Here is a 117,788-nt window from a genome sequence, read left to right on the forward strand (position 1 = left end):
CAATGGTTACACTAGTGTGTTAACAGAACCTTACACTGTCTCAATGTGTTCACGTCACGGTGGTCAGACAATTGTTACAGTAGTGTAGTATCAGAACCTTACACTGTCTCAATGTGTTCAGGTCAGTGTGATCAGCCAGTGGTTACAGTAGTGTAGTATCAGAACCTTACACTGTCTCAATGTGTTCACGTCACGGTGATCAAACACTTGTTACAGCAGTGTAGTATCAGAACCATTCACCTTTCTCAATGTGTTCACGTCACGGTGATCAGACAATTGTTACAGTAGTGTAGTATCAGAACCTTACACTGTCTCAATGTGTTCAGGTCAGTGTGATCAGCCAGTGGTTACAGTAGTGTAGTATCAGAACCTTACACTGTCTCAATGTGTTCACGTCACGGTGATCAGACAATGGTTACACTAGTGTGTTAACAGATCCTTACACTATCTCAACGTCTTCACGTCACGGTGATCAGACAATGGTTACACTGGTGTGTTAACAGATCCTTACACTGTCTCAACATCTTCACGTCACGGTGATCAGACAATGGTTACACTAGTGTGTTAACAGATCCTTACACTTGTCTCAACGTCTTCATGTCACGGCGATCAGACAATGGTTACACTAGAATCAAGTAAAAGAGTGATGAAAACTGATTACGAATGTATCACTAAAAATCAGTGATGACACAGGCGTTTGCGAAAAGGGAAACCCCCTGCTCTCTTCTGTTTATGGTAGCACTGATGTGTATTTCGGTCTTGTCATTGTAATCGCACTTAACGCTAGTTAAGGAATCCTCTTGTGTATATAAGACAGGACTTAAAGGCAAGTACACACTTGCAGAAAACACCCTTATCAGAAAAAGTCATGTTGACACCACAGATTACATAATCCTACACAGCTGTCTATTAACTGAGTGCACAACTATTATATCAAAACTACTGTTCAAAGCGTCATTAATCCCAGCTCACCCAATCATGATTTACATAATCTATTTAATTTATAACACAGTGGGATTTAATGTTTGAACAGGCTCACACTTTCCATGTCTCCCTAACTTTGCAATATTATGAGACATATGAAGTCTGTCCAGTCTTTGAAACATGTTTTGTTTCATGAACACAGTTTGTGTTGCAGTTAGCAGTTATTTCAGTTATGTAATTGTCTGTATGTAATCGAGGTTAATAGCACCGGAAACTTTCAAACCTATATTGTATATTCTTCAGATATTGATGTCAGCAATGCCGTTAGACGTGCATATGAGCTCGCTTCTTCAGATATGATCAAAGAAGTTGGAAGTTATCTGCACAAGATTATTCTTGACAGTTTTGCAAAATGGAATTGAAATGGCCCCTATCTGCTCAGGATCTTGGAAACGTTGATGATGTTCTGCCACCACAACTCCAGAAATTCCTCAACTATGTCCACCCACACCTCTAAAACATATCGACTAGTACTTTCGATAGGACAAGACCTCTGTCGTGCGGCAACAAACGGGGAGTGGAAACTCCCAAAGCATGTGTTGATGTGCATGACACTTCGCCATCTGTTCAGAAGTGAGCGATTGATAACGCTGCTCAATCGAATGGGCCATTGTGAGAACTACTCATTTTCACTGGAATCAGAAACAGCGCTGGCTATTGAGTAAACATCAACTCTATTGTCAACTCAGATTATTCGGTCAACATACGCTTTTGGAGTTTCTACTCCCCGTTTGTTGCCGCACGACAGAGGTCTTGTCCTATCGAAAGTACTAGTCGATATGTTTTAGAGGTGTGGGTAGTCGCTTTATCTGTTCAGAAAAAGTAAGTTTTGTTTGGCGGTGCACGGTGGACCTATGTAGCCCATGGCCTACATGATTACACGACCCTTACTCAACCTCAGTTCAGGAACTCTATTCCGGAGGCGAATGGGTCAGCTCGGATTCTGTAGCCGACTATAGTGTGAAGAAACGGGCATTGTGTGGCATTGTGTCACAAAGCGCATTCAGCAGCCTCGATAGCCAATCTGTCCACGATTTAGAGAACACCTTCGCCAGCCTTTGTAGGCTGTCGGCCCAGGATACAGGTGACACTTTCAGAAGCCTCTGTTGGTCATCGGTCCATGATACAGGTGACACTTTCAGAAGCCTATGTTGGACATTGGTCCATGATACAGGTGACACTTTCAGAAGCCTCTGTTGGTCATCGGTCCGTGACACAGGTGACACTTTCAGAAGCCTCTGTTGGTCATCGGTCTATGATACAGGTGACACTTTCAGAAGCCTCTGTTGGTCATCGGTCCATGATACAGGTGACACTTTCAGAAGCCTAGTCTGTTGGTCATCGGTCCGTGACACAGGTGACACTTTCAGAAGCCTCTGTTGGTCATCGGTCCATGATACAGGTGACACTTTCAGCAGCCTCTGTTGGTCATCGGTCCGTGACACAGGTGACACTTTCAGAAGCCTAGTCTGTTGGTCATCTGACCAGAATATAGGTGGCTCTCCCAGCAGCCTCTATTGGCCATAGGTCCGGAATACAGGTGACACTGACACTCCATGATAGTAGTGACACGTTCAGCAATTTATGATGACAATCAATACAGAATATGTTGCGCTAGGAAAAAAGGAGGTTATAGTCCGGTGATTTATTATGATTATGGAAAGGGTTTTGTTACTTTCACTTTTAAAGGCCACGCTCCCAAATTGCTGTCTTTTGAAATCTGATTTCGGAGCGGATGAATTTAGCACTTTCACCTGGACATTTTGATACTTTCTACGAATGTTATGATTTTTGTATCGGGGACTGACTTAAAGTACCCCGGAAAAACTGATATTCACCACAAAATCCCAATCAATTCTTCCACGTTATTTGCAATTTAACGCTACATCACAAGAGGTGTTAAGGCATCAGAACATATGAGGGCCTTAATGAATTGATTTTCTCCAGGGCAAGACATGTAAATATTTTCTTGAAATCTAATGTTTGTTGGAGACTTATCATAGTTTAGATACATTAATGAATTTATCTGTCTATGTACATATATTCAGATAATGCACACTGCCACTGAGTTGACGCTTCGCGAAACGAATTACCACTTGAGATAAGGCACATAACAGAATATTGATCTGGACAAAGTTAATACATTTTGAGCCTGACGGAATATTGATTTATACATTAGATAAAGGTTTATTTAGACAAAAGACATTAAAGCATGTTACTGTTGATGGTACTTGGAAAGATATAAATTACTGCAATAGATTTGGGAAGGATTTTGCTGATATGGGCTACGACTCGCATTTTGATCACACTAGTAACTATGTGCACATCAAACCAATGAGTCAACACAGTCGAGGGTAACGTGTAGGTTTATTGCTTATTGGGTTATAAAAATGAGTTTTCGGGTGTGTTCGTCTGAATTAAATGAAATGTTTTGAGGGAAATGTTTATAAACGTGGTTTTCGGGAATTGTCTTATATTTGAACATGGATATGTCCCAATCAGATTTTCTCAGGTTATGTAGCTAAAGTTTATATAAATGTGGGAAAAATATATTTGGTCAAGGACATTGTCATAGATTATTTCGTGAATAACTCGCTCAAGTTCTGTATGTTATTGTCATACGTTCAATCAAGACCTTTCAGAAGATGATCATATCATAAATATAGTTATGTCTGGTGATGATATGATAAACACAAACCTGACGTTGGCCTCCTTTCTGGCATAGTATTCAATCATTGCATGGAAGAGTAGAAATACTAGTTTTGTCTAGGCAATTCTTGACAGCTGTAGTGTTTCCTTTCTTGCAGTAAATTCAGGAAGTAATTTCTAAGCAAAATAACACATATGACAATTTGACATCGAAATTTAATTTTTTTATTGATATACAATGTAATTGTTTTTCTTTATCCCCAAAATATTTGATAAATGAAAACATCATTTGCTAACATCTCGTAATGAAACACAATTCCTACCTGTCTATATTGTATTTGAAAACCTAAAGAAGTCCCAAATCCTCACGCTGTATTTGTGTTTCAGTTTTCGATATAGAGAAAGATATCGAATTAACCTGCCATCCATTTTGTGTGCATGAATGTATTATCATCTTTGTGTGACTAGTGGACTTAACTAATTAAATGACCAGTGAAGATTCCGGGGTGGAATAGGCCTGCAGCAACCAAGGCTTGCCGTAAGAGGCGACTGTGCTTGGTGTCAAAGGCGACTAATCGGATCGGGTGGTCAGGCTGGTTGGTTGATACATGTCATCGATCCCAATTGTGTGGATCGATGCTCATGATGTCAGTCACTGGATTGTCTGGTCCAGACTCGATTATTTTACAGACCGCCGTCATATGGGTGGAATATTGCTGAGTGCGACGTTAAAGAACAAACAAACAATAAATAAATAAATAAATAAATAATCAAATAAGATAACAATACAGTTTGTCTTGATAAAGTCACCCAAAGTGGAGGTATACAACATTTCGAGATTGTGAAATGCAATAACCATCTACGAAACTTCAGAATGTATGAATGTGGTGTATGCTTCAACGGGTGTGCCCTGGGTTCCTTGTTTTGAAGCATGAGTAACATTTATGCATTTGGTTGTTTATAGACATATATAGGTGATCGAGTACCCTAAGTGCTAAAGTATAAACTGACTCACTCAGTGATGTATGTTCAATAAATATAACACGCCTACCAATAAACCCAATTGTATCACGGGTTATTTGCTTTCGTCATGCTTTTGCGTATTTGCGTCTCCTCGTGTGTTGTGATATTGCGTCAATATCGCCGTCTAAACCTTACAAAATCCAGTAAAGGCTTACAGCTAGTACTTGACAACTTTGCACACGACCCTAGTCGGTATGTAAGGCATTGATAACAACTATAAGTAGATGTTTGTCCAATGACCCATTCATTTTTGTAAGTTTTGTAACGCGTAGGTTTCGTGGAATTATTCCTAAATTCTAACGATCTTCACAGGCATAGAGAGCTGATGTAGTGGATAGATGGTCTGCCCGGAAAACGGAAAGCCGGTGCACGTGGTTCAAGTCCGACCACGTCAAACCAAAAGACGTTAACTTAGGTTACTTGTTGTTACCCGGCCTGACGGTCGGCATTGGAGGGTTACAACAAGGGCGGATCGGCTCGGAGTCGGTATACTGTTTCTGAGTGGGGTACCATGTTAAAACTTCGGCATGGTATCTCAGTGGGATATGACTATACAACCGGCATTTGTCAGGAATAGTACAAACACAGAGATCGTGCACGTCGCTGTATAAGTGCAATAATCTTGTGCGACATTAAACCCCGCCTCACCTAGACTCGCTTACAATTTTATGGACCTTGTATGATAACACCTACCCATCATACCTTTCTCCCCATGCACTGAGTTATTGAGTGAAAACATGTCGGAGACGCCATGTCATAGTGATCCTGTATTGCAGTGACGAGACGGTGTTTTTTGTAGTCTTAACAGAACAACTCACGGTTACGCGTGATTTTTCATCTACAGATTATATGCTTCTCGTTGACAAGTATAACCAGAGAATGGCCAGAGAATGGCCAGAGGATAACCAGACCTGATTATCCGACGAAACAGATTCCTTTTGTTTAATAGGCAAAATATCGGTGACAAATATGTGAATGTATCAAGTCAGGGACGCCACCAGTTTGTTGCGAACATATATCATCACAATGAGACTGTAGCATGAACGCTTAAAAAAGCCTGTTTGGTTTGCTTTGTAGTCCGATCTTTAAAGGTGACTATTTCGACATAAGACGCCAGGGCTGTTTCCTGTTATATAGAGATTTATTGTAAAGGTCTTGCACCGGGTGCGCTCAGTAAACATTGCGTAACTGGCATATGCAGACTTAGCGTCAAGTAGGATTTTTGTGCAAATAAAACCAATAGGGGTGTCTAAATAAACTTCCGGGCAAAAAAACACATAATATAATAGGTCTTCCAGTAACCCATGCTTGCTGTAAACGGTGACTATGCTTGTCGTAAGAGGCGACTAACGGGATCGGGTAGTCTGGCTGACTGACTTGGTTGATACATGTTATCGCATCCCATTTGCGCGGATCGATGCTCATGATGTCAATCACTGGATTTTCTCGATTATTTACAGACCACCGTCATATAGCCTGAAAAATGTTGGAGTGTGGAGAAACGAAGAAACAAATAGCACCATTGTGCAATCGAACTTCTGTGATGGAAGGACCTTGTTTTATAACTGTTTTGTAACTTATATTTTTTTTCAGCCACCTGCAATGAATATAAGGCCAATTTGTAAGCCAACTAATACAAAACAGAAGGCCTTGATGTTCAAATGACTTTGCTTTTAATCCCAATAGTGGTGACGGTGTGGTTCATTTAACCTATTAGTGTATCTTAATTCCTCGTGGATGTAGGCAACATTGTGTCACTATCACTGATCACGACAGATTAGGTTTATTGAGACAATAAAGTATTTACGTATATGTCCAAGAAAATATAGCATGGACTTGTTAATGATGAAGGAATGGCATATAATAAATCTGTCTGCTTTGGGGGCTACATTGCGATCGTGAAAACTGTTTGTTGTTGGTAGTGATGGTAGTGGACAGGCACTTCACTATCAGACAGGCCCATACACATCAGTTTATGATAATCTCGTGACACACCAATGTAGCCTACTCAGTATGACTGTCGACTCTTGTTGCAACCTTGTCACTGTAATAAATCATCTAGAGTGTGTACCTGAAGAAAGCATTCATGTGGGTGGTAGGGTTACCAAATGGTTATCTGTACCTCAGTGGTGAGATGTGTACATGTACGTCGCAGACATTTTGAGCTTCTGAGATATTGCTCGACATGGGGGAATATCTAGGTTTTTTCCCACTCTGAATCTGAGATCTCACCAACCTGTGTGGTGAGAGGTGAGTGATGACGGTGCCTGTCGTTGTCCTAGTGACGAGAGTACAGATGAACACACACCGTGTCAAGAAGCAACATAACTGGTAGGGTTATTCTCACTTGTCGAGTTATCCCCCGAGTTATGATGTCCTTATGAGCAGATTCGCAAACACCTCTAACTTTAATAATAAATTACGTTTTTTGTGCATATCTTTTCTATTCGACGTTACAGTTACGGCAGAAATACAAGAAGTTACAATGGTAAAGGTTTAGTTCACGACCTCCTATACAACATATAATACATGTATTTTCCATTAAAAATATAAAATGCTCAATCCTTTGTGAACGTCGCAGATGTGAGCTATTGCTCGACATAAAAGGAAAGTTGAGAGCTGACATTGACTATTGACATTCATACAGATGATATCTGTCGAGGATGATCTACTCGTAATTCTCGAGGAATGAAAATGTACATCGTTCACCTGTTTCCGTTAAACCACGCTCCCCGAATACTTTGCAATTCAATTTATGCATATTTTTTTATCAACGGACGTATATAAATATTATCCACGGACAATATTGCGTAATTTCATTATAATGTTTAAGATATGTTTGTGTGTATTTTAATCCAGGAAGAGGTCAACATGACATGAGTGGGCGGGACAGCTGCATACTAAAATAACTCAATATCGTAAACCATATGTAATTGTTACGATATTCGTCAGGTTCATTTCAGTTTACTGCCAATCACATTCACCACGAATTATTTGCAAATTATGACACAATGTGGTTTTATATTCAACATTTTATTTCAGTGATATGTACAATTTGAGCACTACGTGACATACTTCACGGGAGGAATAGCACAGTACAGGAAGCTGTAGAGTCTGCTATCGCATCTTGGATATCTGCAAAACAATCGAATATGTCAGATGTTACACAAGTTCGAAGACATGCAGTGGGTTTATGGGTTTTTAAATATTTTTTCTCAGTTCAAGATCTTCATTCGGTTCTCATCACAGGCATCAGATATTAGTTACTCACCATCTGAAGGAACAGTTTCACCTGTGGTCGTTTCCTGTACGGAGAACCAGACTTGAGAAGTTCAGGAAGTGTTTCGGCTGTGATGCATCTGGCTACGAACTCCCAACAAGCCTTGCGCAGATCTTCCAACTGGTACTCAGTGGAGGCACATATCAAACCTAAAAGAAAATAGTTTTGTATTAAATAATGTACAGTGTTATCGACGCAAAGGTCACTGTAAAAACGCAAAGGTTACTCAGTAGGAACTACTTTGAGACACCATACACAACAACCAACAAGGCACGTTTGTTCACTATTGACCGACAATTTTACTTTTTCAAACGCGATTCAAGGTACTTTTAAATATGAATTGCGTGTATAAATGCGCCTTTAATATCCTTGTGTGTTTCTGCATTGCATATTAATACGAATAAAAGTTATGCATATGGAACCTCCTCCAATCTCTCTTTTAACAACGCGAATACACATATGACAGGTACAGTCACCAGAACTTACCTATGACAGTGTCTGTCGTCACAGCCACGTGACCTAGGTGAATGAATGACACAACCCTCCTGAATACTTCGTGGTCGTAGTCGGGAACAGGGATGAAGATGTGGTTGTCTCCGGCGTGACAAGCTTGAGTTGAAGGCACGGATTCGCCTTTCGCCCTTTTCTTTGGAGAGAGAACACGCCCCTCTTAGTGCGTGCTTTCTTCTTTGAGAGAAATAGTTCATAGAAGAATCTGCAATCCAATACGAAAAAGGTATCGATATTATATTCTTTAATATTGCCTATATTAATAACAAAATATTATGATATTTTACGGTACATCAGTCACTCTCACATTTTCCAGCCACAGACTAAAAACTCTTTCTTGAAACTCACCTTGATCGTGACCCCATGACCGCCTGCAATCCATAAACTGGTTCCTTCATTTTGCCAGCAAGGAATGTGACGTCACACATTTCCTTCACGCAAAGGATGTACTCCAGCGTGTGGATGAGCGGTTTCGTGTTCTCAAACACCACTCCGCCGTCGTCAACGTCGCTCAGATCATGCGGGCTGCTGGCACGGGAACTATATCCAGACGTGGCTGAAGACCCTGAAGGAAAAATGAGTTTTTATTGAAACTGGAATAAAACGAGATATATTGTTGAAAGTGTGTACTCTGCATCCATTAAGCGTGTACAGAAATTTATTATGATCGTAGATCCCAGATGAAACTAATCATTCTTGATGTTTGTCACACCGTTTCTCGTATAAGAAAAATATTTGCAGACTCTTACCATCTGAGTACGATTCATCATCGGAGGAGTAGGCATCGTTCACAAAAGCAATACGGCGCCCGTTTCTGGAATCTGAGGCATAAAACAAAGAGTAAGAAATGGTGAAATGATGCAATTTGGATCCAACTGTACCTCATTTTATTTATATGAACTGCAATACGATTGTATTGTAGGGAATTCTCAGGGGTTTCCCCGGGAATGTGGAAGTAGTCCGCCAGTGCTTACGTCATTTCAAGAACACGATCTCGTGAAAAACGTATGAACGTCAAATTGTGTCGTTCATACACTTATGAACGTCAATTTCGCGGTCATGTGACCGACCTCTCGTCCAATGGAAAAGCCATATATCGTGTAAACTTCAAATTAAAAAAATATTCAGTATTGACATATGCTAAAATTAAGGATATGTTGAATATGTTTCAAATCGGATATCAATAAAGATCTTACCTCGGGGTTCAAAAGAAAGCATACTCTCGTCCTGGGCATTGTTCGAGTTCATAGTGGAGGCTCTGATTGTCGATGTAAAAAATCGATTACACGTGTCTGATTTCTGAGCTGATATGTTCCCCCAGTACTTACTTACTTACTTTGGAGATTTAACGTGCGCTTTCCGACTGATGCGTATTTCGCACACGGGCCCGGCCAGGCCATTTAATGTGTTTCCGAAAGGGGCGAAGGTGGTCTGTGCAACCCAAGAGGGGGGTTTTAGGGGTTGCTTATATAGAATTTGGGAATTTTGAGATTTGGAATAGATGCCGATGGGATTGGGGAGGAGAACTAAGGGAGCTGGGTATGGTGGATGTTTGTTTGTTTATGTGATTTTGATTTGGTAGGTTATTGTGTTTTTAGATGCGTTTTATTAGTTCCGTTTTTATTAAGAATACGCCTAAGGCCTTGAAGTTTTCTAGTTTATTTTGTGGGTTTAGTATTTCTTCTAGAGTTAGAGCCTTGTTTAGATTAAGGGTGGTTTGTAATGCGGTTCGATGTGTTAGGTAGTGTGTGCAGTGGATGAGTGCGTGTTCTGGGGTTTCTGGTTGTTTGCAGTGTGGGCAGTTACCTGTAGTGTGTTTTTTAAATTTTTTTAGGTGGTTATTTAGGTTGGTGTGTCCTGTTTGGAGTTTAGTGATTACTCTGTCGATTTTTTTGGATGGATGGAGAATTTTTGGTTTGGTTAGTGGTTTGCTGAGCACTTTTTTGATTTGGCTATTTGAGTTTAGATATAGGTTATGCCATTTTTTTGTGATTTTTTGCTTGTTTACACTTTTAATTTCTGATTTTGAGATGGGTAAGTTTAAGCTTATTTCTGGGATTTTGAGGGATAGTTTAGCTGCTTTATCGGCGTTTTCATTACCGTATATTCCTACGTGGGCGGGTATCCACAAGAAGGTTATTTGTTTGCCTGCCTTAGTTAGGTCGTTGGAGCTTTTAAGTATTTGATTTATTAATTTAGGTCGGTTTTTGGTATTTTTGTTTTGGAGGGCTTGCAGTCCACTTAGGGAGTCGGTAAGTATTAGGATTTTTTTGTGTTTTTTGGATTCTTGATTATGGAGGGCTGAGGCCATGCCCATTAGTTCTGCCGTGAATATTGATTGGTTGTTTGGGAGTCGGAAGGATTGTGTGGTTTTAGTTGGTTGTGTGGTATGGACTCCGAAACCTGTGTGTTTGGAGGTCGGATTTGAGGATCCGTCCGTGTAAATGTGACACCAATTTGGCCAATTTTCGTGTATGTATGCTAGTGTGGTAGTTTTAGCTATGTTTGGGTCGGTTTGTTTATTTATTTGGCTAGCTAGTGTTGTGTCTATTTTGGGTATTTTAAGTTTAGGGGTGAAGATATTTGATTGTTTGCAGTTTTGTTTAAGATTTTTAAAAATGAGTTTTTATTGAAACTGGAATAAAACGAGATATATTGTTGAAAGTGTGTACTCTGCATCCATTAAGCGTGTACAGAAATTTATTATGATCGTAGATCCCAGATGAAACTAATCATTCTTGATGTTTGTCACACCGTTTCTCGTATAAGAAAAATATTTGCAGACTCTTACCATCTGAGTACGATTCATCATCGGAGGAGTAGGCATCGTTCACAAAAGCAATACGGCGCCCGTTTCTGGAATCTGAGGCATAAAACAAAGAGTAAGAAATGGTGAAATGATGCAATTTGGATCCAACTGTACCTCATTTTATTTATATGAACTGCAATACGATTGTATTGTAGGGAATTCTCAGGGGTTTCCCCGGGAATGTGGAAGTAGTCCGCCAGTGCTTACGTCATTTCAAGAACACGATCTCGTGAAAAACGTATGAACGTCAAATTGTGTCGTTCATACACTTATGAACGTCAATTTCGCGGTCATGTGACCGACCTCTCGTCCAATGGAAAAGCCATATATCGTGTAAACTTCAAATTAAAAAAATATTCAGTATTGACATATGCTAAAATTAAGGATATGTTGAATATGTTTCAAATCGGATATCAATAAAGATCTTACCTCGGGGTTCAAAAGAAAGCATACTCTCGTCCTGGGCATTGTTCGAGTTCATAGTGGAGGCTCTGATTGTCGATGTAAAAAATCGATTACACGTGTCTGATTTCTGAGCTGATATGTTCCCCCAGTACTTACTTACTTACTTTGGAGATTTAACGTGCGCTTTCCGACTGATGCGTATTTCGCACACGGGCCCGGCCAGGCCATTTAATGTGTTTCCGAAAGGGGCGAAGGTGGTCTGTGCAACCCAAGAGGGGGGTTTTAGGGGTTGCTTATATAGAATTTGGGAATTTTGAGATTTGGAATAGATGCCGATGGGATTGGGGAGGAGAACTAAGGGAGCTGGGTATGGTGGATGTTTGTTTGTTTATGTGATTTTGATTTGGTAGGTTATTGTGTTTTTAGATGCGTTTTATTAGTTCCGTTTTTATTAAGAATACGCCTAAGGCCTTGAAGTTTTCTAGTTTATTTTGTGGGTTTAGTATTTCTTCTAGAGTTAGAGCCTTGTTTAGATTAAGGGTGGTTTGTAATGCGGTTCGATGTGTTAGGTAGTGTGTGCAGTGGATGAGTGCGTGTTCTGGGGTTTCTGGTTGTTTGCAGTGTGGGCAGTTACCTGTAGTGTGTTTTTTAAATTTTTTTAGGTGGTTATTTAGGTTGGTGTGTCCTGTTTGGAGTTTAGTGATTACTCTGTCGATTTTTTTGGATGGATGGAGATTTTTTGGTTTGGTTAGTGGTTTGCTGAGCACTTTTTTGATTTGGCTATTTGAGTTTAGATATAGGTTATGCCATTTTTTTGTGATTTTTTGCTTGTTTACACTTTTAATTTCTGATTTTGAGATGGGTAAGTTTAAGCTTATTTCTGGGATTTTGAGGGATAGTTTAGCTGCTTTATCGGCGTTTTCATTACCGTATATTCCTACGTGGGCGGGTATCCACAAGAAGGTTATTTGTTTGCCTGCCTTAGTTAGGTCGTTGGAGCTTTTAAGTATTTGATTTATTAATTTAGGTCGGTTTTTGGTATTTTTGTTTTGGAGGGCTTGCAGTCCACTTAGGGAGTCGGTAAGTATTAGGATTTTTTTGTGTTTTTTGGATTCTTGATTATGGAGGGCTGAGGCCATGCCCATTAGTTCTGCCGTGAATATTGATTGGTTGTTTGGGAGTCGGAAGGATTGTGTGGTTGTAGTTGGTTGTGTGGTATGGACTCCGAAACCTGTGTGTTTGGAGGTCGGATTTGAGGATCCGTCCGTGTAAATGTGACACCAATTTGGCCAATTTTCGTGTATGTATGCTAGTGTGGTAGTTTTAGCTATGTTTGGGTCGGTTTGTTTATTTATTTGGCTAGCTAGTGTTGTGTCTATTTTGGGTATTTTAAGTTTAGGGGTGAAGATATTTGATTGTTTGCAGTTTTGTTTAAGATTTTTAATTTGGTGTTCATTTAGGTAGTTTGTTATTCTTTGGGATATTGGGGTAAGTAAGGGGTGTTTACGAGCTAGAGCTTGGTTTTTGGGGCTGATGTTTTGGTTTATTAAGTTTTGGATGAGAGGGTTTGATTGGGACGCGGCCCAGAAATTTAAGCTTAGCTGTTCCCTGCGTAGACCTAGTGGCATTTCTCCTGTTAAGGCCTGAAGTGTTCCCCCAGGTTCCCCCAGGTCGATTGCAACATATTTATAATACCCACCAGCAGCAGCCGAGGCGCGTGAGTTCGCTCATCAGTCATGACGCATGACACAACAAGCCATGACTTTTGTCATGACGTCACGCTGGCGTGAGTACAGTTCACACCTGATTACCGCTAAGCACAGTGGTAAGTTGTGATAGTCGGCAGCTGTTTCCGTTGTTGTCTTTCTGAGAACATCTCACCAACCTGTGTGGAGACAGGTGAGTGGTGACGGTGTCTGTCGTTGTCCAAATGATGAGAGTACAGATGAACACGTACCGTGTCAAGATGGAACATAACTGGTAGGGTTATTCTCACTTGTCGAGTTACCCCCCTTGATGACATTAGCAGATTCGCAAACACCTACCAGCTTTAATAAAAAAAATACGTTTATATATACGTGTGTATAATACAATATATAATACATGATTGTATTTTCCATTAATCACTTATGGTAAAAATGTAAAAGACTTCATTCTTTGTGCACGTTCAAGAGTCAGTTTAAGCCCCGAATTGAATTTAATAAATTTAATTTGCCAGGGTTATCATTCCCGATGTCAGTACCGTATTGCCTGAATGACGTCAATAAAAGCGACAAAACTCCATATCCATATGAAAACCCTGCTAAAACACAGAGTAGATTTCGGCTTCATCTTGATCATGTATGAGTCACTATCAAATAGTGATGGTGCCAGGTTACAGCGAAAGTTAGGGTGTATCCTACCTCGCAGGTCAAGTAACGCATACATTTCTTATCTCACACCATATCCTGCTGAAAGGAAGAAGGTTTGTACAAGACTGCTGGTTGTATTGTTGTATATGTTACAAAGATAATACATGCAACAATATTGTCAGAACGCCGTTGTATCATTTGCCAAGACTTCCGTTTAGTGACATTTGAAGAAGGATAGGTCCGTTACAGGGAAACATTGCCCGAGGTAGGTGTTAAGCAAGAAAAGCTTTTTACTGACGTGTCAGTATTATAATATGATTTCAGCTATTTACCTGGTATCTGAATGTAAAACATACATGTTGATATTTTATTAGTGTTTCTTGTCCAGACTTGTGATGTCGCTTAAAACCTTTGCCACACAACACCATGACAGTACGACGAAGTTCTACTGGTCTGTTCCAAACTCTGATATGTACATTTCGAATTTACATTGTATTTATAAATTAATACAAAGATATGGGTCATCTGAAATAATGAAAACGAAATGCCGAGCTACCAGTCAGCAGTAAAGGGGGCAATGAAATAATCATACCAACACTGTAATTTGACGACGTCACTTAATATGTATGATGTCAAATCATCTTTGGTACTTAAGTATGAAACCAGCCGGGTATTTTATTATTTAAACATGCTCACATGGGATCAGGTATAGTTTAATAACACTATTCAATATTTTGCCGGATGTCGTGCACCGCAATAATCAATAAAATTTAAAATGTGTGCTTTATTTTTCGGCCAGCGAGATAACAGATCAATATTCTGTACGGGAGGGACCATTTGTTATTCCAGGATGACTAGCAAAAAATAAATATATCTCGATGGATGTTCAGAAAAAGAAATATTTAGTCTCTATGTACAGTCGTGTATAAAAAGTTGACTCTCGGAGAATGACCAGTCATATTATTCCTTCATCAGGGAATATCTTCTCAACCAACTGTGGTCACACTTACCTTTTCATTAGCCACACTTGTTTCACGGATTTATTCAAGCTAAAAAGTAACCATCCAACTAAGTGGGCTAATTTCAGATCAGCAAGAAATAAAGTTACTTCCGCTATCAGAACTGCTAAACAAATATTCGTCTCTAAAATTGAAGATACTGTTAATAACTCGCCTTGTACCAAAACGTTTAATTGTTTAATTTATCACTTAGCCAGTCAATTTTTCCCTGTTTATGGAAAGAAGCATCAGTAATACCTACCCACAAAAAAGACAGCGTACATGAATGTTTAAACTACCGTCCTGTCGCACTCACATCTTGTTTATGGAAAGTCTTTGAGAAATGTGTATTTAAATATGTATTCAACTTCCTAAGAGATAACGACCTACTAACAAATCTACAATCAGGATTTATGCCAGGAGATTCCACATCAAATCAATTAACCTATTTGTATAATTTCATAGCTTAAGCTCTTGAAAAGAAGGAAAAGAAGTTAGAGCAGTCTTCTGCGATATAAGTAAAGGTATGGCATAGAGGAATTATTAATAAACTGAAAACTCATGGTATCCAAGGCGAACTATTAAAATGGTTTGAAAGTAATTTAGAAAATAGAGTACAATGGGTAGCAATTAACGGGTACAAATCTGACAAGAAAGCTGTACTAGCTGGAGTACCTCGGGGCTCAGTCCTTGGACCACTTCTTTTTCTGATATACATTAACGATATTGTATGTGATATTGACAGTAACATTCGTCTCTTTGCAGATGACACTTCATTATATGCTATCATAGAAGATCCATCAGTTGCTGCTACCTGTCTTAACAATGATCTAGATACAATTTCACAATGGGCCCGTAAATGGCAGGTTACATTTAACCCAAATAAGCCCGAAACCATCCAATTCTCACGTAAAGCTAAACCGTCTCTAAAGCCGAACCTACTTATAGACGGAACAATCATAAAAAGAAGTCAAAAGTCATAAACATTTAGGAGTGACACTCCAAAGCGACTGTACATGGACTGATCACATTAATGATGTTGTACAAAAAGTTCGCCCTATGATCAGTTGTCTGAGGCGTTTTAAATACCGATTATCACGTAAAAACTTGGATACCATGTATAAGTCCTATATCTTGACAATATTTGACTATTGTTCGCATATTTGGGATAACTGTACGTCTGAGCAATCGCGTATATTAGAAAGCTTACATCTTGATGCCCTGAGAACTAACTATATGTGGTGCCGTTCGTGGCACAAATCATAAGAAAATTTATAATGAAACTAAATCTCAATCCTTGCAAGATAGAAGATACAGCCAAAAATTAACTATAGTCTTTTTTTTTAAATGTATAACAACCAATTTCCAAGCTATCTTTGTGATTTGATCCCAAACTTTGTCTCCGAAACTACAAACTATAATTTAAGAAAAAGTTCTGAAATACAAGGAATTTATAGCCGTACTTCTTCTTCTACTTTTTAGCAGACACAATACACTTATGGAATGCTCTACCAAAGTCCAAAGAGTCAAGTAGTCTGTCAGAATTTAAAAACCTAATTACGAAAACCGAAAATAAGACCTTAGCTATGGCACTCGCTTCTGTCAAATCGTTCACTGCCGCCTCAGACTCGGTTGTAGCGACCTTAACGTCGATAAGTATTATAACAGACATTTCATTGACAGTCCGTGTTGCTCCTGTTGATATCAGAGTGAAAACGCCCTACATGATATTTTTACTTGCTGTAACTTTACTCAGATAAGACTTAATATGCACTTTTACACTACCGGTTATAACTTGGATACTATTATGAACGGAAACAATGAACTTGCTCACTCTGAAAACCAGAAATTAGTTGAATGCGTCCACGATTTCATCATCAAGACAAAACGTTTCAGCTCTTCACAAATTAGTAATTAAATTAACTGGACAATAACCTCATGATTGACTATTACTTTTGTTACAAACGACCTTTTAGACACAAACAAAATTCACTGTGATGCATAGTGTTTTGGCTCCTCGGTTTATGGCCGGTCATTTGTCGCCCTTTTGTGGATGACATCAAACCTCTGTAGAACGAAGCTGCATACAGTTTTCCATTGCTCTTGTGTATTCAGACTTAGCATTTTCAAATAGCATTGACTATTGACATTCATACAGATGATATCTGTCGAGGATGATCTACTCGTAATTCTCGAGGAATGAAAATGTACATCGTTCACCTGTCTCCGTTAAACCACGCTCCCCGAATACTTTGCAATTCAATTTATGCATATTTTTTATCAACGGACGTCTATGAATATTATCTGCGGACCATATTGCGTAGTGTCATTATAATGTTTAAGATATGTTTGTGTGTATTTTAATCCAGGAAGAGGTCAACATGACCTTTGTTCTATCAGCTCCATACTAAAATAACTCAATATCGTAAACCATATGTAATTTTACGATATTCGTCAGGTTCATTTCAGGTTACTGAAATCACATCACAATCACATTCACCACGAATTATTTGCAAATTATGACACAACATTTTATTTCAGTAATATGTACAATTTCAGCACTACGTGGCATACTTCACGGGAGGAATAGCACAGTACAGGAAGCTGTAGAGTCTGCTATCGCATCTTGGATATCTGCAAAACAATCGAATATGTCAGATGTTACACAAGTTCGAAGACATGCAGTGGGTTTATGGTTTTTTAAATATTTTTTCTCAGTTCAAGATCTTCATTCGGTTCTCATCACAGGCATCAGATATTAGTTACTCACCATCTGAAGGAACAGTTTCACCTGTGGTCGTTTCCTGTACGGAGAACCAGACTTGAGAAGTTCAGGAAGTGTTTCGGCTGTGATGCATCTGGCTACAAACTCCCAACAAGCCTTGCGCAGATCTTCCAACTGGTACTCAGTGGAGGCACATATTAAACCTAAAAGAAAATAGTTTTGTATTAAATAATGTACAGTGTTATCGACGCAAAGGTCACTGTAAAAACCCAAAGGTCACTCAGTAGGAACTACTTTGAGACACTATACACAACAACCAACAAGTCACGTTTGTTCACTATTGACCGACAATTTCACTTTTTCAAACGCGATTCAAGGTACTTTTAAATATAAATTGCGCCTTAAATATCCTTGTGTGTTTCTGCATTGCATATTAATACGAATAAAAGTTATGCATATGGAACCTCCTCCAATCTCTCTTTTAACAACGTGAATACATATAGTACAGTCACCAGAACTTACCTATGACAGTGTCTGTCGTCACAGCCACGTGACCTAGGTGAATGAATGACACAACCCTCCTGAATACTTCGTGGTCGTAGTCGGGAACAGGGATGAAGATGTGGTTGTCTCCGGCGTGACAAGCTTGAGTTGAAGGCACGGATTCGCCTTTCGCCCTTTTCTTGAAGAGAGAGAACACGCCCCTCTTAGTGCGTGCTTTCTTCTTTGAGAGAAATAGTTCATAGAAGAATCTGCAATCCAATACGAAAAAGGTATCGATATTATATTCTTCAATATTGCCTATATTAATAACAAAATATTATGATATTTTACGGTACATCAGTCACTCTCACATTTTCCAGCCACAGACTAAAAACTCTTTCTTGAAACTCACCTTGATCGTGACCCCATGACCGCCTGCAATCCATAAACTGGTTCCTTCATTTTGCCAGCAAGGAATGTGACGTCACACATTTCCTTCACGCAAAGGATGTACTCCAGCGTGTGGATGAGCGGTTTCGTGTTCTCAAACACCACTCCGCCGTCGTCAACGTCGTTCAGATCATGCGGGCTGCTGGCACGGGAACTATAGCCAGACGTGGCTGAAGACCCTGAAGGAAAAATGAGTTTTTATTGAAACTGGAATAAAACGAGATATATTGTTGAAAGTGTGTACTCTACGTCCATTAAGCGTGTACAGAAATTTATTATGATCGTAGATCCCAGATGAAACTAATCATTCTTGATGTTTGTCACACCGTTTCTCGTATAAGAAAAATATTTGCAGACTCTTACCATCTGAGTACGATTCATCATCGGAGGAGTAAGCATCGTTCACAAAAGCAATACGGCGCCCGTTTCTGGAATCTGAGGCATAAAACAAAGAGTAAGAAATGGTGAAATGATGCAATTTGGATCCAACTGTACCTCATTTTATTGATATGAACTGTAAACGATTGTATTGTAGGGAATTCCCAGGGGTTTCCCTGGGAATGTGGAAGTAGTCCGCCAGTGCTTACGTCATTTCAAGAACACGATCTCGTGAAAAACGTATGAACGTCAAATTGTACTTACTTACTTACTTACTTTGGAGATTTAACGTGCGCTTTCCGACTGATGCATATTTCGCACACGGGCCCGGCCAGGCCCTTTGTTTCCGAAAGGGGCGAGGGTGGTCTGTGCAACCCAAGAGGGGGCTTTAGGGGTTGCTTATATAGAATTGGGGAATTTTGAGATTTGGGATAGATGCCGATGGGGTTGGGGAGGAGAACTAAGGGAGCTGGGTATGGTGGATGATTGTTTGTTTATGTGATTTTGATTTGGTAGGTTATTATGGTTTTAGATGCGTTTTATTAGTTCCGTTTTTATTAAGAATACGCCTAAGGCCTTGAAGTTTTCTAGTTTATTTTGTGGGTTTAGTATTGCTTCTAGAGTGAGAGCCTTGTTTAGATTGAGGGTGGTTTGTAATGCGGTTCGATGTGTTAGGTAGTGTGTGCAGTGGATGAGTGCGTGTTCTGGGGTTTCTAGTTGTTTGCAGTGTGGGCAGTTACCTGTAGTGTGTTTTTTTTAATTTTTTAGGTGGTTATTTAGGTTGGTGTGTCCTGTTTGGAGTTTAGTGATTACTCTGTCGATTTTTTTGGATGGATGGAGAATTTTTGGTTTGGTTAGTGGTTTGCTGAGCACTTTTTTGATTTGGCTATTTGAGTTTAGATATAGGTTATGCCATTTTTTGTGATTTTTTGCTTGTTTACACTTTTAATTTCTGATTTTGAGATGGGTAAGTTTAAGCTTATTTCTGGGATTTTGAGGGATAGTTTAGCTGCTTTATCGGCGTTTTCATTACCGTATATTCCTACGTGGGCGGGTATCCACAAGAAGGTTATTTGTTTGCCTGCCTTAGTTAGGTCGTTGGAGCTTTTAAGTATTTGATTTAATAATTTAGGTCGGTTTTTGGTATTTTTGTTTTGGAGGGCTTGCAGTCCACTTAGGGAGTCGGTAAGATTTTTTTGTGTTTTTTGGATTCTTGATTATAGAGGGCTGAGGCCATGCCCATTAGTTCTGCCGTGAATATTGATTGGTTGTTTGGGAGTCGGAAGGATTGTGTGGTTGTAGTTGGTTGTGTGGTATGGACTCCGAAACCTGTGTGTTTGGAGGTCGGATTTGAGGATCCGTCCGTGTAAATGTGACACCAATTTGGCCAATTTTCGTGTATGTATGCTAGTGTGGTAGTTTTAGCTATGTTTGGGTCGGTTTGTTTATTTATTTGGCTAGCTAGTGTTGTGTCTATTTTGGGTATTTTAAGTTTAGGGGTGAAGATATTTGATTGTTTGCAGTTTTGTTTAAGATTTTTAATTTGGTGTTCATTTAGGTAGTTTGTTATTCTTTGGGATATTGGGGTAAGTAAGGGGTGTTTATGGTTTTTGGGGCTGATGTTTTGGTTTATTAAGTTTTGGATGAGAGGGTTTGATTGGGACGCGGCCCAGAAATTTAAGCTTAGCTGTTCCCTGCGTAGACTTAGTGGCATTTCTCCTGTTAAGGCCTGAAGTGAGGTGTAGGAGGTGCCATGTTGGGTGCGTGTAATTAGTTTGAGAGCCTGATATTGTATTGAGTCAAGTTTTTTAGATAGAGAGTTGTTTAGGGTGTTGTATATGGCGCAGCCGTAGTCTAGTTTTGATCTAATTAGTGATATGTAGAGAGAGAGGAGGGTATCTTTGGATGCTCCCCAGTTAGAGCCAGTTAGGCATCTTAGGGTGTTTAGGTCTTTACTGCATTTAGTTGTTAGGTTTTGGATGTGAGCATCCCAGGTGAGATGTTCATCGAAAATAAGTCCTAAGAATTTGGTTTGTTTTTGAAATTTGATTGTTTGATTGTTAAGCTGGAGGATTGGGGAGGCGGGCTTCATGTTTTTATGTTTGAATACTATTCCTGTTGTTTTTTCTGAGTTAAGGGAGAAGCCCCATTTGTCAGCCCATTGTTGTATTTTATTAAAAGATTTTTGGAGTAAATTTTGGACCATGTTCATGCTTTTAGTGCGGATCCAGATGGCTCCATCATCCGCGAATTTTGATGTGTTTACTTTAGGGGATAGGCCTCGAATAGATCGTTTATCATTATATTGAAGAGGGTGGGGCTGAGGATACTGCCCTGTGGAGTACCATTTTCTAGGGGACATTGGTCCGATAGAGTTTGGTCTATACCCACGGTTATTTTACGATTGTTTAGGAAGTCCTGGATGTAGTTTATTATCTGACCTTTGAGTCCTATTTTTTTAAGTTTTTGTATTAGCCCATCGTGCCATACCATGTCGAAAGCTTTAGAGAAGTCTAAGAAGATGCCTGTGGTATATTGTTTATTTAGTTGTCCTGTCTTAATATCTTGTTCTAGTCGGGCGAGGTTATCTAGGGTTGAGCGGCCAGGAGTGAAACGGCTTTGATCTGGGTTTATGATGTTATTTTGGGTTAAGTAATGTTGTAATCTATTTTTAGCCATTGATTCCATTACTTTACATAAGTTTGAAGTTAGGGATATTGGTCTATATGAGTTAGCTTGATTAGCTGGTTTATTAGGTTTAGGGATTGGTATGACTAGGGCCTGTTTCCAGGGAGTAGGAACCTGTCCGTTTAGGTAGATGAGATTGTATAGTTTGAGTAGTGCCTGGAGTAGTTTTAGGGGGAGTTTTTTAATTATTTGGTAAGAAGTTAGGTCTAATCCTGGGGCTGTGCCCTTTTTCCTGTTTTGGTCAAATTGTGTCGTTCATATCACTTATGAACGTCAATTTCGCGGTCATGTGACCGACCCCTCGTCCAATGGAAAAGCCATATATCGTGTAAACTTCAAATTAAAAAAATTATTCAGTATTGACATGTGCTAAAATGAAGGATATGTTGAATATGTTCAAATCGGATATCAATAAAGATCTTACCTCGGGATTCAAAAGAAAGCATACTCTCGTACTGGGCATTGTTCGAGTTCATAGTGGAGGCTCTGATTGTCGATGTAAAAAATCGATTACACGTGTCTGATTTCTGAGCTGATATGTCCCCCCAGGTCGATTGCAACATATTTATAATACCCACCAGCAGCAGCCGAGGCGCGTGAGTTCGCTCATCAGTCATGATGCATGACATAACAAGCCATGACTTTTGTCATGACGTCACGCTGGCGTGAGTGCAGTTTACACCTGATTGCCGCTAAGCACAGTGGTAAGTTGTGATAGTCTGCAGCTGTTTCCGTTGTTTATTTATCTATCAAATAGTCTTTCTGATAACATCTCAGCAACTTGTGTGGTGACAGGTGAGTGGTGACGGTGTCTGTCGTTGTCCAAATGATGAGAGTACAGATGAACACGTACCGTGTCAAGATGGAACATTACTGGTATGGTTATTCTCACTTGTCGAGTTACCCCCCTTGATGACATTAGCAGATTCGCAAACACCTACCAGCTTTAATAAAAAAAATACGTTTATATATACGTGTGTATAATACAATATATAATACATGATTGTATTTTCCATTAATCACTTATGGTAAAAATGTAAAATTTAATTTGCCAGGGTTATCATTCCCGATGTCAGTACCGTATTGCCTGAATGACGTCAATAAAAGCGACAAAACTCCATATCCAAAAGAAAACCCTGCTAAAACACAGAGTAGATTTCGGCTTCATCTTGTTCATGTATGAGTCACTATCAAATAGTGATGGTGCCAGGTTACAGCGAAAGTTAGGGTGTATCCTACCTCGCAGGTCAAGTAACGCATACATTTCTTATCTCACACCATATCCTGCTGAAAGGAAGAAGGTTTCTACAGTTTGCTGGGTGTATTGTTGTATATGTTACACAGATAATACATGCAACAATATTGTCAGAACGACGTTGTATCATTTGCCAAGACTTCCGTTTAGTGACATTTGAAGAAGGATAGGTCCGTTACAGGGAAACATTGCCCGAGGCAGGTGTTAAGCATGAAAAGCTTTTTACTGACGTGTCAGTATTATAATATGATTTCAGCTATTTACCATGTATCTGTATGTAAAACATACATTTTGATATATTATTAGTGTTTCTTGTCCAGACTTGTGATGTCGCTTAAAACCTTTGCCACACAACACCATGACAGTACGACGAAGTTCTACTGGTCTGTTCCAAACTCTGATATGTACATTTCGAATTTACATAGTACTTGTACATTAATACAAAGATATGGGTCATCTGAAATAATGAATAATGGTCTGCCCGGAAAACGGAAAGCCCGACCACATCAAACCAAAAGACATTAACTTAGGTTACTTGTTGTTACCCGGCCTGACGGTCGGCATTGAAGGGTTACAACAAGGGCGGATCGGCTCGGAGTCGGTATACTGTTTCTGAGTGGGGTACCATGTTAAAACTTCGGCATGGTATCTCAGTGGGCTATGACTCTACAACCGGCATTTGTCAGGAATAGTACAAACACAGAGATCGTGCACGTCGCTGTATAAGTGCAATAATCTAGTGCGACATTAAACCCCACCTCACCTAGACTCGCTTACAATTTCCTCCAAGTCCTGGACCTTGTATGATAACACCTACCCATCATACCTTTCTCCCCATGCACTGAGTTATTGAGTGAAAACATGTCGGAGACGCCATGTCATAGTGATCCTGTATTGCTTCTCGTTGACAAGTATAACATATAACGTCGACGCCAGAGAATAACCAGTCTCGATTATCCGACGAAACAGATTCCTTGTGCTTAATAGGCAAAATATCGGTGACAAATATTTCATGAATGTATCAAGTCAGTGACGCCACCAGTTTGTAGCGAACATATATAATCACAGTGAGACTGTAGCAAGAACGCTTAAAAAAGCCTGTTGGGTTTGCTTTGTAGTCCGATCTATGACTATTTCAACATAATCCGCCAGGACTGTTTCCAGTTATATAGAGATTTATTGTTAAGCGTTGCACCGGGTGCGCTCAGTAAAAATTGCGTAACTGGCATATGCAGACTTAGCGTTAAGTAGGATGTTTGTGCAAATAAAACCCAGAGGAGTGTCTGAATAATCTGCCGGGGAAAAAAAGCATGCACCCATGTTTGATGGTGGCTGAAAATGAAACAATCAAGAAATGGAGTTTCGATGTAGATGTATTTGATATGGGTATCATTGATTACTGGTTATTCTCTGGCGTTGACGAAGGTTTTGAACCTTAAGTTTGAATTGTTTCGGCGACTGTTTTCAACGTAGAAACTTTTCGAAAAAGAATGTAACATCAAATATTGAAGTGTATACTCTTTTGCCCCGCAGTTGATATCAGCACCCGAAGAGTGGAGTCTCTTATTATTCTTACATTTTGCATAGTTTGTTCATAACGAAAAAAACCAACTGAAATTAGAAAAATACATAATCACATTTGACAGAAGCTTTTGGCCGACTCTCATTTACAATTAGGATAAATAATTTTCGTCACCACTGTTCGTAAAAATGGTGAATAATACGTATAAAACTATTTGTTCTAACAACACAAATCAATCAATAATCATTCAGTATCGTTTTGCTACCCGTGAAGATCAGGGATATAATATGTCTTCCAGTAACCCATGCTTGCTGTAAACGGTGACTATGCTTGTCGTAAGTGGCGACTAACGGGTTGAAACATGTTATCGCATCCCAATTGCGCGGATAGATGTTCATGATATCAATCACTGGATTATCTGGCCCAGACTCGATTATTTACAGACCACCGTCATATAGCTGGAATAGTGTTGGAGTGCGGAGTTAAACAAACAAAGAAACGAAGAAACAAATAGCACCATTGTGCAATCGGACTTCCGTGATGGAAGGACCTTGTTTTCTAACTGTTTTATAACTTCTTCTTTTTTCAGCCACCTGCAATGAATTTAAGGTCAATTTGTAAGCCAACTAATACTAATAAAACAGAAGGCCTTGATGTTCAAATGACTTTATTAATCTCAATAGTGATGACGGTGTGGTTCATTTAACCTATTAGTGTATCTTAATTCCTCGTGGATGTAGGAAACATTGTGTCACTATCACTGATCACTGCAGATTAGGTTTATTGAGAAAGAAAACTTTTTACGTATATGTCCAAGAAAATATAGCATGGACTTGTTAAAGATCAAGTAATGACATATAATAAATCTGTCTGCTTTGGGGGCTACATTGCGATCGTGAAAACTGTTTGTTGTTGGTAGTTGGTAGTGGACAGGCACTTCAATATCAGACAGGCCCATACACATCAGTTTATGATCATCTCGTGACACACCAATGCAGCCTACTCAGTATGACTGTCAACTCTTGTTAAAATCTTGTCACTGTTATAAATCATCTAGAGTGTGTACCTGAAGATAGCATTTATGTGGGTGGTAGGGTTACCAAATGGTTATCTGTACCTCAGTGGTGAGATGTGTACATGTACGTCGCAGACATAAAAGATTTGAGCTGCTGGGATATTGCTCGAGTGTGTGGTGTTGTGAGAGGTGAGTGGTGACGGTGTCTGTCGTTGTCCTAGTGACGAGAGTACAGATGAACACGTACCGTGTCAAGAAGCAACATATACTGGTAGGGTTTTCTTACCTGTCGAGTTATCCCCCGAGTTATGATGTCCTTATGAGCAGATTCGCAAACACCTTTCAGCTTTAATAAAAAATGACGTTTTTTTACGTTACAGTTACGATAGAAATACAAGAAGTTACAATGGTAAAAGTTCAGTTCACGACGTCCTATACAATATACAAAACATGTATTTTCCATTAATCACTTATGGTAAAAATATAAAATGCTCAATCCTTTGTGAACGTCGCAGATTTGAGCTATTGCTCGACATAAAAGGAAAGTTGAATTCATCTCTCATACAATAGAGACTTGTACTCTGATTCTAATATCTATATTATATGATGACAGAGATGTGTACGTGTAGGTCGCAGGCATTTGATCTGCTGAGATATTGCTCGACAGGGAAAGTGTTGTGGCGAGTTATTTTCCCACTCTGAATCTAAGATCTAAAATATGAAACAGATGAGGCGTTGTTACAAGCCCTAGTGTTCTCTAATCCTTTGTGTAACTACATGCAATGCAACCCCTAGTGTTAGTTACACTAAGTTACCCTTGTCATGTTTGTACTGTTATATGCGGATTATATTGTTTTGACATCTACGTCCTCCAACAAAGAAAGAAAGAATCTGCAACAGCAGTCCGATTGTTCCTTATTGATTTTTAAAAACAAAATATATTTAAAAACATAATACGAAGTATTCTCAGTTCGACTCGTTTTTAATGATATCTATAACCTAAGGTATTTCCAAATGAATATCAAACATATGATAACATTCACTATGATGCATAGTTTTTTGGCTCCTCGGTTTATGGCCTGTCATTTGTCGCCCTTATGTAGTTTTGTGGATGACATCAAACCTCTGTAGAACGAAGCTGCATACAGTTTTCCATTGCTCTTGTGTATTCAGACTTAGCATTCCAAATAGCATTGACTATTGACATTCATACAGATGATATCTGTCGAGGATGATCTACTCGTAATTCTCGAGGAATGAAAATGTACATCGTTCACCTGTCTCCGTTAAACCACGCTCCCCGAATACTTTGCAATTCAATTTATGCATATTTTTTATCAACCGTCTATGAATATTATCCGCGGACCATATTGCGTAATGTCATTATAATGTTTAAGATATGTTTGTGTGTATTTTAATCCAGGAAGAGGTCAACATGACATGAGTGGGCGGGTCGCGTTGACCTTTGTTCTATCAGCTCCATACTAAAATAACTCAATATCGTAAACCATATGTAATTGTTACGATATTCGTCAGGTTCATTTCAGGTTACTGCCAATCACATTCACCACGAATTATTTGCAAATTATGACACAATGTGGTTTTATATTTAACATTTTATTTCAGTAATATGTACAATTTGAGCACTACGTGACATACTTCACGGGAGGAATAGCACAGTACAGGCAGGAAGCTGTAGAGTCTGCTATCGCATCTTGGATATCTGCAAAACAATAGAATACGTCAGATGTTACACAAGTTCGAAGACATGCAGTGGGTTTATGGGTTTTTAAATATTTTTTCTCAGTTCAAGATCTTCATTCGGTTCTCATCACAGGCATCAGATATTAGTTACTCACCATCTGAAGGAACAGTTTCACCTGTGGTCGTTTCCTGTACGGAGAACCAGACTTGAGAAGTTCAGGAAGTGTTTCGGCTGTGATGCATCTGGCTACGAACTCCCAACAAGCCTTGCGCAGATCTTCCAACTGGTACTCAGTGGAGGCACATATTAAACCTAAAAGAAAATAGTTTTGTATTAAATAATGTACAGTGTTATCGACGCAAAGGTCACTGTAAAAACCCAAAGGTCACTCAGTAGGAACTACTTTGAGACACTATACACAACAACCAACAAGTCACGTTTGTTCACTATTGACCGACAATTTCACTTTTTCAAACGCGATTCAAGGTACTTTTAAATATAAATTGCGCCTTAAATATCCTTGTGTGTTTCTGCATTGCATATTAATACGAATAAAAGTTATGCATATGGAACCTCCTCCAATCTCTCTTTTAACAACGTGAATACATATAGTACAGTCACCAGAACTTACCTATGACAGTGTCTGTCGTCACAGCCACGTGACCTAGGTGAATGAATGACACAACCCTCCTGAATACTTCGTGGTCGTAGTCGGGAACAGGGATGAAGATGTGGTTGTCTCCGGCGTGACAAGCTTGAGTTGAAGGCACGGATTCGCCTTTCGCCCTTTTCTTGAAGAGAGAGAACACGCCCCTCTTAGTGCGTGCTTTCTTCTTTGAGATAAATAGTTCATAGAAGAATCTGCAATCCAATACGAAAAAGGTATCGATATTATATTCTTCAATATTGCCTATATTAATAACAAAATATTATGATATTTTACATCAGTCACTCTCACATTTTCCAGCCACAGACTAAAAACTCTTTCTTGAAACTCACCTTGATCGTGACCCCATGACCGCCTGCAATCCATAAACTGGTTCCTTCATTTTGCCAGCAAGGAATGTGACGTCACACATTTCCTTCACGCAAAGGATGTACTCCAGCGTGTGGATGAGCGGTTTCGTGTTCTCAAACACCACTCCGCCGTCGTCAACGTCGTTCAGATCATGCGGGCTGCTGGCACGGGAACTATAGCCAGACGTGGCTGAAGACCCTGAAGGAAAAATGAGTTTTTATGGAAACTGCAATAAAACGAGATATATTGTTGAAAGTGTGTACTCTACGTCCATTAAGCGTGTACAGAAATTTATTATGATCGTAGATCCCAATCTAATCATTCTTGATGTTTGTCACACCGTTTCTCGTATAAGAAAAATATTTGCAGACTCTTACCATCTGAGTACGATTCATCATCGGAGGAGTAAGCATCGTTCACAAAAGCAATACGGCGCCCGTTTCTGGAATCTGAGGCATAAAACAAAGAGTAAGAAATGGTGAAATGATGCAATTTGGATCCAACTGTACCTCATTTTATTGATATGAACTGTAAACGATTGTATTGTAGGGAATTCCCAGGGGTTTCCCTGGGAATGTGGAAGTAGTCCGTCAGTGCTTACGTCATTTCAAGAACACGATCTCGTGAAAAACGTATGAACGTCAAATTGTACTTACTTACTTACTTTGGAGATTTAACGTGCGCTTTCCGACTGATGCGTATTTCGCACACGGGCCCGGCCAGGCCATTTAATGTGTTTCCGAAAGGGGCGAGGGTGGTCTGTGCAACCCAAGAGGGGGCTTTAGGGGTTGCTTATATAGAATTTGGGAATTTTGAGATTTGGGATAGATGCCGATGGGGTTGGGGAGGAGAACTAAGGGAGCTGGGTATGGTGGATGATTGTTTGTTTATGTGATTTTGATTTGGTAGGTTATTATGGTTTTAGATGCGTTTTATTAGTTCCGTTTTGATTAAGAATACGCCTAAGGCCTTGAAGTTTTCTAGTTTATTTTGTGGGTTTAGTATTGCTTCTAGAGTGAGAGCCTTGTTTAGATTGAGGGTGGTTTGTAATGCGGTTCGATGTGTTAGGTAGTGTGTGCAGTGGATGAGTGCGTGTTCTGGGGTTTCTAGTTGTTTGCAGTGTGGGCAGTTACCTGTAGTGTGTTTTTTTTATTTTTTTAGGTGGTTATTTAGGTTGGTGTGTCCTGTTTGGAGTTTAGTGATTACTCTGTCGATTTTTTTGGATGGATGGAGAATTTTTGGTTTGGTTAGTGGTTTGCTGGCACTTTTTTGATTTGGCTATTTGAGTTTAGATATAGGTTATGCCATTTTTTTGTGATTTTTTGCTTGTTTACACTTTTAATTTCTGATTTTGAGATGGGTAAGTTTAAGCTTATTTCTGGGATTTTGAGGGATAGTTTAGCTGCTTTATCGGCGTTTTCATTACCGTATATTCCTACGTGGGCGTGTATCCACAAGAAGGTTATTTGTTTGCCTGCCTTAGTTAGGTCGTTGGAGCTTTTAAGTATTTGATTTAATAATTTAGGTCGGTTTTTGGTATTTTTGTTTTGGAGGGCTTGCAGTCCACTTAGGGAGTCGGTAAGTATTAGGATTTTTTTGTGTTTTTTGGATTCTTGATTATAGAGGGCTGAGGCCATGCCCATTAGTTCTGCCGTGAATATAGATTGGTTGTTAGGGAGTCGGTAAGATTATGTGGATATAACTGGTTGTGTGGTATGGACTCCGAAACCTGTGTGTTTGGAGGTCGGATTTGAGGATCCGTCCGTGTAAATGTGACACCAATTTGGCCAATTTTCGAGTATGTATGCTAGTGTGGTAGTTTTAGCTATGTTTGGGTCGGTTTGTTTATTTATTTGGCTAGCTAGTGTTGTGTCTGTTTTGGGTATTTTAAGTTTAGGGGTGAAGATATTTGATTGTTTGCAGTTTTGTTTAAGATTTTTAATTTGGTGTTCATTTAGGTAGTTTGTTATTCTTTGGGATATTGGGGTAAGTAAGGGGTGTTTACGAGCTAGAGCTTGGTTTTTGGGGCTGATGTTTTGGTTTATTAAGTTTTTGATGAGAGGGTTTGATTGGGACGCGGCCCAGAAATTTAAGCTTAGCTGTTCCCTGCGTAGACTTAGTGGCATTTCTCCTGTTAAGGCCTGAAGTGAGGTGTAGGAGGTGCCATGTTGGGTGCGTGTAATTAGTTTGAGAGCCTGATATTGTATTGAGTCAAGTTTTTTAGATAGAGAGTTGTTTAGGGTGTTGTATATGGCGCAGCCGTAGTCTAGTTTTGATCTAATTAGTGATATGTAGAGAGAGAGGAGGGTATCTTTGGATGCTCCCCAGTTAGAGCCAGTTAGGCATCTTAGGGTGTTTAGGTCTTTACTGCATTTAGTTGTTAGGTTTTGGATGTGAGCATCCCAGGTGAGATGTTCATCGAAAATAAGTCCTAAGAATTTGGTTTGTTTTTGAAATTTGATTGTTTGATTGTTAAGCTGGAGGATTGGGGAGGCGGGCTTCATGTTTTTATGTTTGAATACTATTCCTGTTGTTTTTTCTGAGTTAAGGGAGAAGCCCCATTTGTCAGCCCATTGTTGTATTTTATTAAAAGATTTTTGGAGTAAATTTTGAACCATGTTCATGCTTTTAGTGCGGATCCAGATGGCTCCATCATCCGCGAATTTTGATGTGTTTACTTTAGGGGATAGGCCCTCGAATAGATCGTTTATCATTATATTGAAGAGGGTGGGGCTGAGGATACTGCCCTGTGGAGTACCATTTTCTAGGGGACATTGGTCCGATAGAGTTTGGTCTATACCCACGGTTATTTTACGATTGTTTAGGAAGTCCTGGATGTAGTTTATTATCTGACCTTTGAGTCCTATTTTTTTAAGTTTTTGTATTAGCCCATCGTGCCATACCATGTCGAAAGCTTTAGAGAAGTCTAAGAAGATGCCTGTGGTATATTGTTTATTTAGTTGTCCTGTCTTAATATCTTGTTCTAGTCGGGCGAGGTTATCTAGGGTTGAGCGGCCAGGAGTGAAACGGCTTTGATCTGGGTTTATGATGTTATTTTGGGTTAAGTAATGTTGTAATCTATTTTTAGCCATTGATTCCATTACTTTACATAAGTTTGAAGTTAGGGATATTGGTCTATATGAGTTAGCTTGATTAGCTGGTTTATTAGGTTTAGGGATTGGTATGACTAGGGCCTGTTTCCAGGGAGTAGGAACCTGTCCGTTTAGGTAGATGAGATTGTATAGTTTGAGTAGTGCCTGGAGTAGTTTTAGGGGGAGTTTTTTAATTATTTGGTAAGAAGTTAGGTCTAATCCTGGGGCTGTGCCCTTTTTCCTGTTTTGGTCAAATTGTGTCGTTCATATCACTTATGAACGTCAATTTCGCGGTCATGTGACCGATCCCTCGTCCAATGGAAAAGCCATATATCGTGTAAACTTCAAATTAAAAAAATTATTCAGTATTGACATGTGCTAAAATGAAGGATATGTTGAATATGTTCAAATCGGATATCAATAAAGATCTTACCTCGGGATTCAAAAGAACGCATACTCTCGTACTGGGCATTGTTCGAGTTCATAGTGGAGGCTCTGATTGTCGATGTAAAAAATCGATTACACGTGTCTGATTTCTGAGCTGATATGTCCCCCCAGGTCGATTGCAACATATTTATAATACCCACCAGCAGCAGCCGAGGCGCGTGAGTTCGCTCATCAGTCATGATGCATGACATAACAAGCCATGACTTTTGTCATGACGTCACGCTGGCGTGAGTGCAGTTTACACCTGATTGCCGCTAAGCACAGTGGTAAGTTGTGATATTCTGCAGCTGTTTCCGTTGTTTATTTATCTATCAAATTGTCTTTCTGATAACATCTCAGCAACTTGTGTGGTGACAGGTGAGTGGTGACGGTGTCTGTCGTTGTCCAAATGATGAGAGTACAGATGAACACGTACCGTGTCAAGATGGAACATAACTGGTATGGTTATTCTCACTTGTCGAGTTACCCCCCTTGATGACATTAGCAGATTTGCAAACACCTACCAGCTTTAATAAAAAAAATACGTTTATATATACGTGTGTATAATACAATATATAATACATGATTGTATTTTCCATTAATCACTTATGGTAAAAATGTAAAATTTAATTTGCCAGGGTTATCATTCCCGATGTCAGTACCGTATTGCCTGAATGACGTCAATAAAAGCCACAAAACTCCATATCCCAAAGAAAACCCTGCTAAAATACAGAGTAGATTTCGGCTTCATCTTGTTCATGTATGAGTCACTATCAAATAGTGATGGTGCCAGGTTACAGCGAAAGTTAGGGTGTATCCTACCTCGCAGGTCAAGTAACGCATACATTTCTTATCTCACACCATATCCTGCTGAAAGGAAGAAGGTTTCTACAGTTTGCTGGTTGTATTGTTGTATACGTTACACAGATAATACATGCAACAATATTGTCAGAACGACGTTGTATCATTTGCCAAGACTTCCGTTTAGTGACATTTGAAGAAGGATAGGTCCGTTACAGGGAAACATTGCCCGAGGCAGGTGTTAAGCATGAAAAGCTTTTTACTGACGTGTCAGTATTATAATATGATTTCAGCTATTTACCATGTATCTGTATGTAAAACATACATTTTGATATATTATTAGTGTTTCTTGTCCAGACTTGTGATGTCGCTTAAAACCTTTGCCACACAACACCATGACAGTACGACGAAGTTCTACTGGTCTGTTCCAAACTCTGATATGTACATTTCGAATTTACATAGTACTTGTACATTAATACAAAGATATGGGTCATCTGAAATAATGAATAATGGTCTGCCCGGAAAACGGAAAGCCCGACCACATCAAACCAATAGACGTTAACTTAGGTTACTGGTTGTTACCCGGCCTGACAGTCGGCATTGGAGGGTTACAACAAGGGCGGATCGGCTCGGAGTCGGTATACTGTTTCTGAGTGGGGTACCATGTTAAAACTTCGGCATGGTATCTCAGTGGGCTATGACTCTACAACCGGCATTTGTCAGGAATAGTACAAACACAGAGATCGTGCACGTCGCTGTATAAGTGCAATAATCTAGTGCGACATTAAACCCCACCTCACCTAGACTCGCTTACAATTTCCTCCAAGTCCTGGACCTTGTATGATAACACCTACCCATCATACCTTTCTCCCCATGCACTGAGTTATTGGGTGAAAACATGTCGGAGACGCCATGTCATAGTGATCCTGTATTGCGGTGACGAGACGGTGTTTTTTGTAGTCTTAACAGAACAACTCACGGGTTTGCGTGATATTTCATCTATAGATTATAGCTTGAATTGCTTCTCGTTGACAAGTATAACATATAACGTCGACGCCAGAGAATAACCAGTCTCGATTATCCGACGAAACAGATTCCTTGTGCTTAATAGGCAAAATATCGGTGACAAATATATCATGAATGTATCAAGTCAGTGACGCCACCAGTTTGTAGCGAACATATATAATCACAGTGAGACTGTAGCAAGAACGCTTAAAAAAGCCTGTTGGGTTTGCTTTGTAGTCCGATCTATGACTATTTCAACATAATCCGCCAGGACTGTTTCCAGTTATATAGAGATTTATTGTTAAGCGTTGCACCGGGTGCGCTCAGTAAAAATTGCGTAACTGGCATATGCAGACTTAGCGTTAAGTAGGATGTTTGTGCAAATAAAACCCAGAGGAGTGTCTGAATAATCTGCCGGGGAAAAAAAGCATGCACCCATGTTTGATGGTGGCTGAAAATGAAACAATCAAGAAATGGAGTTTCGATGTAGATGTATTTGATATGGGTATCATTGATTACTGGTTATTCTCTGGCGTTGACGAAGGTTTTGAACCTTAAGTTTGAATTGTTTCGGCGACTGTTTTCAACGTAGAAACTTTTCGAAAAAGAATGTAACATCAAATATTGAAGTGTATACTCTTTTGCCCCGCAGTTGATATCAGCACCCGAAGAGTGGAGTCTCTTATTATTCTTACATTTTGCATAGTTTGTTCATAACGAAAAAAACCAACTGAAATTAGAAAAATATATAATCACATTTGACAGAAGCTTTTGGCCGACTCTCATTCACAATTAGGAGAAATAAATTTCGTCACCACTGTTCGTAAAAATGGTGAATAATACGTATAAAACTATTTGTTTTAACAACACAAATCAATCAATAATCATTCAGTATCTTTTTGCTACCCGTGAAGATCAGGGATATAATATGTCTTCCAGTAACCCATGCTTGCTGTAAACGGTGACTATGCTTGTCGTAAGAGGCGACTAACGGGATCGGGTGGTGTGGCTGACTGACTTGGTTGATACATGTTATCGCATCCCAATTGCGCGGATCGATGTTCATGATATCAATCACTGGATTGTCTGGCCCAGACTCGATTATTTACAGACCACCGTCATATAGCTGGAATAGTGTTGGAGTGCGGAGTTAAACAAACAAAGAAACGAAGAAACAAATAGCACCATTGTGCAATCGAACTTACGTAGAAAATATAGCATGGACTTGTTAAAGATGAAGTAATGACATATAATAAATCTGTCTGCTTTGGGGGCTACATTGCGATCGTGAAAACTGTTTGTTGCTGGTAGTTGGTAGTGGACAGGCACTTCAATATCAGACAGGCCCATACACATCAGTTTATGATCATCTCGTGACACACCAATGCAGCCTACTCAGTATGACTGTCAACTCTTGTTAAAATCTTGTCACTGTTATAAATCATCTAGAGTGTGTACCTGAAGATAGCATTTATGTGGGTGGTAGGGTTACCAAATGGTTATCTGTACCTCAGTGGTGAGATGTGTACATGTACGTCGCAGACATAAAAGATTTGAGCTGCTGGGATATTGCTCGAGTGTGTGGTGTTGTGAGAGGTGAGTGGTGACGGTGTCTGTCGTTGTCCTAGTGACGAGAGTACAGATGAACACGTACCGTGTCAAGAAGCAACATATACTGGTAGGGTTATTCTCACTTGTAGAGTTATCCCCCGAGTTATGATGTCCTTATGAGCAGATTCGCAAACACCTTTCAGCTTTAATAAAAAATGACGTTTTTTATGCATATCTTTTCTATTCGACGTTACAGTTACGATAGCAATACAAGAAGTTACAATGGTAAAAGTTCAGTTCTATACAATATATAAAACATGTATTTTCCATTAATCACTTATGGTAAAAATATAAAATGCTCAATCCTTTGTGAACGTCGCAGATTTGAGCTATTGCTCGACATAAAAGGAAAGTTGAGAGCTGAATTCATCTCTCATACAATAGAGACTTGTACTCTGATTCTAATATCTATATTATATGATGACAGAGATGTGTACGTGTAGGTAGCAGGCATTTGAACTGCTGAGATATTGCTCGACATAAAGGGAAAGTGTTGTGGCGAGTTATTTTCCAACTCTGGATCTAAAATATGAAACAGATGAGGCGTTGTTACAAGCCCTAGTGTTCAGTAATCCTTTGTGTAACTACATGCAATTCAAACCCTAGTGTTAGTTACACTAAGTTACCCTTGTCATGTTTGTACTGTTATATGCGGATTATACTCTTTTGACATCTACGTCCTCCAACAAAGAAAGAAAGAATCTGCAACAGCAGTCGTGCATTATGCGATTGTTCCTTATTGTTTTTTAAAATCAAAATATATATTTAAAAACATAATACGAAGTATTCTCAGTTCGACTCGTTTTTAATAATATCGATAACCTAAGGTATTTCCAAATGAAAATCAAACATATGATAAAATTCACTGTGATGCATAGTTTTGTGGCTCCTCGGTTTATGGCCGGTCATTTGTCGCCCTTATGTAGTTTTGTGGATGACATCAAACCTCTGTAGAACGAAGCTGCATACAGTTTTCCATTGCTCTTGTGTATTCAGACTTAGCATTCCAAATAGCATTGACTATTGACATTCATACAGATGATATCTGTATAGGATGATCTACTCGTAATTCTCGAGGAATGAAAATGTACATCGTTCACCTGTCTCCGTTAAACCACGCTCCCCGAATACTTTGCAATTCAATTTATGCATATTTTTTATCAACGGACGTCTATGAATATTATCTGCGGACCATATTGCGTAGTGTCATTATAATGTTTAAGATATGTTTGTGTGTATTTTAATCCAGGAAGAGGTCAACATGACATGAGTGGGCGGGTCGCGTTGACCTTTGTTCTATCAGCTCCATACTAAAATAACTCAATATCGTAAACCATATGTAATTGTTACGATATTCGTCAGGTTCATTTCAGGTTACTGCCAATCACATTCACCACGAATTATTTGCAAATTATGACACAACATTTTATTTCAGTAATATGTACAATTTGAGCACTACGTGACATACTTCACGGGAGGAATAGCACAGTACAGGCAGGAAGCTGTAGAGTCTGCTATGGCATCTTGGATATCTGCAAAACAATAGAATACGTAAGATGTTACACAAGTTCGAAGACATGCAGTGGGTTTATGGTTTTTTAAATATTTTTTCTCAGTTCAAGATCTTCATTCGGTTCTCATCACAGGCATCAGATATTAGTTACTCACCATCTGAAGGAACAGTTTCACCTGTGGTCGTTTCCTGTACGGAGAACCAGACTTGAGAAGTTCAGGAAGTGTTTCGGCTGTGATGCATCTGGCTACGAACTCCCAACAAGCCTTGCGCAGATCTTCCAACTGGTACTCAGTGGAGGCACATATTAAACCTAAAAGAAAATAGTTTTGTATTAAATAATGTACAGTGTTATCGACGCAAAGGTCACTGTAAAAACCCAAAGGTCACTCAGTAGGAACTACTTTGAAACACTATACACAACAACCAACAAGGCACGTTTGTTCACTATTTACCGACAATTTCACTTTTTCAAACGCGATTCAAGGTACTTTTAAATATGAATTGCGTGTATAATTGCGCCTTTAATATCCTTGTGTGTTTCTGCATTGCATATTAATACGAATAAAAGTTATGCATATGGAACCTCCTCCAATCTCTCTTTTAACCACGCGAATACACATATGACAGGTACAGTCACCAGAACTTACCTATGACAGTGTCTGTCGTCACAGCCACGTGACCTAGGTGAATGAATGACACAACCCTCCTGAATACTTCGTGGTCGTAGTCGGGAACAGGGATGAAGATGTGGTTGTCTCCGGCGTGACAAGCTTGAGTTGAAGGCACGGATTCGCCTTTCGCCCTTTTCTTGAAGAGAGAGAACACGCCCCTCTTAGTACGTGCTTTCTTCTTTGAGAGAAATAGTTCATAGAAGAATCTGCAATCCAATACGAAATAGGTATCGATATTATATTCTTCAATATTGCCTATATTGATAACAAAATATTATGATATTTTACGGTACATCAGTCACTCTCACATTTTCCAGCCACAGACTCTTTCTTGAAACTCACCTTGATCGTGACCCCATGACCGCCTGCAATCCATAAACTGGTTCCTTCATTTTGCCAGCAAGGAATGTGACGTCACACATTTCCTCCACGCAAAGGATGTACTCGAGCGTGTGGATGAGCGGTTTCGTGTTCTCAAAAACCACTCCGCCGTCGTCAACGTCGCTCAGATCATGCGGGCTGCTGGCGCGGGAACTATATCCAGACGTGGCTGAAGACCCTGAAGGAAAAATGAGTTTTCATTAAAACTGGAATAAAACGAGATTTATTGTTGAAAGTGTGTACTCTAGGTCTATTAAGCGTGTACAGAAATTTATTATGATCGTAGATCCCAGATGAAACACATCATTCTTGATGTTTGTCACACCGTTTCTCGTATAAGAAAAATATTTGCAGACTCTTACCATCTGAGTACGATTCATCATCGGAGGAGTAAGCATCGTTCACAAAAGCAATACGGCGCCCGTTTCTGGAATCTGAGGCATAAAACAAAGAGTAAGAAATGGTGATATGATGCAATTTGGATCCAACTGTACCTCATTTTATTGATATGAACTGTAAACGATTGTATTGTAGGGATTTCCCAGGGGTTTCCCTGGGAATGTGGAAGTAGTCCGCCAGTGCTTACGACATTTCAAGAACACGATCTCGTGAAAAACGTATGAACGTCAAATTGTGTCGTTCATACACTTATGAACGTCAATTTCGCGGACATGTGACCGACCTCTCGTCCAATGGAAAAGCCATATATCGTGTAAACTTCAAATTAAAAAAATATTCAGTATTGACATATGCTAAAATTAAGGATATGTTGAATATGTTTCAAATCGGATATCAATAAAGATCTTACCTCGGGGTTCAAAAGAAAGCATACTCTCGTACTGGGCATTGTTCGAGTTCATAGTGGAGGCTCCGATTGTCGATTTAAAAAATCGATTACACGTGTCTGATTTCTGAGCTGATATGTTCCCCCAGTTACTTACTTACTTACTTACTTTGGAGATTTAACGTGCGCTTTCCGACTGATGCGTATTTCGCACACGGGCCCGGCCAGGCCATTTAATGTGTTTCCGAAAGGGGCGAGGGTGGTCTGTGCAACCCAAGAGGGGGCTTTAGGGGTTGCTTATATAGAATTGGGGAATTTTGGGATTTGGAATAGATGCCGATGGGGTTGGGGAGGAGAACTAAGGGAGCTGGGTATGGTGGATGATTGTTTGTTTATGTAATTTTGATTTGGTAGGTTATTATGGTTTTAGATGCGTTTTATTAGTTCCGTTTTTATTAAGAATACGCCTAAGGCCTTGAAGTTTTCTAGTTTATTTTGTGGGTTTAGTATTGCTTCTAGAGTGAGAGCCTTGTTTAGATTGAGGGTGGTTTGTAATGCGGTTCGATGTGTTAGGTAGTGTGTGCAGTGGATGAGTGCGTGTTCTGGGGTTTCTGGTTGTTTGCAGTGTGGGCAGTTACCTGTAGTGTGTTTTTTAAATTTTTTTAGGTGGTTATTTAGGTTGGTGTGTCCTGTTTGGAGTTTAGTGATTACTCTGTCGATTTTTTTTGATGGATGGAGAATTTTTGGTTTGGTTAGTGGTTTGCTGAGCACTCTTTTGATTTGGCTATTTGAGTTTACATATAGGTTATGCCATTTTTTGTGATTTTTTGTTTGTTTACACTTTTAATTTCTGATTTTGAGATGGGTAAGTTTAAGCTTATTTCTGGGATTTTGAGGGATAGTTTAGCTGTTTTGTTCCCCCAGGTCGATTGCAGCATATTTATAATACCCACCAGCAGCAGCCGAAGCGCGTGAGTTCGCTCATCAGTCATGACGCATGACATAACAAGCCATGACTTTTGTCATGACGTCACGCTGGCGTGAGTGCAGTTCACACCTGATTGCCGCTAAGCACAGTGGTAAGTTGTGATAGTCTGCAGCTGTTTCCGTTGTTTATTTATCTATCAACCTGTCTTTCTGAGAACATCTCACCAACCTGTGTGGAGACAGGTGAGTGGTGACGGTGTCTGTCGTTGTCCAAGTGATGAGAGTACAGATGCAACATAACTGGTAGGGTTATTCTCACTTGTCGAGTTACCCCCCTTGATGACATTAGCAGATTCGCAAACACCTACCAGCTTTAATAAAAAAATACGTTTATATATACGTGTGTATAATACAATATATAATACATGATTGTATTTTCCATTAATCACTTATGGTAAAAATGTAAAATTTAATTTGCCAGGGTTATCATTCCCGATGTCAGTACCGTATTGCCTGAATGACGTCAATAAAAGCGACAAAACTCCATATCCAAAAGAAAACCCTGCTAAAACACAGAGTAGATTTCGGCTTCATCTTGATCATGTATGAGTCACTATCAAATAGTGGTGGTGCCAGGTTACAGCGAAAGTTAGGGTGTATCCTACCTCGCAGGTCAAGTAACGCAAACATTGTTTATCTCACACCATATCCTGCTGAAAGGAAGAAGGTTTGTACAGTTTGCTGGTTGTGTTGTTGTATATGTTACAAAGATAATACATGCAACAATATTGTCAGAACGCCGTTGTATCATTTGCCAAGACTTCCGTTTAGTGACATTTGAAGAAGGATAGGTCCGTTACAGGGAAACATTGCCCGAGGTAGGTGTTAAGCAAGAAAAGCTTTTTACTGACGCGTCAGTATTATAATGGGATTTCAGCTATTTACCTTGTATCTGTATGTAAAACATACATGTTGATATATTATTAGTGTTTCTTGTCCAGACTTGTGATGTCGCTTAAAACCTTTGCCACACAACACCATGACAGTACGACGAAGTTCTACTGGTCTGTTCCAAACTCTGATATGTACATTTCGAATTTGCAAAGTATTTATAAATTAATACAAAGATATGGGTCATCTGGAATAATGAATAATGGTCTGCCCGGAAAACGGAAAGCCCGACCACATCAAACCAATAGACGTTAACTTAGGTTACTGGTTGTTACCCGGCCTGACGGTCGGCATTGAAGGGTTACAAGGGCGGATCGGATCGGAGTCGGTATACTGTTTCTGAGTGGGGTACCATGTTAAAACTTCGGCATGGTATCTCAGTGGGCTATGACTCTACAACCGGCATTTGTCAGGAATAGTACAAACACAGATAGCGTGCACGTCGCTGTATAAGTGCAATAATCTTGTGCGACATTAAACCCCACCTCACCTAGACTCGCTTACAATTTCCTCCAAGTCCTGGACCTTGTATGATAACACCTACCCATCATACCTTTCTCCCCATGCACTGAGTTATTGAGTGAAAACATGTCGGAGACGCCATGTCATAGTGATCCTGTATTGCGGTGACGAGACGGTGTTTTTTGTAGTCTTAACAGAACAACTCACGGGTTTGCGTGATATTTCATCTATAGATTATAGCTTGAATTGCCTCTCGTTGACAAGTATAACATATAACGTCGACGCCAGAGAATAACCAGTCTCGATTATCCGACGAAACAGATTCCTTGTGCTTAATAGGCAAAATATCGGTGACAAATATATCATGAATGTATCAAGTCAGTGACGCCACCAGTTTGTAGTGAACATATATCATCACAGTGAGACTGTAGCAAGAACGCTTAAAAAAGCCTGTTGGGTTTGCTTTGTAGTCCGATCTTTAAAGGTGACTATTTCAACATAAGACGCCAGGACTGTTTCCAGTTATATAGAGATTTATTGTTAAGCGTTGCACCGGGTGCGCTCAGTAAAAATTGCGTAACTGGCATATGCAGACTTAGCGTTAAGTAGGATGTTTGTGCAAATAAAACCCAGAGGAGTGTCTGAATAATCTGCCGGGGAAAAAAAGCATGCACCCATGTTTGATGGTGGCTGAAAATGAAACAAACAAGAAATGGAGTTTCGATGTAGATGTATTTGATATGGGTATCATTGATTACTGGTTATTCTCTGGCGTTGACGAAGGTTTTGAACCTTAAGTTTGAATTGTTTCGGCGACTGTTTTCAACGTAGAAACTTTTCGAAAAAGAATGTAACATCAAATATTGAAGTGTATACTCTTTTGCCCCGCAATTGATATCAGCACCCGAAGAGTGGAGTCTCTTATTATTCTTACATTTTGCATAGTTTGTTCATAACGAAAAAAATAAACTGAAATTAGAAAAATATATAATCACATTTGACAGAAGCTTTTGGCCGACTCTCATTTACAATTAGGAGAAATAAATATCGTCACCACTGTTCGTAAAAATGGTGAATAATACGTATAAAACTATTTGTTCTAACAACACAAATCAATCAATAATCATTCAGTATCGTTTTGCTACCCGTGAAGATCAGGGATATAATAGGTCTTCCAGTAACCCATGCTTGCTGTAAACGGTGACTATGCTTGTCGTAAGAGGCGACTAACGGGATCGGGTGGTGTGGCTGACTGACTTGGTTGATACATGTTATCGCATCCCAATTGCGCGGATCGATGTTCATGATATCAATCACTGGATTGTCTGGCCCAGACTCGATTATTTACAGACCACCGTCATATAGCTGGAATAGTGTTGGAGTGCGGAGTTAAACAAACAAAGAAACGAAGAAACAAATAGCACCATTGTGCAATCGAACTTACGTATATGTCCAAGAAAATATAGCATGGACTTGTTAAAGATGAAGTAATGACATATAATAAATCTGTCTGCTTTGGGGGCTACATTGCGATCGTGAAAACTGTTTGTTGCTGGTAGTTGGTAGTGGACAGGCACTTCAATATCAGACAGGCCCATACACATCAGTTTATGATCATCTCGTGACACACCAATGCAGCCTACTCAGTATGACTGTCAACTCTTGTTAAAATCTTGTCACTGTTATAAATCATCTAGAGTGTGTACCTGAAGATAGCATTTATGTGGGTGGTAGGGTTACCAAATGGTTATCTGTACCTCAGTGGTGAGATGTGTACATGTACGTCGCAGACATAAAAGATTTGAGCTGCTGGGAAATTGCTCGAGTGTGTGGTGTTGTGAGAGGTGAGTGGTGACGGTGTCTGTCGTTGTCCTAGTGACGAGAGTACAGATGAACACGTACCGTGTCAAGAAGCAACATATACTGGTAGGGTTATTCTCACTTGTCGAGTTATCCCCCGAGTTATGATGTCCTTATGAGCAGATTCGCAAACACCTTTCAGCTTTAATAAAAAATGACGTTTTTTATGCATATCTTTTCTATTCGACGTTACAGTTACGATAGCAATACAAGAAGTTACAATGGTAAAAGTTCAGTTCTATACAATATATAAAACATGTATTTTCCATTAATCACTTATGGTAAAAATATAAAATGCTCAATCCTTTGTGAACGTCGCAGATTTGAGCTATTGCTCGACATAAAAGGAAAGTTGAGAGCTGAATTCATCTCTCATACAATAGAGACTTGTACTCTGATTCAAATATCTATATTATATGATGACAGAGATGTGTACGTGTAGGTAGCAGGCATTTGATCTGCTGAGATATTGCTCGACATAAAGGGAAAGTGTTGTGGCGAGTTATTTTCCAACTCTGGATCTAAAATATGAAACAGATGAGGCGTTGTTACAAGCCCTAGTGTTCAGTAATCCTTTGTGTAACTACATGCAATTCAAACCCTAGTGTTAGTTACACTAAGTTACCCTTGTCATGTTTGTACTGTTATATGCGGATTATACTCTTTTGACATCTACGTCCTCCAACAAAGAAAGAAAGAATCTGCAACAGCAGTCGTGCATTATGCGATTGTTCCTTATTGTTTTTTAAAATCAAAATATATATTTAAAAACATAATACGAAGTATTCTCAGTTCGACTCGTTTTTAATGATATCGATAACCTAAGGTATTTCCAAATGAAAATCAAACATATGATAAAATTCACTGTGATGCATAGTTTTGTGGCTCCTCGGTTTATGACCGGTCATTTGTCGCCCTTATGTAGTTTTGTGGATGACATCAAACCTCTGTAGAACGAAGCTGCATACAGTTTTCCATTGCTCTTGTGTATTCAGACTTAGCATTCCAAATAGCATTGACTATTGACATTCATACAGATGATATCTGTCGAGGATGATCTACTCGTAATTCTCGAGGAATGAAAATGTACATCGTTCACCTGTCTCCGTTAAACCACGCTCCCCGAATACTTTGCAATTCAATTTATGCATATTTTTTATCAACGGACGTCTATGAATATTATCCGCGGACCATATTGCGTAATGTCATTATAATGTTTAAGATATGTTTGTGTGTATTTTAAACCAGGAAGAGGTCAACATGACATGAGTGGGCGGGTCGCGTTGACCTTTGTTCTATCAGCTCCATACTAAAATAACTCAATATCGTAAACCATATGTAATTTTACGATATTCGTCAGGTTAATTTCAGTTTACTGCCAATCACATTCACCACGAATTATTTGCAAATTATGACACAATGTGGTTTTATATTTAACATTTTATTTCAGTAATATGTACAATTTGAGCACTACGTGACATACTTCACGGGAGGAATAGCACAGTACAGGCAGGAAGCTGTAGAGTCTGCTATCGCATCTTGGATATCTGCAAAACAATAGAATACGTCAGATGTTACACAAGTTCGAAGACATGCAGTGGGTTTATGGGTTTTTAAATATTTTTTCTCAGTTCAAGATCTTCATTCGGTTCTCATCACAGGCATCAGATATTAGTTACTCACCATCTGAAGGAACAGTTTCACCTGTGGTCGTTTCCTGTACGGAGAACCAGACTTGAGAAGTTCAGGAAGTGTTTTGGCTGTGATGCATCTGGCTACGAACTCCCAACAAGCCTTGCGCAGATCTTCCAACTGGTACTCAGTGGAGGCACATATTAAACCTAAAAGAAAATAGTTCTGTATTAAATAATGTACAGTGTTACGACGCAAAGGTCACTGTAAAAACGCAAAGGTCACTTTGAGACACTATACACAACAACCAACAAGTCACGTTTGTTCACTATTGACTGACTATTTTACTTTTTCAAACGCGATTCAAGGTACTTTTTAAATATAAATTGCGTGTATAATTGCGCCTTTAATATCCTTGTGTTTTTCTGCATTGCATATTAATACGAATAAAAGTTATGCGTATGGAACCTCCTCCAATCTCTCTTTTAACAACGTGAATACACACGCGACAGGTACAATCACCAGAACTTACCTATGACAGTGTCTGTCGTCACAGCCACGTGACCTAGGTGAATGAATGACACAACCCTCCTGAACACTTCGTGGTCGTAGTCGGGAACAGGGATGAAGATGTGGTTGTCTCCGGCGTGACAAGCTTGAGTTGAAGGCACGGATTCGCCTTTCGCCCTTTTCTTGAAGAGAGAGAACACGCCCCTCTTAGTGCGTGCTTTCTTCTTTGAGATAAATAGTTCATAGAAGAATCTGCAATCCAATATGAAAAAAGGTATCGATATTATATTCTTCAATATTGTCTATATTAATAACAAAATATTATGTTATGTTACATCAGTCACTCTCACATTTTCCAGCCACAGACTAAAAACTCTTTCTCGAAACTCACCTTGATCGTGACCCCATGTAATCCATAAACTGGTTCCTTCATTTTGCCAGCAAGGAATGTGACGTCACACATTTCCTTTACGCAAAGGATGTACTCGAGCGTGTGGATGAGCGGTTTCGTGTTCTCAAACACCACTCCGCCGTCGTCAACGTCGCTCAGATCATGCGGGCTGCTGGCACGGGAACTATATCCAGACGTGGCTGAAGACCCTGAAGGAAAAATGAATTTTTATTGAAACTGGAATAAAACGAGATATATTGTTGAAAGTATGCATCCATTAAGCGTGTACAGAAATTTATTATGATTGTGGGTTCGATCAACCCAGATTGGAACAGATTATTCTGGATGTTTGTCATACCGTTTGTCATGAAATGCTTGCAGACTCTTACCATCTGAGTACGATTCATCGTCGGAGGAGTAAGCATCGTTCACAAACGCAATACGGCGCCCGTTTCTGGAATCTGAGACATGAAACAGAGTTAGATGTGGTGATATGATGCATGATATTCTTATTCAACTGTACCTTATTTTGTTGACATGAACTGTATTTGTATATACATGTACGTTATTGTATCATCTTATAGCTTTTTCAACATTTCAAGAAGGATTTTTGGATCGGTACACATAACACCTGGTTATATCCAGGATGGTGCTGAACATTAATGTTCAAAGTGCACAAATGACATACATGAAGCCAATATATTAAAGTCAGTTTTTTCTGTGAAACAAATAATGCTACTCAAATAAAACTACTCAAATCTTTTGCTTTTGACAATGAAGTCGTGAAATAATATCCGTGTGTGTAGAACTACTGACGGAACTAATGCCACGCTTTATTGTTTTAGGTCATTAGACTAATTTTGATCCAGATCTTCAGGGGTCAATCATATATTACGTACATCTTAAACAGTGATGACACCTTTTTCTGTTTTGATATGTTAAGGGATATGTTCTACGCGTTCATCTCAAACCTGATATAAATAAAGATCTTACCTTGGGATTCTAAGCCATCAAAAGAAAACATACTCTCGTACTGGGCGTTGTTCGAGTTCATAGTGGAGGCTCCGATTGTCAATGTTCAAACGATGCGTCAGAAAATGATTGCACTTGTCGGTTGTTTGAAGTCGATTGCAGCATATTTATAATACCCACCTGCAACAGCTGAGGCGTGTGAGTTCGCTCACCAGTCATGACGCACGACATACGACAAGCCATGACGTCACGCTGGCGTGAGTGCAGTTCACACCTGATTGCCGCTAAGTAGTGGTAAGTTGGGATAATAAGCAGCTGTTTCCGTTGTTTATTTATCTATCAAATTGTCTTTCTGATAACATCTCAGCAACTTGTGTGGTGACAGGTGAGTGATGACGGTGTCTGTCGTTGTCCAAGTGATGAGAGTACAGATGAACACGTACCGTGTCAAGATGGAACATAACTGGTAGGGTTATTCTCACTAATCGAGTTACCCCCCTTGATGACATTAGCAGATTCGCAAACACCTACCAGCTTTAATAAAAAAAAACGTGTTTTATGCATATCTTTTCTATTCGACGTTACAGCTACGATAGCGATACAAAAAAACTACAATGTTAAAAGTTTGGTTCACGACGTCCTATACAATATATAAAACATGATTGTATTTTCTATTATGCACTTATGCTAAAAATTTAAAAGACTTAATTGTTTGTGCACGTTCAAGAGTCAGTTTTAGCCCGATGTCAGTATCGTATTGCCTCAATGACATCAATAAAAGCGACAAAACTCCATATCCAAAAGAAAACCCTGCTAAAACACAGAGTAGATTTCGGCTTCATCTTGTTCGTGTATGAGTCACTATCAAATAGTGGTGGTGCCAGGTTACAGCGAAAGTTAGGGTGTATCCTACCTCGCAGGTCAAGTAACGCATACATTTCTTATCTCACACCATATCCTGCTGAAAGGAAGAAGGTTTCTACAGATTGCTGGTTGTATTGTTGTATATGTTACAGAGATAATACATGCAACAATATTGTCAGAACGACGTTGTATCATTTGCCAAGACTTCCGTTTAGTGACATTTGAAGAAGGATAGGTCCGTTACAGGGAAACATTGCCCGAGGTAGGTGTTAAGCATGAAAAGCTTTTTACTGACGTGTCAGTATTATAATATGATTTCAGCTATTTACCTTGTATCTGTATGTAAAACATACATTTTGATATATTATTAGTGTTTCTTGTCCAGACTTGTGATGTCGCTTAAAACCTTTGCCACACAACACCATGACAGTACGACGAAGTTCTAATGGTCTGTTCCAAACTCTGATATGTACATTTCGAATTTACATTGTATTTATAAATTAATACAAAGATATGGGTCATCTGAAATAATGAAAACGAAATGCCGAGCTACCAGTCAGCAGTAAAGGGGGCAATGAAATAATCATACCAACACTGTAATTTGACGACGTCACTTAATATGTATGATGTCAAAGCATCTTTGGTACCAGCCGGGTATTTTATTATTTAAACATGCTCACATGGAATCAGGTATAGTTTAATAACACTATTCAATATTTTGCCGGATGTCGTGCACCGCAATAATCAATAAAATTTAAAATGTGTGCTTTATTTTTCGGCCAGCGAGATAACAGATCAGTATTCCGTACGGGAGGGACCATTTGTTATTCCAGGATGACTAGCAAAAAATAAATATATCCCGATGGATGTTCAGAAAAAGAAATATTTAGTCTCTATGTACAGTCGTGTATAAAAAGTTGACTCTCGGAGAATGACCAGTCCCATTGTTTCTTCATCAGGGAATATCTTCTCAACCAACTGTGGTCACGCCTACCTGTTCATTAGCCACACTTGTTTCACGGATTTATTCATGCTAAAAAGTAACCATCCAACTAAGTGGGCTAATTTCAGATCAGCAAGAAATAAAGTTACTTCCGCTATCAGAACTGCTAAACAAATATTCGTCTCTAAAATTGAAGATACTGTTAATAACTCGCCTTGTACCAAAACGTTTAATTGTTTAATTTATCACTTAGCCAGTCAATTTTTCCCTGTTTATGGAAAGAAGCATCAGTAATACCTACCCACAAAAAAGACAGCGTCCTGTCGCACTCACATCTTGTTTATCGAAAGTCTTTGAGAAATGTGTATTTAAATATGTATTCAACTTCCTAAGAGATAACGACCTACTAACAAATCTACAATCAGGATTTATGCCAGGAGATTCCACATCAAATCAATTAACCTATTTGTATAATTTCATAGCTTAAGCTCTTGACGAAGGAAAAGAAGTTAGAGCAGTCTTCTGCGATATAAGTAAAGGTATGGCATAGAGGAATTATTAATAAACTGAAAACTCATGGTATCCAAGGCGAACTATTAAAATGGTTTGAAAGTAATTTAGAAAATAGAGTACAACGGGTAGCAATTAACGGGTACAAATCTGACAAGAAAGCTGTACTAGCTGGAGTACCTCAGGGCTCAGCCCTTGGACCACTTCTTTTTCTGATATACATTAACGATATTGTATGTGATATTGACATTAACATTCGTCTCTTTGCATATGACACTTCATTATATGCTATCATAGAAGATCCATCAGTTGCTGATACCTGTCTTAACAATGATCTAGATACAATTTCACAATGGGCCCGTAAATGGCAGGTTACATTTAACGGACGGAACAATCATAAAAGAAGTCAAAAGTCATAAACATTTAGGAGTGACACTCCAAAGCGACTGTACATGGACTGATCACATTAATGATATTGTACAAAAAGTTCGCCCTATGATCAGTTGTCTGAGGCGTTTTAAATACCGATTATCACGTAAAACCTTGGATACTATGTATAAGTCCTATATCTTGCCAATATTTGACTATTGTTCGCATATTTGGGATAACTGTACGTCTGAGCAATCGCGTATATTAGAAAGCTTACATCTTGATGCCCTGAGAACTATATGTGGTGCCGTTCGTGGCACAAATCATAAGAAACTTTATAATGAAACTAAATCTCAATCCTTGCAAGATAGAAGATACCGCCAAAAATTTTTTTTTAAAATGTATAACAACCAATTTCCAAGCTATCTTTGTGATTTGATCCCAAACTTTGTCTCCGAAACTACAAACTATAATTTAAGAAACAGTTCTGAAATACAAGGAATTTATAGCCGTACTTCTTCTTACGCCAAATATGTACAAACATATTATTTAAATAATGTCTATATCGATGACGTGAGTGAGTGAGTGAGTTGGGTTTAACGCCGCTTTTAACAGTATTCCAGTTATATCGCGGCGTGTCAGCTTAATGTGGGAGGAAAGCCCGAAGTGATGCAGGTCTCAGACGTTTACTACTTCGGTGAAACCAACGAGCACGGGTATGGTGCTGACAAACCTAGAAACATAATCGGTGCGAACCGGGATTCGAACCCACAATCATAGGTTTCTGGCGTGCCCAAGTGACGCAACTCTGCACAGGGAATCGCGGCGCCTTAGACGACTCGGCCACCCGTGCCCCCCTATATCGATGACGTCACATCCTTCATCTCAATATGTAATATATGTTGTATGGGAGCGGTGTTAACATAAGCTGTAAAGCTTGTTCACCAATCCCAACTCATTTCAATGTATAAAAATATGTTTAAACCATTTATTCAAGCTTTTGCGACACAAGGTCGATCGAAATAAAATTGAATAGCTATGTCAATCATTTATTTATGTAAATGGAAGTCATTCTGTCGTGAAGTTAAAACCGCAACTGGCCTCTTGAATCACTGATAGTGATGTAGACATGGAATTGATAAATAACATTATATTTTTTATAACAGGGTCGATGTTACTGGCGGGAGACATAATACAAAGAAACATTTTTATGTTTCTTTATTTCTTTTCCAGCTGCTTTTATGTTGGGGCGGAGGGCCCGTGGAACGAAAAATAAAAAAATGTGGGGCCTTACAAACAATATTAACTGAGAACGATGTCCAAAAAAATGGACGATAATGCACAAACTAATGATTTCTAAATTAATAAACATAGGGGTATATACATAAAAGAGAAATCCGCATCATTGAGTGGTTTCCACATGTTCCTTGGGGGCTGACCACGTTCTACCACCTACATGTTGTAGCAAATCAACAGAGTAAATTGTTCTGTCAAGTGTTTGAGACGGAAGTTCTTTTCAATATTTTCCTGAGCATCCAACATCTCCACTTTGTTTGTTGTTTAACGCCGCACTCAGCAACATTCCAGGTATATGACTGCGGTCTGTAAATAATCGAGTCTGGACCAGAATATCCAGTGACATCAGGAGCATCGATCCACGCGATTGGAATACGATGACATGCATCAATCAAGTCAGCGAGTCTGACCACCCGACGTAACGGTAATTAAACACGCATTCAACCAAAATGTTTTTGATTACAATTGATGGCAAGATATGTTTGATCCAGAGGTACCACACGGCGCAAAGAAATGTTGTAGCATACCTACCAGTTGATGCAAGTACCTAGACTGTCATAAAGCGCAAATGTGAAACCCAGAAGACAAACAAATTGTAATTTGCAGGTGGTACCTTCATAATCAGGAATGAGAAGTTCAGTTTAAATATTTATGTTATATAAAAGTATAAAATACACATATTTGGAAAACAAAACTGGTAATATGTTTTCACAACAATGACTTTTTCAAACGTTTGTTATTGTTTTCAAGGAACATGGGGTATTAAGTTGACACGATCATGGTGGTATACATGATACTGTTGACATTGATATATCTACAGTGGTAAAGTTATTCATATTTTTTTTTCAAATTAATCTTTTCAAAGTAATAGCTATAATGTTGTAATATTATTTTATAAAGAAGTTATTCTGTACATGGAGACAAGCAAATATTGTTAAAATTGAAACCCATAACATTGAGAGTGCGTAACTGTGTTATTTTTAACGATAAACCATATTTCTCCATAAAAGTTACCCCCTGTTGCCTGACTAGCGTTTAGGGCCTATTGTTTGTTGCCTGTTCATACCCGGCGCATTTGGATGTTTGTGTGTTTGTTGGGAGCATGCTACTTACAAAAGGGTTTCTTTGTAATGAGAACAATGATTGTTCAGCTATCGGGTGCTCATAAAAACACTTTTGTTGAACCGTATATAATGCTTACTCAATGCCACAGACTGTTGAAAATCAACGTCGGAAAATTATGCCTCATCGAGTAAATGAAATGTTCGAAAAATCGTGGTGGTTTTATGCACTACTGGTCGTACTTCACTTCCCAATTTGTTCAAAGTTATCATGCAAATATTACTAGAAACTAACATCTCTTCAGTTACTATTCCGGACATTTTAAGTTATTGTTGGAATATCCATATTTATGTATTTAGGAATGTTCATAGAATTTTCTTTTATGCTAGACAATTATGAGGCTTGCAACGTGGACGTTAGCCACAGCGTGGATGTCCTTGCTGTGCATTACCTCTACTACATCACAGGGTACAAATGGTGAGTATGCTGGGGAGTCGGGGAGGTGGAGAGGCTGTTCCATTGAGTGATGCTGTTGTCCTTTAGTTTAATTTATGATGAATATAATCATAAAGGTGTCCTCATTTGCCTTTCTTTTTTGGCCTTGAATCGTTTACATATTCTTCATGTGTGACCATTTTATTTATTTTAACAGATTGCTCTGGGGCATACACAGCTTACGTTGTCGTAGATGGATCGGAGAGTATCAGTAATTCCGGTTTTGAGGAAGTTAGGAATGCGTTGATTACGTTTGCTGATCAAAGTATCAGAAGCAACAGCCTTACCAAAGTTGGCGTCGTGCTATACAGCGATGATGTGACAGCTGTTATCACCGCATCCTCTGACATCAACTCACTAGTGAATGCAATACGTATGCTTGCTCATCCGAAATCAGGAACATTCACTCATCTTGGTATAAGGAGAGCAAAGGGTCTTTTAGACGCGGACACGTCTGGTAACAATCACATCATGATTGTGATGACCGATGGTTTGTCAAACTATCCAGCAGATACTAAAGCTGCTGCTGCAGAGACGAAGAACTCTGGGATAAGAGTGATTGCTGTTGGTGTAAATCCTTTGCTTAACTTCCCATCATCACCATACAAGAGCCGTTATGAGCAGGAGTTGGTGGATATTGCCTCGGATAATGCGACAGCAATTCAAATCGAAGACTTCAGCAGTTTAGTCACAACTGTCCAAGACATTGTCCAAAGCTTGTGCCGTCGTGACATTGGCAAGTATTTTAAACTTTAATGGAATATATCAATTATTAGCCAATGGCTGAAATAACATTGCAAACACGAAAACGTCGTTTATTTTCCGAATTTGGTCATTGGATGAAAAAAAACGACTCAATATTCATTAAATTTGGTAATTGGTGAGCGTCGAGAAAGTGTCTGTAAAAGCGTAAAATGGACGGGAAAACGATGCTTTTTGCTGCGCTATGTAGAACTGTTAACAGCCAATCAGATAGCGTTGGTCCCCTGACGCACGTGATGCCCAAGGCTTCATTTAGGGAATTAGGTTTAGTATTAGGTTCCGTATATCTGGCATGCCTTGCTCTAGTATCTGTCGCACGCAGTGCAGTAAGATTTGCTGATAAGTCAGTTTTAGGATATGAAACCTGTTACTGGAATTCAGACACGCGTCAAGACGTCAATCCAAACCATGTTACTAAATTTATTGAGATAACATATCCATCCGCTATGCACAGTCATCTCTATCGGACAATGGGTTGTGTTTTATTTGGTTATAACGGTAAATATTTTTGTTATGTGAAGTTTAGACGATATACGGCTTTTCCTTTGGACGAGTGGTCGGTCACATGACCGCGAAACTGAAGTTCAACAACGTTCAACAACGGACTACTTGCATCTTCCTTGGGGAAATCCCTGGGAATTCCCTTGCATGAATTACATACAGAAGCGTCGTTTCTCATCATTTAGACCCTTTAATTTTGAACTTAGCGTTTTCGCATACATTGGGAGAGTTTGATTGCTTGTCCGTTTAAGGATATCCTCTGTACAACCCATCCTAAAGAACAAAACGAAGAAAAGCACATCCAAACCATCGCTGTGACAGTCTACGGCAATCTATGAATGTACATTAGTATCTAATTGACACAACGTTACAATCACATTTCAATGATCAGCCAACTGTTCAGTCATGAATAACACTTGAAATGGCCACTGGTGCTTTAACGACTTCGGAAATATCTGCCGCCACGTTTTATCGTGTCGGCCATTTTGACGTCTTGTACTTGATATAAATGTATTAAGACGCTGTCGTTGTGACTGACTTACTGGGGTAGTTCCTAACAGACCTTTCTCATCTTATGGGGATATTTTTGGAATAAACATCTTGAAAACAAAGTTTACTAAAACAGATGTTCCTGAAAAGCAAATTGAGCATACATACGCTCATGTGACCTCTCTTTTCAGGGAAATATTTTATTCCGCGATACGGCTTCTTGTTGTATGGCTGTGGGTGTAAACAAGAGGTCACACGTATAGATCTAGCCATCTTCACTTACATTGTAGACTCGACCAGGCAGCCGGTAAAAATAGAGTACAATACCCCAAAACATGGGGACAAGTACCATAAAACCGAAAGGATTATGAGAGACATAATGTCATTAACAACATAAAATATATAAAGTAATCTTATTGTAAATATCGGAATATGAAGACAGAAATATTTTTCAAAGACACATTTCAGCCTCCCTCTAACCCCACCCTTCACACATGCAAACATGCAAACATACGCAAACATACACACACACACACACACACACACACACACACACACACACACACACACACACACACACACACACACACACACACACACACACACACACACACACACACACACACACACACACACACACACACACACACACACACACACACACACTGAATGATATCAGGTCATCGATATACCAAAGCTTAAGCACATTCATCCGCACAAACACCAGATTACCCCTGACATACATGCACACACGAACCCTTTCGTACATCAGGCTGGTATACCCGCACATGCGCTCACACACCCACACACAGAGACACACACAAACATATACACTTAAGTTTATACACACATATTTTCACACGTACATCTATTATATAATACATGCATGAATAGCTTAGTTAAATACCAGTGTTCTTATTGAGATACAATAGGCGAAGACATAGTAAATGAGTAATTGTTTGTAAAACTATTTTCTGTGGATAAACATTTTACAACACACGGTAACTTTTGGGGAGCGGGGAGGTGGAGAGGCTGTTCCATTTAGTGGTGCTGTTGTCCTTTAGAATAAGTTATGATGAATATAATCATAAAGGTGTCCACATTTGCCTTTTTTTTTTTTTTTTGGGGGGGGGGGGGGGGGGGGCTTGAATCGTTTACATATTCTTCATATGTGACCATTTTATTTATTTTAATAGGTTGCTCTGGGGCATACACAGCTTACGTTGTCGTAGATGGATCGGAGAGTATCAGTAATTCCGGTTTTGAGGAAGTTAGGAATGCGTTGATTACGTTTGCTGATCAAAGTATCAGAAGCAACAGCCTTACCAAAGTTGGCGTCGTGCTATACAGCAATGATGTGACAGCTGTTATCACCACATCCTCTGACACCAACTCACTAGTGAATGCAATACGTATGCTTGCTCATCCGAAATCAGGAACATTCACTCATCTTGGTATAAGGAGAGCAAAGGGACTTTTAGACGCGGACACGTCTGGTAACAATCACATCATGATTGTGATGACCGATGGTTTGTCAAACTATCCAGCAAATACTAAAGCTGCTGCTGCAGAGACGAAGAACTCTGGGATAAGAGTGATTGCTGTTGGTGTAAATCCTTTGCTTAACTTCCCATCATCACCATACAAGAGCCGTTATGAGCAGGAGTTGGTGGATATTGCCTCGGATAATGCGACAGCAATTCAAATCGAAGACTTCAGCAGTTTAGTCACAACTGTCCAAGACATTGTCAAAAGCTTGTGCCGTCGTGACATTGGCAAGTATTTTAAACTTTAATGGAATATATCAATTATTAGCCAATGGCTGAAATAACATTGCAAACACGAAAACGTCGTTTATTTTCCGAATTTGGTCATTGGATGAAAAAAAAAGGACTCAATATTCATTAAATTTGGTTATTGGTGAGCGTCGAGAAAGTGTCTTCAAAAGCGTCAAATAGACGGGAAAACGATGCTTTTTGCTGCGCTATGTAGAACTGTTAACAGCCAATCAGATAGCGTTGGTCCCCTGACACACGTGACGCCCAAGGCTTCCTTTAGGGAATTAGGTTTAGTATTAGGTTCCGTATATCTGGCATGCCTTGCTCTAGTATCTGTCGCACGCAGTGCAGTAAGATTTGCTGATAAGTCAGTTTTAGGATATGAAACCTGTTACTGGAATTCAGACACGCGTCAAGACGTCAATCCAAACCATGTTACTAAATTTATTGAGATAACATATCCCTCCGCTATGCACAGTCATCTCTATCGGACAATGGGTTGTGTTTTATTTGGTTATAACGGTAAATTTTTTTGTTATGTGAAGTTTAGACGATATACGGCTTTTCCTTTGGACGAGTGGTCGGTCACATGACCGCGAAACTGAAGTTCAACAACGTTCAACAACGGACTACTTGCATCTTCCTTGGGGAAATCCCTGGGAATTCCCTTGCATGAATTACATACAGAAGCGTCGTTTCTCATCATTTAGACCCTTTAATTTTGAACTTAGCGTTTTCGCATACATTGGGAGAGTTTGATTGCTTGCCCGTTTAAGGATATCCTCTGTACAACCCATCCTAAAGAACAAAACGAAGAAAAGCACATCCAAACCATCGCTGTGACAGTCTACAGCAATCTATGAATGTACATTAGTATCTAATTGACACAACGTTACAATCACATTTCAATGATCAGCCAACTGTTCAGTCATGAATAACACTTGAAATGGCCACTGCTGCTTTAACGACTTCGGAAATATCTGCCGCCACGTTTTATCGTGTCGGCCATTTTGACGTCTTGTACTTGATATAAATGTATTAAGACGCTGTCGTTGTGACTGACTTACTGGGGTAGTTCCTAACAGACCTTTCTCATCTTATGGGGATATTTTTGGAATAAACATCTTGAAAACAAAGTTTACTAAAACAGATGTTCCTGAAAAGCAAATTGAGCATACATACGCTCATGTGACCTCTCTTTTCAGGGAAATATTTTATTCCGCGATACGGCTTCTTGTTGTATGGCTGTGGGTGTAAACAAGAGGTCACACGTATAGATCTAGCCATCTTCACTTACATTGTAGACTCGACCAGGCAGCCGGTAAAAATAGAGTACAATACAATACCCCAAAACATGAAGACAAGTACCATAAAACCGAAAGGATTATGAGAGACATAATGTCATTAACAACATAAAATATATAAAGTAATCTTATTGTAAATATCGGAATATGAAGACAGAAATACTTTTCACAGACACATTTCAGTCTCCCTCTAACCCCACCCTTCACACATGCAAACATGCAAACATACGCAAACATACACAAACACACACATACACATACACAAACACATACACAAACACACACACACACACACACACACACACACACACACACACACAAACACACACTAACACACACACACACACACACACACACACACACACACACACACACACACCACACCACACACACACACACACAAACTGAATGATATCAGGTCATCGATATACCAAAGCTTGAGCACATTCATCCGCACAAACACCATTTTACCCCTGACATACATGCACACACGAACCCTTTCGTACATCAGGCTGGTATACCCGCACATGCGCTCACACACCCACACACAGAGACACACACAAACATATACACTTAAGCTTATACAAACATATTTTCACACGTACATCTATTATATAATACATGCATGAATAGCTTAGTTAAATACCAGTGTTCTTATTGAGATACAACAGGCGAAGACATAGTAAATGAATAATTGTTTGTAAAACTATTTTCTGTGGATAAACATTTTACAACACACGGTAACTTTTGGGGAGCGGGGAGGTGGAGAGGCTGTTCCATTTAGTGGTGCTGTTGTCCTTTAGAATAAGTTATGATGAATATAATCATAAAGGTGCCCACATTTGCCTTTTTTTGGGGGGGGGCTTGAATCGTTTACATATTCTTCAAGTGTGACCATTTTATTTATTTTAACAGGTTGCTCTCGGGCATACACAGCTTACGTTGTCGTAGATGGATCGGAGAGTATCAGTAATTCCGGTTTTGAGGAAGTTAGGAATGCGTTGATTACGTTTGCTGATCAAAGTATCAGAAGCAACAGCCTTACCAAAGTTGGCGTCGTGCTATACAGCGATGATGTGACAGCTGTTATCACCGCATCCTCTGACATCAACTCACTAGTGAATGCAATACGTATGCTTGCTCATCCGAAATCAGGAACATTCACTCATCTTGGTATAAGGAGAGCAAAGGGTCTTTTAGACGCGGACACGTCTGGTAACAATCACATCATGATTGTGATGACCGATGGTTTGTCAAACTATCCAGCAGATACTAAAGCTGCTGCTGCAGAGACGAAGAACTCTGGGATAAGAGTGATTGCTGTTGGTGTAAATCCTTTGCTTAACTTCCCATCATCACCATACAAGAGCCGTTATGAGCAGGAGTTGGTGGATATTGCCTCGGATAATGCGACAGCACTTCAAATCGAAGACTTCAGCAGTTTAGTCACAACTGTCCAAGACATTGTCCAAAGCTTGTGCCGTCGTGACATTGGCAAGTATTTTAAACTTTAATGGAATATATCAATTATTAGCCAATGGCTGAAATAACATTGCAAACACGAAAACGTCGTTTATTTTCCGAATTTGGTCATTGGATGAAAAAAACGACTCAATATTCATTAAATTTGGTAATTGGTGAGCGTTGAGAAAGTGTCTGTAAAAGCGTAAAATGGACAGGAAAACGATGCTTTTTGCTGCGCTATGTAGAACTGTTAACAGCCAATCAGATAGCGCTGGTCCCCTGACACACGTGATGCCCAAGGCTTCCTTTAGGGAATTAGGTTTAGTATTAGGTTCCGTATATCTGGCATGCCTTGCTCTAGTATCTGTCGCACGCAGTGCAGTAAGATTTGCTGATAGGTCAGTTTTAGGATATGAAACCTGTTACTGGAATTCAGACACGCGTCAAGACGTCAATCCAAACCATGTTACTAAATTTATTGAGATAACGTATCCCTCCGCTATGCACAGTCATCTCTATCGGACAATGGGTTGTGTTTTATTTGGTTATAACGGTAAATATTTTTGTTATGTGAAGTTTAGACGATATACGGCTTTTCCTTTGGACGAGTGGTCGGTCACATGACCGCGAAACTGAAGTTCAACAACGTTCAACAACGGACTACTTGCATCTTCCTTGGGGAAATCCCTGGGAATTCCCTTGCATGAATTACATACTGAAGCGTCGTTTCTCATCATTTAGACCCTTTAATTTTGAACTTAGCGTTTTCGCATACATTGGGAGAGTTTGATTGCTTGCCCGTTTAAGGATATCCTCTGTACAACCCATCCTAAAGAACAAAACGAAGAAAAAGCACATCCAAACCATCGCTGTGACAGTCTACAGCAATCTATGAATGTACATTAGTATCTAATTGACACAACGTTACAATCACATTTCAATGATCAGCCAACTGTTCAGTCATGAATAACACTTGAAATGGCCACTGGTGCTTTAACGACTTCGGAAATATCTGCCGCCACTTTTTATCGTGTCGGCCATTTTGACGTCTTGTACTTGATATAAATGTATTAAGACGCTCTGTCGTTGTGACTGACTTACTGGGGTAGTTCCTAACAGACCTTTCTCATCTTATGGGGATATTTTTGGAATAAACATCTTGAAAACAAAGTTTACTAAAACAGATGTTCCTGAAAAGCAAATTGAGCATACATACGCTCATGTGACCTCTCTTTTCAGGGAAATATTTTATTCCGCGATACGGCTTTTTGTTGTATGGCTGTGGGTGTAAACAAGAGGTCACACGTATAGATCTAGCCATCTTCACTTACATTGTAGACTCAACCAGGCAGCCGGTAGAAATAGAGTACAATACAATACCCCAAAACATGAAGACAAGTACCATAAAACCGAAAGGATTATGAGAGACATAATGTCATTAACAACATAAAATATATAAAGTAATCTTATTGTAAATATCGGAATATGAAGACAGAAATACTTTTCACAGACACATTTCAGTCTCCCTCTAACCCCACCCTTCACACATGCAAACATGCAAACATACGCAAACATACACACACACACACACACACACACATACACACACACACACACACACACACACACACACACACACACACACACACACACACACACACAAACACAAACACACACACACACACACACAAACACACACACAAACACACACACAAACACACACAAACACACACAACACCACACACACACACACACAGACACAAACTGAATGATATCAGGTCATCGATATACCAAAGCTTGAGCACATTCATCCGCACAAACACCAGATTACCCCTGACATACATGCACACACGAACCCTTTCGTACATCAGGCTGGTATACCCGCACATGCGCTCACACACCCACACACAGAGACACACACAAACATATACACTTAAGTTTATACAAACATATTTTCACACGTACATCTATTATATAATACATGCATGAATAGCTTAGTTAAATACCAGTGTTCTTATTGAGATACAATAGGCGAAGACATAGTAAATGAGTAATTGTTTGTAAAACTATTTTCTGTGGATAAACATTTTACAACACACGGTAACTTTTGGGGAGCGGGGAGGTGGAGAGGCTGTTCCATTTAGTGGTGCTGTTGTCCTTTAGAATAAGTTATGATGAATATAATCATAAAGGTGTCCTCATTTGCCTTTTGGGGGGGACCTTGAATCGTTTACATATTCTTCATGTGTGACCATTTTATTTATTTTAATAGGTTGCTCTGGGGCATACACAGCTTACGTTGTCGTAGATGGATCGGAGAGTATCAGTAATTCCGGTTTTGAGGAAGTTAGGAATGCGTTGATTACTTTTGCTGATCAAAGTATCAGAAGCAACTGCCTTACCAAAGTTGGCGTCGTGCTATACAGCGATGATGTGACAGCTGTTATCACCGCATCCTCTGACATCAACTCACTAGTGAATGCAATACGTATGCTTGCTCATCCGAAATCAGGAACATTCACTCATCTTGGTATAAGGAGAGCAAAGGGTCTTTTAGACGCGGACACGTCTGGTAACAATCACATCATGATTGTGATGACCGATGGTTTGTCAAACTATCCAGCAGATACTAAAGCTGCTGCTGCAGAGACGAAGAACTCTGGGATAAGAGTGATTGCTGTTGGTGTAAATCCTTTGCTTAACTTCCCATCATCACCATACAAGAGCCGTTATGAGCAGGAGTTGGTGGATATTGCCTCGGATAATGCGACAGCAATTCAAATCGAAGACTTCAGCAGTTTAGTCACAACTGTCCAAGAGATTGTCCAAAGCTTGTGCCGTCGTGACATTGGCAAGTATTTTAAACTTTAATGGAATTGATCAATTTATTCACACAATTTGTCCTTTTTATACTGTTGTACATTTCCATAGAGGTTGGATCACGTGTTGTTTGAGGTCTCGATTCAGTTGACATGTTAATGTCGCGTTTGTTTCAGCTTCTATTACACATTCCCTGGGAGATTTAATAAATGAGTAGGCGTTATACTGTTTTGAGATATCTTTATTCGACATCACAAATGATGAAGATCTGGAACACAGAACAGGAATCAGAACTTAATGCAACACATGATTGTATAATGTACACTGGACAAAATATCATCCATTCCAAACAATCCAAAACTTATTTCCAAGCTTGGATTTGTTTGGATTTTTTTTGGATTTTTTTGGATATGTTTGGATACGTTTGGATACAACATGTCATAATCATATCTGTTAAACGTTGTACAACTTTTGACCTTATGTGAGATTAGTAATGACATGAAAGTAAATAATTAAGAGTATTTTGGCACTATTCACCACAAAAAGACCAAATCATGGGCAAATTTAACTAAAAGAATTTCTGTCATTTAAAGTGGCTACTCTTTATATTTGATTTCTTATCTACCTTGTCTATAATCATATGACATTGACTATGAACTTTGAACAATTAAACAAATATTTTGTTTTCCCATACCGACTTACGGTTGTCGTAGAACAAAGACCCTTTCGAGAATAGAGGGCCTCATTATTATAATTTGAACTAATATACATATGTACATAATCGTACATAATAGGTATAAATGAATTTTGATAAGTGTTCGTACAAGAATATGAACATCGAATGATCTCGGAATTATGCGCAACACATAGGGGTGGAAATTTTATAATTGGTCTGGAACTATCTGACGGTAATTCAAAACAGGGAACAAGATTTCGTCAAATGAATCATTGAGCCAGGAATGCAACGAGTTAAATGCTGACAAAATGAATAAACATATCTGGAACAGAGTAGACTGTTCATGCTGACAATTATATGCTACGTCTATTGCCAATGAAGTTTATCACCCCATGTTATAGCATTTGTTTCACATAAAAGATAGAAGCCAAATAAATGGGACAATTAGTTGTTATGAATTAGCTTTACCTCTGTGACATATTACGCAACTAAAGGTGAATATGTTTATCAAATAATCAATTACAGTAATTAACCTAGTGTCCTTCTTCATACACAATTTAATTACGTATTGGGGTACAATATATAATACACATATACACGGAATGATTTCTTATTTTGTCAATTTAATCATAACCCAAATCATACAAATCGAACATGTGAAAATAAAAGTAGTGACTAACTTGATGATCAAGGGTATAAATACTCAATTGTATATATTAATCCTAATAGTATAACAATAAATCCTGTGTATTTACTGAACATATTTAGGGCACCATATTTAGATACATCTACGACCACAATCATATAATCAATGAAGGAAAGTATATTAGATTGAATTAAAAATGTGCTATCACTAAAACAAAATTTTCCGTTATCCACGTAAGCCTAAACCTGGGAGAAATAAAGTTCTGTTCTGTTCTGAAGACGCCGTCATGATTAGTTGGCGCCAGTTAAGACTGTGCAATCAACGTGAATATACAAACCGTGATGTTACTTGACCAGTTGATGACACCTGTCGAGCTCAAAGTGTCCCTGGTCTTCCACCCACCTTGTGTAATACTTTAGCGCACTTGATTGTTTTATTTGCAGTTATATCACTGTTAGGCTGAGTGATGAGAGAATACATTTTGTTGTTTTTGTTATTGATCGTTTCCATTTTCAACGTGGTAACCTTATAAGTGACCAACTTTTTTATCATAATGAAATGAAACATATTAAAATAATCAGAGGGACTGACGATCGCCTTTTTCGCATAAATGTCATGCTTGCATTAATTTCATGATTTACTGAAGATAGATTTGAACATTTCTGAGCAACGATCATGTTTGGATAAGGGAAGTAATCTTGTCTCCGCTTGCAACTGGCGAGCAGTTCCGAGATCGCAGCTTGACTGTTCGGTACGGCCGAAAGGCGGCATCCATGTTGTTCACGCTCCGCTGATCACCGGGCCTCATTTGTCTGTATTCTGCTTATGAGCCGGGATGCGCATGAAACACGGGTGTCAAAACGAATATATTTACCAATCATATGTACGGTCAATTAGCCAGTTCAAGAGACAATACCCTGGTTCTACCACCTTTAGGTGTAATTACGTCGCATGCCCCTGGTTCACGGTTCGTCTGATCTCCCGTCATAAAACCACGATGTTTATTTACCTGGAGCCTCAGACAGCACCGACTTCCTGTGTACATGTACGTACATGGCAATAAATGGTTTGACAGTTGTTTGACGGACTCAGTCAATAATTATTGACACAGTGATGTAATTAAAATTTGTCACTGTTCACAACTCCTATTTTGATTTTTCTATTGTTCAGCTGTGTTTTCGATCATTTTTATATGTATAAAAAATCCTCTCTAGTATTTATAAACCAAACCTAAAAACATTATATAAGAACAATTGTGTTTTTAAAACGTAAGTTATCTATTAAAACAACCATGCAAGTAAGATTTCAGCCGTAATATTACTTTAGTTACTCCACAGATTACACATCTTATATGCTGCAAACGCAGCGAATGTAATGCTACTACGTCACAGCTGCGGTATAGGCGGTCTGTGCACATGTGGTGAAACTGATACCTCAAACTTGGGAAAGGTTGGAATGAGCGATCTTTCCAAAGCAATCCAACGTTCATTCCAAATTGGAATGGACGCTCCTTGGTCTTGTGGTTAATGTACATAATCCTCTCTCCCCACCCAAGTCATTGGTAGATCTTGCATAAGGTATGACAAGGACTTAAATAAGGCAGTCAAGTCTTGACTGAGTTTTAAATTAACTGAAATATCTTCAAGTGTGTTGATGTCACATATTATGAATGTCCCAATCCTCCATATCTCTGGAAGGGAAGGATGACAGGAATGTCATGTAACACAGGCATGTCTGATATTCTTTTTTTTAGATTTACAGCCCTACAGTCCAGAGGTTATTCCTCCTTAATAGCATGAATATAGTCACTAAGCCACGAGAGTGCAATCTTTCTCCGAGTAGAAAGTCTGGGTTCAACGTCCACTTGGGCAGGCATGGGGTGGGAGCGTTCTTCTATTTGGTGTTGTTGTCAACGACGGTGCGGCAGGTTGTTGATGAGCAACAGTCTGGTGTTGAAAGCTTGGTAGTTCCGATGACAGATCTGAGGGACTCACAGTCGTCGGTGCTTGCACAGCTGAGGATGATGGTTCCATCAAGTTTAATAAATTCTGCGAGGGGGCAACAGGCTGATTACTGTTGGCAGTGCTGGGCTTGGATGAGGCCTTCTGCAAGAAAGGACGGTATTGTGTACCATTGAGACCAGCTGGTGATGTTGAGTGAATATGACCTGGCATATGATCAGCAACTGTGACTGTTGGTGTGGGTGGATACACAGGAGTGTATTTGCGGAAGAATTTCCTGTTGCGTAGAGTCACTCTGCCTGAGCCATCCACACGTACAACATACTGGTCGAATTGGCGAACTTTGATCACACATCCAGTTTTGTCCCATTTCAGTGGATGAGGACCTGTTTGATTTTGGATTCGGACGGGATTCCCAACAACAAGGGGTTGTAGCTGTTTGGTGTGCTCAGGTACCAGGTAGTATTGGTATTAAGTCCTTTATGGGCCTACCGAAGACGCACATCGCAGGGGATAACTTAGTGTCTCTGTCTGGAGTGTTCCTGTATTGTAGCATTGCACGTTGGAAGGCCTCAGTGTCAAGTTCCCCATTAGGTCCAGTGTTGTTCGTTATCAATCTTTTGACAGTCTTGACACCGACCTCTGCTCGACAATTGCTGTGTTTGGAAGGCAACAGATGACAGGCGATGATGCACACCACATGTTCGAAGGAACTCTCTGGTAGCTGAAGCTGTGAATTCAGGGCCACCATCAGAGGATAGCTCATCCGGAATGCCAAAGGGGAAACATATTCGGCGTAGATAATCAATCAGGCCAGATGCACCACTGGAGGTTCTTTCAACTATAGGCCAGTTGGAGTATCTTTCGACAACCACTAAGAAGTTGATCCCTTTGTAATGGAAAAAGTCAGCACACACACATTGAAATGGGTAGACTGGATAGTCCGGTGGCGTGGGTGGGCCACAAGGTAGGGAAGGGGCCATACGGTTGCCGTGATTGCAATCGCTTCTGTCAACTGCCAATGCCTATCCTTCCAAAGGGGCGCAGCGGGATTCAACTGCATGAGTAAATCGACTGCCAACCAGAGTGAATTTCCAACCATCGTGACAACAGAAAGGCACTGTCTTGGGGCATTTGCAATGTTTTTGGAATAGCCAAAATCCAATTCCACCTTTAGACCAGTCAGTAGCAAGGCATATCGGCTTGCGTTTGTCAAATATTCGTACACCCTCCTCAATCTCACTGACAATGACTCCCTTTGATTTCTGATACAACATGTTTACGTGGTCATCCCATCAAAAAGGTGCCGCAGGCGTCAATAGCTGACTGTATGGTTGCATCTTTTCTGCCGTGCTGAAGGCATAAGATACCTGGTTGCTTAGGCCAAACCATGACCGCATGTCTCAAATATTTCTCGGTGTCGGAAAGTCCAAGATGACATAGATCTCTTTTCGGTTTTGATTGGGGAATCATCACTGGTAGTGTGTGACAACACGTTATTCCAACTGTCAGGGCTGTTTGGAAATCTCCATCATAAATGAGTAGGTGTTATGCTGTTTTGAGATATCTTTATTCGACATCACAACTGATGGAGATCTGGAACACACAACAGGAAACATAACTTTATGCAACACATGATTGTATAATGTAAATGTACGAGGGGCGTTCAATAAGTTTTGCAACTTGGGCATTTGTGTTTACACAAACAATGTCAACTTGTGGCAGGTGTGACACTAGTCATAACATCAGGTTGACACGTGTCATAACAAGTTCAAGACACAACAATAAGTTAGATGTGATGGCTTCATTCACCTTAGGGTGAATCATTACACGTTTTGAATATACGTGTACCACTTAAAAGAAGCTGAAGCCCATTTCTGGTGTCCCCCCGCCGTGATATTGCTGGAATATTGCTAAAAGCGGCGTAAAAACATACTCACTCACTCACTCACTCACTTAAAAGAAGTTAAGGACCACCCGATTATTTTACTATTCTTAATATGTCATGAGATCAGTTATATACAAAGGTGTACAAATATACATTATACCTTTCACTGTCAAGTGGTATATTTAATCATTAAATGTTTTGGACCAGTGAAGATTCCGGGGAAGAATAAGTCTTCAGATTCACCCTAAAAAGGTGACTATGCTTGTCGTAAAAGGCGACTAACGGGATCGGATGGTCAGGCTCGTTGACTTTGTTAATGCATGACATCGATCTAACTTGTGTGGATCGATGCTCATAATATTAATCACTGGATTGACTGGTCCAGACTCGATTATTTACAGACCGCCGTCATATAGCTGGAATATTGCTGAGTGCGGCGTTAAACAACCAACCAACCAACCAACATTACACGTTTTGACATTTGAGGGAAATATGACATTGATCACAGCGTAATTTGGTAATTGCTTGTAATTGTATCTTTTTGAATATTTCGTTTCGTACTTTTAATGAAATAATAATCTGGTTTTGCAGAATATATACCCAGAATATCAAATAATCAGTCCCTAAGCCAGCTTTGTTGTCTCATCATCAAACGATTTGGGTGCGAATACATACAATCAGCCAGGTCACAAATTGCAACGAGCCGGTGTCACGAAATATATTCGCCCCCGGCGAATTTATACCGGTACAGTTCTCCGCCCCTCTCGAAATAAGCTCTCCCCCACCCAACGAAATAAGATTCCCCCCCCCCCCCCCCCCCCCCGGGTGTTTTTGAATCTATTCTACAGGCTAATCATTTCGGGAAGATGATACACATTTCTCTATATTTTGGGTTACTTTGCTTATATAATTTCCGATTATCATTCTTAGTTTTACTTTTTCTCTTCTGTTGCGGTGACATCCGCATAAAGACAAACTAGATTCAATGAGTGCTGAATTAGATAGTTATGATGTTGTAAGTTTAACAGAATCCTGGTTGCACCATGATATTCTAGCCACTGATATTACACTGACACCATTTTTAAATCTGTATTAAGGAATATATTTTAGATCTTAAATCAGAGTACAACGGACAGCCTGAGCTGGAGGCGCGCTTTGATATGTTGACAGTTTTTACGTAGTTAGTGTTAAAACCGAATGTTTGCGAGAATTAATAATAAAATTTCCGAATTCAGTTTCAACAGTAACCGTACATGTATTTGTTACATTACGTCAGTTCATTCAAATTTGTTTGGTATGATTATGTCTTATAATTATTTTAGGATGGAAGGTACAGTTACCAAATAAAATATGCTGAAATATCAATTCATTATGACCATATTTCATAATCTATTTTTTAAAGTAACCCTCCTTACATTAAAGATAACTATTTAAAGAATATAGTACTTAAAGACATTGCAACAAACCGAATAATCGGGGTGTGTGGGGGGGGGTGTGGGGTGTGGGGGGGTGTGGTGGGGGAAGACTATTTACTGAGGGGGGCGCGAAATATATCCGCCCGGGGGAGAACAGATTCTCCGGGGGAAAATCTGTACCGGTATAGTTTATAGCGGGACACCGGCACCTAAATCCACTTTACGTCAATTTTGGGCACAGGGCGACCAATGGGGAGTACCGCCGTACTAATCCACTAGGGGCGTGCGTGTACTAGAGATTATACTCTGCGACGGTTCCGCGATTAGAATGCGCTGCGAATCATTTATCGTTCCAGATGTCAGTCTCGAAGTGCCTAAATGTCATCAATAATAGCGACAAAACTTTTTGTGTAGGATGTGTATTATACTGATATTCTGATCTGCACTGACAGCTAAACACGGGATACAATTACCAGGAATAGCTATATTCTGACTACTGGATTCATTCACATCTACACTTCCATATATTGAACAGAAAACATGACTGTGCAACAACTCCAATCCATTCAAGAGATGCAATTAAAGCTCTGGATTACCCAGATTCTTTTCGATGGTTAATCAAGACTAGTTACTCTCTGGCGTTGACTTTTTATATTTCAAAAGTCCACTCAGACCAAGTTTGAGCGTTCGGCTAAAACTAGCATGCATTGTCCGAAATATTACACATCTTCACTACTTTTATGGTAAAATTATTTAATATATTTCACCCCCGCCCGCCGCACTACCAAACCTGCAAATCATTTAAGTGTCTCCAAGTGCCTACAGAGCAGACATACCGTATTCGACGTTATAAGGGACCAGGGCGCTCTCAAAATTAGAAATAGGGGGCTCTTATCGGATATCAGAATATTATTTGGGTGAAAACAAAACAGAGTTGAAAGAAAAATTTCGCGGTTTATGCTGACAGCCTGAAATGTTTACATACGACAGATATATTTTTCCAGAATTTAATTGCCCATATTTAAGGGTGCATACAACACACAAGTTATACAAGTTATACAAGTTATACACGAATATATAAGTCTTATGTATGTAACCGATTTTAGTGTGGAGGCAACATCAAAAGTCCAAGACACTGGTTACGGGGTGAGAACGTTTTATTCCCGGTCAATTAAACACACCCTGAAACAATATATCATTCAATATATATAGCGTCATACAATATACCTGAGGCTTAAAAACAGTCCATTACACAAATTAGGTGAAACAAAAATGACAGATCGTATGACAATACAACAATGGGAGATAACTCCTTGATGAACTCATATCTTCAAAATATCTTCAAATTAAATATGACACAGACGTCGTAATGCAATACGCATATCAAATAGAATAGATGTGATACTCAGTATCACATAAACATACGAGATGCAAAATAGCATAATTCCTACCCGGTGTATGGCACTAGGGTGCACACGACGTTCACCAAGGTCCGCCAAGCCAGATTTACCAAGCGTACCTAAAATCCGTGTTAACAATATGCAACATTAATTCTACAGTAACTACAAATCAACATAGCTATTATCATTACCAACACCTGGAACACATCAAAACAACTTAGGCTTAAATCACATTCGTACTTAGATTCACATATACACTATTCTTCCTCTCATATATGAAATCAGTCAATCAAACACTCAAACATGCAACAATTCACTCATAGGGAAAAATATAATTACCTGAATGAATTATATGAGTTATTTGATAGTTTTTGTATTGATTCTATACTCTGAAAGGGTTGCTAATTGGGATTGTTCTCTAGCCAATATATTAACAAATATCGCCGTGGACGCTTATTAGAGCAGGCGCTTATTACGTCGAATACGGTATTGCTAATATGTTCCTACTTACAATACATTATGAACTTCTTCACGTGCATTGACGCCTTCCTAAAACACCAGTGTGCGAGATTTCCCGAATCTCCCGTTCTCGCGATCTCCAAGTCACGCACTTTATGCATTTTAAGTTGTTTTCGAGATCGCAAGAATTCGTTCAAGTTTCAATATGGCGCCACATACACCCGATCATTGTCAGCATTTGTTAGATTTAGTGTTTGATAGTGTGTCATGAACGCATGCTTTTAAAATAGTCGGATAAGGACAACGTACTGTGATTTTAGCAGATATTTCTTATAATCATGGAAAGAGTTTTGTCGCTTTTATTTAGTATTCAAAACGGTAGATCCTCACTTCACCCACTTGTGTGTTTGGCATGTCGTATTGTCTTGTTTTAAAGTTTCTCCTCGTCGCTTGTTCTCGCGATGGCATTTTCATATCACGTTCCCTTAATCTAATAAGTAATGTTTTAGTCAGCTGAAACTGAGTCCGAAGTGAGACAATTTGTGTTTATATAATACATATATGTATGTAGTTTATGTATTATAAAAAATCAAATATATTTAAAATACGTCTTGAATAATTCTATGAACATTTCGCCACAATTACAAGAGGGTGTTATTTGAACCCTGCAGGCACACTGCGGGGACATTTACGTATGCTTCGGTGATTATTATAAAAAAATGAAGTTAGCAATAAGTTAACTTTGCTGAAATGTTGTCCAACTACATGATTGGTTTGTTGGTTTGTTGTTTGACGCCGCACTCAGCAAAATTCCAGCTGTATGACGGCCGACTTTAAATAATCGAGTCTGGACCAGTCAATCCATGCAATTACGATCGATGACATGCATCAACCAAGTCAGCGAGCCTGACCACCCGATCCCGTTAATCGCCTCTTTACGACAAGCACAGTCGCCTTTTACGGCAAGCATGGGTTGCTGAAGACCTATTCTATCCCGGATCTTCACGGGTCCCAACTACATGAGAAATGCATGAGTGGTAGTTTCTTCATCTGTTTATTCATATAATTTTTATTGTCGACATTTATTTTTTAACGTGTACTGTATCTTCATGGACTGGACAATACTTTTAACGGCGAAAATATTTTATGTTTTGGGGTGTCAATGATGTGACAGCCACACTTTCATATCTGATTCACTCTCACACAATTATTTTGTGATATAAGAGAGCGCTGTGGCACCTTGTTGATGACTGGCAAAGTTGTCCTGTTCTATTTTGTTTGCATTTTCAAGGAAGCACACTGTCGAGAAAAAGCGTGGTGATTGTGTATTACCACAGCCCTTCGTTGTCGCATGTCAAGTATTTTTCTAATGAAGTTCAAATGTCTTTCTCCGATTCATCTTCGTGACGACGGCGTTTTACGGTGTTTATTCGTGGATTTATGACAAGTATCAGACCAGTGAAGATCCTGGTAGTGATTAGGTCTTCATCAACCCATGGATGCCATAAGAGGCTGTTGTGCTTGTCGTAAGAGGCTACTAACGGGATCGGGTGGTCAGGTGCGCTGACTTGGTTGATGCATGTCATCGTATCCCAATTGTGTGGATCGGTGTTCCTGATATTAATCACTGGATTTCTGATCATTGTTTAGGCGTTGTCACTTTTGACTAAGTGGGGTTTTTTTTAAATCGAAGACAACTGTTTCATTGTTGATGGCGGAAATCGAACCCAAAACCTCCTGATTAAATGTTAGACACTCTAACCATCAGACCACAAACCTCGTTGAAAAGGTGGTTCATTGGAAGGTGCCATGTTTATCGCAGAGTCAGATATATTTTACGAGCGTTTCTTTACACATTTTAATACATAATATCAAACAAATATTAATAGATGTTGTTTCGACGGTTTACAAGCCAGAGAAAACACCTCTCGGTTTGGTTGAAAAGCAAATCTTCGAGGTTGAATAGCCCCGAGGGTTTACATTTTCAACCAAAACCTCGGAAGCGTGGTTTACCCTATACGAGAGACACTGTACAAAGAGGATAGATGATTCATTATAACGTGAGACAAATAAACCAATATTTCCCCCATTTATTGCTAATAGAAATATACACATACAAAATCTATCCATCCACTTCCGAACCTACAAGAACAACGCCAACTTAAAATTTGTAAATGTTTTTGAACTGAATTATGTGACTGAATGCGGAATGCACTTCATATCAGGAACCTGTAGAAGTCTTTATATTTAGACCAGTCTAGTGTCACTAGAACATCCCAGAATATGCTTCTATCACGTTTGACATCCATCTATGCTATTCCGGAAGTTTACAGATAATTCGAACATCTAAATGTGACAACTTCTTCACCACTGAATAGTACTACACTCCTGACAACAAATCTCTGTCGGCACACAATTCAATGAATTTCTACTGAATCTCAACAGAAACAATAAATACAGTTTCAATCATTGTTAAACAATAAATTACAATGCCATTTTACAGGAGTGAGTGAGTGAGTGAGTTGGGTTTAACGACGCTTTTAATAGTATTCAAGTTGTATCACGGCGTGTCAGCTTAATGTGGGAGGAAAGCCCGAAGTGATGTAGGTCTTAGATGTTTACCACTTCGGTGAAACCCGAGAGCACGGGTATGGTGCCGACAAACCTAGAAACTTAATCGGGGCGAACCGGGATTCGAACCCACAATCATAGGTTTCTGGCGTGCCCAAGGGACGCAACTCTGCACAGTGAATCGCGGCGCCTTAGACGACTGGGCCGTCCGTGGCCCCCATTTTTCAGGAACGTCAACACAATGTACACGTTACACAGCTTCCACTGCTACTCGACCGTGTAAAGATCGTTAACACAAATTCAACCTTGTAAACATACCCCCCCCCCCCCCTCCCCACATCCTCACACCATGTAGCCATACCCTCCATCCCCACCCCAGCCAGTAACTTACCACACCCATCTATGTCCTACAGACCTATAACCATTACCGGCGGTTATAATTATAACATACATGTCAGTGAAGGATATATATTCTAGCAAAAGCCAACAAGATAAGTTATATAACACGTTACGATTGCATGGTGAAATTAAATCATTATCCATTGGTATAAAATATTTATAATAGTATTACCAGTTCTCAATCGTACAATTTAGTCAATAATAGGCATGTTTCAAATTGTTGTATGTTGAACATATTTACAATAAATGCTCCCTTTTGTGCACTGCAGTAGAGTTCGTGTAGTTGTTAAATTAGATTAGTCAATTTGTAAATAGACTGAAATGTTCACTAAGGCGGTTTACAAAATGCCGAAATATTTCAGTAGATTTACAATTATATTTTCGTCAGATTAACTAAATTTTTTTACAAATTTAATAGGGCTTAAAAACGTCGCCTTTGACTAATTATGCCGGGAGCGATAGGCAAAATATAAAAAAGAAATATACATTGATTTCGTTTCCTTTCAATAATCTCATTTTCAGTCACTGGGTGATGAAATGGAGCATAAAAATTTTGGCAATTCCTTATCATAATATAATAAATGGAACAATAATTATAACATGTCTGCAATATTTTCGCGTTTGTATATTTCCTACGTGAAAAGTTCAGTCATTTTACACAATGACTGTAACACACATACGTTCGCGATTCCTGCATTCGATCAGTAAATAAAGATCGGGTGGTCAGGCTTGCTGACTTGGTTGATGCATGTCATCGTATCCCAATAGCGTAGATCGATGCTCATGATGTCAATCACTTGATTGTCTGGTCCAGACTCGATTATTTACAGACCGCCGTCATATAGCTGGAATATTGCTGAGTGCAGCGTTAAACAATGGAATTGAAAAATAACATTTTATTCATAAGAGGGTATATATTACTGTCGGGAGACATAATAATAAAAATAAGTTCTATTTATTTCTTGTTCGGGGGCGTTTGGGCAGCCTAATAGTTAAAGCGTTCGCTCGTCACGCCGACGCCAAAGTGTGAAGCCCATTTCTGGTGTTCCCCGCCGTGATATTGCTAGAATATTGCTAAAAGCAGCGTAAAACCGTACTCACTCTTTTTTGTCCCTGCTGCTTTTCTGTTGGGGCGGAGGGCCCGTGAAACAATTTTATTTTTTTTATTTATCTTTTTTTTTATTTTATTTTATTTTTGTTGGGGGGGGGGGGGGGTGTAAATAATCGAATCTGTACCAGACAATCCAGTGATTAACATCATGAGCATCGGTCCACGCAATTGGGATACGATGACATGCATAAACGAGCCTGACCACCCGATCCCGTTAGTCGCCTCTTACGAAAAGCACAGTCGTAGTAGTTGTAGGGGTAGTCATGGTAGTAGTTCTAGCAGTGGTAGAAGTAGTAGGAGTAGGGGTAGTGGTGGTAGTTTTTCTAGCAGTAGTAGTAGTTCTGGTTGTGGTAGTTGTGATGGTAGTTATAGCAGTACTGTCGGCGGTGTGTAAATACATGAGGAACGATCCCTACCATCAAGTGGACGACACGCAAGTAGCTACCCAGTTACTGATCCTGACACTCCGCCCCATTTTGGTTGACAAGAAAAAGTTACTTTGGCCCAGCTGTAACCTCGATTCACACACACACACACACACACACACACACACACACACACACACACACACACACACACACACACACACACACACACACACACACACACTATTCGGAAAAGGTGACAACTATACAATTGTATTTTGTGGGTTTTTTTTTTTTTTGTTAAAAAAAATTAGTTCCTTGCAACCCATGCTGGTCTGTCTGTCTATCTTTTGTTTGTGTTTGTTTGTGTGTTTTCTTACGCCGCACTCAGCAATATTCCAGCTATATAACGGAGGACTGTAAATAATCACGTCTGGACCAGACAATCCAGGGACTGATATCATGAGCATCGATCCACGCAATTGGGATACAATGACATGTATCAACCAAGTCAGCGAGCCTGACAACCCGATCCCGTTAGTCGGCTCTTACGACAAGCATAGTCGCCTTTTACGGCAAGCATGGATTGATGAAGACCAATTCTACCCCGGATCTTCACGTGCTCCAGTTTGTTTGTAAAATCTGAAGATAAATATTTTTTTCTTCTCATATCCGGAAACATTTTTTGTGAGGGTATGTCTTATACGCCGCCATTTACTTTATTCCAGACATATCATGGATGGAATACCTAGGATAGATGTCACTGATCTACTCAATTGAGGAAGCAAACCAAGGCATTCGACGGGACAAACAGACGCTTTAATCAAATGACAACCCACCAACGAACCACATGCAGGTCAAGTGTGACTTGTAGCAGGAATAAAATGCAATCAAGACACAAGCGATATTCTACATTCAATAAATATCAAAGGAATGTCTTCCTATAGAATAAAACACTTATTAATACTACAGTCAACTCACAGTTATATGACCCTATACAGCGAACTGTTAATACTTATAAAATGGCGCCGAATCAACAACTCAACAATGTTGATATGTGTGTGGTGAATAATGCCAGAATATGGCATGAATTCCTGTTATTCATTTGAATTCAGAAGTTATGGCAATGAAGAAGTAGCACTGCTCCAAACACACGAATACGTAGCCGCCGTGTATATCCATATATATAGATATATATACATATACATACAAGTGGCTGTCACGATCACTAACACGCACTGAAGACTTATTACAGATTGGAGTCTTTAATCGGATCCTTACAAAGTCACCGCCTTTAAAACTCATTATCTAGCTTTTTTATGCATGTAAAAACTCAAAATCGACTGGGCCTCCCGGGATCATATGTAAAAAAATATGTGCTTTTGCTACTGACATTCTGAATCGAAAGTTAAAATCGTGACAGCAATCGTTTTGAACACTTTGATATTTCGAGGAGGTCTAGATCTGAACGTCTGATTCCGTCACATGAAGCAACCGAATCCTAATGAGGAAAGGCATGTTTAGCTGAGGCTAGAGCTACGTTAAATGGCTGAGACTGCATGAGTGGAAGAATGCACTTGGAAACATATCGTTTAACTTGTAAAGAAACTAATACAAAGAATGGAGACAATACTCACCATTATAAATGATTACGTTACTAACTGAGTTGATAGTGAGTGAGTGAGTGAGTTGGGTTTAACGACGCTTGTAACAGTATTCCAGTTATATCACGGCGTGTCAGCTTAATGTGGGAGGAATGCCCGAAGTGATGCAGGTCTGAGACGTTTACCACTTCGGTGAAACCCACGTGCACGAGTATGCTGCTGACAAACCTACAAACATAATCGGGGCGAACCGGGATTCGAACCCACAATCATAGGTTTCTGGCGTGCCTAAGGGACGCAACTCTGCACAGCGAATCGCGGCGCCTTAGACGACTGGGCCACCCGTGCCCCAACTGAGTTTATAATAACATGTTGATATTTGCAGCATATGCACACGCTGACCTCGCAATGAAACCTTTTAAACTAAAACTGGAAGTCGTTGTATGCTGTGTATGCGTTGTTTCAAGTCACCAGACGCGGAACTGAAGCATGGTTATTGAGTGAAGTTAATGAGAGACAACGATTAATTTACACGTATAAATTACCCTTTTCTCTTTTCGTAACAGCATTCTTTAAAACACTAATAGGACATATACATTTGCCAGCGACATCAACTTCTTTGCTTATTGGAGAAACAATAAATATACTATAAATATCGCCCGGACCGGGTTACTAATATTTGCCATGACTCAATCAAAGAGACAAAACCACGTCTCTATTAAAGGCAGCGTTCATTGTACGCTTCCGGTTATATAATAAGCATGTGTAAATGACTCACTATCAAATAGTGATGAGACACGGTGTTCGCAAAAAGGTGAGTCTGTCTGCCCCATCGGTGGCCCCCGTCACAAACGCATACAAAGGCAAGTCACTAGGAAGTCTACTTACCTATGGGGTGTATGTGTCCCTTCATGTATCACGCCATGAATCTCATCCCTATTGGTATTCAGATGTCAAACTTGAGTGCATTTCAATTGGGTTTAAGTGAAGTGGCGCCTGTCAGATACACAAGGCTACATACACTCGATCTAACCGGTTGTACGCTAGAATAAATAATTTCAGTTGTGTCCCAAATTCAGGCGACATGCTTAATACCCGTGAAGAACCGGAGTAGAATAGGCCTTCAGCAACCCAAGCTTGCCGTAAAAGGCGATTATGCTTGTCGTAAGAGGCGATTAACGGGATCAAGTGGTCAGGCTCGCTGCCTTGGTTGATGCATGTCATCGTATCCCAATTGCGTGGATCGATGCTCATGATGTCAGTCACTGGGAATTTTCTTGTTAAGACTTGATTATTTACAGTCCGCCGTCATATAGCTAGCATATTGCTGAGTGCGGCATTAAATAACAAACAAACAAACACAAACAAAAGATATGCTATAGGACTATGTCCCGAAAGCAGATCTTTTTAATAAATAGCGTTTATATGATCATAAAACTTTATCAATATGCGACAATATAATTATAATGCAACAGCATTGAAAAGTAATCGAGACAGAGTCTTGTCCCTTGGGCGTTCCAGAAACCAATGATCGTGTGCTCGAATCCCATAATCGACGTGATTATGTTTCCAGGTTTGTCAGCTCCTTCCACGAGTTTTTTGGATTCTCCGAAGTGATAGGTCTACAAAGTGCGTCACATTGTGGCTACCTCTCACGCTGCCATACAATGTTACTGATATGACTGAAATGCCTTTGAAAGTGGCGTTAAACCAAACTCACTCACTTCATGGATACCGCAATACAACATTTCACTCATTTCAAGATGTTAGTTATAACCAATATGACATACGCTCAACCACTAACCTGTATAATGGATAATTGGTCAGGGTAGCACAGAAAAAACAGAAAACAGTGACATTAAGAAACGTTTAAATATTCAATGTCATTCACTGCACTGACCGCTTCTTAAGTCTATAATCTTGGCACGATAAGACGTTGAAGCAGCAAAGCTTAACACCTTTTGCCCGTCACAACTTGGAGCTCGAGTACGTAGTATGCTCATAAATCAGTTGACCCGAGACGATCCGGGTTAGAATTGACCATGCTTGTAGTGAGAGGCGACTACCGGGATCGGGTGGTCACTCTTGGTTGATGCACGTCATCGTATCCCATCAAAATCCAATGATTTGACATCATGAGCATCGATCTACGCAATTGGGATAAGATCAATCAAATGGCCCGATCTTCTCTGATCACTATCTACTGGTGTCACCTTTCACCAGATAACCTGTGTTGTAGGCTTATCTCTTTTCAGTGGGATCAAAATATGTATGCTGATTATAAATGTAAATATACAAGGCGACTGTCATATCATAATGTGCTTTTGAAAGCACATAAATTGACCCCCCTTGAATCCCGGTTAGAATTGCTTTCCCGCAACCTGTGCTGGTCGTACGAGGCGATCGAATCATCAGGTTGGGTGACTTTGTTGACAGCGTTTCATCGTACACAGAATGAATCCATGGGGGTTCCCAATCACGAATAAATACAGAAGCGTTGTTTCTCATCATTTAGACCATTTAAGCCTGAACTTGTCGTTTCAACATGCCCGTTCAAGGATATCCTCGTTACAACCCATCACACAGAACGAAACAAAGAAAAGCACATCCAGACTATCGTATTACATCGAATCGATCCGTGTCCAGACTACAGTGACAGTCTATAGCAATCTATAAATTGGTATCGAATTGGTATCTAATTGACACATCTTTACAGTATGCTGAGTATACATACGTTGATGTCACCTCTCGCTTTGAGGAACTATTTCATTCCGTGATACAGCTGGTTGTTGTTTGGCTGTCAGCGTGAACATGAAGTTCATACTCCACACAAAGTGAAAGTCAATTAATAAATGGGTTTAACAACAAACACACACATACCCTCAACTGTGAACCAATTTTCTTTGACGATTTACAGTGTACTGTTGTTTAATTGAGTTCATAACTGACGACAGTGTTTCACACGATATTACATTTTCGCAATCAAAATCAAAACTTCAAGTAGTGAGTGACTATGGTTTTACGCCGCTGTTCACAATATTCGACCAATATCACGGCGGGGGACACCAGAAATGGGCTTTGCACGTGGTATCAATGCATGAGATCGAATCCTGGCCTTCGGTGTGACGAGAGAATGGTTGAACCCCTAGGCTAAGTATGAGTATGTAAAGAAAAATATATATCGTCAACAGTGTTGACTTTGACGAGCCAATGAGTGATATTATGATCAACGTCTCACGCCGTCGGGGTACGATGACACAAAATCAGCAGTCACAGACGTTCCTGTCCTGAGTCATTTAGTATCATAGATTACTGGCATATAGACCTTTCCTAACCCTGATTCCCCACGGATTAAGTATGTACTTCATTTTTATAGTATTCTAATCCAAACTCGGAGGCACGGGAGGGGCAGTCGTCCAAGGCGCAACAATTCGTTGTGCAAAGTTGCCGCCTTTAGGCATGACAGTATCCTGTGATTGTGGTTTTGAAACCCGCTTTGCCTTGATTATGTTATTAGGGTTGTCAGCACCATCCCGTGCTCGTGGGCTTCTAATTATAAGACCTGCATCACTTCGGGCTTTCCTCACACATCACGCGGATGTGCAATACTGCTCACAGTGGCGTTAAACCAATCTTACGCACTCACTAATCAAAACTCCGATGAAATCAGAGTTACACTGACCGTTTCTGCTGGCTACATTCACAACGCAGCACATTAAAGACGATTGCATACTAAGAGAGACAGTTGTTTCCAGTTTCCGGTATACAGTCCTCTCTGCAAGTGCTTGCCTGGTTTTAGCAATGAAATAAAGGAGTATATTGTCATTCATCGGGGCATTGAAAACATTTCTAAATTTGACGCATCAGTTACAAAATTATCTCCCATGCAATTCCCTTTTAAACTTGTACCATATGTTCCTGTGGTACCCTTTTTCAGGGTAACAATTAACTTGCCTTTGCGTGTGTTTGTGACGGGTGCTCCCGGTATGGAGGACGTTCACATTTTTGCGAACACTTGGTATCATCACTATTTGATAGTGTTTCATCAACACATGCTGAAGATTAGTCGGAATCGTACAATCGACACTGCGTTTGGCAGAGATTTCTTATGACTATGGAAATGATTTTGTCGCTTTTATCAATTATATTTATGGAAAACTAATATTCGTTTGTCACTTTTATTTATGTACCTTGGGTGTGTGTGTATACTGTTGTACTATACCTTTAGTTTATTATTGTTGGCAGTCATCAGTGTCTGTTGGTATTTACTCTGTTCGAAACAATCTACTGGCATTCCTCGAGAACTATAAACACATATTACAGGTTTATGGCCTTAAATGAGTATTTTTTACATTTGGTATTCTCCAGATGTTATTGAATAGCATGTGGGGACACGGGTGGCCCAGTCGTCTAAGGAGTCGCGATTCGCTGTCCCTTGGGCGCGCCAGAAACCTATGATTGTGGGTTCGAATCCCGGTTCGCCCCGATTATGTTTCTAGGTTTGTCAGCACCATACCCGTGCTCGTGGTTTTCACCGAAGTGGTAAACGTCTGAGACCTGCATCACTTCAGGCTTTCCTCCCACATTAAGCTGACACGGAAATAAACTAATAATAATATTAATAATAATAAAAATAACAGGAATATTGTTACCCCAAATCACTCACTCCCTCACTCACTCCCTCACTCACTCACTCACTCACTCACTCACTCACTATTGAATAGCATGTGTAATGTGTAATATGAACATTTGGTTACATCGGGATGCGTCAATTCCTTTTTAAGATCACTTGACAGGTTCGACCTCTGCAACAACTTGTATCAACACCGCCTTCATCAATTCTTTTTTTTTCTCGTATTTCTTACTGTTCTTTAGTCTTACATGTAGCTCGTATCAGTACTTAAAACACCTCGTCATACCAAAAGACGTTACAAGATAGTACACGCCCTGGCTCCCAGCAGTATCTTGTGATAAAACAAGGACTGGCCGGCTCGGATTCAGTATAATATGTCTGTATGGGATATCTATGTTAAACTGTGGTACACTTCAACCGGCACATGTTTGAACTAGTACACGCAGCAGCACACACATGTGCATGCACGCCGATATGTGTAATAATCATGAACGCCACTTTTACCCATTCCGACACACTTCATCTCACCTCAGTCCTGATACCAGTTAAGAAGACAGAATACACCCTCCCAGCTACCTTAGGTCAGGGTCTTAAGTGAGTGAGTGAGTGAGTTAATGCTTTACGTCACATCGGCAATATTTCAGCCATATCGTGACGAGAAGTTATACATTTTTAATACATATATTTAAACTAAATGAAACCTGTCATCGAAGGACAGTAAAATTACTAGAATATCACAGATTAATGTTTAAAACTAGCATATAACCATAAAAAGATATCACTAAATGAAACAGTACAATATAAAAAGGGTTACAGATCGCCAGCAGCTGAAGGTAGATCACCATGCTAGGATCCATGGTGACATACTCAGGGTCTTAAGGGACCAGTTTTTTTACTATATTTAATGTCTGATTTAAAGGTGTGGTGGTGTAATTGTTTAAAGGTCTGGTGGTGTGATTGTGTGGTGTTGCTGGTACGTTGCTCTTAGATGTTATCGTACAAAATGACACAAAAAGCATACTCCTTGGAGTGAGTGAGTGTGTGAGTTGGGTTTAACGCCGCTTTTAACAATATTCCAGTTATATCGCGGCGTGTCAGCTTAATGTGGGAGGAAAGCCCGAAGTGATGCAGGTCTTAGACGTTTACCACCTCGGTGAAACCCACGAGCACGGGTATGGTGCTGACAAACCTAGAAACATAATCGGGGCGAACCGGGATTCGACCCCACAATCATAGGTTTCTGGCGTGCCCAAGTGACGCAACTCTGCACAGCGAATCGCGGCGCCTTAGACGACTGGGCCACCCGTGCCCCCTCATACTCCTTGGACTAAACGGATACCCTCCATGACGTGTCAGAATGAGGATGCATGTACTCTACACAGTTATAAAGCATCCATGGCAGAGTTTACGAAGAAGGGACAGGACTATGGATCATGATATATGGCCTGGTGGACTCTGCTTTGAACAACATCTTTCTTTCACAACGCGATCATGCGGGCTTTAGGTCGGAGGACATTGGGCGTAGGAGGCAAAATAACGGTGAAAAACACATGAATGGATGACTGAAAATCAGTGTTGAGACCATGGATTCACGAAAAGGGTGAGCATGTCCTGCCCCACGGGTAGCACCCGCCACTCTCACAATGTGCATCGAAATACGTAGCCTGGCACCGTGCAGCAGTACCCCTGTATTGTGAGGGCGTGGCCTGTGAACAAACCAGGCAATCACGTGATGGACCAGAAAATCCAGTGACACAATACCGATGAATTATGGATTATAATTATAAGAGGCGACTAACGGGATCGGGTGGCTAGGCTCACTGACTTGGATGATGCATGTCATCGCATCATAATTTCGTAGATCGATGCTCATGATATCAATCACTGGATTGTCTGGTCCAGATTCGATTATTTACAGACCGCCGTCATATAGCTGGAATATTGCTGAGTGCGGCGTTAAACAACCAACCAACCAACAGAAGGGTTTAGTCTCAAACAACCAAACTAACATTTGAGCCAGGCGCAGTAATTTGTCTCTCCAAGGACAACCTATTTATAAATGCACCTTTGACTTTATGGAAAGACATAAACGATAGCGCACGAACATGACATATACATGGGTAACACCTTCACGAAATGTATTCAGAAAGTAAAAGCAGGACAACAGCGAAATCGCCATTGAAAGTTCTTTCAAATGAAGTCACGTTCTTTCAACTGAAGTCACATTATAGATTGAATACACTAACTGTTGTTGAATACTACCCAGTGATTTATTCATGCAGGGACACGCATGAAACGCACTCAAATGCCCTACGTGAAGAATGATCGATCCCCAAAGACAACAGTTGTCGTGAGCAAAATAAGTATTTTTAGAATCAATACGCGATCCATTGACAATCTAATGATCTAGTGATCTAGTGATCTAGTGACACAACTGAACGTACGGTGGTGGGCAATGCACGGATGTCGTTCTCATACTAGATAGACTGAAGTCGTAATCAAGTAAAAGAACATTGTACATCACACGGGCAGTTATAACGCATGGCTACATGAAATTGCATTTATCGTAACCGATGTCAAGCCATAACCATAATAATATGACTACTGAAAATAATGCACGATATCCAACGTTATACCATACCCAATTTTAAATGAACGATAAAAAGGTTTATTTGAAAGTTAGGGTCTCCTGTAAAATACTTTCTTGTGTCATTTAACATAATGCATAACAACATTTATGTTCAAACCATAAGACTTGATCAGACATGTAAAGATATCGTGATTTGACCACCACACCCAAACCGTCCTTTCTTATGCTGCTTTCAGCAGAGATTTCTTATCAATATGGAAAGGGTTTTGTCGCTTTATTGGGAGAATAATACAAACACTACAGGGGGCATAAAAAGGAGTAGTCAAGGTTAACATGCATAAATTTCGTATAGATTATGTCTCTGGCTTGTCATATCTGCTTCGTCAAAAGTGTTTGCGCAATTGTATCAACGCTGTTCTCTTGAAAAGTCAGAGCCAACTAATATCCCGTAACTCAGTGGTAGTGCGTTGAATATCCGAGATTGCTATATAACAGACAGCACACAGGAGACTCCCACAGTTGTGACTTTACGCTTTGCCATTGATTGACATATACTGATTGCTGACTTAAGGGAAATGTTCTTCTTTTAACGACTGGACATCGAGGAGAAGGTAATTAATGTTCTTGATACGTTACGTCTTTCTCATAAAACATCTGGGGGCGGTCGGGTAGCCTCGTGGTTAAAGCGTTCGCTCGTCACCGAGAAGACCCGGGCTTGATTCCCAACATGGTTACAATGTGTGAAGCCCATTTCTGGTGTCCCCCGGGGCGGTCGAGCAGCCTCGTGGTTAAAGTGTTCGCTTGTCACCGCGAAGACCCGGGTTCGATTCCTAACATGGGTTCAATGCGTGAAGCCCATTTCTGGTGTCCCCCGCCGTGATATTGCTGGAATATTGCTAAAAACGGTATAAAACCATATTCACGCATTCACTCATAAAACATCGGACGTTTAGCCTCCGTATTCCCACATGCATCGGACTGTGTAACGGTAATGAAACTCGCATTCTACAATGTTATTCCACTTGTTATTCATTGCAATTGATTACAAGATAACTTTGATTCAGAGGTACATGTACCACACGACGCAAAGAAATGTTGTAGCATACCTACCTGTTGATGCAAGTACTTACTGTCATAAAGCACACGTGTAACCCAGAAGATAAACAAATTGTAATTTGCATGTGGTACCTTCATAATCAGTGATTGAGAAATCCAGTTTAGATATTTATGTTATATAAAAGTATAAAACAAAACTAGTAATATTTTTTCACAACAATGACTTCCTCAAACATTTGTTATTGTTTTCAAGGGACATGTAGGGTATTAAGTTGACGCAATCATGGCAGGTGCATATGATACTGCTGACATTGATATATCTACAGTGGTAAAGAAAATACAATTTTTTTTCAAATTAATCTTTTCAAAGTAATAGCTACAATGTTGTAATATTTTATAATGGAGACATGCAGAAATTGTTAAAATTCAAACTAAAAACATTGAGAGTGCGTTTATTATTTTTAACCATAAACCATGCTTCTCTATGAGAGTCACTTCCCTAATTGCAATATGTTTACTCCTGTAGCCTGAAAATCATTCACACCCTCCAAAAGTCTCGCGAAACGGAAATTTGGTCAACGTTTCCCATTCTGTATGCTGTATGCCTGTTTTCGTCCCTCTCGACAGACAGACCCGCTTCACGGATTGGGGTTTACGTTTAACCCCAACGAAATGCTGTATGGGGAAATATCGGCCGGATAGAGTCAAACTGGTACCCTGCCCTTCGCCTCCTGGCGGCTGTAGGCGAGGAGCGCGAGCGCTCTTGGGCAGATAAACCCGTCTAGGACAGGACATGACTCCCTGTTATGATTGTTGCTGAATAACATAAACATGTTTAGTGTAATAATTTACAGTTAGGAACGTTTTTAAATATTCATTATTATTCATGTATTTCGTATGTAACACATATCATCATACACATGTGGCTCCATGTAATTGTCTCAAACCTATAACAAATAAGGCACCGCGCCTAGTGCCGTGCAATAATGCTGACACTTCATTACTATTACTATCACTAATTGTTACGAGTCTATTCCGAAATTGAAACAATACGTTAACCCAGAAAGCTGTACGTAAGAGAACCTTGTGTGAAACCAGCAAACACCCAAACATATTTTACAAAATTAACTAAGTTTACTCATCAGTGCCAATTATTGCACATCAATTACAATGGCAGTGCACAATAGAGTGATAGTACAATATTCAGTTGCGATATATAAAATGATACAAAAAATATTGTGATTATCGCAAAAGACTTATATATATATTCAGTGATCAAGCTACCGAAATGGCCTAGGCAGGGAAGTAGGGATGATGAGCGATCCTCACACGAAAGCTGGTCCCAAAGCAATGAAAAGCGTGAAAGCTACCTAAAAACGCTCTTGTCCCACTATATTTTCACCTTACAAGCTACTGGAAGTTTCTATACCGCTCCCACACCAGTCTAGCACCACTAGAACAATACAGAACGTTCTACATGCTTCCATAACATACTATTACCGTCCACGGAGTACCGAACAGGAAATTTACACACCACACGAGTATCTTCATAGAGTAACTTCCCGATGGCTGGCCACTGCCGGAACACAATGCAACGAGCATCAACAGAAATCTCAACAGAAACAATGCAACACAGCTCATTGTTAAACAATAAAATACACTGCCATATAAACAAGATGATATTAAAATCACCCGTGTAGGTTGTCAGGCTCGCAATACGTGGTTAAAGCATGCCATAGTATCTCAATTGCATTGATCGATGCTCATGATGCCTTTCACTGGCTGGGCTGGTCTATACTCGATTGCTTGCAGACCGCCACCACATGGCTGGAATACTGCTGAGTGCGGCGTTAAACAACAAAATCACAACAAAAATGCATGTTTTGCAATCACAAGATTATTTCAATGTAGCACTCAGTAAAGTAGTAAAGGTTCAGGGCGCCCCGGATGGAAAAAAGATATATTGCCTATGTATAAAAGATGATGTGTTAACGTGAATACATACCTTTCAGCGCCGAACATGCAGCTATGGTTGTATACTATTCATGGAACCGAGGAATTATTTGAGTGCTCACTTGACCTGAGTAATAATTGTGTATGGGGCATGCCTTTACTTTGGGGCATTGATTCAAATAAATGTTAATACGCATTTCTCAGCACATAAATAACTACACAACATTTCATAAGTAACTTCCTCTCGCGAGACTTTCGCGAAATTTTCTCGCCAGTATCGCGCCACTTTTGAGACATTCACACGAAACTATTGCGCCACTATTGCAAAACACTTTCGCGCCATTAAAACGTTAACGTCAATCCCACGAAACAGACTCCATTAGGAGTAAAAGGCAAAACTGCGGTAAAAAAATATATGAATGGATCACAAAAAAATCAGTGATGACAACATTCGTTCACAGTATCACTGCAATCAACTGTCAACATTTACTGTCAATACTATTCGATTGAATCTGTGTTATAATATATGTTTACGAACAGCTTTTCTGATTTTGTACACGTTTGTTTGCAATAAAAGCACCTACTGTTATTGTGGCTGGCGAACTGAATGTGCATTGTTATCCTGCAGTGTTTATTGTAACTTTATTTCTGATGACAGAAAGTGGCAGCAAGATGAGGTGCTGTATAACGAGGAGTCTTGGTAATTGCCTTAATTTAGAGTGACCTCCCTTGGTTGTGTGTAGTACAAATTCCGTCCCTTGACAGCTTCATTACCCTCCCAGTGGGAAGAGGTCCAAGCTGACTTGTTGACAGTTATCAACTTCCAGCATAAACTACATCATACCAGGTGCTTCTATGTAACATTTTCTAGAAGGCTGTCTGTGCCTGTGAAATGTGGGAGAATCCTTCCTTCTACGATTTGACTTCAACCTATCTACATGCCCAGTGCGGACTCGATTCTTATTGGAAAACAGCGATTTAACTGCCTGCTTGCGTACTGTAACTAATTCTGGATATTCGTGAGTGCACTGACTAGCGTTGAGGGCCTATTGTTTGTTGCCTGTTCATACCCGGCACATTTGTTTGTTTGTGCGTTTGTTGGGAGCATGATACTCACAAAACTGTATCTTTGTAATGAGAACATCACACAATGATTGTTTAGCTATCGGGTGTTCATAAAGCACTTTTGTTTAACCGGTAATAACGCTTACGTAATGACACAGCCTGCTAAAAATCAACGTCAGAAAATTATCTTTGAGTGCACACGGATCTATTGCCCGGGGCAATTCGTGTAGAGTTTTGGGCATGCTCCTGTATGGTGTGGAACTAGCGCAATATTAATGGCCTGTCACCCATTGAACACGTCTGGGACATGATAAGGAAACGTCTGCGTCAACGTCAGAGACCGTCGACCACGCTGGCTTACTTGGGCATGTGCTGTGAGAGGAGTGGGACAGACTTCCTCAAAGCGCCACTAGGAGACTCATACACAATATGCCTAATCGAGTAAATGAATGTTTGACATATTGTGGCGGTTTTACGCACTACCAAATTCGTTCAATATTATCATACAACTATCACCAGAAACAAATATCTCTTACAATTCTTTAAATTTTCAGATATTCTTGAAATATCCATATTTATATATTTAAAAATTTTCATAGAATTTTCTGTTATGCTAGATAATCATGAGGCTTGCAACGTGGACGTTAACTACAGTGTGGGTGGCATTGTTGTGTATCACCTCTACTACATCACAGGGCACAAATAGTGAGTATACTGGGGAGCGGGGGAGGTGGAGAGGCTGTTCGATTGAGTGATGCTGTTGTCCTTTAGCATATTAGAATATAACCATAAAGGTGTTCACATTTGTCTTTCCTTAATATGCCTTGAATCGTATTCTTCAGTTGTGACCATTTTATTTATTTTAACAGGTTGCTCTGAGGCATACACAGCTTACTTTGTCGTAGATGGATCGGAGAGTATCAGTAATTCCAGTTATGAGGAAGTTAAGAATGCGTTGATAGCTTTTGTGAATGAAAGTATCAGAAGCAACAGCAACACAAGAGTTGGCGTCGTGGTATACAGCGATGATGTGTTTGCTGTCATCAACGCTTCCTCTAACATCAACTTACTAACGAATGAAATTCGGGTGGTTGGACTTCCGAGCTCAGGAACATTCACTCATCTTGGTATAAGGAGAGCAAAAGCTCTTTTAGACGCTGAAACTTCTGGTAACCCCCACATCATGATTGTGATGACGGATGGTTTGTCAAACTATCCAGATGATACTAAAGCTGCTGCTTTAGAGACGAAGAACTCTGGGATAAGAGTGTTTGCTGTTGGTGTAAATCCTTTGTTTAACTTCCCATCATCACCATACAAGAGACGTTATGAGCAGGAGTTGGTGGATATTGCCTCGGATAATTCAACAGCAATACAAATCGAAGACTTCAGCAATTTACTCAATACTGTCCAAGAAATTGTACAAAGCTTGTGCCGTGACAATGGCAAGTATTTTAAACTTGAATGGAATTTATCAATTATTTGTCAATGAAAATACAGTACATTACGTTTAAAAGGAACACGCTTATAACAAACTGACGGATATAACGAGCTGTTTTATGTCCCTGCCATTTGCTGTATATATTTTAAACAAAATACATAACCAAAGAACTAAAACCAGTGGTTACTTTGAGTTGGTTTTTACCGCAGTTTACTGTAATACCAAGCACAAACAATCACACATGTTATCAGATCTAAGGCATGAAAGCGGTAAATAAAACATCACAACTATGTATAACTGTGCTAAATCTTCATTTCGAGCTATTATGTTTCAGTGTCTGTCGTCAGTCGCCCGGTCAGCATTACACGCTTGGTTAATAGCCCGGCATCATTCACAGTAGGCTTCAACCGACAACCAACAGGAGGCTCCTGGATAAAATTAACACCAACTAGAATCGACTTGACTACTGATAACAGATTCCAAAAAACTGCCAACGGTTTAGAGAGGTCACTGGCCTTAGGCTCTGTAGTACTCTCAGATGGTGGAACATATACATATTCCGTTGGCAGCTTGAGTCCTCAAGCCATGTTAACTGTGTTCAGTAAGTTGAATAATAAAATCTTTGAATGCCAATTTAAAGTTGGATATGTAAATAACGACAGGATAGTTTGGATATTTTTTAAACAAATTTAATAACACATCCTTTTTGATAGCAGATTTTGAAGATCTATTAAGAATTTTTAGTGTATCTAAATAGTTTTTATCAAAGATGCATCCCAATATGTCTTTTCAGCCCCTTTATCTAACATCACAAGCAGCATTGGACAGAACGCCATTTTTGAGACGCAGGTTACCCCAACCGAGGCAGCTGACGGCTTCTGGTTGAAAGATGGTGTACGTGTGGATACATTCAATTCGAAATATACCATCACGAAGACGGCTACCGGACGAAGACTGGTTGTGAATAATGTTCAAAGTTCTGATCAAGGAGAATATACCTTTAATCTGAATGGTGTCACGACAAGAGGATTCCTGTCTGTCCGAGGTATATATTCCTTTGTGTGAAAAGTGGAATGTACGTTTTGCAAATGTTTCCATTTCAAATAAGCTTTATGAATTTTCGGAAAGATAAAAATATTTTCCAATGGATTGATACTAGATGTAAGATCCTCTCCACTCTATGGAGTGGCCTAGGTCTTCAGAAACCCATGCTTGCCGTAAAAGGCGACTATGCTTGTCGTAAGAGGCAACTAACGGGATCGGGTGGTCAGACTCGCTGACTTGGTTGATGCATGTCATCTTATCCCAGTTGCGTGGATCGTCTGTTCCAGACTCGATTATTTACAGACCGCCGTCATATAGTTGGAATATTGCGCTGTGCGGCGTTAAACAACAAACAAAAGGTTATATGATAACGGAAATGAATGAAGGATTATCTGAAAGGGTCAATGGATTGGTCCTTGTCCTGTAACTTTTTTGGAAGTAGCGCAGCAAAGAATCAGACAAGGAGCCGACGCTGTGACAACCTGACTCCATCAGGTGGTGGCGCAATCTGTGCTGGACCCTTGACCGAGACAATCAGAGAGAGCTGTGGATTGAGTGCTTGTGCAAGTAAGTTACCCTTTGTATTTAGTCTTAGAATCATAAAGATAATAAAAAAACATTCTATATATATTCGTAATTGCTTGTACAGAAACGGCACTGAATGGGGGATTTTCTGAATGGGGTCAATGGACTGGTACTTGTCCTGTCACATGTGGAAGTAGCGCAGAAAAGACTCAGACCAGGGCCCGACGGTGTGACAACCCGCCTCGAACAGGTGGTGGCGCAAACTGTGCTGGACCCTTGACCGAGACAGTCACAGTGAACTGTGGATTGAGTGCTTGTGCAAGTAAGTTACCCTTTGTATTTAGTCTTAGAATCATAAAGATAATAAAAAAACATTCTATATATATTCACAACTTTATAAATACCATATGGAAGAGTGTCAAGTGACGCTTGCTTAAGAAAATTGATCACAGTTACAACGTCGAAGACTAAGTGAGGGTTTTCACATGCTTTACTTTGGGCTTTCCTCCAACATCATGCCGTGATGTAACTGTAATCCTGTTCAAAGCGGAGTTACACCTCACTCACTCACTCACTCACTAATTCACTCACTCGAATATTGAACCCAGCTCCATCGAATGGCGGCAGAAACTGCATAGGGGATGATACTGAGACTCGTAATGTGAACTGTGGGCTTCCAGCGTGCCCAAGTAAGTCGTTGTTCAATTATGGACTGGTTGCAGCTGACGGTGGGTTCACAAATTCGAGTCAGTGGGGCCTGATGTCCCAAGGACCTCTGTTTTGTATATTAAAATGTCTGCATCCTCTGACATCAACTCATTAGTGAATGCAATACGGATGCTAGCTCATCCGACTGCAGGAACATCCACTCATCTTGGTATTCCAGTTATGTCACGGCGTGTCAGCTTAATGTGGGAGGAAAGCCCGAAGTGATGCAGGTCTCAGACGTTTACTACTTCGGTGGAACCCACGAGCACGGGTATAGTGCTGACAAACCTAGAATCGGGGCGAACCGGGATTCGAACCCACAATCATAGGTTTCTGGCGTGCCCAAGGGTCGCAACTCTGCACAGCGGCGCCTTAAACAACTGGGCCACCTGTACCCCTTAGTGTTAATGTGATTTGATTCAGCAATATGATCAGTGTTTAATAAGAACCATTTGTTGTTTTTATAGACCTTCAGTTGCTGCTATCAATGTCAAACGTAAAGGCACTGTATATCTGACAGTTATCTTGTTGGTAGTGCATGGCGCATTTAACAAAGTAAACTATGATGATTCAATTACAGCGCGCGGTGGGTTTACTTGTTTGTTGTTTAACGCCGCACGTAGCAAAATTCAAACGATATGGCGGCGGTCTATAAATCTATTGAAAAAACATTTTAATCAACGGGCAAGAGAATTACATCTATTTTAAGTGTTTTAGTTATGTTTCGAATGTTAGAAATGAACATTTTCAATAGCATTATATTTGTACCAGATAAAGTGGACAAATGACAACATATTGCAATATTTTCAGACCCCGATTTGACCAATCAGACAGTAGAAACAGGATATGCCGCAACATTCCAAGTAACTCTGTCTGAAACAAATGTCATGCCGGGCAGCTGGTTCAAAGATAGCACGCGGCTGTTCAATTCTGTAAAGACACAGATATCCAACAGAGGCAGGGTACAAACGCTGGTTGTAGTGAACGCCCAGCCTGTGGACTCTGGTGTTTACAGGTTCAGTGCCGGTGACGTGTCCACATCAGCGAGTCTCAATGTTCTACCTACAAGTGAGTTTACATCATATATTGTTATAATTGTTTTTGGTTTTGGAAGCCATGAGTGAGTAAGCGAGTTTGGTGTAGCGTCGCTTTTGACAATATTCCAGTTATATCACGGCCGGTCAGTTTCTTGTGGGAGGAAATGCCCCGAAGGGGTGCAGGTCTTAGACGTTTACCACTTACACGCACAATCACGGGTATGATGCTGACAAACCTAGAAACATAACCGGGGCGAACCGGAATTCCATCCCACAATCATAGGTTTCTGGCGTAGCCAAGGGACGCAACTCTGCACCGCGAATTGCGGCGCCTTAGACGACCTGTGTCCCCTGGAAGCCATGAAATATGTACAGGTATAATTGTGTATTAGATAACGGCAATCAAGTATACCGATACACTGAACTGCTCAGATCAGGGGAACCCGTGAAGATCGGGGTTTGAAGTGGTCGTACAAGGTTACTAACGGGATCGGGTGGTCAGTATCGCTGATTTGGTTGATGCACGTTATCGTACCTTGCTTAAGTTGATCGATGCTCATGATGTCAGTCCCTGTATTGTCTGGTCCAGACTCGATAATTTACAGACCGCCGTCATATAGCTGTACCATTACTCAGTGCGGCGTAAACCACAAACAAACAAAGACCATATGTCCCACATAAAGCACAATAAATTTAAATTCCACTTACAACACTCTAAAGAGAATGGTGGCATCATCTTTCCGTTCATCAAGTCAAGTTTATTTCAGTAATATGAATTGTCAAGGCAACGGATGTGTTAAGACTCTTATTATATAACCAACAACAAAAAGTTCTGACACCAATATTTTAGTGTATTTTTCAAACAAGTAAAGTTTGGTTTTCAATATTGTAGTACATGTATGGAATCAAGTCACAAAAACGCAACTGCTACAGAATAGCATGCATTCCATGCAAAAGTTTACTTTTATGCAAGCCCCATGGATTTCACTACCCAAAAATGGGTATAAAAACATGTGCGTTAACGGGATTCCATATGCATTGTTTAGCATCGTGCTGACAACAACCACTCAGAAAAACAACAAAATTACCCAATTATTCAACATTACAAAAAGCAACGCCTGTCTGAAAGTGAGGGTCTGCGAGCCATTGGTATGCTTGAAGCAGGAGCGAGTCAACATGATGTTGCAAGATCCTCGAAGTGGCAGGCCACGCGTAACCAGTAATCGACAAGACAACTGGATTCGAACAACACACCTACGAAATCGATTCCAGCCAGCAACAGTAACTGCAAAAAGCATCCGTGGCCTTCGAAGAATATCTTCACAAACCGTACGTCGCCGCCTCAGATGTGCAGGGATTGTCAGCCAGACGTCCCATTTTGACAGGAAACCACCGTCATGCACGTCTACAGTGGTGCGGAAAGCGTCTACGCTGGACGGCCATGCAGTAGGGACAAGTTCTATCCACTGAAGAGTCTCGTTTTCACCTCAGCCACAGCGATGGACGGATTCGAATGTGCCGACGACCAGGTGAACGTTACGTCAATCATTGTGTCATGGAAGAAGATCGGTTCGGGGGCGGCAGCGTTATTGGTATGGGGTGGGATTACAACAAGACAGAGGACCCGTTTGATAGCGGTAGAGGGAAATCTCAATGGACAGCGCTACCACGACGAGATCATCGGCCCTGTTGTTCTACCGTTTTTGCGTCGTCATGGACCAGGCATTACCTTTCAACATGACAACGCCCGGTCTCATATTGCTCAACTTGTTCAGGATTCTCTTCAACAAAACAACGTGAATGTCATCCCCAGGCCGGCTCGCTCCCCTGATCTCTCACCAATCGAGCACACTTGGGATGAGATTTATCGGCGCCTTCGACGTCAACTACGTGTTCCACCGACACTCAAGGAACTTCGAAACATGCTCCAGCAGATATGGACAGATATCCCACTGGACTTTGTGCGACGCCTGGTCCATTCCATGATACGAAGATGTGTTGCTAACATCGCAACCAGAGGTGGATACACACGCTGATGATTTGTAAATTGACATTTTTGCATGTTCATGTTTTTTTTTTATGAAATCATGCATATTCTGAAGTCTGTATGGCAAATTTAACCATTTGAACACTTACAGGAGTCTGTTGCAAACCGAAATTGTTTCAGATTTGGTAAAAAGCATAACTTTGCTCTAAATCTTATCCAATGTCACAGGAACTTTTGTTGTTCAGTATAGTTCAGGGCATTATTATCATTCCAAGTTACCATGTAATTGTGAATAACTGTATGGCATCAAGGGCGATCGGGTAGCCTAGTGGTTAAAGCGTTCGCTCGTCACGCCGAAGACCCAGGTTCGATTCCCCACACGTGTACAATGTGCGGAACCCATTTCTAGTGTCCCCTGCCGTGAAATTGCTAAAAGTGGTGTAAAACCATTCTCACTCACTCACTCACTCACTCACTCTAGTGCTGCTAGACTGGTGAAGGAGCGGTACAGAAACTTCCAGTTGCTTGTTAGCCTAGATAGTTGGACACGAGCGTTTTTAGGAGTAAGTGAGTGTGGCTTCGTTTTCATATAGTCGATTATCGAGTGGGCTGCTTACTAAGATTGTCTCATGTTTTCATGTAGTTTCTTTTATTTGTAAACAAATGAAATTATCATACTTACTTAAGTGTATATGCATGTACGTTTGGCTAGATTGTAATGACTATGTCCTACATTGCATATGATGCATGAAGCATATGAAGGAAGTGATGTGTCTTCATTGTACGAAAATGTCCTCAAAGTAAATGTTTGCCTTTTTTGTCAACACACACTTGAGAGTGGACCCATAATGAATTTGAAAATGTATTTGTGTCTTTCCAGACTGTGCAGCAGACGTTGTGATAGTTCTCGACGGTTCCAATTTCATCATTACCCAAACTGAGTTCCCAAAAATTAAAGAACTCTTAAAACAACAGATCAACACAACATTGCAGAACTTCAGCAATGTCCGATTTGGGGTCGTGGTCTACGGTCGTAATGTGTCTGGAACAATCGACCTCAGCTCGGATCCACTGTCAATAAAAACACAGATCGACTCCCTTTCTGTAATAGGAGGGGGAGCATATATCAACTTAGGGATTAGTGAAGCAAGACGTCTCCTTGTCGCCGACCAAGTATCAAAGTCTAAACACATGATAGTGGTCGTTGGTTCACTGAGCAGTTCTCCTTCGGATACCGTCATTGCTGGTAATGCTATCCGCTCTGCTGGAATCCAAGTAAAGGCCATGGGCGTCTTAGGATTCTTTAAGACTGTGCCAATCCTCTACACACAGTTCAAGATAAACTTGAATGCCATAACATCAGGTGTTGGATCAGTGACTGAATTCGACAACATCCCCTCTTTTGTTAATGCCTTTGATGTGAAGAGTGGAATATGTTCCTCTGTAGGTAAGAACCTAATGTAATGCGCACTTGTCCTTTGAAATCTACAAGCATATACTTGTTAACTTGTGTTTATACTAACAGAGCATTTTGTTTCTTTCCTTCCAAAAATTGTTTTCATTTGTTAAACTGGCCCAGTCGTCTTAAGAAGAGCAATCAGCTGGACAGAGTTGCCTCCCTTGGGCATACCAGAAACCTATGATCGTGGGTTGGAAACCCAGTTCGCCCCGATTATGTTTCTTTGTCAATCACCATACCCATGCTCGTGGGTTTCAAAGTGGTAAACAGCTAAGACATGCCTTTACGTGGGCTTTCTTCTCATGATACGCTAGAACGCCGCGATAGAACTGGAATCCTGTTCACAGCAGAGGAACACACAACTCACTCACCTAGTTCCGACTCTCGTAGGACTTCCAGGCTATAATAGGTGATATAGATGGAATATTTTTGAGAACGGTCTTAACACTCTATGATATAACTGGAATATTATTTACAGCAGCATTAAACCCAACTCACTCACTCATTGGTTAAAAACATGTATGTCTCAAATGATTTATATAATGTTAACATGTTTACAATGCTGTTTGAACCACAAAGATGAGGGGGGCTACTCTATCATGTTTCATGTTCTGTATTAGTGGACGGAGGCCTCTCAAGCTGGTCTTTGTGGGAGCTTGATAACTGTCGTGTCACCTGTGGAGTAAATGTTCAGACTACAGGTCGGAGGTCAAGATCCTGCATTGCACCAACCCCTCAAAATGGAGGACTCCCGTGTACAGGGCTCTTACAGGAAGCGGTGTCCAGGATGTGTGATGTGCCTCGTTGTCCAGGTACTCGCGATCGGGACACATTTACATACAGCAACAGACACATTTAGTTTCATTTATGGGCTTTGCGGCTTCTGTGTGTTTTTCGGGATTTTAGGGATTTCAGATGCATATTCTACATGACCTTTGTTTTGGTATCTATTTGTCGTCAACAGGGTTACTCAGTTTCGAGGGGCCACGAGTGGCCTTGTCGTCTAAGGCGCCGCAATTTCCTGGACAGAGTTGCGTCCCTTAAGTATGCCAGGAGCCTATGATTGTGGGTTGGAATCCCGGTTCGCCCGGTTTCTAGGTTTTGTCAGCACCATACCGGTTAAACCAAAGTGAAAAACGCCCAAGACCTGAACCACTTCGGGCCTTCCTCCCACATCAAGCTGACACGGCGTGAATAGTGTTCAAAGCAGCGTTAAACCCAACTCACTCACTAATATAAGTTTCGATTCGTATGATTTCAAGATTAGAATAGGTCAAATAGCTGGAATAATTCGAATGTGGCCTAAGCAAAAAAGCAAACAACAAAGTTAACTTGGAAGAGTATGTAATATAGGAAATCATCTGAGTAGTTGTAAATTTGTGTGAGTGATTGAGTTGTGTTGATGCTTTGAACAGTAGTGTTTTTAAAATGTAGAAGGAAATTCCAAACGAATTTCTAAGGCTTGATATATATATATGTGTGTACCATAATCGATTTCTGCTTAAGGTAATACACATAAATACATGAATTGTTTTAAAACCATTCCGATTGAATAATAATTATGTGTTTATGAATCACTGTCAAAAAGTAATGATACCAGGTGTTCACGTTAAAAAAGGTGAGCGTATCCTGCCCCACCGATGACATCCTTCACAAACGGAAAAGCAAGTTATATGTTTACATGTGAAACAAAACACGGGAACATATGGTCAAAATAGGGTTTTGCATCAGACATCATTTTTGTCACTTGTTGCGATATTCGGTCGTCAACTTTAACTTCAGGTATTTACGGCTTTTTTAATTGGTTTCAATGGCCAACAACAAGTGTTAATTACCTGGATTAAGCTTGATGTTTTCAGGGTAACGTGGTTCAACATACCAATAAACACGAACAGACAACAGTGTCATGCCGTAAACTGCAATATGTACATGTCTACATGACATTACTTATTGCCAGCCAATTATTTCCATGTCCAATCATCAAAGTAGGACGACAAATATAAAATAAAAAAAAAGCTGCATAGCATTGAGAAATAATATCATCAGACCCTTTGACTCGTTATATGGTAGCTTAATTTGTATGACAGTTGACTATATCTTTGATTTTTGTTCTTTTAGCTTTTTATATATCCTGGACTAAGGCACATGCGATCGCCTAAATTGCGTGAATCGATGCTCATGATGTCAATCACTAGATTGTCTGGTCCAGACTCGAATATTTCTGACCGCCGTCATATAGCTGGAATATTGCTGAGAGCGGCCTTAAACAACAAACAAACATGCGATGACAGGCGTTTATTAATAAGTGAAACAATTAATGGTCATATGGACTGTATTGCTTGGTATATTGAATCATCCTAAACTGTAAACCACTTTTGTGTTGGCAGCCTATGTTGGGGGGTAAACATTGTCTATTTTTTATGTTCTTTCGTTTTGATTAGTATGTTATAAACATTGTCGGCATGTTCGATATCTTTCCCTGTGGGAGCGGTCGAGTAGCCTAGTGGTTAAAGCCTTCGCTCGTCACGCCGAGGACCCGGGTTCGATTCCCGACATGGATACAATGTGTGAAGCCCATTTCTGGTGTTCCCCGCCGTGATATTGCTGTTATATTGCTAAGTGCGGCGTAAAATCAAACTCACTCACTCACTCTTTCCCTGTGTTTTATCTGATTGCCCTGGATAAACCCGTTATGAGAGTAGTACTATATCATGTTTACTTCAGGATTTACGGTACATGTATAAGCAATATTTCTGTTCACCTGTCCCTAATAACCATTGAATTCTAGGATTACTTTTGTTGTCGAGGTCAAAATAATGTTAACTAAGATAACTCAGAGCAAATTAATCCTATGAGCCGAGTTGTTGTTCAGTTCAAATTTGCCTTTGCCGAAAACATAGTTGTACACTGTTAATACTACAACTGTTTTCCGTGACGATAAGCTATAATCTTCCTAATTGTCCAAGTAAGTATTCCAAGCCCGCAGGAAGACAGTTTGTTTATGACCATATTCTCCTACAATAATGACAATATCGTAAATTTGTCTGATATGATGTTGTAGCCTAAACAATATAGGATGAAAATTGTTGGTTTATGTGTATGCGTTCCTGTGGACTCAAACGGTTCATCATTTTACTTATGTCCTTGTAGTCAACGGCACCTTCACACAGTGGGGACAATGGGACAACCCGGCGTGTGGTGCGACGTGTGGACAGACAGCTACCAAGACAGTGAGGAGAACTCGGATCTGCCTCCCCCCTCAGTTTGGTGGCTTGAACTGTCTGGGGCCACTCAGCGAGACTCAAGAAGTTTCCTGTGGGCTCGTTCTATGTCCTAGTAAGTGAAAATGAGTAAATGTGAGACTTTATACATCATAGTTTGTTTTGTAGACATATGATTTGAATCAAGAATCTTATAGTAAGAATTTCTTTTATGCAAATTGTATGACCGACGGATTCTACCCGGTTGCTACCGGTACGGCAGGACATGCTTACCCTTTATGTCACCAAAACCAAACCTAACCATTATCCTCAATTTTTCTTGAGAAAAGCGTCGAGATATTTAGTGTATTTTCTCTCACAATCAAATTGATATGAAGCCACTGTAAAACATCAAAATCAAATTTCGTTACTCACTGTGGACGGAATGGAGTGGCGTTCCATGTACAGGTACCTGTGGTACATCGTACACGAGAACAGTGACCAGAGTTAGAACATGTAACAACCCATTACCTGCCAACAATGGCCGCAACTGTAGCCAACTTGGGCCTGCGACAGAATCAGTCGGAAGGCTTTGTCCTCTAACACCTTGCCCAAGTGAGTACATGTGTACAAGTATCGTATAAATCTTTTTTGGCAATCGCAATTGTCAAACATGGTTATACAGAAGATAGTTAATGATAATGCGAAAGTATGCTTAATTAATCAATTATAACACGTCCTTAATTAATATACCGTTTCATATGAACAGGGAATGAGGTTTTATATTGCAATAATAAGAAATTATTATTGTTTACTATTAACTATTACTATTACTAAAAACTATAATGAATTATGAATAGTGTAACTCCTTTTCCTTGCAACTTCTGACTGCATCTAACATAACTGATTTTTTTAATATGTACAATACTAGTTTGCTACATATGGTAGTATATATATGATCATGGCAGATACTTCAATTCTCCTCATAGTCTTTCTCTCAGTAGTGAACGAATTGTAATATCTGTGATGACCTGGGTAAAAACTGGTCTTCAGCAACAAAGACTTGTCATAAGAGGCGACTATCGGTATCAGGTGGTCATATTCGCTGGCCCAATTTCGTATATCGATGCTCATGACGTAAATCAATGGATTGTCTGGTCTAAAGTGATTTCAATAACTGTCGTCACTCAATGAGAGAAACATGACATTTCAACAGACATGGAATGTCCTATTTGTTATGCACCTTTTTCTGCCAGAAAATTAATTGTTTTCACCAACCCTTGTAATGCGTCTTAAAAAGTAATTCCAAGTTTGCAAAATCTTAAAAAATATAAACAATATTTGAGGTCACAAAACCTCTTTATCATACATTTGGATATGATTATTTACAAAATCAACTCAACAAAAATATTATTGCAAGCTACGAGACCGCTACTGGAAACAAAGGAATACACGCTGGTCAAGTAACAAAAATGGCGTTTTGCGAAACGAACAGTCTCGATTGACGCGTTACATGAGAAATGTACAGTTTGTAACGAAACCTTTTCAAGCACCTTACTCCATACATCACCACCTGTCACTATTTTACCTTGTCCATGTAAAACTAACATAAAAAGGAAGTTTGTGTACAGGCCTGACACTTACGAAAAAGTGAGACAATTTGCAGGGAGTAAACTCTTGTATGGCAATAGTTCCGTCAAAGTGTTATGTTCACTGCAGTGAAATATCAAGTGTTAGGTTCACTGCAGTGAAATATCAAGTGTTATGTTCACTGCAGTGATATACCAAGTGTTAGGTTCACTGCAGTGATATACCAAGTGTTAGGTTCACTGCAGTGATATACCAAGTGTTAGGTTCACTGCAGTGAAATACCAAGTGTTATGTTCACTGCAGTGATATACCAAGTGTTAGGTTCATCGCAATGAATATAATACTTTTCTCAACTTCAGAAAACTCTTTCACACTGAAGTATATAATAAATACGGCAGCATACCTTATCTCAAATCAATCCATTTTCTCTTTATGTTGTTTCTTTCAGTAATGCTACAATATCTATTTACATATTCATTGATGTCACTTTTTCCCTCGAAATATCATTTCATATCAAAAGAAAAAATTATAATTAATTGTAACATCAAGGAAATGAATACCCTGTACCTTCACCAAAATGATAAATTATTATGACATGCTGACACGCGAATCTGCCTTTCCTAGGGTGTTGGATAATTTAAAATACAGCTGTGCCATTGTATGGTGGTCGGCGTTGGTCATACACTCTCCCTCAATATATACAACCTCTGCTCTATATGATGCGATGACATCGTCAATACTATTTGGTGAACGTTGACGCGTGTGTGGATCATATCCAGTAGATATAACATGTATACCCGGAGATGTCGTGATATGGCGGTTGTTCAGCTGACTTATGTTATCAGAAACTGCTTAATCAAATATTTTAACCTTAGTATAGATTTCTGTCACATTATTCGGGTACATGCAAACACTGTTTAAAACAACACTTTCAGATTTTTTTAAATATTTAATCAGTGCATAGAATGAACTGTAAACCTACGAAATAAATGCTTTCAGATAAGAACCATTACAATTTGCCTTTTAAGCGTTATATGCGTTCAATTGGTAGGTATGGAATATATACTATGTAGATCGTCTTTATGCTACTGACTGGTACTTTTGAGCACTTTTTAATTTTTTTAATGAAATATCACATACCAGATGCCAGTCAACACTTATGCGACAATCTACAACGGCAGAATGATGTTGGGTATCGCTATCATCCAAGTGACTGTGACAAGTACGTTCAGTGTTTCTTCAACCCCAGCGGTAATGTCATCGGAGTCTACAGAAGCTGCCCCTTCGGTTTCTACTGGAACCAAGTCACGTTCCAGTGCGATGAATCATGGAAGGTTTCATGTCCTCTTGGTATGGACCTGCATATTTAAAACGTTTCTTTTATCACTTACATTTTGCTTGATATGCAACATTTACACATAGAAATATATATACACGCGTATAATGTTGGGTGCAATAATTGAAATGTGTGTAACAATAATAACGAAACGGTCAAAATCATAAGCAACTTTGAGGCTGCCTGACTGAATATCTTATGAGGTTAACTCCAGTCTTTACCGTATGTATTCTTAACATCACCCTCTGAAATTACAAGGCCTTAAAGCTGACTCTTTACAAGAATAATCCAAGGTGTGGTGTCCCTAACAATGTTAAACAGAATTCTTATCTGATTTTAAACATGGCCGCCACGGCAGCCATATCGAAATATAAATTCTGTCTTTTATTTAGCCATTTCTGTGAGTATCATGACATTTGAAACGCAGGAAGTATGCGGCATGTTGAATATAATGTTATACGTTCTTTGGTATATTTTGACCTACGACCTTTCCACGACACTCCCTCGTTCTTTCTAGTGCTACGGCAAGTACACTGCCTAAGGACTCTGTTATTTCTTTTGTTTATTATCATTATATGATATCAGGCACAAGTTTTTCACCATTTACAAGGAGACAATTACTCTACATGTTGAATCATCAACTGTTAACATTTAAGAAGGAAGTCGTCATATACTTATATGAACTATGATTTTGTGGGTATCTTCTTTCCCATATTAAAAGTGTTAACTGTTTGTGCTAATTTTGGTACCCTCCCAATCCAGAACGGTGCACGGGGTCGTGTGCAGCCAGCTATAAGTTGGAAGGAAGCTGCAGATCCTACTGGCTGTGTGATGGGATGAAATCCGTGGCCAAATGTTGTCCCCAGGGATTCAGCTTCTTCCCTGGTCACGGATGCCGCGCCAACTACTACTGCGATGATTTATGTCCGAATACTTACAGTTGCAGAGGTGAGATTTAAACACTCCGATACCCCCATTCCACCTCTTAGTTACATAAATACATATACCTCGAGATACTTTTAGCCTTAGATGACTGTAGAATATGAAATGATAATATACTTAAATCCACTGGTTTTTTATATAAAGCGTATTAAGAGGCGCAAAGAGACCATTTGCCCGCTTTGAAGGAAATTTCACAAAGTCAGTTATGCATGCATTACCTAAAGACTAAGTATAGCAATCATTTTGCTTAAAGAAGTATGTCAGAAACGCCCTGACTGGTCCGGAACAGCAGGAATCTACAACACCTTTGTTGAAAGCATTGGGTGGAAGTCAGGCTCTTGTAGATCAGGGACTGTATTCGACATTGCTGAGTGTGGCTGCATAGACCAAAGAGGTAAGTTATTCAATCATGGTATTAAGTAAGCATTGATACGTCAATCAAAAGAAAAGCTTCAGGTGTTTTCTCAAGCGTTTTGTTACTCATGAAAAGAAACGTAGCAACAACTAGATTGGGGCAATGTATTCAAAAAGCTATATTCACGAATCAATGATAATGTTCACAGATGTCCACGTCTGTCCTCGCGTAGCCATGTCACATATGGTGGGTGGAGGTCAGTGTCACATGTCAGTAATGACAAGTTTGTCAGAAAGCCTGGACAAATTGTCTGTAACACTGATTTCAAGTTTTACACACACATGCTCTAACATAACATCTGCTGGTAAATACTTTCTTTTATGTACAAAGTCTACAAACTTGTTTTTCAGGCTGTGCAATTACTCATGACTTGGACTCACGGACCCCTCTGCCCTGGCTGCGTGCCACTAACGTGAGCATCAACTCCGAAATTGCAACACTAGTCTCCACCAGCCGCATGTACCTCGACATCAAGATGACAATCAACACTCCCGTTTCTGTCAAGCTCCGTTTCAGGGAGGCACAAGCAGTTTCTGGGAGACGTATTCTGATGAGCAGCAGTGACTGCAAGAAGGGCAACAGTTTGCTGATCACGATAGAAGATCAAGGAATACAGTTCAGTGTATGGTCCTGGTATGGGGATGTCACCAAGATGACGATTTTTACCCAGGTGTGTACGTTTGCTTGGGTTCAGTCAAGGTAGAATGCATAGTCTTGGAATACAAATCCTTCAAGGACATGTTGGATTAGTGAGTGAATGAGTGAGTTAACGTTTTACATCGCATCGGCAATATTGCAGCAATATTGCGATGAAAAGTTAATTATTATAAAATGCCTGTCGACAAAGGACAGTAAAACAGTCTCATGTATCTCAGTTTAGGTATAAAACAAACCAGTTCACAATTAAAAGAAAGAATATTTCAGTAGATTAGGTAGTAGAAAATAAAACTAGGTTATATACCACTGGCAACCAAAGCTAGACCACCTAACTGGGGATCTTGGGGACTTACAGTGTTTTGGCTTCCCGCATGATGCGCATGCTGGATTATCTGAAGCATAATGTGTTGTTGGTCCTCTAAACAATTGTCAGTCGACTCTATTCAAACATCCTCAAACACCCAGTCTATTATATTTCCCTATTTCCCAAATACACACCCTGAATCCATTCGCTACCATAGGAAGTGACGTCACAATCTCCATAAGTAACTTCGCACAGAATGTCTCTTGCTCAGTGGTGTACGTTGACTGGACGTCTGATGTTGGAGTCTCGTTACTCTTATCAGACTCAAAACAAAGCCTACGTGACAATCTGGTCCAGGTGTCTGTCATAACAGAGTGGGGTTATAATACACTGAAATACGTTGACAAAAAAACTATTCCGGTTGAATCTCACTCACTCACACTCACACTCACACTCGCACTCACACTCACATACACGCGCGCGCACACGCATGCAAGCACACACACAACTTCCCCAGAATATCAAATGGGTGGTTCCTTACCGTAATATATGTATCTGTATTTCAGGGCATGTCAGGGTCTGACTGGAAGACAGTTAATGTTGGCTACAACGGACGAGAGTTGTCAGGAGTGGTAGAGTCTGGCAGATTAACCTACATGTCAAAAGTCATGGGTAATGTCTTTTAACATAAACAGCGCGAAACATTACATAGTTTCGACTCCAATATGAATATGTTTACAAAAGTGTTGTTCTTAAATAGCTAAACATTCTAGCATATGAATTGAATATATTAAGTACGCCCAAAATATATGGGCAAGCGTGGTGATGAAATACCATTATTTGATGTTACATCTTTATTGTCAGTACATATATTATCAATACATAAAGAAATATCACCGCAATACAATTAATGTATAAATGCCATTCTGATTATATCCGACTGCTAAGTTTGCCATGTTGGCTTTGAGTGATATGTTTCTATATTTCTACATAAAACAGCCTCCAACGCTAACATCATGGAGTGTGGTCTACAGGTCGGAGGCGACAACTCATCAAACACATCCGCAGCATTTGTTGGTTCAATAGACACGGTAAGAATTCATTGACTTTTTTACCTGCTACGTAGTCATGAATAACACAAGCAATAACCACAATATGTTATTACGAAGGATTGGACAGGTGTGACAATAGCTTGTTGTCCTTTACTCAAAAACAAAAAGAAACTTGTCAAACACATACAATGTTATTCTCTAAATGTTTAAACTGCCGACAGAACAAACCACTTGTCAAGATAGACAAGAAGCGGTCGGGTAGCCTAGTGTTGAATGTGTTCGCTCGTCACGCCGAAGACCGGGGTTCGATTCCCGACATGGATACAATGTGTGAAGCCCATTTCTAGTGTCCCCCCGTGATATTGCTGGAATATTGCTAAAAGTGGCGTAAAACCATACTCACTCACTCACTCAAGACAGACAGAGGGTAGCTTGTTGTTTAAATGCATATTAAGGTCAAAGACAAATTGTTTAATGGCCTGTTATCTGATTTTATTGGATTCTGAGAACAGAACTCTTCTGGATTTTCCACTATGTGTGAATGATTTTCATGGTTTATTAAGCACCAAATCACAACAAATCATCATGAACATGGTATGTGTACTTGTATATACAATCATATTTTAATTCCGCGTCGAAATCCCTCAGAGTTACAGATACCTCTTAACATCCCGTTTAGTTAAACATACGTTAGGTACAATTGATGTCCAGACGAAACTGCATAGAAACACCAAAAACATTAACGTAGCAAACAAACAGCATAAATATTTTAAACAGCAAACATTAAATTGTTAACTTGACGTCATTTATTTATTTATTTCAGCTACAAGTCTCACGATGCAACCCGGGTCTTACACCCTAGAAGCTCTCTGTCCACTCATTTCTACAGAAATAGAATTTTTCCATGAATTGTCATTGAACATCTCTGTGTTCTTATTATTTGTGTCAATTGCCAACTGCTAAGGATGGCCTCTGGTCTATATTTCGAAATATTTCTGCCATTTACATGTACAATGACATGCAAGACATCCACTTTTTTAATAAATGGGGCAAAATATCCTGCAGATGTTTCAAAAGGATTAACCTAAACTGATAAAAATCTTTGAAAGTAACATTAAGTTTTAGTGTTTGGTTCACGGCTGTACCGCGATAGATTTGGGGTTAAAACACTTCCGATAGAAGGTAGGAATTATACAGTGCGGCAGACATCCGCTAATTTGCAGTGTAGATTTGGAGCAGTTTGTGGAGTAGATTGTGGACTGCACACAGCAGAATGAACGTCACTGGTGGTTTCAAGATGAACCCTGAAAGGTTTGAGAAGAGATCAGAAGACAACAGATCGACTGGATTGATAGTTCTATTGTATTGTTATGATAGTTTTACGTTAAAAACCTGTTAATTTTATTTTATTTTATTTTTGCTACACAGATCTGTTATAGTTCTATTACAATGTTATTATTTAGTTGCTTTACATATTTGTTACTCTTATTAGCATGCTATTATATCGTTGCTTTATATATTTGTTTGATACACATTGCATAGAGTTAATAGTTACGTTTATGGTTCTATTGGTTCTCTCATCTACGTTTTATATTTTTACTTTTAGTTTTTATCCGTGATTATAGGTTTGAATATTCATCTCGCTCAATTAATTATATTGCAGTAGATATCAGTCATATATGTACTGTCAATAGCTTTTTTAATATTTGTAGCGGAAATTGATTTCTTCAGTTTACTTGTATTTCTGATAAGATATAGGAAATAAAGTAATATTGCACTTACATTGGATTTTGTTCATGTAATAAACTACAGCTGAGCAACTATAAGATATATATAAACTACGTTTAATTCATTACAAAGTAGTTTTTTTTAAATTCTTGCGTATCGATTCCCAAATTTGAACGCGACTGTTAACCAAGAAATCGGTACGTTCAACTAAACAGTGCAATCACTGAACAACCATACGAGATCGATGAATTATTTACAAATTATATTGGAATACACAGGATTTGGTTTACATTTATAAAATGCAATACCATGATGTCAAAATGTGTAGCAGCAGCAATATATACACATGCACAAAAGTTAAGCGCAACCATATTCATAGTCTCTTGATTTCACGTGTGGGAATCAGAAATTCGAAATATGTTGATGTATGACTGAATTAGGCTTCCATGGTTTCATGAGCCCAAATTTGTCCAGATACCACAAGGAAAGCGTGCTCTACGTGTTGCTACAGTTCCCCTACCCTATAAATAGTGAAATTCAAGTTTCAGACACGTGGTTGCATTTTGCTCCTGTGTGAGATTTTCCTTCCAATAGAGGTTGAATATCAGCCTTGGTGAGGAGAAAGTTAACGAACGCTGAAAGATGGCAAGTGATAGGCATGAAAAATGCTGACATGTCATGCAGGGCCATTGCAAGACAAATGGGTCGTCATCACAGTGTTATCACTCGTTTGATTGTCAAACATGGTCAGACCAATGATGTCAATGACAGGTATAGGTCTGGTAAGCCAAGTAGGACCTCTAACAGAGAGGATAGACGTCTTTTCAGGATAGTCAGACGAAATCCACTTCAACAGCTTTAAGACTGCAGTGGATAACCCATCAGAGACTCCCGACGATGACCGTAAGCGTCGCCTCAGAGTGGCTGATTACAACGCCAGAAGACCAATAAAACTGACTGAGAGGCACATGCGGAATCGTCGGACATGGTGTCGTGCCCGTAGTCGATGGAACGTGCACGTGGCCAACTGGAGAAGGAGGATTGGTCTGACGAGTGTTGAATGCTGCTACGAACTGTTGATGGTCGAATGCGGGTTTGGAGGCAACGTAAGACTCGTTTTGAACCAAGGAACATCCAGAAGACCTTAGCATGTGGCGGGGGTCTGTCATGATATGGGGTTGTGTTTCCTTAGGCTGAAAACTTCCGCTGGTGACAATTCGTGGAAACCTGAATGGCCAACAATACCAAGATGCCGTTCTTCGTGCAGTGGTAGTCCCTCATTTTGACAACCATCCTCTTCAGACAAGAACTGTTTACATGGACGACAATGTTAGACCACACAGATCTCGGGTAGTTTGGGCTTATTTGCCTCAAGAAGCTATTGCCACTCTTCCTTGGCCGGCCTGTAGTCCGGATTCCGATTGAGCATCTGTGGGACATTCTTGGCCGGAAAATCAGAAATCGTGATACCCCAGTTCAAAATCTCGCTGGACTTGAAGCCGCACTTCATGAAGAATGGATCCGTTTGCCTCAGAGAAGCATTCAACGACTTGTAATATAATGAGTATGAGGCGTAGGGTTGAAGCTGTGGTCAATGTCCGTGGATCATACACACGTTACTGACGTTTCTGTCTTGCAATAGACTCTGCACTCACTAGGGTGTCTATGTGACACCTGATATTGTCTGCTGATATCATGACAGTTACATGACAAAAAAGGTTTTTAATGTTTTTAATCCTTCAATTTCTGGTCTTCGGTAACAACTTTTGCATCACATGAGGTTTACATATACGGCTTATAACAATCGTACATCTCGTTATAATAGTCATCATTTAGTGCCAAAAGTAACAGCTCACAAATATGGTGGGTGGCGCTTAACTTTTGTGCATGTGTATATATTTTCATCCCCGTCCACCGCACTACCAAACATTTCACCTACAAATCATTTTAGTGTCTCCAAGTGCCTACAGAGCAGACATACCGTACTCGACGTAATAAGCGCTCAGGGCGCCATCAAAATTAGAAATTGGGGGCTCTTATTAGAATAGTATTTTGGTGGGGGAAAAACAGAGTTGAAAGATAAATGTGTACATTGATCAATTGGAAGGGGAGCTAGCTGGGATTGTTCACTAGCCAATATATTAACAAATATCGTCGTGGGCGCTTATTAGAGCAGGCGCTTATTACGTCGAATACGGTATTGCTAATATGCTCCTACTTACAATACATTATGAACTTCTCCACGTACGTTGTCGCCATACTAAAACACCAGAGTACGAGATTTCCCGAATCTCCCGTTCTCGCGATCTCCAAGTCACGCAGTTTATGCATGTTTGGTTGCTTTCGAGATTGCCAGAATTTGTTCAAGCTTCAATATGGCGCCACATACACCTGCTCATTGTCAGCATTTGTTAGATTTGGTGTTTGATAGTGTTTCATGAACCCATGCTTTTGGAATAGTCGGATAAGGGCAATGTGCTGTGCTTTTAGCAGATATTTCCTATAAGCACGGAAAGGGTTTAACGCTTTTATTCAGTATTCAAAACGGTAGATTCTCACTACACCCACTTGTGTGTTTGGCATGTCGTATTGTCTTGTTTTAAAGTTTCGCCTCGTCCCTTGTTCTCGCAATGGCATCTTCATATCACGCTCCCTCAATCTAATAAGTAATGTTTTAGTCAGCTGAAACTGAGTCCGAAGTGGAACTATTTATGTTTATATATACATATATGTATGTAGTTTATGTATTATAAAAAATCAAATATATTTAAAATACGCCTTGAATTAATTCTATGATCATTTCGCCACAATTACAAGAGGGTGACATTTGAACCCTGCAGGCACACTGCGGGGACATTTACGTATTAAGTTAACTTTGCTGAAATCTTGTCCAACTACATGAATGGTTTGTTGGTTTGTTGTTTAACGCCGCACTCAGCAATATTCCAGCTATATGACGGCGGTCTGTAAATAATCGAGTCTGGACCAAACAATCCAGTGATTGATATCATGAGCATCAATCCATTCAATTCGGATCGATGACATGCATCAACCAAGTCAGCGAGCCTGACCATCCGATCCGACCTCTTACAAGCGCAGACGCCTTTAACAACAAGCATATGGTTGCTGAAGACCTATTCTACCCCGGATCTTCACGAGTCCCAACTACATGAGCAGTTCATCAGTGGTAGTATCTTCATCTGTGTTTTCATCTGATGTTTTATTGTCGTCATTTACTTTTTAACTTACATGTATACTGTACCTTTATGGGCTGGATAATACTTTGAACAGTGTAAATATCTTATGTTTTGAGGTGTCAAAAATGTGACAGCGACACTTTCATGCATATTTGTTTCACTCTCTCACTATTACTTTGTGATCAAAAGAGCGTTTTGGCACCTTGTTGATGACTGGCAAATTGTCCTGCTCTATTTTCTTTCCATTTTCAAGGAAGCACACAGGAGGCGTGGTGTTAGACCACAAACCTCGTCGAAAAGATGGTTCTTCAGAAGGTGCCATATTTATCGCTTAGCCAGATATATTTTACGAGCGTTTCCTTAGACTGTCGTAACGCATTGTTATGCATAATAGACAAATATTAATAGATGTTGTTTCGATGGTCAGAGAAAACACTTCTCGGTTTGGTTGAAAAGTACATCTTCGGGGTTGAATAGCCCCGAGGGTTTAGATTTTCAACCGAAACTTCGGAAGCGTGTTTTACCCTGTACAATAGACACTGGACAAAGAGGATAGATGATTTATTAAACATCGGAAAATAAACCAATATTTCCCACATATAATAACTATCCAACATACACGAATAACGCCAACGTAAGATATGTAAATGTTCTTGAACTGAATTATGTGACTGAATACGGAATGCACTTCATATCAGAAACATGTTGATATCTTTATGTTAGTGCTGATTTCCGGAATCATATCCCCGATATCTTGAATTTAACTGACTTTCGTATTTTTCTTGGCAAAGAACTTTGCGAAGGTAAATTATGAACCATTTTAGTAAATTCATTATGCAAACATTAGATAGAATAACGTGTATTTTTCGATGTGATCTCATCAATTGCTGGGGCGGTCGGGTAGCCTAGTGGTTAAAGCGTTCGCTCGTCACGCTGATGACCCGGATTCGGTTCCCGACATGGGTACAATGTGTGAAGCCCATTTGTGGTGTCCCCCCAAAAGCGGCGTAAAGCTCACTAACTCACTCATAATTTGCTAAAATAAGAATATTTATTGATTTCAATCTTGTTACAAATACAGGATGACAGAACTCTATGCACGGATACAGTGTACTGTTCTTTGGTTGCTGTTTAAGAATTAAACCAACGTCAGTAATTAATAATAAAAGCAGTTAACGTTGATAATCCACCAAGTAGAGAAGGTTAACACGATTAACACGTTACACAACCTCCACTGCAAGATGCCCTGTATGGAACGTTAACACAAATAACACGTTACAAAACCTCCATCGCTTTTCGACCCAGTAAGTAATGTTACGTGTTAATTCCCAATTGAAACTACATGTTAAGCCAGAAATTTGAACGTATAAGAATTCCTTGTGAAGCCAACCAACAACAAATGGTATACAATCGACAAGTGTATTGTAAAATGAACAATTCAACACATAGTACTGCGCAGCAATTACAACGGCAATACACAAAAGAGTGGTAGTACAATATTCAGTGGCAGCATCAAATACAAAATATGATGGCAGTCGTGATGTCTATCAACAAGTTCAGTGATAATAATATTCACCTATCCGCAATAGTGGTCACACTTCCGGGAATACGGGGTGATCATTAATCGTCATACAAAAGCTGGTCTTGATGAAATGCGGGATGAAATATGAGATGATACAAGCATGCGCCTACCCCATTTTTATAGCCTAACCAGTTTCCACCACATTCTACACAGTGTCAAACCAGTCTAGTGTCACTAGAAGATCCCTGAATATGTTTCTATAACGTTTGACATCCATCTATGCTATTCCGGAAGTTTACAGATAATTCGAATATCTAAATGTAACAACTTCTTCATCACTTCTAACACCAAATAGTACTACATAGTACCCCTAACAACCAATCTCTGTCGGCACACAATTCAATGAACGTCTACTGAATCTCATCAGAAACAATAAATACAGTTGCAATCCTGGTTAAACAATTACACTGCCATTTTACAGGATTGAGTGAGTGAGTTGGGTTTAACGCCGCTTTTAACAATATTCCAGTTATATCACGGCGTGTCAGCTTAATGTGGGAGGAAAGCCCGAAGTGATGCAGGTCTCAGACGTTTACCACTTCGGTGAAACCCACGGGCACGGGTATGTTGCTGACAAACCTAGAAACATAATCGGGGCGTACCGGGTTTCGAACCCACAATCATAGGTTTCTGGCGTTCCAAGGAGCGCAACTCTGCACAGCGAATGGCTACGCCTTAGACGACTGGGTCACCCGTGCCCCCATTTTTCAGGAACGTCAACACAATGTACACGTTACACAGCTTCCACTGCTACTCAACCCTGTAAAGATCGTTAACACAAATTCAACCTTGTAAATATACCTTCCTTCCCCCCTCCCCCCATCCTCACACCATGTAGCCATACCCTCCATCCCCACCCCAGCCAGTAACTTACCACACCCATCTATGTCCTACAGACCCATAACCCTTACCACCGGTTATAATTATAACATACATGTCAGTGAAGGATATATATTCTAGCAAAAGCCAACAAGATAAGTTATATAACACGTTACGGTTGCATGGTGAAATTAAATCATTATCCATTGGTATAAAATATTTATAATAGTATTACCAGTTCTCAATCGTATAATTAGTCAATAATAGGCATGTTTCAAACTGTTGTATGCCGAACGTATTTACAATAAATGCTCCCTTTTGTGCACTGTAGTAGAGTTCGTGTTGTTGATAAATTAAATTAGTCAATTTGTAAATAGACTGAAATGTTCACTAAGGCGGTTTACAAAATGCCGAAATATTTCAGTAGATTTACAATTATATTTTCGTCAGATTAACTAAAAATTATTACAAATTTAATAGGGCTTAAAAACATTGTCTTTGACTAATTATGCCGGGAGCAATAGGCAAAATAAATAAAAAAATATACATTGACTTTCGTTTCCTTTCAATAATCTCATTTTCAGTCACTGGGTGATGAAATGGAGCATAAAAATGTTGGCAATTCCTTGTCATGATATAATAAATGGAACAATAATTATAACATGTCTGCAATATTTTCGCGTTTGTATATTTCCTACGTGAAAAGTTCAGTCATTTTACACAATGACTGTAACACACCTACGTTCGCGATTCCTGCATTCGATCAGTAAATAAAGATCCGGTGGTTTAATTGTTGTTTAACGCCGCACTCAGCAATATTCCAGCTACATGACGGCGGTCTGTAAGTAATCGAGTATGGACCAGACAATCCAGTGATTGACATCATGAGCATCGATCCACGTAATTGGGATCGAGGACATGCATAAGCCACGTCAGCGAGCCTGACCACCCAATCCCGTTAGTCGCCTCTTACGACAAGCATAGTAGTAGTGGTAGTAGTAGTAGTAGTAGTAGTAGTAGTAGTAGTAGTAGGGGTAGTGGTGGTAGTAGTTCTAGCAGTGGTAGTAGTTGTAGAAGTAGGGGTAGTGGTGGTAGTAGTTCTAGCAGCAGTAGTTGTAGTAGTTCTGGTTGTGGTAGTTGTGATGGTAGTTCTAGCAGTACTGTCGGCGGTCTGTAAATAAATTAGGAACGATCCCTACCATCAGGGTGGACGACACGCAAGTAGCTACCCGGTTACCGAGTCCGACACTCCGACCCATTTATTTTTTATTAGAAAAAGTTACTTGGGCCCAACTGTCACCTGGATTCACAACAAATTACAAAATAAAATGTTACAATTCTTATCGACTTCACACACATAATCTCTCTCTCTCACACACACACAAACACACACACGCACGCAAACATACACACACAGAAGAATGTGTCTAAAGCACACCATTTCTATTCGGAAGAGGTGATAACAATAAAATTGTTTTTTTGTGGGTTTTATTTTTTTTATTAATGATAATTAGTTCCATGCAACCCATGCTGGTGTGTCGAGGGGATTCAATGGAAAGGGTGGTCAGGCAAGGTCAATTGGTCGATACAATGTCTTCCTGAGTGAGCATTGCTTTTAGCAATATTCTAGCTATATCACGGCGGGGAACACCAGAATTGAGCTTAACACTTGGTACACATGTTTTGAATTGAGCACAGACCTTCGGTGTGACGAGCGAACGCTTTAACCACAAGGCTACCATACCGCCCCATTGTCATAACACCCCGACGGTTTGGATCGTTCCTCATAATATCAATCACTGCTTTGTCTGGTCTAGACTGCATTATTTACAGGCCGACTATGTTTAGCTGGAATATTGTTGAGTGCGGCGTTACATAAACACACACTCGAACGCCCGTGGGCACACACACACGCACACACAAGACTGTGTAGATTCTCTTGTTTGCCCACATCGATTCATTTACATAGCATGTTGTAGTACAGCAGGTTAACGCAGAGAGGATGGGCCTTTCGTAATTTGTGCACCCGATCACGTGTGCCCCGTTTCCTGTGTATTGTGACGGCAACGCAGATCGTGATTAAGTTACAAACACCGAGGAAATTACACAAGCTTATCGTGCTGTCGATGTGGCCTAGTCAAAATCTGTATTGTGTGAGTTTTCAATACATGCAACAACTGTCACAATATGTATGAACAAACTTGCCTCCAACCCAGGACGAGAGGTAAACGCCCATGGTTAAACTCTAATGTGTCATGTCTCCAAGTCGTATCAAAGACACATTTTTGATATGTTATGTTAATGTGTATTCAAACATATCGATCTGCTGTAACCGAGGATTTATCACTAGGTCAAAGGGGATCAGGAACTGTTTAATAACACTATTCAATATTTTGGCGGATGTCGTGCATCGCAATGATCAATAAAATTTAAAATGTGTGATTTATTTTTCGGCAAGAGATAACAGGTCAACATTCAGTACGGGAGGGGGCCATTTGTTATTCGACGGGGGACTAAGCAAAAGTAAATATATCTCGATAAATGTTCAGAAAAGAAATATTTAGTCTCCATGTACAATCGTGTATAAAAAGTTGACTCTCGGAGAATGACCAGCCCCAATTATTCCTTCATCAGGGAATATCTTCTCAACCAACTGTGGTCACACCTACTTTTTTATTAGCCACACTTTTTAAATGTTGTTTCAAGGATTTATTCCAGCTTTTCCACACATGGTCGGTCGACGTAAAAATAAAAATAAATAGCAATGTCAATCATTTATTTATTTATATGAAAGTCATTATGTTGTTAAATTGCAAGTGGCCTCTTGAATCACTGATAGTGATGTTGACATGGAATTGAAAAATAACATTTTATTCATAAGAGGGTCTCTCTCTCTCACACACATACACACACACTCAGAAGAATGTGTCCAAAGCACACCATTTCTATTCGGAAAAGGTGACAACAATACAATTGTATTTTGTGGGTTTTTTGTTTTTTTGTTGAAAAGAATTAGTTCCTTGCAACCCATGCTGGTCTGTCTGTCTATCTTTTGTTTGTGTTTGTTTGTTTGTTGTTTAATGCCGCACTCAGCAATATGCTAGCTATATGACGGCGGACTGTAAATAATCAAGTCTGGACAAAACAATCCAGTGATTGGCATCATGTGCATCGATCCACGCAAATGGGATACAATGACATGTATCAACCAAGTCAGCGAGCCTGACAACCCGATCCCGTTAGTCGGCTCTTACGACAAGCATAGTCGCCTTTTATGGCAAGCATGGGTTGCTGAAGACCTATCCTATCCCCCGTTTATTAAAATTAAAAAAGACAAATATTTTTTTCCTCTCATATCCGGAAACATTTTTTGTGAGGGTATGTCTTATACGCCGCCATTTACTATATTCCAGACATATCATGGATGGAATACCTAGGATAGATGTCACTGATCTACTCAATTGAGGAAGCACACCAAGGCATTCGACGGGACAAACAGACGCTTTAATCAAATGACAACCCACCAACGAACCACATGCAGGTCAAGTGTGACTTGTAGCAGGAATAAAATGCAATCAAGACACAAGCGATATTCTACATTCAATAAATATCAAAGGAATGTCTTCCTATAGAATAAAACACTTATTAATACTACAGTCAACTCACAGTTATATGACCCTATACAGCGAACTGTTAATACTTATAAAATGGTGCCGAGTCAACAACTCAATAATGTTGATATGTGTGTGGTGAATAACGCCAGAATATAGCGTGAATTCATGTTATTCATTTGAATTCAGAAGTTATGGCAATGAATAAGTAGCACTGCTTCAAACACACGAATACGTAGCCGCCGTGTATATCCATATAAATAGATGTATATAGAGATATACATACAAGTGGCTGTCACGATCACTAACACGCACTGAAGACTTATTACAGGTTGGAGTCTTTAATCGGATCCTTACAAAGTCACCGCCTTTAAAACTCATTATCTAGCTTTTTTATACATGTAAAAACTCAAATTCGACTGGGCCTCCCGGGATCATATGTAAAAAAATATGTGCTTTTGCTACTGACATTCTGAATCGAAAGTTAAAATCGTGACAGCAATCGTTTTGAACACTTTGATATTTCGAGGAGGTCTAGATCTGAACGTCTGATTCCGTCACATGAAGCAACCGAATCCTAATGAGGAAAGGCATGTTTAGCTGAGGCTAGAGCTAAGTTAAATGGCTGAGACTGCATGAGTGGAAGAATGCACTTGGAAACATGTGTAACTTGTAGAAGAAATTAATACAAAGAATGGAGACAATACTCACTGTTGTAAGTGATTACGTTACTAACTGAGTTTATAGTGAGTGAGTGAGTGAGTGAGTTGGGTTTAACGACGCTTGTAACAGTATTCCAGTTATATCACGGCGTGTCAGCTTAATGTGGGAGGAAAGCCCGAAGTGATGCAGGTCTGAGACGTTTACCACTTCGGTGAAACCAACGTGCACGGGTATGCTGCTGACAAACCTACAAACATAATCGGGGCGAACCGGGATTCGAACCCACAATCATAGGTTTCTGGCGTGCCCAAGGGACGCAACCCTGCACAGCGACGCGGCGCCTTAGACGACTGGGCCACCCGTGCCCCCACTGAGTTTATAATAACATGTTGATATTTGCAGCATATGCACACGCTGACCTCGCAATGAAACCTTTTAAACTAAAACTGGAAGACTTTGTACGCTATGTATACGTTGTTTCAAGTAGCCAGACGCGCAACTGAAGCATATTTATTGAGTGAAGTTAAGGAGAGACAACGATTAATTTACACGTATAAATTACCCTTTTCTCTTTTCGTTACATCATTCTTTAAAACACTAATAGGACATATACATTTGCCAGCGACATCAACTTCTTTGCTTATTGGAGAAACAATAAATATACTATAAATATCGCCCGGACCGGTTTACTAATATTTGCCATGACTCAATCAAAGAGACAAAACCACGTCTCTATTAAAGGCAGTGTTCATTGTACGATTCCGACTATATCATAAGCATGTGTATCTGACTCACTATCAAATAGTGATGAGACACGGTGTTCGCGAAAAGGTGAGCGTGTCTGCCCCATCGGTGGCCCCCGTCACAAACGTATACAAAGGCAAGTCACTAGGAAGTCTACTTACCTATGGGGTGTATGTGTCCCTTCATGTATCACGCCATGAATCTCATCCCTATTGGTATTCAGATGTCAAACTTGAGTGCATTTCAATTGGGTTTAAGTGAAGTGGCCCCTGTCAGATACACAAAGCTACATACACTCGATCTAACCGGTTGTACACTGGAATAAATAATTTCAGTTGTGTCCCAAATTCAGGCGATATGCTTAATACCCGTGAAGAACCGGGGTAGAATAGGTCTTCAGCAACCCAAGCTTGCCGTAAAAGGCGACTATGCTTGTCGTAAGAGGCGACTAACGGGATCGGGTGGTCAGGCTCGCTGACTTGGTTGATGCATGTCATCGTATCCCAATAGCATGGATCGATGCTCATGGTGTCAATCACTGGAAATTTTCTTGTCAAGACTTGATTATTTACAGACCGCCGTCATATAGCTAGCATATTGCTGAGTGCGGCATTAAATAACAAACAAACAAACAAACACAAACAAAAGATATGCTAAAAGACTATGTCCCAAAAGCAGATCTTTTTAATAAATAGCGTTTATATGATCATAAAACTTTATCAATATGCGACAATATAATTGTCTTCACACATTGTACCCATGTCGGGAATCGAACCCGGGTCTTCGGCGTGACGAGCGAACGCTTTAACCACTGGGCTACCCGATCGCCCCTGCTTGTAGTAAGAGGCGACTACCGGGATCGGGTGGTCAGTCTTGGTTGATGCACGTCATCGTATCCCATCAAAATCCAATGATTTGACATCATGAGCATCGATCTACGCAATTGGGATATAATCAATCAAACGGCCCGATCCTCTCTGATCACTATCTACTGGTGTCACCTTTCACCATATAACCTGTGTTGTATGCTTATCTTTTTTCAATGCTTTCTCGCAACC

General features: G+C 39.8%; 7 protein-coding genes and 2 pseudogenes across 7 annotated transcripts; 4 read left to right on the plus strand and 5 right to left on the minus strand.

Annotated features, from left to right (window-relative positions):
* Window positions 1–7,773: 7,773 nt before the first annotated feature.
* Window positions 7,774–9,694, minus strand: LOC139461827 (serine-enriched protein-like; annotated as a pseudogene).
* Window positions 9,695–17,625: 7,931 nt separating this feature from the next.
* On the minus strand, window positions 17,626–22,209 carry LOC139461828 (serine-enriched protein-like). Its single transcript, XM_071243308.1, has 6 exons — window positions 22,158–22,209; window positions 19,031–19,102; window positions 18,630–18,846; window positions 18,257–18,486; window positions 17,780–17,937; window positions 17,626–17,643 (listed from the first exon to the last, which is right to left on the minus strand). The coding sequence occupies exons 1-6, from the start codon at window positions 22,207–22,209 to the stop codon at window positions 17,626–17,628; spliced, it is 747 nt and encodes a 248-aa protein (XP_071099409.1).
* Window positions 22,210–27,230: 5,021 nt separating this feature from the next.
* Window positions 27,231–31,825, minus strand: LOC139461829 (serine-enriched protein-like). The gene is made up of 6 exons (XM_071243310.1): window positions 31,774–31,825; window positions 28,626–28,697; window positions 28,230–28,446; window positions 27,862–28,091; window positions 27,385–27,542; window positions 27,231–27,248 (listed from the first exon to the last, which is right to left on the minus strand). The coding sequence occupies exons 1-6, from the start codon at window positions 31,823–31,825 to the stop codon at window positions 27,231–27,233; spliced, it is 747 nt and encodes a 248-aa protein (XP_071099411.1).
* A 4,872-nt stretch (window positions 31,826–36,697) lies between these two features.
* On the minus strand, window positions 36,698–38,611 carry LOC139461532 (serine-enriched protein-like). Its single transcript, XM_071243016.1, has 6 exons — window positions 38,560–38,611; window positions 38,114–38,185; window positions 37,713–37,929; window positions 37,347–37,576; window positions 36,852–37,009; window positions 36,698–36,715 (listed from the first exon to the last, which is right to left on the minus strand). Exons 1-6 carry the CDS (start codon window positions 38,609–38,611, stop codon window positions 36,698–36,700), a joined length of 747 nt encoding a protein of 248 aa, XP_071099117.1.
* Window positions 38,612–44,264: 5,653 nt separating this feature from the next.
* LOC139461830 (serine-enriched protein-like) lies at window positions 44,265–46,322 on the minus strand (annotated as a pseudogene).
* A 5,357-nt stretch (window positions 46,323–51,679) lies between these two features.
* On the plus strand, window positions 51,680–55,326 carry LOC139461533 (collagen alpha-4(VI) chain-like). The gene is made up of 3 exons (XM_071243017.1): window positions 51,680–51,761; window positions 51,937–52,515; window positions 54,728–55,326. Exons 1-3 carry the CDS (start codon window positions 51,680–51,682, stop codon window positions 55,324–55,326), a joined length of 1,260 nt encoding a protein of 419 aa, XP_071099118.1.
* A 299-nt stretch (window positions 55,327–55,625) lies between these two features.
* Window positions 55,626–61,126, plus strand: LOC139461534 (collagen alpha-6(VI) chain-like). The gene is made up of 3 exons (XM_071243018.1): window positions 55,626–55,659; window positions 57,529–58,107; window positions 60,350–61,126. Exons 1-3 carry the CDS (start codon window positions 55,626–55,628, stop codon window positions 60,946–60,948), a joined length of 1,212 nt encoding a protein of 403 aa, XP_071099119.1. The 3' UTR covers window positions 60,949–61,126.
* Window positions 61,127–83,028: 21,902 nt separating this feature from the next.
* LOC139461535 (vitrin-like) lies at window positions 83,029–88,181 on the plus strand. The gene is made up of 3 exons (XM_071243019.1): window positions 83,029–83,226; window positions 87,307–87,394; window positions 87,559–88,181. Exons 2-3 carry the CDS (start codon window positions 87,313–87,315, stop codon window positions 88,179–88,181), a joined length of 705 nt encoding a protein of 234 aa, XP_071099120.1. The 5' UTR covers window positions 83,029–83,226; window positions 87,307–87,312.
* Window positions 88,182–88,629: 448 nt separating this feature from the next.
* On the plus strand, window positions 88,630–106,000 carry LOC139462299 (uncharacterized). The gene is made up of 14 exons (XM_071243925.1): window positions 88,630–88,731; window positions 88,924–89,175; window positions 89,824–90,021; window positions 91,218–91,475; window positions 94,312–94,878; window positions 95,511–95,702; window positions 98,041–98,226; window positions 100,824–101,030; window positions 101,779–101,964; window positions 102,212–102,352; window positions 102,724–103,043; window positions 103,901–104,006; window positions 104,334–104,425; window positions 105,210–106,000. The coding sequence occupies exons 1-14, from the start codon at window positions 88,716–88,718 to the stop codon at window positions 105,246–105,248; spliced, it is 2,760 nt and encodes a 919-aa protein (XP_071100026.1). The 5' UTR covers window positions 88,630–88,715; the 3' UTR covers window positions 105,249–106,000.
* The last annotated feature ends 11,788 nt before the right edge of the window (window positions 106,001–117,788 follow it).

The sequence above is a fragment of the Haliotis cracherodii genome, unplaced genomic scaffold, assembly GCF_022045235.1.
Source record: "Haliotis cracherodii isolate W230 unplaced genomic scaffold, xgHalCrac1.p SCAF_15, whole genome shotgun sequence".
NCBI classification, from domain to species: Eukaryota; Metazoa; Mollusca; class Gastropoda; order Lepetellida; family Haliotidae; genus Haliotis; species Haliotis cracherodii.

What these genes read in the sequence shown, in the direction of transcription:
- LOC139461828 (XM_071243308.1), bottom strand. Translation starts at nt 22,209, where the DNA reads ATGAACTCGAACAATGCCCAGTACGAGAGTATGCTTTCTTTTGAATCC. An exon ending in GCTTTCTTTTGAATCCCGAG is followed by an intron (nt 19,103 to 22,157) that starts GTAAGATCTTTA and finishes TTTATGCCTCAG; the next exon opens with ATTCCAGAAACGGGCGCCGT. An exon ending in GTCATGGGGTCACGATCAAG is followed by an intron (nt 18,487 to 18,629) that starts GTGAGTTTCAAG and finishes ATTGGATTGCAG; the next exon opens with ATTCTTCTATGAACTATTTC.
- LOC139461829 (XM_071243310.1), bottom strand. Translation starts at nt 31,825, where the DNA reads ATGAACTCGAACAATGCCCAGTACGAGAGTATGCGTTCTTTTGAATCC. An exon ending in TGATGAATCGTACTCAGATG is followed by an intron (nt 28,447 to 28,625) that starts GTAAGAGTCTGC and finishes TTTTTCCTTCAG; the next exon opens with GGTCTTCAGCCACGTCTGGC. An exon ending in GTCATGGGGTCACGATCAAG is followed by an intron (nt 28,092 to 28,229) that starts GTGAGTTTCAAG and finishes ATTGGATTGCAG; the next exon opens with ATTCTTCTATGAACTATTTA.
- LOC139461532 (XM_071243016.1), bottom strand. Translation starts at nt 38,611, where the DNA reads ATGAACTCGAACAATGCCCAGTACGAGAGTATGCTTTCTTTTGAACCC. An exon ending in GTCATGGGGTCACGATCAAG is followed by an intron (nt 37,577 to 37,712) that starts GTGAGTTTCAAG and finishes ATTGGATTGCAG; the next exon opens with ATTCTTCTATGAACTATTTC. An exon ending in GACGACAGACACTGTCATAG is followed by an intron (nt 37,010 to 37,346) that starts GTAAGTTCTGGT and finishes ATTTTCTTTTAG; the next exon opens with GTTTAATATGTGCCTCCACT.
- LOC139461533 (XM_071243017.1), top strand. Translation starts at nt 51,680, where the DNA reads ATGAGGCTTGCAACGTGGACGTTAGCCACAGCGTGGATGTCCTTGCTG. An exon ending in TACATCACAGGGTACAAATG is followed by an intron (nt 51,762 to 51,936) that starts GTGAGTATGCTG and finishes TTATTTTAACAG; the next exon opens with ATTGCTCTGGGGCATACACA. An exon ending in CTTGTGCCGTCGTGACATTG is followed by an intron (nt 52,516 to 54,727) that starts GCAAGTATTTTA and finishes TTATTTTAATAG; the next exon opens with GTTGCTCTGGGGCATACACA.
- LOC139461534 (XM_071243018.1), top strand. Translation starts at nt 55,626, where the DNA reads ATGCCTTGCTCTAGTATCTGTCGCACGCAGTGCA. An exon ending in TATCTGTCGCACGCAGTGCA is followed by an intron (nt 55,660 to 57,528) that starts GTAAGATTTGCT and finishes TTATTTTAACAG; the next exon opens with GTTGCTCTCGGGCATACACA. An exon ending in CTTGTGCCGTCGTGACATTG is followed by an intron (nt 58,108 to 60,349) that starts GCAAGTATTTTA and finishes TTATTTTAATAG; the next exon opens with GTTGCTCTGGGGCATACACA.
- LOC139461535 (XM_071243019.1), top strand. Translation starts at nt 87,313, where the DNA reads ATGAGGCTTGCAACGTGGACGTTAACTACAGTGTGGGTGGCATTGTTG. An exon ending in TACATCACAGGGCACAAATA is followed by an intron (nt 87,395 to 87,558) that starts GTGAGTATACTG and finishes TTATTTTAACAG; the next exon opens with GTTGCTCTGAGGCATACACA.
- LOC139462299 (XM_071243925.1), top strand. An exon ending in AGGATTCCTGTCTGTCCGAG is followed by an intron (nt 89,176 to 89,823) that starts GTATATATTCCT and finishes TTGCTTGTACAG; the next exon opens with AAACGGCACTGAATGGGGGA. An exon ending in GAAGGTTTCATGTCCTCTTG is followed by an intron (nt 101,031 to 101,778) that starts GTATGGACCTGC and finishes CTCCCAATCCAG; the next exon opens with AACGGTGCACGGGGTCGTGT.